This window comes from Martes martes (assembly GCF_963455335.1).
Source record: "Martes martes genome assembly, chromosome: 7".
NCBI lineage: Eukaryota > Metazoa > Chordata > Mammalia > Carnivora > Mustelidae > Martes > Martes martes.
In genome coordinates, this window is record NC_137894.1 from 49360740 (window position 1) to 49503152 (window position 142413).

The 142413-nt window shown below is 41.9% G+C and overlaps 4 protein-coding genes and 1 pseudogene across 5 annotated transcripts; 4 read left to right on the top strand and 1 right to left on the bottom strand.

Annotated features, from left to right (window-relative positions):
• Positions 1-74660: 74660 nt before the first annotated feature.
• On the top strand, positions 74661-75608 carry OR4E1 (olfactory receptor family 4 subfamily E member 1; the record flags this gene model as incomplete). The annotated part of the gene is made up of 1 exon (XM_080807582.1): positions 74661-75608. The coding sequence occupies one exon, from the start codon at positions 74661-74663 to the stop codon at positions 75606-75608; it is 948 nt and encodes a 315-aa protein (XP_080663708.1).
• A 3193-nt stretch (positions 75609-78801) lies between these two features.
• On the bottom strand, positions 78802-79728 carry OR4E2 (olfactory receptor family 4 subfamily E member 2; the record flags this gene model as incomplete). Its single annotated transcript, XM_080807583.1, has 1 exon — positions 78802-79728. One exon carries the CDS (start codon positions 79726-79728, stop codon positions 78802-78804), a length of 927 nt encoding a protein of 308 aa, XP_080663709.1.
• A 13005-nt stretch (positions 79729-92733) lies between these two features.
• On the top strand, positions 92734-98024 carry LOC308346615 (forkhead box protein K2-like; annotated as a pseudogene). The gene is made up of 2 exons: positions 92734-92820; positions 96072-98024. The product of its transcript is annotated as a forkhead box protein K2-like (transcript).
• A 22710-nt stretch (positions 98025-120734) lies between these two features.
• On the top strand, positions 120735-121691 carry LOC308345437 (olfactory receptor 10G2; the record flags this gene model as incomplete). The annotated part of the gene is made up of 1 exon (XM_080807580.1): positions 120735-121691. The coding sequence occupies one exon, from the start codon at positions 120735-120737 to the stop codon at positions 121689-121691; it is 957 nt and encodes a 318-aa protein (XP_080663706.1).
• A 19186-nt stretch (positions 121692-140877) lies between these two features.
• On the top strand, positions 140878-141834 carry LOC308345438 (olfactory receptor 10G2-like; the record flags this gene model as incomplete). Its single annotated transcript, XM_080807581.1, has 1 exon — positions 140878-141834. One exon carries the CDS (start codon positions 140878-140880, stop codon positions 141832-141834), a length of 957 nt encoding a protein of 318 aa, XP_080663707.1.
• Positions 141835-142413: the final 579 nt, after the last annotated feature.

The following is a 142413-nucleotide window of genomic DNA, read 5'->3' on the forward strand; positions in this document are numbered from 1 at the left end:
AAAGCCATCTATGAAAAACCCACAGCAAATATAATTCTCAATAGGGAAAAACTGAGAGCTTTTCCCTAAGGTCAGGAGCATGGCAGGGATGTCCACTATCACCACAGCTATTCAACATAGTACTAGAAGTCCTAACCTCAGCAGACAACAAAAAGAAATTAAAGGCATCCAAGTAGGCAAAGAAGAAGTCAAACTCTCATTCTTTGCAGATATGATACTTTATGTGGAAAACCCAAAAGATTCCACTCCAAAACTGCTAGAACTCACACAGGAATTCAAAATGTGTCACAATATAAAATCAATGCACAGAAATCAGTTGCATTTCTATACAACAACAGCAAGACAGAAGAAAGAGAAATTAAGGACTTGATCCCATTTATAATTGCATCCAAAACCATAAGTTACCTAGGAATAAACCTAACCAAAGAGGCAAAGAATCTGCACTCAGAAAACTATAAAGTACTCATGAAAGAAATTGAGGATGACACAAAGAAATGGGAAAACGTTCCATGCTCATGGATTGGAAGAACAAATATTTAAAGCAATACACATTTAATGCAATCCCTATCAAAATCCCATCCTTTTTTTTTTAAAGAAATAGAATAAATAATCCTAAAATTTATATGGAACCAGAAAAGACCCCAAATAGCCAGAGGAATGTTGAAAAAGAAAGTCAAAGTTGGTGGCTTCACAGTTCCAGACTTCAAGCTCTATTACAAAGCTGTCATCAAGACAGTATGGTACTGGCACAAAAGCAGACATAGATCAATGGAACAGAATAGAGAGCCCAGAAATGGACCCTCAACTCTATGGTCAACTAATCTTCGACAAAGTAGGAAAGAATGTCCAATGGAAAAAAGACAGTCTCTTCAAATGGTGTTGGAAAAGTTGGACAGCAACATGCAAAAGAATGAAACTGGACCATTCCCTAACACCACACTCAAATACAGACTTGAAATGGATGAAAGACCTCAATATGAGACAGGAACCCATCAAAATCCTTGAGGAGAACCCAGACAGCAACTTTTTGACCTCAGCTGCAGCAACTTCTTCCTAGAAACATCACCAAAGGCAAGGGAAGCAAGGGCAAAAATGAACTATTGGGACTTCATCAAAATCAAAAGCTTTTGCACAGCAAAGGAAACAGTCAACAAAACCAAAAGACAACTGACAGAATGGAAGAAGATATCTGCAAATGACATATCAGATAAAGGGCTAGTATCCAAAATCTATAAAGAACTTATCAAACTCACCCAAAAACACAAATAATCCAATTGAGAAATGGGAAGAAGACATGAACAGACATTTCTGCAAAGAAGACATCCAGATGGCCAACAGACACATGAAAAAGTGCTCCACATCAGTTGGCACGAGGGAAATGCAAATCAAAACCACAATGAGATACCACCTCACACCAGTCAGAATGGCTAAAATTAACAAGTAAAATTAACAAGAATCACAGACGTTGGCAAGGATGCAGAGAAAGGGGAACCCTCCTACACTGCTGGTGGGAATGCAAGCAGGTGCAGCCACTCTGGAAAACAGCATGGAGGTTCCTCTAAAAGTTGAAAATAGACTTACCCTATGACCCAGCAATCGCACTACTGGGTATTTACCCTAAAGATACAAATGTAAGGATCTGAAGGGGCATGTGCACCTAAATGTTTATAGCAGCAATGTCCACAATAGCCAAACTATGGAAAGAACTGACATATCCATCAATAGACGAATGGATAAAGAATATGTGGTGTATATATATACACAATGGAATACTATGCAGCCATCAAAAGAAATGAAATCTTGTCATTTGCAATGACGTGGATGGAACTAGAGAGTATTATGCTGAGCGAAATAAGTCAATCAGAGAAAGACAATTATCATATGATCTCTCTGATATGAGGAATTTGAGAGGCAGAGTGGGGTGTTGTGGGGGGTAGGGAAGGAAAAAAATGAAACAAGATGGGATAGGGAAGGAGACAAACCACAAGAGACTCTTAATCTCACAAAACAAACTGAGGGTTGCTGGGGGGAATGGGGGTAGAGAGAGGGTGGTTGGGTTGTGGACATTGGGGAGGGTATGTGCTATGGTGAGTGCTGTGAAATGCTTAACCCTGATGATTCGCAGACCTAAACCCCTGGGACAAATAATACATTATAATAAAAATATGTTTTAAAAAAATAGAATAAAGGGGATAAGAGACACCAAAATAGAATGTAAAATTATAGTATAAATTCAACAAAATGAAATAAGAAATTTTTGAGAGGCAGTATTAAAAGAAATAATAAAAGTTTTCTAGAACTTTTGAAAATATTAATCTTCACATTAAGGAAGCTTAAGTTATTCTCTCCATAAATATATAGATAGAGAGATACATGTATCTCTCGCTCGCTCGCTCTCTCTATATACACATGCGCGCACACACACACACACACACACACAGGTAAATTCCTTATATGTGTACATTATAGTAAAAAGAGGAGAAAATTGAAGCAAAGAATAATAAAGCAGAGAGAAAGGGTAGTAATTCTAAACATGACATGATAAAAATTTAGATCAATGTCAGGATTCATGTTTACAATACAGACCAGACCCTAGAGAACATTTCCCATGTGCTCAGTGACAACAATTTAGGTGTTCATATGCCACTAAGGTATCATCCAAGACTAAGGAAAAAAAGAACATTTCCAGACAAAAGAATGCACAAGAAACTACTACTGGTAGACTATGGTAGAAAGTATTACACATGGTTTATGATAAGACAAAACTAAGCCTAGAATGAAAACAAGAGATTTAAGAAGAAATGGCGACAGAACAAGTAATACATTTTTTAAAATTAAAATTAAGCTTAATTGAAAATTACTGTGCTATTTCTAAATAGGCAGTAGCTTCAAAATAATTAAGTTCATTAAAAACTAGAAAATGAAAATTCCAAAGAGGAACGGATAAAATAGGAACAAAGATACTTGTTGAAGAGGGGTCTGAGCACATCCATTGACCCATGTCCATCTTCAGACCCCTTTAAAAATAAGGGTCATTAAATGTACTTGTCACAGACAAGAAATCTGGGGATGTATGAGTAAGCTGGGGATAGAGAGCACAGTGGGTAACAGAATTAAATCTATTTATGGGAGAATAAGAGATGGTGGACACTTCTCTACTGATGAAGCAGAGGAGGAAGTGGTAGGCAGGTCATCTGGAAAGGATCTTGGATCCAGCTCTGGAAAAAAGCAAGACAGACAGAAAGCTTGGGGGTGGGGCGGAGCAGGGATGGAGAGTGGTTTCTAGGAAGTCCATATATGGAACAAGTGGAATAGGTCCACTTGTTCTTGGTCCTGTATCTGGCCATTTTAGATTACACAGAGGACAGAGATTAAGTGGCACAGACTACCCAGGTCAGTGGAGAACTACACACCTCAATAAAAATTTATCACAATTCCTGAAAGAATTAGAGATCCTATGGTGGATGCTGGTTCCAGAATCTAAATTATCTTCTTATTGCCACATGCATGATGCAAATCAGCAGCAGACTAAGAAATGACCAAGAAGAACTAATAACATGAAAGGAATGAAAACAATTAGATTTGCAGGCTTCAAGAGAAAATTTAAACATTTCAAATTCATATTTTCAGAATGACTAAAAAATGTACTGGTTACATAAAGCCAGAATATTATACAAAATTAACTACAAAAAAGGTAGGATGGGGTGGGGAAGAAAGTTTTGAAATTGTATACTCATGTAAATTAAAAATTTTAAAACAACTGGAAAGGGTGGTTGGGTTATGGACATTGGGGATGGTATGTGATATAGTGAGTGTCATAAAGTGTGTAAGTCTAACAGTTCACAAACCTGTACCCCTGGGGTAAATAGTACATTATATGTTAATAAAAATAATTAATAATAAATTTTTTTTAATTTTAACATTAAAAATGCAAAAAAAGGAGGAAATTCTATTCAGAGTTTAAAAAAAGACTGAAAGAGATTTATTTTGAGAGAAAAGTAGCCTAATGCAGCATTCCAATAGTGTCCATATATGAATGATATGAATTTGAGCTGCAGAGAAGAGGGGGAAAAAATGGAGAAGGAGAAATACCTACAGCAGGAAGAGAAGTCATTTGTAAAAGCTGAGGGGAAAGAAAACCTCACGAATTTCACAATAAAAGGAACTGCTCAGTGCCCTTGAGAATAGGTGGAAAATATAACTAAATAAATCTTCTCCTTGATACATAACTTTGAAATGCAGAGCATTAAATTTCTAGAGAGAGAGTACCAGAGAACTGCATCAGATTTTCATCAGAGTGGAATCTACAAATAAAATTGTGGTGTATCTTCAATATTTTGATTGTAAAATACGATTTGGAACCTAAAATTCTCTGTCTACCAAGACCACCAGACAGAAATTTTATCTCCTGTTTTCTCTCCTCCTGTGTCTTCCATGCTCTGTGTATCTTCCTGCCTGCCTGCCTCTTTTTCTAACTTCATTTCTTTTTAAGGATGTTGTCTGAACATATTAATAAGAGAAATATAAGTTAAAAGGAAAATAAAGGAAGGCTATACCCACAATAGTGAAGTTCACCTAGAGTTCCAGCAAAACGGAAACGGTAACTTGGTATGTGCACTAAGGAGACCTTGAAATACAACATTAAAATAAGAACATAAGTTCAGTGAAATCTAAAGGAAAAATAGGGGGCACCTGGGTGGCTCAGTGGGTTAAAGCCTCTGCCTTCGGCTCAGGTCATGATCCCAGGGTCCTGGGATCGAGTCCCACATCCGGCTCTCTGCTCAGCAGGGAGCCTGCTTCCCTTCCTCTCTCTCTGCCTGCCTCTCTGCCTACCTGTTATCTCTGTCTGTCAAATAAATAAACACAATCTTTAAAAAAAATAATAAAATAAAATAGAGGAAAAATAGTCTTGAAAAGGAAGTGATTAGATACCAAAAAATATGTATGGAATAAATAGTCCACGCTAAAGAAAGCTCACATTAAAAAAAGAAGAAGAAGAAAAGAAAGCTCACATTACTTCAGTCAATAAGGACAGCATAAAAGTGAAATAGAAATTCTGGAAAAAGACAAATAAGACAAACCTGATTTGAATATAAAATAACTGTAACAAATCACCTTTTGAGGCCTTGATGATGAGTAAGAAGACAGAATCCATCTCAACAAGACGTGAGTTCTATTCTTGAGCAGCTCAGAGCTAGGACACTGACCCACAGAGAAACAAGTTTGGCATCAGTATACTAATCCCTATACAAGTAGCATGGTTCTAAGTCATAGAATTTTAATATTTATTGCTTTTCATATTGGCTGAAAACCTTAATATTCAGCAGTGTAAATTTTAATCAACCTAGACAACATGAAAGCAAAGATTATAACTGCCAGAAAAGCATTGATGGGAAGGAGAAAGAATTGGAGACAGAGGAAATTTTTTCATCTGAGAGGCAAATCAAGAGGCAGCATGTAAACCAGTTAGGTCAAAAAATAGAAGTTACAATGTATCTTTTAAATATCCCAGAAATAAAAAAATTAAAATGGTACTAGTAGGGACAGGATGGTGAATTTGATCTGCACTCTTAGCCATCCTAGCAGTAATTCATGAGAAAATTTCTAAAGATAAACAAAGAACACAGACCATGTTATTCAGTGATATGGAGGTAACAGTCAGATTTGTGAGAAGTAATCATGGACTGGGCTATGATTCCGGCTTTCATTTATGATCCCTCATTTTTTGTGTGTGTCATTCATATACCCATTGTATATTAAATATGAAAAGACAAATCAATGCACTGTATACATGTCTGTTTTTGAAATTTTAATTATGAAATTAATAACTTATTACAGATATACATCAAATATAGGTGAAATTTATTTTTATGGGCCATAAAGTGATAGTTTTCCTATGTTAATTTAAAATACATCTAACATCATTTTCAGTAGTAACCTTTACTCACTTTCAATTTACTCACATGTTCTGCCTGTAATCAAATTTAACAATTTTCATATAAATATTATAGTGTTAACTTCTTTTTACATTTAGTTGGTCTCAACTTGTCAGTGGGTACTTAACAAAACTTAGTCCACATTGCAGTGATATTAGATAAAATACTTTCTTAAGTGTAATAGACAAGGGCTAAATGATTTTATCTAAATAAATCAATTATAGAGCAACTGATATCAAATTAACTAGGAAGCTCTTCATTGGCTTTACTTCAGCCAGTATTTATAAAGAATTAACCAAGGATAATTTTCTTGAATATATCTGCCAACCAATAAACTCACCAGATGCATTATAACATTATTCTTCTTTCACATCAAAAATTATGAACACGCTTAGTGTTTTTAATCAATATTCATTACTTTCTAATAAGAGCTAGTGTGGTTTTAAAATAGAAGAAGGCAAAGAATTGACAAGCCATTTTATAATCAGAAGCAATTACATGGAAAATACCTAAGTAGCAGGTTTCATGGGTGTGCAACTCAGGCATCACACAGAGCCCCAAGCTGAGGAGAACCTCACATTTGGTTTCATGCTCTGCTGTGCTTGTCTTGTAAATGTTAGTTATTTAACACAAGGCCCTACATTTTCATTTTCTATTGGGTCCTGTAAATTATACAGTTGGGCTGTCAACAAATGGTGTGCTTAGAGAAAGAACACAAGTACTCCTTTCTGGAAGAAAAATCTGAATTACTCTATTTTTATCCTCCTAAGTCAAGACTTCTTGACTTTTTCTCTTAATTTTTTTTCCTACAGTTTTTACTTCTTGGGTCCCTAGAAACCAAAAGCAAAATTAATATGAATAATGACTGAGTTTAATACTTAAAATACATAGTTTAGAAAAGGGAAGGTTATATAGGGGTGCATTTTTTTCTAGAGTTTTAAATATTTTTCTCTTTTATTTTAATAAGTCATTATTCAACATTTTCTTTAGCCCAGATATGGGTGTGAGGTCTAGAAGACATGCACATACAAATAGTTTCCTCTGATGTTAAAAATGGAGTTTTTTTGTGTGTCTGTGTCATGTTTTAGCTCTGTTAAAAAGACTTTTGAAAACCAATTTAAAATTTAAACTTAGATTTATTATATCATACCTCTGGCCATGTAGGCTTTAGAAATAATGTATTAAAATTAATTTGCTATATTATTCCTTTGCTCTTAGGAAAGAAGAATCTTAGCTTTATCTAGACTACAATTATTTTTCTAAACTAATATAGTCCTAGTGTTCAAAGGCCAGGGATTTGCACAAGAGGTAATTTGCTATCTCCCCCAATGGGTAGGAGAGAGAAAATTATCCACCTGTGGCCTCAGGCTTTCAAGGATCTTGGTTTTAAAAAAAAAAAGGGAGCAGATTAGTTAATCAAAAGTAATTGATTATTTGATCATGGTATCCACTGAAAAATTACCAACACCGAAGCTCACATTTTAATTACATTCAGTAATTGGGATTTGAGGACTTTAAAGTTACCTCACCTAAGTTTCTCTGAAGATCAGAACTCTGATTACTGCTGAAACACATACAGGGAACAAAAGTTCCAAACACGGTGGTCTGTGCTATGTATGGGCTATCTTATTTTACCTAAGAGTAAGAGTTTTTTCCTAAAATTGGACAGCTACTAATAGAAGAAGGAAACTTGACCAATCTCTTCCACCATACACAAAGATAAACTCAAAATGGATAAAAAAAATCACAACATGAGGTGAGAATCTATCAAAATTCCAGAGGCAAATATAAGCAGTAACCTCTTCAACAACAGCCACAGCAACTTCTTTCAAGATATGTCTCCAAAGACAAAGGAAACAAAAGCGAAAAATGAACTTTTGGGACTTCACCAAGATCAAAAGCTTCTGCACAGCAAAGGAAACAGTCAACAAAACAAAGAGGCAACCCACGGAATAGGAGAAAATATTCGCAAATGACACTATAGACAAAGGGCTGATATCTAAGATCTATAAAGAACTCCTCAAACTCAACACTCAAAAAACAGATAATCACGTCAAAAAATGGGCAGACGACATGAACAGACACTTCTCCAAAGAAGACATACAAATGGCTCACAGACACGTGAAAAAATGATCATCATCACTAGCCATCGGGGAGATTCAAATCAAAACCACATTCAGGTATCACCTTACACCAGTTAGAATGGCCAAAATTAACAAGACAGCAAGTAAACAAGTGTTGGAGAAGATGTGGAGAAAGGGGAACCCTCCTCCACTGTTGGTGGCAATGCAAGTTGGTGCAGCCACTTTGGAAAAGAGTGTGGAGATTCCTTAAGAAATTAAAAATAGAGGGGGGGAGGAGTCAAGATGGCGGAGAAGTAGCAGGCTGAGACGACATCGGGTAGCAGGAGATAAGCTAGATAGCTTATCTAACCATTGCGAACACCTACAAATCCAACGGGAAATCGAAGAGAAGAGCAACAATTCTAGAAACAGAAAATCGATCACTTTCTGAAAGGTAGGACCTGCGGAGAAGTGAATCCAAAGCGATGGGAAGACAGACCGCAGGGGGAGGGGCCGGCTCCCGGCAAGCGGCAGAGCAACGGAGCACAAAATCAGGACTTTTAAGTCTGCTCCATGGAGGGACATCGCTCCAGAGGCTAAACTGGGGGGAAGCCCACGCGGGGTCAGCGTAACCCCAGGTCCCGCGGGGTCACAGAAGGACCAGGGGTGTCTGAGTGCCACAGAGCTCGCAGGTATTAGAGCAGGGAAGCCGGCTACAGTGACAAAGCCGAGGAGTGAGCTCTCAGCCTGGGGTTACCTTGAGCTGGTCGCAGGCTGGGTGGGCTCAGAGCGCAGGCGGAGGCCACGGAGACGGAAGCGACCGGGCGCTTTTCTCCAAGTGCCAGCAATTGACTGCTTTCCTCCAGGTGCGACCGGAGGCCAGGAAGGCAGGGGCGGTTGGGCGCTTTCCTCTGAGGGCGCACTGAGGAGCAGGACCCCAAGCTCTCGGCAACTCCAGGCCAAGAGATTGGGAGGCCGCCATCTTCATTCCCGTCCTCCGGAACTCTATGGAAAGCGCTCAGGGAACAAAAGCTCCCAAAAGCGAAACCAAGCGGATTACTTAGCCTGGCCCCTGGCAAGGGCTGTGCGATTCCGCCTGTGGCAAAGGCACTTGAGAATCACTACAACAGGGCCCTCCCCCAGAAGATCAACAAGAAACCCAGCCAAGACCAACTTCACTCACCAAGAACAGCGGAATTCTAGAGGAGGAGAAAGCAAATCTTATCTGGACAAAATGACGAGGCGGAAAAACTCACCACAAAAAAAAAAAAAAAACAAGAGGCAGTACCGAAGGCTGGGGACCTAATCAATACAGACATTGGTAATATGACAGATCTAGAGTTCAGAATGATGATTCTCAAGGTTCTAGCCGGGCTCGAAAAAGGCATAGAAGATATTAGAGAAACCCTCTCCGGAGAGATAAAAGCCCTTTCGGGAGAAATAAAAGAACTAAGTCTAACCAAGTTGAAATTAAAAAAGCTATTAATGAGGTGCAATCAAAAATGGAAGCTCTTACTGCTAGGATAAATGAGGCAGAAGAAAGAATTAGTGACAGAAGACCAAATGACAGAGAATAAAGAAGCTGAGCAAAAGAGAGACAAGCAAATACTGGACCACGAGGAGAGAATTCGAGAGATAAGCAACACCATAAGACGACACAACATTAGAATAATTGGGATTCCAGAAGAAGAAAGAGAGAGGGGAGCAGAAGGTATATTGGAGACAATTATTGGAGAGAATTTCCCTAATATGGCAAAGGGAACAAACATCAAAATCCAGGAGATGCTAAGAACGCCCCTCAAAATCAATAAAAATAGGTCCACACCTCGTCACCTGATAGTAAAATTTACAAGTCTTAGCGACAAAGAGAAAATCCTGAAAGCAGCCCGGGAAAAGAAGTCTGTAACATACAAGGGTAAAAACATTAGACTGGCAGCGGACCTATCCACAGAGACCTGGCAGGACAGAAAGAACTGGCATGATATACTCAGAGCACTAAACGAGAAAAACATGCAGCCAAGAATACTATATCCAGCTAGGCTATCATTGAAAATAGAAGGAGAGATAAAGAGCTTCCAGGACAAACAAAAGCTGAAAGAATTTGCAAACACCAAACCAGCTCTACAGGAAATATTGAAAGGGGTCCTTTAAGCAAAGAGAGACCCTAAAAGTAGTAGATCAGGAAGAAACAGAGACAATTTACAGTAACAGTCACCTTACAGGCAATACAATGGCACTAAATTCATATCTCTCAATAGTTACCCTGAATGTTAATGGGCTAAATGCCCCAATCAAAAGACACAGGGTATCAGAATGGATAAAAAAACAAAACCCATCAATATGCTGCCTACAAGAAACTCATTTTAGACCGGAAGACACCTCCAGATTTAAAGTGAGGGGGTGGAACACAATGTACCATGCTAATGGACATCAGAAGAAAGCTGGGGTGGCAATCCTTATAACAGATCAATTCGATTTTAAGCCAAAGACTATAATAAGAGATGATGAAGGACACTATATCATACTCAAAGGGTCTGTCCAACAAGAAGACCTAACAATCTTAAATATCTATGCCCCTAATGTGGGAGCAGCCAACTATATAAACCAATTAATAACAAAATCAAAGAAATACATCAACAGTAATACAATAATAGCAGGGGATTTTAACACTCCCCTCACTGAAATGGACAGATCATCCAAGCAAAAGATCAACAAGGAAATAAAGGCCTTAAATGACACACTGTACCAGATGAACATCACATATATATTCAGAACATTATATCCCAAACCAACAGAATATACATTCTTCCCTAGTGCACATGGAACATTCTCCAGAATAGACCACATCCTGGGTCATAAATCAGGTCTCAATCGGTACCAAAAGATTGAGATCATTCCCTGCATATTTTCAGACCACAATGCTCTGAAGCTAGAACTCAATCACAAGAGGAAATTTGGAAAGAACACAAATACATGGAGACTAAACAGCATCCTTCTAAAAAGTGAATGGGTCAACCAGGAAATTAAAGAAGAATTGAAAAAAATCATGGAAACAAATGATAATGAAAACACAACCGTTCAAAATCTGTGGGACACAACCAAGGCAGTCCTGAGAGGAAAATATATAGCGGTGCAAGCCTTTCTCAAGAAACAAGAAAGGTCTCAAATACACAACCTAACCCTACACCTAAAGGAGCTGGAGAGAGAACAACAAAGAAAGCCTAAACCCAGCAGGAGAAGAGAAATCATAAAGATCAGAGCAGAAATCAATGAAATAGAAACTAAAAAAACAATAGAACAAATCAACAAAACTGGGAGCTGGTTCTTTGAAAGAATTAATAAGATTGACAAACCCCTGGCCAGACTTATCAAAAAGAAAAGAGAAAGGACACAAATAAAAAAAAATCATGAATGAAAGAGGAGAGATCACAACCAACACCAAAGAAATACAAACAATTATAAGAACATACTATGAGCAACTCTATGCCAACAAATTTGACAATCTGGAAGAAATGGATACATTTCTAGAGATGTATAAACTACCACAACTGAACCAGGAAGAAATAGAAAACCTGAACAGACCCATAACCAGTAAGGAGATCGAAACAGTCATCAAAAATCTTCAAACAAACAAAAGTCCAGGACCGGATGGTTTCCCAGAGGAATTCTACCAAACATTTAAAGAAGAATTAATTCCTATACTCCTGAAACTGTTCCAAAAAATAGAAATGGAAGGAAAGCTTCCAAACTCATTTTATGAGACCAGCATCACCTTGACCCCAAAACCAGACAAGGATCCCACCAAAAAAGAGAATTACAGACCAATATCCTTGATGAACACAGATGCGAAAATTCTCACCAAAATACTGGCCAATAGGATCCAACAGTACATTAAGAGGATTATTCACCAAGACCAAGTGGGATTTATTCCAGGGCTGCAAGGTTGGTTCAACATCCACAAATCCATCAATGTGATACAATACATTAATAAAAGAAAGAATAAGAACCATATGATACTCTCAATAGAGGCTGAAAAAGCATTTGACAAAGTGCAGCATCGCTTCCTGATTAAAACTCTTCAAAGTGTAGGGATAGAGGGCACATACCTCAATATTATCAAAGCCATCTATGAAAAACCCACCGCAAATATCATTCTCAATGGAGAAAAACTGAAAGCTTTTCCGCTAAGGTCAGGAACACGGCAAGGATGTCCGTTATCACAACTGCTGTTCAACATAGTACTAGAAGTCCTAGCCTCAGCAATCAGACCACAAAAAGAAATTAAAGGCATCCAAATTGGCAAAGAAGAAGTCAAACTATCACTCTTTGCAGATGATATGATACTATATGTGGAAAACCCAAAAGGCTCCACTCCAAAACTGCTAGAACTTGTACAGGAATTCAGTAAAGTGTCAGGATATAAAGTCAATGCACAGAAATCAGTCGCATTTCCTTACACTAACAACAAGACAGAAGAAAGAGAAATTGAGGAGTCAGTCCCATTTACAATTGCACCCAAAACCATAAGATACCTAGGAATAAATCTAACCAAAGAGGCAAAGAATCTATACTCAGAAAACTATAAAGTACTCATGAACAAAATTGAGGAAGACACAAAGAAATGGAAAAATGTTCCATGCTCATGGATTGGAAGAACAAATATTGTGAAAATGTCTATTCTACCTAAAGCAATCTACACATTTAATGCAATCCCTATCAAAATCCCATCCATTTTTTTCAAAGAAATAGAACAAATAATCCTAAAATTTATATGGAACCAGAAAAGACCTTGAATAGCCAAAGGAATATTGAAAAAGAAAGCCAAAGTCGGTGGCATCACAATTCCAGACTTCAAGCTCTATGACAAAGCTGTCATCATCAAGACAGTATGGTACTGGCACAAAAACAGACATATAGATCAATGGAACAGAATAGAGAGCCCAGAAATAGACCCTCAACTCTATGGTCAACTAATCTTTGACAAAGGAGGAAGGAATGTCCAATGGAAAAAAGACAGCCTCTTCAACAAATGGTGCTGGGAAAATTGGACAGCCACATGCAGAAAAATGACCATTTCCTTACACCACACACGAAAATAGACTCAAAATGGATGAAGGACCTCAATGTGAGAAAGGAATCCATCAAAATCCTTGAGGAGAATGCAGGCAGCAACCTCTTTGACCTCAACCGCAGCAACTTCTTCCTAGGAACATCCCCAAAGGCAACAGAAGCAAGGGCAAAAATGAACTATTGGGATTTCATCAAGATCAAAAGCTTTTGCACAGCAAATGAAACAGTTAACAAAACCAAAAGACAACTGACAGAATGGGAGAAGATATTTGCAAACGACATATCAGATAAAGGGCTAGTATCCAAAATCTATAAAGAGCTTATCAAACTCAACACCCAAAGAACAAATAATCCAATGAAGAAATGGGCGGAGGACATGAACAGACATTTCTGCAAAGAAGACATCCAGATGGCCAACAGACACATGAAAAAATGCTCCACATCACTTGGCATCAGGGAAATACAAATCAAAACCACAATGAGATACCACCTCACACCAGTCAGAATGGCTAAAATTAACAAGTCAGGAAATGACAGATGCTGGCGAGGATGCGGAGAGAGGGGAACCCTCCTACACTGTTGGTGGGAATGCAAGCTGGTGCAACCACTCCGGAAAACAGTGTGGAAGTTCCTCAAAAAACTGACAATAGAGCTACCCTATGACCCAGCGATTGCACTACTGGGTATATATCCTAAAGATACAAACGTGGTGCTCCGAAGGGGCATGTGCACCTGAATGTTTATAGCAGCAATGTCCACAATAGCCAAACTATGGAAAGAACCTTGATGTTCATCAACAGATGAATGGATAAAGAAGATGTATATATACACAATGGAATACTATGCAGCCATCAAAAGAAATGAAATCTTGCCATTTGCAATGACATGGATGGAACTAGAGGGTATTATGCTTAGCGAAATAAGTCAATGGGAGAAAGACAACTATCATATGATCTCTTTGATATGAGGAAGTGGAGATGCAATGCGGGGGGGTTGGGGGGAGGTAGGAAAAGAAAAAATGAAAGAAGATGGGATTGGGAGGGAGACAAACCATAAAAGACTCAATCTCAAAAAACAGACTGAGGGTTGCTGGGGGAGGGGGGATTGGAGAGGTGGTGGGGTTATGGACATTGGGGAGGGTATGTGCTATGATGAGTGCTGTGAAGTAAACACATGCCTGTAAACCTGGCGATTCACAGACCTGTACTCCTGGGGATAAAAATACATTATATGTTTATTAAAATAAATAAACAAATGTATAAAAAAAATAGAGGGACACCTGCGTGGCTTAGTGGCTTAAAGCCTCTGCCTTCAGCTCAGGTCGTGATCCCAGGGTTCTGGGATCGAGCCCCACATCGGGCTCTTTCCTCTGCAGGGAGCCTGCTTCCTCCTCTCTCTCTCTGCCTGCCTCTCTGCCTACTTGTGATCTCTGTCTGTCAAGTAAATAAATAAAAAATCTTAAAAAAAGAAAAGAAAAGAACATAATCGCATCTTGTTTTGTGAGGAAATTCAGTATCTTTTTTTAATTAAAAGGTTAACTACATTTGCTCCCATTTATTTTTCTGCCAAACATTTTTGGCTCTATTTCTGCAATAATATTTTATAATTAGAGGTTTTATGTTTTAATTTCATGCTTCTTTATATGCCACAATCTCATTTTAACTAAAAAGTGTATTTTGGAAGGTTTGCATTTTTATTCTAGTTACTACCTTTGTACTTCTAACTCATGAATGCCCTTAGTTCCCAGTTTCCATATTCAAACTTTGAATACCTGGTTTGTCAGTTTTTAATGGGATCCTTTATTTCCTACCTTTGGCCTATACATGTGTCCAGGACTAATATAATATTATACATCAATTTAAAAAGAATCAATGAGCTCATCCAAATTCCTTCTATCTCCTTTTTCCTCCCATTAAAAAAAGTTGTACTGTGTCACCATCTATGGATTTTGTACATTAGTAGTCCATCCTCATCTCCATTTTTCAGCATTAAATTTAAATTGCATACATTAAAATGTTCAGTATCTGTTAAAGCTTCCCAAGGCATCTCTTACTGTAATGGAGCTCATTCTAATTTCCCCAAGAAGGTCTCACTAGTAAAGAATTCCCTAAATGCATCTATGTTTAAAACTTTTTCTGTAACCTTTTCATTTAGGTAATGTTTAACTAGATATAAAATCCTTGGTTCACACTTTCTTTTAATGATATTTTGTGGATCCTGCTCCATTATGGTCTTGTTCTGAATGTCGCTTTTCAAAAATTAAATGTCAGTCTAATTCTTTTTTGCCCTGTATGTTATTTGTTCTTTTTTGCTAAGGAACTCGATTATTTTTTTCATCTCTCTCTTCAAAGTTTAATAGTTTTACTAGGATACTTCTAAGTCCTAATCATTCTGAGATAATTTTTTCCTGTTTGCCCTCTAATTTGTAGATTCAGGTCTTCATTTATTTTCAAAAGGATACTTGAGATTCTAGTTTAATATCTTAGTTATATTCCATTATTTTCCCCCCAAGAGGTACCTCTCTTTTTCCTTTTTTTCTCTCAGATACTCTGTGTCTCAAAGACAGCCACTTCATATTTAAGAACCTAAGCTGCTTCTGTGAAAATCATGCTGTGATAATTCTGAAAGCTTTATTTTAAAAAGTATTTTCAAAAAAAAAAGTATTTTCACTATAATTGTCATAGTTTTACTGGCAGTTGTTTTAGGTTAACTTTAGATTTTTTTTTTTTTTTAGATCTATCACTAGCTCCTCTGTTCTCTCCACACAGCACTTCCTCCTCCACCCCTTTCTCCCTCTCATCCTTCCCTTTTCTCCTCCTCTTCTCTCTCTTCCTCTCTGCTCTTTTCAACACAAAACCTTGCAGCAAGATTAATATATAGTGTACACCAGAATCTAGTGACTTCTCTATTTTTCCTACTCTTAATTTTACAGTTTAGGCATTCTCTGTTTTCAACTTGTGAAAGCTGAAGGCATGATTTTTAGTACATTCTCTTTTCTTTTTCTTTTTCGTTTTAGGAAAAAATATTGGGAGATACAGACCTAGGTAGCTACCATTGTGTTATCCACCTGGAAAGCTTTTAAATATATTCTGTGATACAAGAGCAAATCTATGTATAATTTCATTTTTTCCTCCTTCATACCAAAATGCAATCACCCTATGCATACTATGATGTATTCTCTTTAAAAGTCTACATGTATCTTGAAAATCTTTCCATAGCAGTTTAGACCTATTTATCAGGTATAATGTATATGTTGCTGAAATTTTTTACATGGTGCTAAATGGAAGAGTTGGGAGAAAAAAACAGAATTAGGAACAGTTTACTCAGTATCAGTGGAACTTACAGCTGGAATACCAACAACGATTCCTAAGGAAAAATACTAGTATAGATAAGCATGGGAGATTATCAAATAGTGGAGCACTGTAATAAATATATGATCTTACCTAAAAAAATTGTGAAGATAGCTCAACAGAGGGGATGTAAGGAAGAGCTGAAGGTACTGAACTATGGGCAGATTAGAGAAGACCACCCAATAGCACTTGTAAGTCAATGCCTGTGGCAAAAATGAATGTGGAAGAGATTTGTGTCATGTATGTATAGCACCCTGTTGCTTTCAGGGGACACTTTCTGTTGCATGCAACTGCTAGTACTTGTTAGCACAAAATATTAAAATGCTGGGAAGATTCTTATATCAACATACATTCCATCTGAAAGTGATACTCATTCCTCTATTTACTAATCACATATGAACTTATTTGTATTTCATCAATAGATTGTATTTAGTTGCATTTCACTCCCCTTTACATACAATTGAAATCTTAAATAGAATTTCAAAAAAATATCCCGTGTCAGATATTTTCAACCTCATTTATAGAGGTGATGGATGTCATGAATTTCTAAGGTTCTTGTGTATACTCCAAATTATTCATTTGTTTGGATTTTTTTTATTTCTGACCCTGGATTCAGTTTTCTTGTTCCATTAATGACATGCTTTCCATCTTCTTCAACTGCATGGTCATCATCTCCCCCATTTTCTTTGGTTTTATAGGTTTTTACTTTTTGGTTGAAGTCGGTGACGTTTTTATTGATATAAACCACCTATTGATCATGAAAGTCTCCTTAAATAGTCCATGTGCAATTATTCTTTTAATTCACATAACTATCAATAAAAAGGAAAACGCTCTCTTCCTTTTTTTTTTTAAAGATTTTATTTATTTATTCGACACAGAGAGAGATCACAAGTAGGCAGAGAGGCAGGCAGAGAGAGGGGGAAGCAGGCTCCCTGCTAAGCAGAGAGCCCAGTGTGGGGATCGATCCCAAGACCCTGAGATCATGACCTGAGCCGAAGGCAGAGGCTTAACCCACTGAGCCACCCACTCTCTTCCTTTTAAGGCCACTAGCTTATATACATTCTGCTGAAAAGAAACAGTTTTAAACCACCAAGACAGAACTCTCAATGTAACATTTTAGCTAACAATGTGAGAGTGGAACAACCGAGATTTGAATTTTGGTTTTGGCCTTTACTAGGTGTGCAACTTTCAAAACGTAGCTTAACCTCTTTGATCTTCAAATTTTATATGTATAGATTAGGCACATTAAATGTGAGTAGAGAGCTTGACAAGACTTCATAAATGCTACATTTATAAATGCACTGCAGAGGATACATCCAATAACTTAGTTTTTTTCCTCTTTTCAAACTTTATAGGATGTGTATTAGCATGACTCAATAGTTAGGTAGAAAATAACCCTAAGGAGATAAATGGAATAAGTTTGACCCTAGCATGGGTCATTGCTCAAAAATGTACTCATTTTAATTATTGCTGTGTAGAGTTTAAACTTTGGAGAAAAGGGAAACTATGTTCAAGCATGTCTACCATCTTGCAAAGAGTTAATTACAGCTGTCTTGTATGGTGATGAATGCCTTCTGTTATATAGTAAAAAAGCAGAGTGTGAATATAACTTACGAATGTGACACCACAATTTCATGGAAAAATTTTATAAACCTTTATAAACCTTTCTCATGTGCTTCTGATTATATATATATATATATACACACACACATACATATATACACACACACATATATATATAATGTGTGTGTGTGTATATATATATAAAATCTAGAATTGTACTGTTAATAATTTTAGCCAATCACGAACCTAAAATCATATTTAGGAAATTGGAGACAACTGTGACAGTCAAGGATTTCTTGAGTCAGCAACACTCAGTCACTTCAATGGATTGTTTTTCTCTTGAGACTAATATAGAGCTTACTGATTTTGTTTAGTCATCCTTGTGGTTAAAGGTTTCTTCTTTATCAGCACACTTTCTTATGATCCTTGAACAAAGGAATAAGGATTACAGAGTACTACCTACTTACTTTTTTAAAAAGATACTTCAACGAGATGCTGACTTTAGTCTTTTGGGTAAAGATTGAAATTTCCTACAACTTTATCATCAGCAGTAATGGACAAACTTCAAAAACCTTAAATAGGCCTTAAACTGCTTTCACATCATTATCCATCTGTCCAAAGAATCTTTTTTAAAAAATTTATTTAAACCGTATTTTTTTCATTGTTCCAAGATTCATTGTTTATGCATCACACCCAGTGCTCCATGCAATAAGTGCCCTCCTTAATACCCACCATCAGGCTCACCCATCTCCCCACCACCCTCCCCTCCAAAACCCTCAGATTGTTTCTCAGAGTCCACAGTCTCTCGTGGTTCATCTCCCCCTCCGATTTCGACCAACTCCCTTCTCCTCTCCTTCTCGCAATGTCCTCCATGTTATTCCTTATGCTCCACAAGTAAGTGAGACCATATGATAATTGACTCTCTGCTAGACAAATTTCACTCAGCATAATCTCCTCCAGTCCCATCCATGTTGATACAAAAGCTGGGTATTCATCCTTTCTGATAGAGGCATAATATTCCATTGTATATATGAACCATATCTTCTTTATCCATTCATCCACTGAAGGGCATCTTGGCTCTTTCCACAGTTTGGCGACTGTGGCCATTGCTGCTATGAACATTGGGATACAGATGGCCCTTCTTTTCACTTCATCTGTATCTTTGGGGTAAATACCCAGTAGTGCAATTGCTGGGTCATAGGGAAGCTCTATTTTTAATTTCTTAAGGAATCTCCACACTCTTTTCCAAAGTGGCTGCACCAACTTGCATTGCTACCAACAGTGGAGGAGGGTTCCCCTTTCTCCACATCTTCTCCAACACTTGTTTACTTGCTGTCTTGTTAATTTTGGCCATTCTAACTGGTGTAAGGTGGTATCTCAATGTGGTTTTGATTTGAATCTCCCTGATGGCTAGTGATGATGAACATTTTTTCACGTGTCTGTGAGCCATTTGTATGTCTTCTTTGGAGAAGTGTCTGTTCATGTCGTCTGCCCATTTTTTGATGTGATTATCTGTTTTTTGAGTGTTGAGTTTGAGGAGTTCTTTATAGATCTTAGATATCAGCCCTTTGTCTATAGTGTCATTTGCGAATATCTTCTCCTATTCCGTGGGTTGCCTCTTTGTTTTGTTGACTGTTTCCTTTGCTGTGCAGAAGCTTTTGATCTTGGTGAAGTCCCAAAAGTTCATTTTTGCTTTTATTTCCTTTGCCTTTGGAGACATATCTTGAAAGAAGATGCTGTGGCTGTTGTTGAAGAGGTTACTGCTTATATTCACCTCTAGAATTTTGATAGATTTTTGCCTCACATTGAGGTCTTTTATCCATTTTGAATTTGTTTTTGTGTATGGTGTAAGAGAATGGTCGAGTTTCATGCTTCTATACATAGCTGTCTAATTTTCCCAGCACCATTTATTGAAGAGACTCTGTTTTTTCCACTGGATATTTTTTCCAAAGGATCTTTATTTTTGAATATGGATTTTGCAAGTGAACTATTTCTCAGTGCCTTCTACAAAAAGTTTCTTTACACCCTAAGTGATAAAAGACCCTTACTTCAAAATGTTAAGCCTAAAGTTGTGAGCCTGATTTTATTTATAATAAACTTCTTCTCAGAATGACTGGATTACCTAGTTGGGTATGTTTGTCTTCATAAAATCCCAATATACATATTCGATAATGTAACTATTCTAATGTTAATAAAACCCTTATAAATTTAGTAATTTTTCTTAATGGCTAGCATTTTAGATTGATATAAAATATGTACCTTTTAATATAGTTTAGTCAAATTTTATCCTTTTCCAGTATAATATGCAAATATTATACTGTCTTTCTTGCAAATATAGGTCTTTGGATTAGACACATATTTAATTCTATGTAAGACATACATTTCATATCTCATAAGTAGGTCAGGATACATTTGAGATATGGATTGCTAATATAAGTAAGTCATTTGAATTCATCTTTCATTCGTTCAACATATGTTTTCTATGTGCTTCCTATATACCAGGCATGTTTTTAGGGTCTGCAGATACAGCAAAAGAAAATAAATGAAGAAATTTCCAACAGATGTGGAGCTTGCATTTTAGGAGTGGTGGGAGAAAAACAGTAAGTTATCACATATGCACATATAAACATGTGTGCACTTAAACAATCACACACACACACACACGCACACACACATGCTGTAATGAAGAAAACTGGAATAGATTAACAATGTAAAAGACAGGAAACTACCAAATACTTGCTGGGCCTGGGAAATTAAGTGCGGGGTTTTGGGGCAGCTCGCTCCTAGCACACCAAGGTGCTGACTCCCAACTCCACTTCCTCCACAGGCATTTCTTCCACAAAGAGCACCTCAGCTCCACCTGTCCTTCATCTGCCCATCATATGAAAACAAGGACTGCAGCAGAGGTGAAGTGTTTCCCCTGGGGCTGGCCCTTAGCAAGGCCCTGTGGTGTGGGCAGGAGGCCTCATAAGCCGCTTGGGGGACTCAGGAGCTGGGAGCAGCAATTACGTAAAGAAAGGAGGGGAGCGGGCCCAGGTGAGCAGGGGTCCAAACAAGGCAGCAGGGCTGGCCACAGAGTACTTCAGGAGAGCTGAAGACCACTGGCTAGCACAGTGTGGTTGGAGCCTGCAACCATCATCTGCTTCCCAGATTTAAACCCAGTTTGCAGAAGCCAGGATGGCATCCCTGGGACAACCAATGGAAGGGGTCTTTGAATTCCCTGTCTTAGAGCTAGGGAAATAGCACTGGTTCTGATGAACTAGTGCTTCTCCCTCACTGCTGGGGAGAAATCTAGGTGCTATTTTCTCGGAAACTGTGGAATGTGCCCCTGGGGGCCAAATCAAACAAAAGGAAGATGCTCCAGATAGCCTGGTGTTCTCCCTGCAGTTCCTGCTGCTGTCCTATGATCTGTTATTTCCTTTGCAGAACTACTCTGAATGGCTCCCATCATCCTGGTAATTGCTGTTATCCAGGATACTGCCATTCTCTTCAACATCAGCATCATTTTCCTCCTGTTCTCAACACCTTCGTCTTCCAGGCTGGCCTGGGCAACTCTGTATTCCATAAGTTCAAATGGACCGCCATCCTCACAGCTGTGTTCTTCACCCCCAGCATTTTGCTCTATGTCTGGGTCATGACTTAAAGCTGGAAAAATTCCCAACAGCTTTGTCAGGAGAGAGGGACTTCAAACTCTATATTCCAGAGACTGGCACAACAGTGTTACACTGTTATTCTGCAAACGGACAGCTGTGAGATTGGGTGATCCTCACTTCCACCAGGACTCTTTATGACTGCACAAGTTCACCAAGGCCAAAGATAACCAATCCTTGCCACATTGGTGGATGCCTTTCTTTCCTCATAGAGGCTACATTTGTGCCTATGTGGGATGGGGGTTGGCCCTATGCACAGGAAACAGTTTAACTTACCTAGGACAGGCTCAGGCCATTTGTGTTGAGCAGTTAAGAAGACAGATCCTCCCTCTTACACATTGAAGTGTTTCCCAGGAGAGATTTCAGTACATAAATGTCCCTAGCCTCAGTTCTTCCCCCTTTCCTTCCTGCTCTCCACCCCATTCCTCACACAAGGCTGAGGCTTTATCCTTGGGAATCTGTATTTCGCCTGGTACAAAAGGGGCTCCTGGTACCTGCTTTCTTTGCACTAAATGCTAGTTAATGACTGAAGGTTGCCAAGAGTGACATTTTAAGCTCCTGAATGATCACAGTGAAGACATTTAGATTTTATACCCAACCCACTTTTTTTCATTTTTACACTTTTTTTTAACTTTACTTTTTTTTTCTTTTCAGTCTTCCAGAATTCACTGTTTATGCACCACACCCAGTGCTCCATGCAATACGTGCCCTCCTTAATACCCACCACCAGGCTCACCCAACCCTCTCCCCAAGACTCTCAGTTTGTGTCTCAGAGTCCATAGTCTCTCATGGTTCGTCTTTCTCTCTGATTTTTACACTTTAAAAACAGGAAATGAATTGAATTCTTTTTCCGTAAAAAATTTTTGCTTATTTAAAAATCAGTATTAGAACTCTGAAGCCTAAGGGTTTATGCATAAACTAATGTTAGAGTTATCTGTATATAAGTCCCTACTTTTTAAAGTTATTTTTTATTATGTTAACGTTTAGTGACTGTAAAGTTATTAGAGTTCAGATGATAATAGACTAGATGTATATATTGATAGATACATACAAAAGTACATCCCCTGTTGAATTTAACAGGCCTATGTTTTATACATTTGTATAGAATTTTAGATTATTTTAAGAAGTATCAAAAGTATGTGTACACACATATGCACATGTGTCAACATATGCATGCACATGTGTGTGTTGTATGGACAGAAGTATATTCTGCCCATACCCTAGTATTTTCATCCTGTTTCTCAAAACAAAGCTTGGGTATAAATCTCAGCTACTGATAGACACTTCTTCGCAATCTTTTTTTTCTTATCAGTATAACATTTGTCCTGTGATTATGACCTTGGCACATTTATCAGATACTGTTTCTAACACAGTATACCATTCACCCATCAAGCACCTGTTAAATAAAACTAGATTAAAATAAATTAATCCATGGTTATTTTCATTATTTATTAATATATTACTATGTTGGGGGAACCTGGATAACAGAGTAATCATTTATTTAGAAAAACCATGCTTTTCTTCCTCACTGTTTTCAATAGTTCGTGTCTTTTTGATTTTTTTTTTTTTTAAAGATTTTATTTATTTATTTGACAGACAGATCACAAGTAGGCAGACAGGCAGGCAGAGAGAGAGAGGAGGAAGCAGGCTCCCTGCTGAGCAGAGAGCCCGATGCGGGGCTCAATCCCAGGACGCTGGGATCATGACCTGAGCCGAAGGCAGCGGCTTTAACCCACTGAGCCACCCAGGTGCCCCTCTTTTTGATTTTTTAAAGCTGAATTTCTGTCTCAATTATAATAACTATGTTAATACATCATTTTATTAATAAATAATTTAAATTTTGCTTTATTCACTCACTTCCTTTTCATCTTACATTCTTTTCTCCTCATCTCTGTTCTTTCCTTATGAATTTTTGCTTGAATTTCATGAATTTCTGTTCTACCATGAACTTTAAAAGGTAACTTAAAAAATGAATTTAAGTTTTGATTTAAATTCCAGCTAGTTAACGTACAGTGTAATATTAGTTGCAGATATACAATATAGTGATTCATCACTTCTGTAAGATACCCTGTGCTCATCATGACAAGTGCCCTCTTTAATCCCCATCACCTATTTCACCCATCCCCACTCTTAACTATAGAGAAAAATGGGTGGTTACGAGTCTGTCTCTTGGTCTCTCTATTTTTCTTTTGCTCACTTGATTTTTAAATTCTACACATGACTGAAATCATATGGTATTTGTCTTATTCTAACTGGCTTCTTTCATTTAGCATTATGTATTCTAGCTCCACCCATATCACTGCAAATGGCAAGATTTCTTTTTATTTAAAGGGTGAGTAATATCCCACTATTTTAGTATTTTACTTAGCCATAAAAATAATGAAATTACACACACACACACACACACACACCACCCCTTCATCCATTCATCAGTTGACAGACAGTTGGACTGTTTCCATAATTTGACTATTGTAGATAATGCTCCATGTAGCCCTTCAAATTGGTATTTTTGGATTCTTTGGGTAAATACTTAGCAGTAAAATTTTTAACTCTCTGACCAAACTCCATACAGTGTTGCAGAGTGGCTTCACCATTTTACACTCCCACCAACAATGCAAGAGGGTTTCCCTTTCCCCACATCCTTGCCAACACCCGTTGTTTCATCTGTTTTTTATTTTAGTCATTCTGACAGGTTTTTGATAGCTGATCGTAGTTCTGTATATCCCTAATGATCAGTGACATTGAGTATCTTTCCATGTGCCTGTTGGCCATTTGTATGTCTTCTTTGGAAGAAGGGCTATTTGTGTCTCTTGCCCATTTTTTAATTAGATTGTTCTTGGGGGTGGGGCTTGAGTTTCTTAAGTTTTTTAATATATTTTGGATACTTACCCTTTATCAAATATGTCACTTGCAAATATCCTATTCTGTAATTTGCCTTTAGTTTGATGTTTCCTTCACTGTGCAGAAGCTTTTATTTTGATGAAGTACTTGATAACAACATGCAAAAGAATGAAAGTGGACCATTTTCTTATACGATTCACAAAAATTAATTCAAAATGGGTTGAAGACCTAAATGTGAGACACTGAAACACTTGGTCCTTGCCCTCTGCAACTGCAGGAAACAAAGAAGGCTGTGACTTTTATGCTGCTCTTGGACTTGCTGATTACCCCTTTAGGGGAGGGGAGTACTAATAAATTTAGCTTTTCTGTTTTTTTTTTTAAGTGACCCCAAATTTTAAAACAGTGCCATATGTTTTCCCAAGACCAGATGGCAAAGGAACCTCCTCAGCCTTCGAGGGAGAGCTAAGGAGGAGCCCCAGCCACACTGTTTCCAGAGTGCTCTGTAAAGCCATGGCCAGAGTGCAGCTGTTCTCAGGCCTCAGCTGTAAGTATGATTTTCCCCAGGAAGCTGGTTTAAGGCTGCCTGTTTTGCATTTTCTTCTTTGTGTCAGGGACACCATCAGCCAGAATCTGCCAAGTGTAGAAGAGTAACTCGGGCTGTGAGGCTGCTTACTAGTGGCTTCAACTGTGCTCTGTTCTGAAAAGCTGGTCTTTTTTTTTTTTTTTTAAGATATGATTTATTTATTTATTTGATAGAGAGACCACAAGCTGGGGGAAAAGCAAGCAGAGGAAGAGGAAGAAGCAGGATCCCCCCTGAGCAGGAAGCCAGAGGCAGGACTCCACCCTAGGACTATAGGATCATGACCCGAGCAGAAGGCAGCCACTTAACCACTGAGCCACACAGGTGCCTCTTCTGAGAAGATGGCCTCAAAGGGAATGTAACCTTTCAGAGGTCACTACAGTTGGGCAAGTTCATTCTAGAAGCTTGCTTTCCTTCTCTCAAAGTGTCAGAAGGAGTCCCATCATTGATGAAAGACAGCTTCATCATTCAAATTAAAGTCATGTATTCACAAAACAAGTATGCTGAATTTACCACATGAGATACAATGACATGCTAATGTCTTAAAAATAATGATCATTTAATCTTTGTAATTGTGATGGATGAGAGATGAGTTTTTTAAAAAGGCCCAAAAATTCCTATACAAACATAGTCATCAAAACTTGTTATGTACTCCTGCATCCAAGATTGTCTCTGGAACAAATATGGAAAGAAACTCTCAGTTATACATTTTTGTAACCAAAAGAAATTGGGTCCAAGAAGACCCAAAGGTGCATTTGGAGATGATCTCTTTTGGATGGTACCTATTCTTTTTGTAGCCTGACACTGTCCCCTCTGTTATTAATGCAAGACTTAACAGTTCTCCTCCTGGTTTTTATTGTTATATACATATTTTCTTGGGATTTTATTTTTAAAAGAAAAGTAAACAGTGTTTGCGGCAATGCAAAGTTTATTCAGTAAAGAGTTTTATGTGCACCACCACCTAGTGGATAACGTGGGAACTGATGGAACATCATTTCCCTTACATGGCCTCTCACACAGTCAGTCATTTCATGACTTTTGCTTTTGTTCAAATTCTTCATCTTTATTCAGTTTCCATAGAGATATGAAGGTTAACAAAGGAAGTAGCTGTCTTCTTGGAAAGCTTTCTGGTTATTAAAAGATGTTCTTTGGGGTGCTGGATGGCTCAGTCTTTAAGCGTCTGTCTTCAGCTCAGGTCCTGGGATCGAGCCCTGCATGGGGCTCCCCGCTCAGCGGGAAACCTGTTTCTCCCTCTCCCACTTCCTCTTCTTGTATTCCCTCTCTCACTCTGTGTCAAATTAATAAACAAAATCTTAAAAAAAAAAAAAAAAGAGATGTTCTTTGTTCAGGTGAGTGGTTGTTTAACACATAAAGTTCCATGCAGTGAATTATTTCTCTAAAGATGGTTGCTTTATTCATTTCCTTTTTTTTTTTTTTTAATAGTCTCCTTTTCAGGTCAGGGGAAATTCGTTTCTTTCTTTTTTTTTTTTTAACATATAATGTATTATTGGTTTCAGAGGTATAGGCCTGTGATTCATCAGTCTTGTATAATTCCCAGTGCCCATTACATCACATGCCCTTCTTAATGTCCATCACCTAGTTACCCCATTCTCCACCCCTCTGCCCTCCAGCAAACCTCAGTTTGTTTCCTAGGATTAAGAGCCTCTTATGGTTTGTCTCCCTCTCTGGTTTCATCTTAATTATTTTTTCTTCTATTCCCCTATGAGCCTCTGTTTTGGAGGAAAACTCATTTCTTCCCCAATATTTTCTCTTTTTTTTACTGGGAGATTCCTTAATAATGATAAGACAATTATTTATGTCCAACGGAGAACTTTAATTTATATTTTCAACACCCCAAAATTTCCAAATAAAACAAAGAATACCAATATGGCTGTAAAATTAGGATAGAAAAATCAAACTTAAGAGAAAACAGATTCAGGGTGCCTGGGTGGCTCAATGGATCAAGCCTCTGCCTTCAGCTTAGGTCATAATCTCAGGGTCCTGGGATCGAGCCCCATGTCAGTCTCTCTGCTCAACAGGGAGCCTGCTTCCCCCTCTCTCTCTGCCTGTCTCTCTGCCCACTTGTGATCTCTGTCTCTGTTAAATACATAATACATAAATAAATAAAATCTTTTAAAAAATATTTTTTTAAATGGCACAGATTCATTAAATGGAAGGACTAATATAGCTACTGTGATCATTTTTTTTAAAAAACAGGCTCCATGTTCAGCATGGAGCCCAACATGGGTCTTGAACTCACAACCCTGAGATCAAGACCTAAGCTGAGGGGCACTTGGATGGCTCAATCAGTTAAGTGTCCAACTCTTGATTTCAGCTCAGGTCATGGTATCAGGGTCATGAGACTGAGACCTTCCTTGGGCTCCTGCACTGGGTGTGGAGTCTGCCTTCCCCCTCCACTCTTCTCTTTATTTTAGCCCCTCTGCTCAACAAAATTTTCTCTTCTGTCTCCAAGTGACCAAAAAAATAAAAAAAAAAGGTCTCATATTTATGAATGGAGAAAAAGGAATTCAGATGTGGAAGGGAGGGAAAAAGAAAGGAGGAAGAAGGAGATGTTGTTGATTTCATGGGTAGTAGCCAGCCAGAATGCCTTGAAATAGACTGAACAGACACTATGAAATGCTCTATATACATCTCATTCAAAAAAGAACTTAAATATAATATGTTTAACAAGACAAAATGATAGCCTGTTTGAATTCTTCCTAATAGAACTTCAATTCTTTAGGGTAGTGATAAAAGGGGAAAAAATAATACCAAGGAAAGAATATGCTTATTATTACAGGGAGGGGCACACGATGATGAAGTGAGAGATAACTGAAGGAAAAAAAGAAAGGGAAATAATGATGAAGTCCTCAGCTTGCAAAAGGCAGCATACATGCAAAGTGACCTTATCTGTGAATTCTTCAGATCCTTCCAACAGCCTTTTATAAAGCCTGCTGAAAATTAATGACTCATTGTAATTGGATTTTTTCATGGAAAGTGCTGAAGAGACTCTACTCTATGACCCAGGTTGACTGAGACACAACAAAACAGCATGAGGGAGGTTGGTAGAAATGGCAGAGTAAAGACCTCCAAAAAGTCATGCCTTAAAAGCAATGAGAACACTGACCAAAAAAAAAATTATCAAGTTGAATTTTTTTGAACTCTGGAAATTAACCGAAGGCTTGCAACAATTGAAGAAGGATTTATTCAAGAAAACTGGCTGAGTTTGGGTAAGAACAGGGAACACCTCTATGGCATTTTTAACTTGTCTTGTGCTCATCCCCTTCTCCCCAGCTATGCAATAGCCTTGAAAGCCAACAACCTCTGAACATGGTAAAAACAAAACAAAACAAACAAAAACTGCCTAGAAGCCCTGGAGAAATGGAAACTGGTTTGGAACTCTCCAAAAACATATTCTCAGAGAACTGTCATTATCTGATGTGTCTGGCACATCAAACCTCAAACCTCCACTGCTAGCATTTGCATTTATTTGACCTGACTCAGAGACCACTTGCTGCAAACAACCTTTTCCTCAGGGGCATTTGTTGAAAATATTCAGCACCAATTATTTAATATTGCCACTGTCTGAGAAAACTAAAATAATGGAACACGCAAGAAGCTGACCAAAATACTTAAAGGGAAAAACGAAGAAATAAGATGTCCCTAGGGGGCCCTGAGAACTCCAACCTATTCCTGGGAATCTACAAGGCCACACATAAGCATAGAGAGGCTGCATGCGTGCCAAGGGCCATTTGAAGACCCATGAAGATCTAAAAGAGCCCTACTCTTTCACCTAGGGCTGACCTGAAAGCTCTGTGAAAGCAAGAAGGAAAGGCCAAGAAAGAGCTTTACAGCTCTTTCTTGGCCTTTCCGAGTGCCCGAACATGCACACAGAGCCCATTGGCAATGGGCAGGAGGCCTCCCGGTTCCAGGCATTTAAGAAATTTCTATCCAGTCACGAGCTGACTATTAAGCTAATCAAACAGAAATGCCAGTTGCCACAAATGACAAAAAATACAGACATTACAGATTAGTTCAGGAAAGTGGACAAACGAACTCACAAGCACAAAGAACAGCAACAAAATCTGATTTCCAGTCTTGCCATATTACATTATTTCAAATGTCCAGTTTTTTTATTTAAAAAAAATTGATAATACATGCAAAAAAAAAAAAAAAACAAGGAGATATGGTTCATACAGAGAAAAAGAAGAGTCAAAAAAAAAAAAAAAAAGAACTGGAGGAGGTTACATATTAGACCTAATAGACAAAGATTTTAAATCAGCTGTTTTATATATGTTCAAAGAATTAGGAAAACCATATATAAAGAACTAAAGAAAAATGTAAGAATTATGCCACACCAAATACAATGAAGATACAGAAATTTTAACAAAAGGAAGAAAAAACTAATAAATTTAAAAGGACTGAAGTCATACAATTTTTTTTTACCATATGGAATGACATTAGAAATCAGTAAAAGAAGGAAATCTGGGACATTCACAAATATGTGCAAATTAAATAAGACACTCCAAAATTAAGCAGTGAGTCGGAAAAGAAATCACAAGGGAAATTAGAAACTAATTTTAGATGAGTGAAAACAAAAACATAATAAAATCCCACAACAAAACTTGGGAAATATAACTAAAGCAGTGTTTAGAGAAAAACTTAGATCTATAAACACCTGTACTAAAAACACCCCCCAAAAAACAGAAAACAAAACAAAACAAAAACCTCTAAACAATAACCTAACTTTGCACCATAAGAAACTAAAAAAAGAAGAGCAAACTAACCTTAAAACAAACATAAGGAGGGAAAATAAGCATAAGGAAGGAAATAATAGAGTAGACATAAATGAAAAGAGATAAAGACATAAGACATAAGAGAAAAGACATAAAATAAAAGAGATTAACAAACAAAACCAAAGTTGGTTCTTTGTCAAAATTAACAAAAGTGACAAACTTTTAGCTAGTTTAATCAAGAAGAAAGCGAGAAAACATTAAAATGATGAAATCTTGGAATGGACCATTATTGCCAACCTTACAAGAATAAAAAGGATTATAAGGGAATGCTATGAGCAATTATATGCCAGCAAAATAGGTAACCTGTGTGAAATAGACAAATTTCCAGGAAGACACAAACTACCAAAACCAGCTCAAGTAGAATTAGAAAATCTGGGTAGACCTATAACAAGTGAAAAGATCAAGTTAACAATTAAAAAAAAAAAAAAAAAGCATACACCAAAAAGAAAAACCCAGACCCAGTTGGCTTCATGGAAAATTATACTAAATACTTAAATAACCAATTCCAGTCCTGCAAAAACTCTTCTAAAGAACAAAACAGAAGGGAATGCTTTCCATCCTTTGATTATGAAGGAACAATGCTGAGAACTCTCATGATACTGCCCAAAACTGATTCTCCTAAAACCTCACAGGCTATTCCTTTTTATTCTCCTTCCCCAACTTTCTCTCTTTGCATGGCCATCTCATAAGTTCCCATTTCCAGACCTTTCCCTCCTGCCATTATCTCTTAGCAGTATCTATATCTCTGGTAGTCACTTCAAGGATAAAACTTGGGGGAAGTAGGTAAACCATTTCTTTTTAAATAACTAACCTGACAGGGCTCTGTACATGATCATGCAACTGTGCACTGCCCAACCCCAGAAGAACTAGTCACATCACACACATATAGATGTGGATCTCCATTCCAATTTTTCACCTAACTGTAGTTAAGCAACTTTATTTCCCAAAAATCAGTAATCATAACCACATTATAAATAATTGTAATTCACATAAAAGTGCCACAATGACCCTGATTTTGATATTCCTGGTGAGTTAGGACCAAAAGAAACTAATGATCACTTAACAGGAAAATCTGATGCTCTATACTCAAGATACATGATTATTAAACAAGCCAAACTCTAACTTATCCTTTTCACACAAAATCTAATTCTCTTTCTGACTTTCCATTTCTGTAATTGTTTCCAACATTCACATAGATTTGAAATCTCAGGCTAGCTCACTCACCCCTCCAATTTGGTATTCTACATAGCAGAGTAAAATTAATCTGTCCCTGAGACAAAGCAAGTGGCACAAGAAAGGGGGTTGGTGACATTTGCTGACTGCAAATAGGATGGGTACCAGGTACACAGTGGTAGCTTGAGGACAGACTCTTGACCTCACCAGCCTCCCCTAACCCCCAGGATTTTTACTTTTGCTCAAGCAATCTATGCCAAAGCAACATGTAAAAATTCTAGAACCATCTTTTAATTGTCTGTCACTTCATATTGAGTGTTTTTGTATCAAAGACATCATTCTCAGGGTTCATTTTTCATTTTTCTTCTGTAATTCACCTTTAAATACTACACAGTGTTCTCCTCAGTGTGACTAGGCTTTGGGATTCTCTCCCTCCTGGATATGTTCTGTGTGCATAGCTTGGTTCATTGGCCACATTGATTCATTTACATAAGTTAATCACCTCATAACCACAACAGTTTTAATAAGGTCCACGGGGAAATTCAATATACCTTTGTTAACTGCTTATTCTTACCCCAGAGAAACATTTAGAAACAGAGTAATCAGTGAAACAAGAGTTATAATGAATCACTAGAGGCATCCTCTGGACTTATCTGTGATATTGTCAAGGGCCAGAGACCACAGAAGATTAATTAAAAAGTTGAATTTCCCTGTGGGTCATCTTAAGAAGTGGTCCCTATTGACCTGTAATTTGTCAAAAGTAACCAAACTCTAGGCTTCTTCCTTTCCTGAACTTTGTGCACGTTTGGATTACAAACACCTAACCTCTTGAGTGCCATTTGACCCAGCAGAGCAGAAGCAAATTAGTACCCTACAACCCTATTCTTTTGTGCACAGCTCCTTCATTATGAAAACACAGTGTGCACAGATAATTTTTTATCTAGATTATAGTTAAATACATCATCAGGACCCTTACTCTTTTCATTTCCAGCTGAAATGGTCTGTCAACTTACGTCTAATTAGGGAGGAATTCAAGATAATAAATTCCTATCACATAAGAAATTTGGAGCTGGAAGAAGCCATAGTACCCGCTTTGTCCATTCATTTTACAGGAGAGAAAGCAGTTGCTACAGAAGGCTATACAACTTGCTTATGGTCACACAGAAAGTGTGTGCTTGAACCATGTCTAGAACTCTAGTCTCCCAGAACAGTGTTCTTCCAACAAAAATTGGAAGAGCGTCTGCTACCTGAAGACAAGTTTGGAAAATAATTAAGAGATTGCTTTCATTAAGCTGTGGTTAGAAAAATAAGATGCCATATTATTTCTTCCTTGGAAATTTTGAAATCAATTTCATAGTTTCCCCTTCTTCTCCACTCTCATTGCCATTGTTCTTATTAACTCATGTTCCTAAATGCTGCTACAGCCCTCTTGCTTTGGCTTCTATGTGCCAATCATTTCTATTTCTAATCTATTCTGCATACCACTGCCAAATAAAAGAAGATCATGTCCCAATTTATTTAAGAAAATAAACTGTATAATCTTAAAGTCATTGCTCTGCTTCATTACCATGCTGTATCAAGTGACAGGAGAATCTAGTTTTTTGGTCCAAATTTCTTTTTTCTTTTTTTTAATTTCAATGATCCAAATTTCTGATCAATGACTCCAAAATAATGTGTTTAAATTCGTCTAATCAGGGGTGCCTGGGTGGTTTAGTCAGTTAAGTGGCTGCCTTTGGCTCAAGTCATGATCCTAGGGTCCCAGGTTTGAGCCCCACATCCAGCTCCCTACTCAGTGGGGAGCCTGCTTCTCCTTCACCCAATCCCATGTGTGCTCTCTTTCTCTGTCAAATAATTAAATAAAATCTTTTTAAATTTAAAAAAAATAAATTCAGCTAATTCACTAACTTAGGCTTTCCATTTTAATTACATGTGAAAATCTTAGGTATGGCATCATCTACTACAGCTCTTTGCTGCTGATGTTCCAGGCATCTTTCAGTTAGTTGTTCTGTTACACTTGTTCTGACAATCACATCTCTATAAACTGGAATACAAACTGTGGTATATCCACAAAACTGAATACTACTCAGTAATAAAAAGGAGTGAACCACTGATACAACAAATGACATCAATGCATCTCAAAATAATTAGGCTGAGTAAGAGAAGCCAGACAAAAAGACCATACATACTGTCCATCTCTATAAAATTACAGCAATTCTGGAAAGGACAAAAAATCAAGAGTGACAGAAAGCATATCAGTGGTTGCCTGGGAAAGGGAGATAGGGGCAGGAAGGGGCAGAGAGGGATTACCAAGGGGCACAAGAAAATTTTGACCAGTGATGGTTATGATCATTAATTTAATTGTGGTGATAGTTTCAGGGGTGTATCTACATACACATATACACAAAACATGTTCAGCTTCTTATATGGCAGTTATTCCTCAGTAAGGCTATTATGAAAAAGAGAAAAAGCATTCTGAACTAACCATTATGAGGTCACCTTTGAAAGAATAGGATCCACATATAGTAGGTGTTATGGACTGAATATGTCCCCTACAAAATGCATATGATGAAATCTTAAACCCAAATTTGATGGCATTTAGATGTGGGGCCTTAGGAGGTAATTAGAGTTGTATTAGGGTCATGAGAGTGGGCACCTCATGATGAGATTAATGCCCTTATAAAGGAGGAGGAGACACAGGATCTCCCTATCTCCTCCCCACCATGTGCCATCTGCAAACCAGAAATCAGGCTCTCACTAGACACCAAATCTGTCAGTGCTTTGGTCTTGGACTTCTCAGCTTTTAGAACTGTGAAAAATAAATGCTTCTTGTTTAAGTCACCTGTCTATAGAATGTTTGTTATGTCAGCCCAAACAAGGCTAAAGCAGATACAGAAACCCAAATGCAAGAAGAAAAGTATGAGTGGGGGCGCCTGGGTGGCTCAGTGGGTTAAGCCTCTGCCTTCGGCTCAAGTCATGATCTCAGGGTCCTGGAATCGAGCCCCGCATCAGGCTCTCTGCCCAGCAGGGAGCCTGTTTCCCCCTCTCTCTCTGCCTCTCTGCCTACTTGTGGTCTCTGTCTGTCAAATAAATAAATAAAAATCTTAAAAAAAAAAAAGAAGAAGAAGAAGAAAAGTATGAGTGGATGTTCAGGTATTGGAAGCACCTAATTTGTCAAAAAAAAATAAAGAAATAAGATAGTAGCCCAATCAGGCAACAGGACCAACATTAGAAATTTTTTATAGGGAAGTTCTAAACATGTTTACAGACTTAGGGGATGGATTCAGTGGGAATAAAATAAAAGATGTCAATGAGTGAGGCAGTAATTGATAGAGTTTTATCCCAAAGGAGAATGGAAGATATTCATCACAAAAATTCAGACCTCCTTCAAACAAAGAATCTCGGAGATGTCCCCAGATATACAAGATATAGATATACCTCTGAAAGTCTCCTTACCAACATCAAAATCTACATGCATTTACCCAGTTCTTTTTAATACCAATTCTACCCCTGGGATGTTTTCCAAAAGCATCTCCACTTACTTCTCAAAAAGTTCACTTTAAACCACCATCTTACTACAGTCTTTGAACACAGACTGCTTATGAATCACAAAATCATTTAAAAACTTGTCAAATTTCTCTCGGCTCTAAGTCCTGCTTTGCTAACCTCACCTTGCTGTTACTCTGAAGCAAAAGGTTTTGGTCTCTGAGCTCTTCTCATAGTATTTGTGACAGCGCAGAAAACTGTGCCGCTCTGACTCTATCCTACCCCCTCCCAAGGAGAGATTAGAAGATGCAGGTGACATTCTCGTTTTGAAAAGAAAAATTCCCATTACTACATGTCCATAAGTAGAAGCCCCAAGAAAATGGATTCCTGTCCTCCCATATCCCTTGGATTTCTGGTATCAAGACATGGTATCAGAGATGATGGAACCATGGCTACAGGAGACTTAGATTTTTCCCTTCTCCTGAAGGATCATCAAGAGGACTATAGAACTTGAAAGATAGCAGGTCTCCATTCCACTGAAGAAAGACAAGAGCAAAATTGTATGGAATAATGGGAAGATAGGCACATGAATTTCATGCAAAAGAATGCTCATGAGTTCAAAGATAGCCAAACTGAATGTGAAAACTTTAGGATATTTAATTCTGCACTTAGCATCTCACCCTCATAAAATCATAATAGAGGGGCATCTGGGTGGCTCAGTGGATTAAGCCGCTGCCTTCGGCTCAGGTCATGATCTCAGAGTCCTGGGATTGAGCCCCGCATCTGCCTCAGCATCCCTGCTGAGCAGAGAGCCTGCTTCCCCCCACTCTCTCTGCCTGACTCTCTGCCTACTTGTGATCTCTCTCTCTGTCAAGTAAATAAATAAAATCTTAAAAAAAAAAAAAACCATAATAGAGCTGGCAGTTACCAAAGCGGACTCTAACATAACTCCCTGATTTTATAAATGAAGGAACTGAGAGCAAAAAAGGTAAGGGCAACTGTTCAAAATCACACAGTTATAGGCTAGAATTCCGATCCCCCAACCATAACCAGACTCCACAGCCCAGCCACAGTAAGGAGACTTGTTCACACCACAACCTTCTTTGTTATTGCTAGACTAGTTTCCAAGAGTCTTGGCTAAATCCAGAAGCTACTGAGGTGAAGACATTAGTAGAACTTCCTCACTATAATCTTCCATGTGTTCATCAACATTTCACACAGTAAACTCTTCTAAACATGGTCATTTTGAATATCTACCTATTAAAGAGGAAGATTCATATTTAACTATATTGATTTAATTATTTAAATAACTAAATTATTTCTATTTTAATACATCCATTTAAATTATATACACAACTTACACATAGGGTTTCATTAATGTATTTATTTTATATCAATCATATAAAAGAGAAATATTACCATTTTCAATTTTCAGTAAGAAAAATAAAGTTTGGAAGAGTGAAGCAAATTTTCCAATATCACTCAGTTAGTAAGTGGCAGAGTCAGGATTTGAAGCTAGAACTTTGTGGCATCAATTTCTAGATTCTTCCCTCTTCTACACTGCCATTCTCTCCCATGGAAGCATCATTATAATTTTTGCCTGTAAACATATTATTTATATTGGAATGACTATTTGTGTCCACAATTCTGTATAGGTTGATCAGAATCCAGGTGGTGAAGCCAATGAAAGCAATTTTTTTAAAAAAATTGCTAATGATTTTGTTTTCAAATCAGTTGGACAACCTATCTTGGGATGGGAGTGGGGGTAGACTGGATTAATATCTTAATTTGCTTTTGTTTCCATGGTTGCCACAAGTAAGCCCTTCACAGATATTTTCAAGAATGTAGATGTTGATAAAAATATATGATATAGGGGCACCTGGGGGGCACAGTTGGCTAAGTTGCCGACTCTTGGTTTTGGCTCAGGTTGTGAACTCAGGGTCACAAGATTGAGCCCCACATCAAGTTCCAAACAAAGCATGGAGTCTGCCTGGGATTCTCTATCCTACTCCCTGCCCCACTGTCTCTCTCTCTCTCTCAAATAAATAAATAAATCTTTAATATATATATATATGTGTGTGTATATATATATATATAGCATATATTATGTGTATATATTCAGTAATGAATATAATTTTCAGAGTAATGTCTACTCTGGATGCATCTGTTGTCTCTAATAAGGGAATATTAGCCAGCTTAGCTACCTCCTGAACTAGGATCAAAAACATTGAGCACAACGGTCATTGCTTATCTGTTATCACTCCTCACTTTATTTGCATTTCTGGGTGCAATTTTATCTTCTCAATAGAGTAACTGCCACATTGACAAGAAAGAGAACATCTAATAAGCAACTCTTTTGCCACCAGCCCCCTCCACCCCCCCGAGAAAGCCATATTACACTGTCTTCTCCCAAATCTGGCTCTCATATAACTCATTCTGGAGTGAGGCAGACTCTTTCATCACGGGAAACCAACTATAGTGATTCCACAGAGACACAGGCTTTTTTATTTATGCTACCAAAGGAGATAAAATTATCTCTTCCCCCACGGCTCATCAGTTCATGCTATCCGTCAGTGGGCGAGCAAAATTCCAAATGGACCAGTTCCTTCAGAGCTAGGACAAACATGTCTCTAAGTAGTAAGTCTGCAGTTTTGAAATTAGTGCTGATTTTGTATTATAGAGGCTATTCCCACTGTTATGAAAGGAAAAAGGAGAAAACAGAGATAGATTTAAGCAAGTCTGCATTGTTACTGAGTCCATTTTTTTAAAGCAGATCAGAATGCAATCTCTAGAACTAAATCAAATTAAAATCATAAGATATTGTTAAAAGTTGAAAAACTCTAATCCATTCCTTTTTTATTCTCTTTAGAGAGAGAGAGAGAGAGAGGAGAGAATGAGCATGGGAGAGGGGGCTGCATAGGAAGAGGGAAAGAGAGAATCTTGGGCAGGCTCAACACCCAGTAAAGAGCCAGAGGTAAAGCTCAATCTCATAACCCTGAGATCATGACTTGGGCCAAAATCCAGAGTTGGACACTTAAGTGACTGAGCCACCCAGGCACCCCTAATCCATTCCTTTTTCTTCCTCATGTTACTCCTGCAAAAGCGAGATTTAATCTGGTGGATTTTTATAGTAATATTGGCTGTGTGGTGTGCCACGGAATAGGGGGTGTGTGTGTGTGTGTGTGTGTGTGTGTAAAAGAGAAAGAGAATAAAGGAAAGGAAGCTATCAAAACTATACTTATGAATGGGAGGTATAGTCTATACATAATTACCCTGAAACTTTGTGAAGCCTCTAAAGAATACATTCTCATTTCTATCACAGTGAATGGGATGAATGATTTGGCCTTTGAACTATAGATAAGGCAATAACATTCTATGTCCCATAAAACAATGTGAAGTTCTCCTTTTTCAAAACATCTGACATTATGTTTTTATCTTGTCATTGTTCTACAAAATGTCAAGCAAATTCCAATTACATATTAAGCTTTCAATAATAATATTCATTAAGATTTGACCATGTGTGAACTAAATCAGGAAGAAAAGTAATATAAAAATATAACTTCTTGGGGTGCCTGGGTGGCTCAGTGGGTTAAAGCCTCTGCCTTCGGCTCAGGTCATGATCCCAGGGTCCTGGGATCGAGCCCCACATCGGGCTCTCTGCTCCGTGGAGAGCCTGCTTCCTCCTCTCTCTCCCTGCCTGCCTCTCTTGCCTACTTGTAATCTGTCAAATAAATAAATAAAATCTTTAAAAAAAAAATATATATATATATATAACTTCTTGGGCTCCTGGGTGGCTCAGTGGGTTGGGCCTCTGCCTTTGGCTCAGGTCATGATCCCAGGGTCCTGGGATCGAGCCCCATGTCAGGCTCTCTGCTCAGCAGGGAGCCTGCTTCCCCCCTCTCTGCCTGCCTCTCTGCCTACTTGTGATCTCTATCAAGTAAATAAATAAAATCTTTAAATAAATATATATATATATGCAAGAAGTTTTATATACATATAGAACTTCTTGCATTGTCCATATTATACCATTAAGGATCAAGTTTTTAAAATCAGCTTCAGTGAGGATGTGATGGCTGGAGCTCTAGCAGGCATTCTGGGCAACATGGGCAAGGTCCACAGCCTATAAAGGGAGAACCAGAGACCTAGAAGTTGTTTGGGTAGGTCCCTGATTTCATAATCATCATACCATTCCTGGAATGTCTACCCCCTAGACTTATTTCAGATGGGAAAAATATATCTCATTTTTTTAATCAAATCCCCATTATGCAGGCCTTCATTTGTTAATGTGTTGTCTAAGATTTCTGATTTTCTGCTTTTTTAAAATTACCTATCCATATAACACCAACTTCACCTACAAGCAAGAAGGAAAGATGAGGTGAAAATCCATAGTTAATAAATCAAGGTAATCTTCATGTGGTTCAAACTCCAAAAGGATAAAAGGATATAGATTCTCCCTTCTACCCTTGTGTCCCAGACAACCAATTTCTACCCTTCATATCAGTACATAAAGGTCTGAAATAGATGCTCTGATCATCATTCCCAGAGAGTGTTTGGAGTAGGGGGAGTGGAGATCCCCAATAAGCAATGTTCAGGACACCGACTGGGTGTCCTACCATTCAGCTCAATTCTGACACTATGTACCAGAAGATTTCAGTCCTACAAGACTGCTTCCCCCACCCCACACCACATCAGACACCAACCACAGGTGATCTCCTGATCTCCTGTGCTTCTGACCAAAAACTACAGATTGGGGGTTCCAAAAGACCCCTTCCTTGGACTCATATGCCACTTAAATATTTTTTAAAAGATTTTATTCATTTACTTATTTGACACAGAGAGAGAGGGAGAGAGAGAGAGAGAGAGAGAAACAGCAAGAGAGGGAACACAAGAAGGGGGAATGGGAGAGGAAGAAGCAGGCTTCCTGCTGAGCAGAGAGCCCAATGCAAGGCTAGATCCCAGGACCCCAGGATCAAGACCTAAGCTGAAGGCAGCCACTTAACAACTGAGCCACCCAGGCACCCCTCAGATGCCACTTTTTACCTATACTTCTGGCTTAACTGGCTATAAATCAGGCATTCCCAAACACCCTCCTTCTTTGAGTAAGATTAATTTGCTACAGTGACTCACAGAACTCACAAAACATTTTACTTACTACATCCTTGGTTTATTAAAGGAAGATATAACTCAGGAACAGCCAAATGGAAGAAATGCTCATGGAAAAATATATGGGAAGGGGCACAGAGTTTCCATGCCCTCTTGTAGGCACACCATTCTCCCTACATCTCCACGTGTTCACCAGCCGAAAAGCTCTCCAAAGCCCCAGACTTTGGAATTTTTATGAAGGCTTCATTACAGTCACAACTGATCATATCATTGACCACTGGCAGTTGATACAACCTCCATCCCCTCCTTCTCTCTTTCCTGGAGGTCAGGAAAGTGGGACTAAAAGTCCCTCTTTTTTTTTTTTTTTTCATAGAAAACCTAGATCTCTTTGTTAAACTGTTACAAAGACAAAACAGTTATCATTGAAGTACTCTGAGGACTTCATCCCAATTTTACTTGTTGTTATGGAAACTGGCCAAAGAGGTTAGAAATTAGAGGATATAACCTAAGAGGTTTGAACAAAACAGACTAGTGACACATGGTGAAAGGAGTAAGAGCTAGTCAGAAGCATCCGTGTTAGTGGTATTTCATGTGGCTAGGATATTTCCCAAGAGGCTCCCTAAAGATGCCTGAATGAATTCATCTTGGTTCTAAATTAGTAAAAGACCCTTATTACCCTTGTGAAGAAGGAGCAGAGGCCAGGATTTCCCTGAGATCTCTTTTTTTTTTCTTTTTAAGGGGCCAGGGGTTCTTTAGGCTCTAAAAGGGTATAACTTAGATTCAGCCTCCCTCCCTCCCATCCAGTCTACCTAGGCCTTCAAGTGCCTGCACATTCTCAGCACGTAGGCATGCCAGATTACAGAAGATGCATAGAATGAAGGTGGGAACTAAAGGCCTACTCAGAGAGGACCTATAAACAGAAAGTTTTAGGGTAGATGATAAACTACAAATACCCTCTTGGTTAAATTAATTCACCTTTGTTATTAATAAAGGTCATAGTTTCTACTGCTGGTGACAACATTTTATCTCAGTATATTCTGTCTCAAATAAGAACTGGTTCAGGTAAATTTTGGAGAAGGAAAAAAAACTTTCATCAACACCCACCCCACAGTATAAGAGACACCAAATTCTTTCCTAGTTATGAGCAGAATCCGACAGCAGCATAAATCATTCTCAGTGACCACCATCTGCATCCTCAAACTGCCCAGCAACTGTTGGTGTGGTGTCTGCCTCCATCCCATCTTCATAATCTCTTACTGAATCCCCTGTCCAGACTCCAGCCATGTTATATTGGCTGTGCACAGACTAAGAAAACATTTCTTCTAACCTTTCCAATGTGGCTTGGCCTTCTGCTGTTGAATGGGATGGACAACCCTTCTTCCAAGGTATAAAATGTAGGGATGTCTCCCTGCCCCTGTTCATGAGCTCCCACAACATATTCTTCTCCAATGTAATCATCTGAATCTTTGTCCCCAGGATCAGGATGCAAAGGTTGGCATTCACACATTTCAGGGGACATTGCCTCCAAAGCTGATTTATCACTAGGCACAAATCTAAATTCAGCAATAGATTCAACATCATCATTGTCTTCTTCAGCAACAGATTCTTTGGATTCTTCTCCAAATTTGGCATTCACCATCACATACAAACACTCTTGGGGGTAGGTATTTAGGTCCTTGGACAGCACATGCAAGCCAATGGTGGGGTATTCTAGTGAGAATCCCAATCCAGAGCCATCTAACCAGGACAGGTGGCTCTCAGCAATGTAAAGGGTGCTTGTGCTGAGGCCCTTGCCTTTCAGCACAGCGTAGGTCTCTGGCTGCTGCTGCTGACCCCCTCAACCTACCCAAGTGGCTATAAACTTAGGAGGAAACTTGTTGCAGCAGGGAGCATGGAGGCACAGGCAGGGCAGTTCCAATCCCTCTACTCAAGGGGTTGGCTGCCCTGGCAACCAGCCTACACCCTCTGGGGGTGGCGGTGGGGGGGGTCTAAAAGTTGTCTCATTAGCATAACAAAAGTCACACACACACACACAGAGTCACCACTCAAAACTTCAGAAATTCCAATAAATTCCAAATACCCTACACCAAAAATGAGAATGAAAACCAATATATATTTTTATTATAAATCACATTATCATAGGTCTTCATTTTTATGGCTATAGTGTGTTCTTTTGTATGGGTGTTCACTAATTTTTTTAATCTGTCTTACTGAGGAATATTTAGGTTATTGCCAATTCTTTGCCACCACAAAAATTCCACAATAAATGACCTTGTACTTTTTAAATGTGTGCATGTAGCTAAAGAATAAATTCTTAGAAATAGGGAAGCTGGTTCAAAGGACATAGACATTTGTACTTCTCATAGATATTGTGAAACTGCCCTTCAAAGGCAAATGAAAAATTTGTATTTTCACCAGTACCGGAGAGGCATGCCTGTTTTTTTTACATTCTCGAAAGTATTAATCAATTTTTAGATCTTTAGAAATCTGACAGGTGAGGGGCACTGGTTGGCTTGGTCAGTGGAGCGTGTACCTCTTGAACTTAGGGCTGTGAGTTCTAGCTCCATGTTGGGTGAAGAGATTACTTAAATACATAAATTGGACCTCTCCAGCAGCATGAACCCTGACAACAAGTATCCATCCTCTCCACTACTCCTTGCCTGTAGTCATTGCTTACCTTACTAAATACCACAAGTCCTCATCTACTGTGTCCATTATAGAAATGCAGAAGGGGGGTGCCTGGGTGGCTCAGTGAGTTAAAGCTTCTGCCTTCGCTCAGGTCATGGTCTCAGGGTCCTGGGATCGAGCCCCGTATCAGGCTCTCTGCTCGGCAGGGAGCCTCCTTCCTCCCTCTCCCTCTGCCTGCCTCTCTGCCTACTTGTGATCTCTCTCTGACAAATAAATAAAATCTTAAAAGGAAAAAAAAAAAAAGAAATGCAGAAGGGTTTGATGTCAAACATTCTGGTTAAAACTCCTAACTTTTTTGAACTTTAAGATATTTTCCCTATTCTAATCTTCTCACATCTCTCTTATTCTCCAGAATTTGTCAAAAATTTCAAATTAAAAAAAAAAATCAGTGTCTCAGCCTCCAGCAGCATGATCACCTAGCTCAGAAAGCTACAAGGAAGTTGACCTGCCACCAGCCAGGCCAGCAGCCAAGCAAACTCGATGCCAGATCCTATCCTGAGTGGGCACCAGCAAGCACCACATTTCCAAAGGCGCTCAGGTCAGCATTTTCTATGTTTTGTGGGAAATGGTTTCTCATAATCACTACTTAAAAATCCTTGCCTTTAAAACAAAGAATGAAAAAATAAAATAAACAATGAGCGTAAAGCTGGGCATTTTAGGCCTTCTAGATCTGGCTGGAAACACCCACCCACCTGCATTTCTTTATCCTCTCTCCCCTCCTACCAATGGCTACAGAGGTGCATGACCTCCTAGGGAGGGAGAAGGCCCATGGTGGAGGAACTGTGGGGTCCTGAATGACCACAGAGAGGAGTTCAACCTCCCAACAGCCACTCAGCACTATCCTTTGGGGAGATCTACGATGATATGCTACTAAAATTACGGGAGTAATTTGGTAATTCAACATAATGTAATATAGCTGCCAAATGCTGAAATCACTGAGTTAACTTAAATAGTTATCACTCAGTATATTTAAAACTCCAAAGAGGTGCCCAGCTGGCTTAGTCAGTAGGGCATGTGGCTGTTCATCTCAGGGTCTGAATTTGAGTCCCACAATAGGCATGGACTTTACTTAAAAAACAAAAGTATTTACGAACAATCAATTCAGTTAGGCTCTAACAATTGAGCTGATCAGTGGTGGGATAGATCCTCTCACCTGTTCATTCAGCCACTTTGCCCTGAGCACTCAGTGCCAATGCTGCTAAGCCGAACAGGTCCTCCCCTAGGGGCTCAGGGTCTAGAGGGGAAGATGGACAAAACATGAAAACAAAAACATGAATGAAAAGAGCTATTGCTCCACAGAAAAAGAGGGAGGTGCTACAACTGGGTCCTGAACTCCCACCAGGTGAGGGGTCTGAAAAGACTGTATTGAGGCCACAGTGAGATTTCCTGAAGCACGAGAGAGAGGAGCCAGCCCTGCACCAATCCCAGTCTATGTAGCTCTGCAGAGAGCACTAGGGTGCAAAAGATTGTTGGAGACTGAACTTGATGTTGCCAGAGTTGCCAGAGGGGCAGACTCAGAGGTTATACAGGGGCCAGGGTGGTTGGGGGAAGCTAAGGAGGAGAACGGGGGGGGGGGGGGGAGGGACAGGTTTGGGGCAGCTCGATAGTCTCAGTGCCCGGCTCCTCCTGCTGTGGGACCCCATCTTCCCACACTCAGTGGCTTAACCCACAAACACTGTCTCACCATCTCAGGGGACCAGGAATCCAGCCGGGCTCAGCTGGGGGCTCCTAGAAGAGCCTCTCAAGACCTTGGGGCTGTTGTCAATCTCAAACCAGGACCTGCTTCACAGAGAACCTCAGCTCACTCAGGAGTGTTGGCAGGCTGCTATCAAAAGCCTGAGTTCTTCTCTGTCTGTTGTTGTACCTCAAGGGCCAGGCCACGTGCACATGTCTGTGTCATGGTTCCACACAAGGGCTTGTTCTCCAGTGTGGGGATCTGAGAGAGGACACGCGTCAGAGTGATCACGTGGCTGGGCAATGAGCTATATAAACCAAATCTCAGAAGGGGCCTGGGGAAATACTACCATCTTTTGTGGCATGAAGTGAATCACTAAGTCCAGGCCACACTCCAGGGGAGGGAGTTACATAAGGATGTGTCCATATGAGTTGGGAATCACAGGGAGAAACTGAGCGGGGAAGGGGAAGACGCCAGCAGGGTCAGTGCCTTGTCCAGAATCACAGACTGGTAAGAAGGCAGAACCAGGAATGAACCTCAGAGCTGGGGCCATGGCTGCACCTAGCTATTCACTGGGAGCTCTGGAAAAGGTGGTGGTTTATAACTGGCTGTAGACATGGAGGTGGTATGGGGACGAGGATAAGCATCGACATCCTAGACAGTGTGGAGGCCAAGAAAAACAAGGCTGAACCCACCTCAGGACTAGCCAGGTCTAGCCTTGACATAAGTGCAGCCATCTTGGCCCCGGCAGCCATGTTAGGTCTCCATGACCAGTAAATGACCCCTGGTTCCAGAAAGACTGACCTAAGGTTTTGAAAACAAGACGCCATACCAAAAACCAATTAGGAATAGGATAGCTTGATGGGGTAATAAATCATGTCAGAAATAGGATAGCTTAACACTGTAATAAATCACAAGAACACAGGGATGGTGATTGTGGCCCAGTCACCTACTGCCAAGTCCACCCCTACTCTGTCTTTAAAAACTCTGACTGTAATCTGGTTCGGGGTCCAAGTCCCTACTCCGCTGTGTTGAGTACACTTGGGCCCAAGCTTAAGCTTGACAAATAAACCCTCGTGTGATTACATCAGTATTGGCTCCTTGGTGGTCTCTCGGACGCGAAAACTCGGGCATAACAGACAGGAGACATTCCAGCATATTCCTGTCTGAGGAGGAACCAGGGTAAGGCAAACCACTGAGTGTACCCCTATCCAACACGTCACCCAGAGGTAAGGTGGGAACGGCTCGTAACACATGACTGGCAGAGTCTAGGGGTAATGGTGGGCTCAGCCCTTGTAGACCAAGGCTCCAATACCTTCTGTAGGGTTTGCCTTGGAAATTAGTAGTCCAGGACCTTGGGAAGTTATTTCCTATCCATCCCTTGGTGGAACTCTCATCTTCTGGGCCTGCAGAATGTGAACGCTAGTACATACACATGTGCACTCAGGTCCATGTGTGCACCCTTGGGCACACACACACACACACACCATTAGGGACCCTGGGGTGGGATTTGAGGAGGTGCAGACTCAGACAAGGTGAGAAAGGAAGAAAATGTGGTGGTAGGTGTAAAGTTTTGCAGGCGAAGTAAACACAACAACAGACGAGGTAGGTGCAAGGCAAGATTTATTAAAGGCACTCTCTGGCGAAGTTTCAGGACTCAGGAGAAGGGGAGCCAGGAAAGTCGCACCAGGAGGAGGTGGGCACTCAGGCAAGGTTCCGCAACTCCAGAGAGGGGAGTTGGGAAAGTCGCGCTGGGAGGGAGTCGGTGGGGTCTTTTACCTGGCCAAGGCAGAGCATGGGTTCACATCCATACATGGTAAGGTATTGGTGATTGGAGGGTATTGGGGGGGGAGGTTCCTGATAATTCTGTTTCCTGCATAGGTATCAGGTTACCTATGGAGACGTGACCTGGGCATACATCCTTTTGGCGGGAGAGTCAAGGGTTAAGGAAGGGGGAGGGCTGGAAGATGGCGGCCCCTGCAGTCATTTCTATTGTTCCTCCTGCATTCCCGGAGCCGCCAACCCAACATTCCGACCTTTTTGGTGTAATAGGGGCGGCGATTCAGATCTGGCTACTTCCTGCTGGCGAAGGGGCGTCGTTATAGGGTCCTTCGGATGTGGGTAGGCAGGTATAGGGATGCAGGAGGAGTTGTTGACAGTGACCCTGGAAACCTCATTATTGAGATCCTGAATGAAGCAAAGAACACAGGGGGCAATTAGTGCTAATAGGGAGAGGAGAATAAGGGCACTTAGGATAAGAAGGAGCCAGGTCGTTAAGGGGGAGAGCCACCACTGAGAGGGGTTTGTTTCAGGGTGATGCTGGCCATGAAGGGAGTTGCAGATTTTTGCCAGGGCATCAATATTGGTTTCGACTATACCAGATTCGTTGATATAATAGCAGCATTCTTCATTGAGGAATAGACACGTCCCTCCCTTGTCTGCTCATCAGTTCTGTAGGGCTACCTGGGCCACTGAGGTGATCTGTCGTTGTAGGGATGCCAAGGACTCGGCTGAGGCCTCCATGGCTGTTTGGAGCCGAGGATTGGGGGTGATAGGGGATATGGAGTTTCCAGGTGATGTTGAGGCTCTTAGAGATCTGTTGTGTGATGCTGGAGATGAAGGCCGGTCCGTTGTCTGATTGTAGGGTTCGAGGGAGTCCAAATCTTGGGATGATGTGTTCAACGAGAACCGCAGCGACCACATCTGCTGTTTCCCTAGTGGTGGGGAATGCCTCGATCCAGCCTGTGAAGGTGTCCATGAGAGTTAACAGGTATCTGAAGGTTTTGTGTCAAGGCATGTGAGTGAAGTCAAATTGCCAGTCCTCACCTGGCTGATGCCTGCAGAGCTGGTGGGTGGGTCCGGGTCTGTGGAGGTCGCCCTGGGCGTTGACCGCAGAACAGGTTCTGCAGGCCTGGTGTACCTCCTTAATGGTCTTTTGGAGGAGGGGGTGGTGAAAGAGAGGCCGGAGAAATTGGTATAGGGCCTTTGGACCGATGTGGAGAGACTGGTGGATGTCAGTAATGAGGGTGTGGATTAGGCTGTTCAGGAGGGCAATTTTGTCCTAGACATAATACCATCCCTTGACACCCAACCTGCCACCTAATGTTTTGAAGGCCCGAGTCTCCTCATCAGTGTTTGAGGGACTGTGGGGAGTATTGAGAAACAGGAGAGAGGCTGGGGAGGAGTTTAAGGCCATCTGTCAGGCAACAGAGTCAGCCTTGTTGTTCCCTAAAGAGATGGGGTCCTTGGAGGCCTGATGGCCATGGCAGTGGACAATAGCTACCTCGGTAGGGTAATTGAGAGCCTCAAGGAGTTTGCAATAAGAGGCCCATTGACTATGGAGGTTCCCTTGGTTGTGAGAAATCCCCTTTCTCGCCAGAGGACAGAGTGAGTGTGGGTAATAAGGAAAGCATATTTGGAGTCAGTACAAAGAGTGACCCACTGGCCCTCAGATAAGTGAAGGGCCCTGGTGAGAGCCATGAGTTCTGCCTTTTGAGTAGTAGTCCCAATGGGAAGGGGGGATGCTTCTATGACAGCGTCTAGGGTGACCACTGCATAGGCCACATGTCGCCGTCCATCTGGCGCTATGAAGGAGCTCCCATCCACGAACAGAGTGAGATTGGGGTCAGGCAGTGGCCAGTCCGAAATTCTGGATGGGAGGGAGAGAGTTCTTCCAGGAGTTGAGAGCAGGAGTGGGAAGGAGTCGGGGTAGATGAAGGTGTCGGCAAGAGAGTGGTGGGATTTAGGTGAGGGGAGACAGTGTGTGACCTGGGGGCTTTCTATGAATAGCAGGTGGTAGAGTTGGAGATGGGAAGGAGTGAGTTGTGCCAAGGATTTGTGGCTGACTAAGTCTGTCAGTCGATGGAGGGAGAAGCCTGTGAGGAGCTGTCCTAAGGTAAGTTTGAGGGCCTCCTTTGTAAGAGAAGCAGCTGCCGCTAGGGCCCTGAGGCAGGGCTGCCATCCCCGGGCAGTGACATCTAGTTGCTTGGAGAGATAGGCCACCGCCCGGTAGGTGGGACCAGTTGGTTGGGCCAGGAGGCCCGTGGCCAGCCCAGACCATTCGTCGGTGAAAAGGCTTTGAAGGGTCAAGCAAGGCCAGACTTGGCCCTGAAATGAGGTGGCTCCTGAGCTGGTAGAACAGATGTCTGATGGAGCCTGGGTCAGTTAGAGGTCCCTGTGGTGTGTCTTTGGCGGCCCTGTATAAGGGCCGGGCCAGAATGGCAAAATTGGGGATCCAGTGTCTAAAAATCCCACCAGTCCTAGAAATGACAGTATATCATCCGTGTTCTGAGGGGGTTGTAGGTCTTGTAGAAGGTAGATACGGTCTCCTGTGAGGGATTTAGAAGTGAGAGTTAGTAACATTCCCAAGTAGGTGACTGAGGGAGTACAGAGTTGGGCCTTGGCAGGTGTCACTCGGTATCCCTTGGAGCCAAGGAAATTGAGCAGAGTGGCAGTATCCTCCTGAAAGGAAGGGAGGGAGGGGCTGCAGAGGAGGAGATCATCTACATATTGAAGGAGAGTGCTGGCCGCAAGGGTGCACTGTTGGAGATCTTTGGTCAGGGCCTGACCAAAGATGTGAGGGCTATCTCAGAAGCCCTGGGGCAGGACCGTCCAGGTTAGCTGTCCAGAAACATGCGTTTCCGGGTCCTTCCAGGTGAAAGCAAAGAGGAAATAGGAGTCGGGATGAAGGGGGATAGTGAAGAATGCATCCTTGAGATCCAGGACAGAGAAATGGGTAGTGTGTGGGAGAACATTGGAAAGGAGAGTGTAGGGATTGGGAACCATCGGATGGAGTGGGACTACTGCCTCGTTAATAAGTCTCAGGTCCTGTACCAGGCAATAGGCTCCTGAGGGCTTTTTAATGGGGAGGATGGGGGTGTTGCATGGAGAGTTAATGGGGATAAGGAGACCCTGCTGCCGGAGGTGGTCGATGATGGGCTTAAGTCCTCACCAGTGGGTCATTGAGATAGGGAACTGTGGGCAGGATGGAAATGTAGACTTGTCCTTGAGTTGTATCCTGACTAGGGTGTGGTGGGTTGCTACTATAGGTCTGGAAATGTCCCATACCTGCGGGTCTATGGAGGGGAGACAGTCTGAGATAGCGGATGAGTCAGAGGGGAGTAGAGGGAGGATGAGGTGAGCAGAAGTCAAGGGAGAGGGAGAGAGACAAATGGTGGCCTGAAGTTTGTGGAGGATGTCCCTGCCTAGTAGGGGAACAGGGCAGAAAGGGATAATGAGGAAGGAGTGTGAGAAGGGGAACCCATCCAGGCTGCACATAAGGGGCGGGGTGGCCATTGGAGGGGAGGAAGTACCATCAATTCCCATAACTGCAACTGGGGAGGGACGAGTAGGACCTGCGTAGGAAGGCAGGACAGAATAGGTAGCCCCTGTGTCCAACAGAAAGGAAATGGACTTACCCACTACCTGGAGTATGACCCTGGGCTCGGCATGGGTGAGAGGGGTGTCCGAGTCTGGGCTCCATCAGTAATCCTCTAATCCGAGAAGTTGGAAGGCAGGACTTACCCGTCTCAGGGTTTCCTCCGCGTGGAGGCGCCGGGAATCCCCCGAGGCTGGGGCAGTCCGATTTCCAGTGGCCCATCATGCAGCATTGAGGGCTCAGCCTAGTAGGCACTTTTGGATTGGGGCACTGACGGGCCCAGTGTCTCTCGGCTCCGCACTTGAAACAGGCACCCAGAGGGATGCGGTTAGGTGCTCCCTTCTGTTGACCCCCAGAACCTGCCGGCCTCAGGGCTACTACCAGGACTTGGGTCTGCAGTTGGATCTTCTGTTGGAGTCCGGCTTGGCGCTTAAGTTCTGCTGCCTCCCCTCGGGAGTTAAAGACTTTAAATGCCATTTTCACCAGATCAGAAATGGGAGTTTGAGGGCCCTCCTCCGCTTTCTTTAATTTTTTCCGAATGTCAGCGGCTGACTGAGAAATAAAGTGGGTAGCTAAAACAGTCACCTCTGCCGGAGAGGTCGGGTCTAGGCAAGTGTATTGAGTCAGCACCTCAGTAAGTCAGTTAAGAAACATGTCCGGGTTCTCGTTTGGTTCCTGAATGACCTCCCTAAATTTATCATAGTTGACTGCCTTATTAGAGGCAGCCTGCATGCCGGCGAAAGGCACTGGACCATGTGGTCACGGTGCCGGCGGCCATCTTGGCCACCTTGGTAGTCCCATTCAGGCTCCGTGGCTGGGACTGCCTGATTGCCAACAGGCATGGTGGCATCAGTAAGATGGACCTGATCAGCATGTTCTCGGGCTGCAGCCTGAATGCGCTCCCTCTCCTCTGTGGTGAGGGTGGTAGTTTGAACCACATGTAGGTCATACCAGGTGAGGTCATAGGCCTGGACCAGATACTGGAATTCCTTTATGTAGTTATCAGGGTTGGCTGAAAAAGAGCCCAAACGTTTCTCAATTTGGGAAAGGTCTTGTAGAGAGAAGGACACATGAACCCGAACAACTCCCTCAACTCCGGCAACCTCCCTTAGGGGGCAAAACTAAATCGAGGGAGGGTTTTCGAGCCCTCCTGCAGGTGGAGATGGGAGGGGAGACCGGAGGAGATGTGAGGGGGGGGTTCGGTGGGGGGCGCACAAGGAGTGGACTCAGATTTTGGGGGTTTAGGGGATGAGACAGTGGTAGGAGTGGAAGGGACCGAAATGGGGGTTGTTGGAGCAGGGGGGTTAGGGGGCATAGGGAGAGAGGGACCTTGGGGTATGGGATCACAGTAAGGAGAAGAGGAGGAGGAACCAGGGGCCCTCTTGTCGGTGGGTGGGTGAAACTCTCCAGGGGTTCAGAGAGGGAAAACGGGGAGGAGACATCCGGGTCTTTGGGAGCAGTGGGTGGCAGGGTAGAGGGAGGAGAGCGGGCCAAGAGGACCTGTGAAGTGGAGCAGTGAGAGCAGAGGGAGGGGCAAGAGCGTAGAGTCCAGAAAGTCTGGACATAAGGGACCTGGGCCCATTTGCCTTGGTGTCTGCCAAGGTTATTTAGGTCCATGAGAATCTGATAATTAAACGTGCCTTCCGGAGGCCATTGGGACTGATTGTCTAATAGGTATTATGGCCAAGCGACGGTACAGCAACATCGCTTTCGCAGGTCCTGGTCCAGTTCCAGGGTTTTAAGATTGGCCAACAGGCCTAAGGGTGTTTTAGGGTCAGATTTGGATTGGGAAGTCCCCCATGATTCGTTGCCAGGCAACCCGAGGGCTGGAGGAAGGTGTCCCCTCCACCACCACTGGGTTGCGAAAAACTGTGTGGGCTGCCTTAGAGGTTAGGACGTCTCCCAGCCTCTCGGAGTCACGGAGGTCACATGGTGACTGGCGGGGTCCGCCCTGACGCGGCCACAGTTAGGGCAGGGCTTTCCGGAGGGAGGCGCGGAATCGGGGAAAACCCACCACGGCTTCGGAAGTGGCGTTCGGAAAGGCAGGTCCAGGTCTGGCTGGGGAGAGGAGAGAGCCTCCCCACCAGGGTGGGGGCTCAATCTCCTCCCGTGTTTCGGCACCAAATGTAAAGTTTAGCGGGCGAGGTAAACACAACACCAGGTGAGGTAGGTGCAAGGCAAGACTTATTAAGGGGCTCTCTGGCAAAGTTTCAGGGCTCAGGAGAAGGGGAGCCAGGAAAGTCGCACCGGGAGGAGGTGCGCACTCGGGTGAGGTTCCGCAACTCTGGAGAAGGGAGTCGGGGAAGTTGTGCTGGGAGGGAGTCAGTGGGGTCTTTTACCTGGCCAAGGCAGAGTATGGGTTCACATCCATACATGGTAAGGTATTTGGTGATTGAAGGGTATTGGGGGGGGAGGTTCCTGATAATTCTGTTTCCTGCATAGGTATCAGGTTACCTATGGAGACGTGACCTGGGCATACATCCTTTTGGCGGGAGAGTCAAGGGTTAAGGAAGGGGGGGGGCTGGAAGATGGCGGCCCCTGCAGTCATTTTTATTGTTCCTCCTGCATTCCTGGAGCCGCCAACCCAACAGTACGTATTTCCTACATGGGACACCACTCTTCCAATTTCTTAGATATTATCCCACCTCTGCCTGCGCACTTCTGGAGGAAGTACATGTTAGAATAATCCCTATTGCATGGGCAAGACACAGGGCATTCCTGACAGGCACAATGGTTTATGCAAGGGTCAAAAACAGGTAAGAATGGAGGAGAGTTGTGTCAGAGCCCAGGTGCATTTCCAGGCTGGGCCCTGGCTACACCCAGACATTCCCCGGGGCCTGTAGAGAGGGCTGTGTTGGTGTCACTGGGTACAGATATAGTGTGGCAAGCAGAAAGGGGATGAGCAGTTGGCAGTCCAGAGCACTGTTTGTGTAGGGCCTAACTCAGGAGTGGATTCAGGTAGGAGATCCCAGGCAGTGAAGTCACTTGCTTGATAACAGCCTCCAACAGAACTTGGAACCCTCATCACCAGGCACCCACATTCTAGTGCAGTCCCGTATCGGGCTCACTTGGCTGGAGACATCTGATTATGAAAGATGTTCTCTTGCTGCTTGCCCATTTCCCAGGGATCTGGGTCCCAGAAACCACAGGGTGAGGGACTTTTCACATGCTACAGACAATGGCTCAAACCTCAGCTCCAATGCATCAGGGCATTTGCCAGGAAGTGCCGAAACGTAATACCCAGCAACCTAGGCCAGGCCAGGCCACCTCTCCGAGCCATCCCTGGGCAGTCCCATCCCCTCCTCTTCAGTTTCTGGGGAAGAGGCATATGTGGGGAGGTCCCACCCTGGGCTGGACAGTGGATGCCCTGGCGATCACTTCATGTTCACACCGATGGCATGCTGGGCAGGGTGGAAAGAGAATTCCTGAGGTGCCTCTCACCTGTGCCAGAGTGAATCCAAGGCCCTCAAGCTGGTCACTTTCCTCTCCATGGTGGAGCGGGGTACATCCTGGCGTGTGGTATGTCTGGAAGGGAGTCCCCTGGGTCTGAGGACCAGCCAAGGCTGCCAGACAGGGCTCTGAGGCCTCCTGTCTGGATGCCCGACACTGTCCTTATAGAGCTCCACACAGGAGATGGGCAGGAGCTGAACGATGGGATCCTCAGTCCCACCTCCTTGAAGGACAAGAAGGTGCCACCTACTGCCAACAGAGGCCAAAGCTGGCTCAGGGTGAGGGCAGGTGCTGGGCAGACCCAACACCCAGGGCCCCGATGCGGCAAAAAGGGCCCCAGGTCCCAGAAGCCAGCCTGCTACTCCCCCGGGCTCCCTCGTAGACTCCTGCTTCCCCATGAATCTGGATCCCCATCTCCTCCCCAAACTTGCCCTCAGGGCCCTGCCCTGGCCTTGGCCAGATGCACAGTCACTGTCCACGTATTTGTACGAATATCAGAAAAGAGACTTTAAACCATGTCTCATCCCATTCAGTCTAGAGTCCTTTTGCACTATGCTATGCATTTTCCAAACTAGTGCTCCCTGCTGTCCCTGTAGGCCTGACTGCCCCTCCCCACCTTCTCCAAGTCTTACACACGATCATGGTGAGCTGGGAGACACTTTTCCAAAGGGACGTGGGGCTCCTGGTACTACGTCTGTTGCTCTGCCATTCAGTTGTGAAGAACACATCCCTGGAGTCCCTCCAGGGTCAGGAGCAGGGGCCTCAGGGCACAACATTTCAGAAGGAAGATCAGGCACAGCCATTGAGCCCCTCTCTGACGCAGGACTCTGATGTGATTCCCTTCTGTTGCCAACTCACAGTGCTGCACTAAACATCCTACATGCCCTAAAACCTGAGCACTCCCACCCAGAGACAGTCTCTGTGTTCTCCTCTCAAGACTGAGGACATGTTGTCAGAAATCCCAGGGATGATGCCGTTAATGTGCTAGAAATACTCAGCCGGCAATCTAACCTGAGATGCCAACATGTTCAGACATCCCCCACCTCACATCCTTGTATTGTTGCCAAGAATCTTTTTCCTTGCAGATTTCTTTCTTTATTTATCTGAGAGACAGAGACAGACACAGAGGGACGGTGGAGAGACAGAGGGGGAGACAGAGTCCCCAAGCCGACTCTGCCCTAAGTGCAGAGCCTGACGAAGGGCTCCATCTCATTACGCTCATAGCATGACCTGAGCCAAAACCAATAGCAGGACCCTTAATCCACTGAACCACCCAGGCACCTTGCTCCTTTTGTCTACTGTGGGCCCTCCAGTCCCACCTCTTTCTGTACGTCACTGAGACCTTTGGGGTCTGCTCTGGGCTCCAACCCCCAACCCTCCTGGTGGCTGCAGTGCTGACTGCATGTCTCCCCCATCCCACCTCAGGGTAAAAGGCCTCAGCCGTGAGGAGCAATGAGACCTGCGTGGTGTAGACCCATCGGGCGCACCTGCTGGAGCAGCACGTAGGACACCTGGTGCCCGCCTTCCTAGACAGAGACCTCGGCTCCGTCTCCATGTTCCTGGGCACATACAGAGTTTTTGCCACTACCCAAGAGGTGTTGGATCAGCTGTTTGCAAGCTGAGCACCCTGTCCCTCCACAGCCCGGTGGGATCTGGCCACCTCCTCGCTGGCAGTCTTGGGAATGTCACCACACTTCCCTGAGCCTCAGTTTGCTCTGTGACAGGGGCAGAGTTATTCTAGGGACTCAGTGGGGTCCTGTAGGGAAAGTACACCTGGGTGCCTGGCCCTGTGGAAAGGTCCACTAGAGGGGCTGCGGTCGTGCTCATTTATCATCGTCCTGCTCCCCATGATGAAGCCTCTGCCTCATCCCTCCCTGTCACCATGGTCTTGAGCTGGGCTCTTTTCCCATTGGAAAAGGAGTTTCGAGACTCCATCTAGGCCTGTGTCCTGCGTGAAACCAGAGCATGGATGCCCGGGGATGAGCAGGGGGCCCAGGCCCACTCAGATATCTGCCATGGGGCTGGTTGGGCCCCGTTCGTTCATCAAGCATAAAGGATGCCCTTCCAGGGGCAGTCATGCAGACGCTTCTCTGGGAGCTGACGGTGATCTCGTGCACAGAGCAGACAGCACTCTGGAGCACCCCAGGGCTCCATACTAGTCGGGAGTCAGATAGCGACACTAGACGTGATGAGGAGTAGGGCCCAAAGGGCATTTCCTGCGATGCCCTCCTGGCCTCCTCTAGCTATGGATGCATCCTCTCTTAACTGTGACGGGATCGGTGGATCCCAGGAACAGCAGAACATGTGAGTGAGCTTTGGCTGAGGCAGGAGGGCCTTTCCTCTTCAAGAGGGCAGCGAAGGGACTGTGATTTGGAGGGGCTGCTGGACCTTCATCCTACACACCTGCAATTCCTGTGAGAGGGTCAAGGTCTGAGGGCTTCTTATGCTGAAGAGGAAAGGGGTCCTGGAGAGCTGTGTGTGCAGTGTGGGCACTGTGGGAGAGAACAGGGGCCTGGAGGACAGCTTCAGCCCCTAAGAGAGTCATTCCCAACCCCGGCCACTTCCCAGCCCTATCTCTACCCCAATCCTGGGACCCAGAACAAAGCGCCACTCATCTGCTGGAACCTGGACACTGGGTCCTCAGCAGGTACCCAGGAGACCCAGTGAGGGCTCTGGGACTGGGCGTCCCCCATCCTGTGGGAGATTCACGCCCATGGAAGGAGACACACTCGTGGCACACTGTGATTGAGGCAGCACAGAGGCACAGGAGGAAAGGTTTGAGGTATTGGGAGGTTCCTGGGAAGGCCGGGGAAGTGACAGACTCCCTCTGTTCCCACCTTGTTTGGATATTCACAGAGCACTAATGTGTGCAGTGACAGCAATGAACACGCCAGACACCACCCCTCCCTGCCCACATGCAGTTGAAGTCAAGTGGCGAGTGGGCAGGGAGACAGACTGAGGAGTGTGTCCAGCTCCCCAAGGAGGACAGAAAAGGTCACACCATTGGTCAAGGGCTCCCACTCACAGAGGCTTTTCGCCAGCCCCTCCTCTGTGACCGGGACTGTCTCAGGCAGGACTGCCAGATCACAGGCAGACATGGAGTAGGAGTGGTCTCTGACAACTAAGAGCCGGAGACCCAGGGGCCCACATTCCCACAGGGGTTCCCTGATGCATTGATGTGGGAGGGTGCCCTGTCCTCTGACTCCTATGCCCACCTGTCTGTCCCCAAGGCTATCTACTCTATCCTAAGCACATGGCTGGACCACTACCCTGAAGATTTTTTCCATCCCCCAGCATTTCCCTTCCTAAAGATGCCGCTGGCATACTAAGGGCTCAACACGCCAGGCTCAGACCTAGAGCAACGTGCCCATTTCCTCCTCTCACAGCTGCAACACGTTGTGTCCACTGAGCCAGAGGCTTGGGATGAGGACGACTGTGGCTAACTGATGGAGGCCTGTCGGCAGGGGGAGGAGGCACACAGAGCATGCCTCCATAAACTGCAGTTTGTTCAGGAACAATGAGTAGTCTCAGACCACTGCCCCCATGGGCTACAGTCCAGGGACCGGTTCTTAGACTCAGACAATACTGAGTCGCGAGCAAAGTTTCCTTAATTTCGAAGGGACATGGAGACACAATCATGGTGGTGATACTTTCTCTTCTTGGAGCTACAGCACCAGAGCAAGATCCTGAACCACCCCTAGAGCTAGCCCCAGATCCCACTGTGGTGCCTGCTACAGTTTCAGAGCCTGACCTGGTGAAACTCATCACTGCAGCTGTATCTCAGCAATTAGGAAGAGCAGTGATGCCATCTGACGTGTTGGGGCCAGTGCAAGTGGTAGTCACAGCTCTGATCTGCTTTCAGCAGTTGGAATAGCCACCTGGGCCCTTAGTAGCCCCAGAGCATGAGCAGGCTCCCACAACAGCTATCAGGGTCGCTGAAGGGCTCCAGCAACCACCTCTCAATGGAGCAACCAGCCTCGGCCTCTGAGCCACAGCTCCTGTTGGCTACAGCCCCAAAGGATAGCTTCTCCTCCCCTGTCTTTCCAGTGTTTGTAGTTTTTGTGTTGTTCATGCACCTATTTAATGGCTCTGTTCTATAAATAAACTATGGCTTGAGTTCACATGAAATTTTACTCTGATCCTTTTAAACTGTACTACCAGGAGCCATGGGGTACTTTCAGAGTGGTGCACAATCTTGTACTTCTACAGCATTTCCCTCCCAGAGACACCTCCACTCATCAGTTACTACTCCCTCAGCACAGTCCCAGCAGCCACTGCTCTTTTCTTGGGCTTGTTGCTTTACGTCTTCTGGGTTTTCATGTGTGTGGAATCATACAATGTGGCCTTTTGTGTCTGGCTACATAACATATGAGTGGTTCATTGTTTTTACCGGTTTAAAAAAGTAACATTTTACTACAAAGGAATATGCCTAATAGAATAAAGATTATGTGAAGCTCCAAAAGGAAACGTTTTCATTATCTGGGACAGAGTTCCCTTTTGGATTTTTTTTCAAGATTTTATTTTATTTATCTGACAGACAGAAATGGCCAGAGAGGTAATACAAGCAGAGGGAGTGGGAGAGGGAGAATCAGGCTTCCCTCTGAGCAGGGAGCCTGATGCAGGGCTTGATCCCAGGACCCTGGGATCATGACCTGAGCCAAAGGCAGACACTTAACAACTGAGCCACCCAAGCACCCCAGGGTTCCCTTTGTAAGTATGACTTGGGAGCCAGAAATATCTAGGTCCATGAGACACCTTTAAAATCTTTCATTTTCCTGGATAGGCCAGGTTTCAATTATTCTAACATTCATATTATAAAAATAAGAGTGCATATTAAATTTTCCCATTTATTACAAACATATCAGGTAATAAAGTAAATAGTTCTCTAAGATTTTAGCCAGATTATGTCTTGTTAGTAAAATAATGATTTAAACATGAAGAAAAGAAGACACATTCCTTCTACCAAGAAATGATTGCCCATAACACATGGTGTCCCTTTTCTAGTCCTTTCCCTCCAAGTGCAGTGTGTGGGTAGGTGTGTGTGTGTGTGACAGGGTGGGGGAGGGAGGGTTCCACATCTGGGTTCTTGTTCTGCCTGAGGTACCCATAGTGGACATGCACTGCTGCTCCTGTCCCCTTGGGTATTTTCAGTGACCACACGTCATTTATTCAGCAGCACCACCTATTAAACAACTGAACCATTTTTAATTATTTGAGCCTCATAATTAAAGTGAAGAGGACATATGTGCCATAAATCTTTTTCTTTAGGACTGATTCCTACAAGCACAATTTCTGGAAAACACTTTACTCACATTGTTGGGAGTATTGGCTGCAGGGTCCTCTATCTATATTCTCCTTATTAAAGTAGAGCCTTGTTAGGGAAAGGAGGGACCTCAGAGACTAAAGATGAGCCCTGAAATCATGAGGAAGACGAGCAGTGAGGCCATCAGGGTCACTGGGAGTGACCCGTGGGGCAGGGAAGAGCCTGCCCATACCCTCCTCCTGGGTCCTCCCGCACAAGCATCCCCACTCTTAGTCCTGGAACACACTTCATTCAGGTCACATCATGGGACATGCTCTAGCCACTCCAGCCCCTCCTGCTCCATAATTCGGCTTCTAACTAAAGCAACCAGGCCCTGCTTCCAGGCCGCAGAGGGGTGTCGGCCGGGCCACCCTGTCTGCTTGCTCCCTGTCCATCCTGGTTGGGCCCCTTCCTCTCAGGAAGGAACCTCTAATGGCAGCACAGGTCAGTAAGTTACAGACGTGACCTGAATGTATTCATCCTGATATACATTTAGTGGCAACGGCAAGAGCCACTTGAACCTCTGTGAGTAGGAGAGACCTTCACAAAGCACACTTTGGGCTCATGGAAGCTGCAGGATGGACAGAGCCTCAACCAAGGGCTTTGGTGCTGGGCACAACCCCTCCACACCCCTCAGACTCCTCCAGCAGTGACCCCCTGTGCCTGCCAGCCCCAAACTTGTTATCCCTCAAGTTCAGTTTTTGTGAGAGAGGGGGCTATGCTTCCTGCTCAAGACACAAGCGAGGAGAAGGGAGAGATCCTTCTCCTCCCACAAAGTCAGCTGACAGGGAGTCCACTTTATCTGAAGCTCTCCATCTGGGGGCCCTGCAAAGATCACAAATGCTGTGACCTTTTGCCTTCCTGAGGGAGGTTCGGTGTGAGTGAGCACTGCAGGAGTCTGCAGAATTTAGCACACAACATGATCTCAGCTCTAACACTAGAGATCTGGGCGGCCATTTTAATTTTCACCCTCTAAACAGGAGAGCAAAGCCTTCTAGGAACAGAAGCCACACATAGCAACCAGTTTATCCTGAGCCCCGCCCAACCCCCTGGCAAGGGGCAGTGCATCTCTGCCCAGGCAGTACATCTCTGCCCAGAAAATCAGCACAGTAGGCCTCTGCCCCCCAGAAAACCAGGTGGAAGAACAGGTGAACAGCAATTTTATGGACCACACAGGACTGCAAAACTCCAGCACCAGGTGAAAACAGTATGTAGAACTCCAGTTTTTTCCTCATGATTCATTTACCTTTCCATTTAAAATTTTCCATTTCTTTTTTCTTTCTTTTTTCCCTTTTCAACTTGTTTTTTTAATTTATCAACTCTGTTTTTAATTTTTTTATCTTTCATTTTTTATGTTGACATTTTATAGATATATTCTTCATTTTCTTATTCCTTTCCCTGCGTTCAATTTTATTTTTCTATATATGTGTAAGATTTGCTTTCTTTACAATTTTGGGATTTAGTGTCTTCTAACACACAGACCAAAAGATGTTCAAGACCAAGAAGATCACCCTGTTTCATCCACTGTGTGAGATCATATTCTCTCTTTCCCCCATCCATTTTTCTCTGGGAAAAATTAATAGAAGGAGGAATTCACAACAAAAGAAAGAACCAAAGGTAATCTCTACCACAGATCTAATCCACATGGGTATAAGATGTCAGAGCTAGAATTCAGGATAAAAATTATAAAGTTACTAGCTGGGCTTGATAAAAGCATGAAAGACACTACAGAATCTCTTAGTGCAGAAATGAAATCGAATCAGGCCAACATTAAAAATGCTTTAACTGCAATGCAGTCTAAATTGGATGCTCTAACAGCTAGGGCAAATGAGGCAGAAGACAGAGTCAGTAACAGAGAAGACAAGTTGATGGAAAGGAAGTAAGCTGAGGGAAAGAGAGAAAGCCAACTACTGGACCATGAGGGGAGGCATCAAAAAATCAGCTATGCCATAAAACTACATAAAATTACACAAAAAAACAATATTTGAATTACTGTGGTCCTGAGAAGAAAGCGAGGGGGACAGAAGGTATATTTGTGCAACTCATAGCTGAGACCTTCCCTACTCTGGGGAAGGAAACAGGCATTCACGTCCAAGAGGTAGAGAGGACATCTCCCCAAATCAGTAAGAATAGATCAACACCCCAACATAGAATAGTGATAGCCTGCAAATTTCAGAGATAAAGAGAAAATCCTGAAAGCAATTCGAGACAAGAGGTTCTTAACCTACAGGGGAAAGAACATTAGACTACCAACATACCTATCCACAAAGATCTGGCAGGCCAGAAAAGGCTGGCATGATCTATTCAGGGTAATAAATGAGAAAAACATGCAGCCAATAATACTTTATCCAGCAAGGCTGTCATTCAGAAGGGAAGAAAAGATAATGAGCTTCCAGGACAGAAAGAAACTAAAAGAATATGTGATCACTAAACCACCCTGCAAGAAATATTAAGGGGGATCCTGCAAGAAAAGAGAAAGCCCAAAAGGAACATAGACCAGAAGAATCAGACACAATCTACAGAAACAAGGACTTTATAGGGAATACAATGGTACTAATCTCCATCTGCTTTTAAGATTTTCTCTTTTTCTTTGGTCTTAAAATAAAAACAATTTTATTAGGATGTATGTTGATATGGTTTTTTTCACAATCCCTGTTTGCGGTTTGGTTTGCTTTATTTCTATATTCTTGAATCTATGGCTATAGAGTTTTCAAAAAATTTGGATAATAATCAGGCATTACTTCTTAAATTATTTTTTTCTGTACCTCAGCCAAATTTGTATCTACTAGTCTGCTTGAAATTGTTCCAAAGCTTACACATAGTCTAACGTTTGTGTGCAGGGAGTAGTTTACACCCTTCTTTTTCTGTGCTTTATTTTGGAGAACTGTTACGGTCACATGCTCATTTTTTTTTCTTCTTTAGTGTCGAATCTGATAGTAAGCCCGTCTACTGTATTTTTCATCTTAGACATGGTATTCTTCAGCTCCAGAAGTTTGGTTTTTCTTGTTTTTATATCTTCCATGTCTCAACTTAATCCTTTGTGTGCATTCTTATTTATATGAACTCTCTTCTCATAGCTGTTCGAATGCACATATGCAGAACTTCCATCATCTTTTTCATTTCTGGGTCTGTTTCTATTGTTTCATCCTTCTCCTCATTACAGGTTGGATTTTCCTGCATCTTTGCATCCTGGTAATCTTTTCTTTGAAGGTAGGTATTATGAATTTTAGTTGTTAGATAATAACTATTGCTTATATTCCTACACATATTCTTGAATTTTGTTCTCATGGTTAGGTTACTTGATAACTATTTTATCCTCCCAGACTAACTTTCAAAACATTTGAAAGCTTTCAAAAAGTTCGAAAGCTTGTTAGGTGGTATCAGAGTATCTTCAATGTATTTTGTTATTGTTCCGATGGTATTCTGAGTTCTCTTTGCAATGTGTCATGAATTATGACGTTTTCCACTCTGGCTCCTGGTAGCACAGACATTGCCTGATTGTGTGAAGTCTAGTGACATTTTTCTTTCTGCTTCTCCTGGGCTATTATTTTCCCCACACCAGATACTTGCCTCACACACATGTCCTATTTAGAAATTCTATGAAAACTCAAAAGTGATCCTGTATGGGTTTCTGAAGTTCTCTTTCTCTGTGCAGCTCTCTTCAGTATTTTGTACTGTCAACAATAGCCATATTGACCTCTCCGAACTTCCACCTTGCTGTCTCAAACTCATGGAAATTGCTGGGCTTTGCCTGTATTCCTCATCCCTGACTGGAAGACTAGAAAATAAATCCTTAAGCAGTAAGTTAGGAAAATCCAGAGTCCCGTGTTTGTTTCCCCTCCTGCAGAAGTCATTTTCCTGCACTGCCTGGAAATATACAGAAAGTGTTGTTTCAGAGCACCTGGGTGGCTCAGTTGGTTAAGCCTACGACTCATGATTTGGACTCAGGTCATGAACTCAGGGTTGTGGTATCAAGCCCAGCATTGGGCATCGCACTCAATGCAGAGTCTGCCTGAGAATCTCCCTCCCCTCTCCCTCTGCATACCCCTGCCACTCTCTCTCTCTCTAATAAATACATAATATCTTCAAATTAATAAAATAAGTTACCTAAGAGACAGCCTATGCAAGAAGGACATTCAAACCCTCTTCTGTTCCCCTGAAAGCAGGAAATAAACCCCTCATGTGAAAGACACCCTCCCCTAGACAAACCATAAGTGACTCTTAATCTCACAAAACAAACTGAGGGTTGCTGGGGAGAGGGGGGTCGTGAGTGGGGAGGTGGGGTTATGGACATTGGGGAGGGTATGTGCTATGGTGAGTGCTGTGAAGTGTTGTAAACCTGGCGATTCACAGACCTGTACCCCTGGGGATAAAAATACACTATATGTTTATTATAAAAATAAAAATTAAAAAAAATTTTAAAAAAGTAATAAAAACTCAAAAAAAAAAGAAAGAAAGAAAGAAAGACACCCTCTCCATTCCAGGAAGTGAAGAAATACCCTTATCACAAGAGATAGGAAATTAAGAGCCAAGAAAACTCCATAAACACTCCGGTTCTTTTTTACTAATTTACTACCCCAGCTCAAATTCTATTTAGAATTCCTTACTAAGCGAAGATCCCAAAGTTAAGTTTTCTATGTCCTGTCAATTCCTCTCAGATTTATTGTCCCTTTGTCTAAAAAGTATAAAAACTGCCTGCTTTGGTTATTTCTTTTTTTTCTAAGGTTTTTATTTTTTTTGACAGAGAGAGAGACAGTGAGACAGGGAACACAAGCAGGGAGAGGGAGAAGCAGGCTTTCCATCCAGCAGAGAGCCCAATGCAGGGTTCGATCCCAGGACCTTGGGATCATGACCTGAGCTGAAGGCAAACACTCAACAACTGAGCCACCCAGGTGTCCCAGCTTTGGTTATTTCTTTAGGTCTCAATTTTCCATGCACTTGTAATAAAACTTTGGGTTTTTTCTCCTGTAAATCTGTCTCCTGTACGTTTCATTCTTCGTCCAGCCAGAAGACCCTGGGTATAGAGGGAAAATTTTTCCTTCCCTTCAACATATAATTTCTTCTAAGTTTCTGACAGTTTACATAATGTGTTAGTTTCTGATTGCTGCTGTAATGAATTACCTCAAATTCAATGACTTAAAGCAACACAAATTTAATATCTTACAATTCTGTAAATCAGAAGTCTGAAATGGATTTCATGAGGCTAAAACCAAGATGGCGATAGGGCTACATCCTTCCAGAAACTCCTTTTTTTTTTTTTTTCTAAGATTTTATTTATTCGACAGAGAGAGAGATCTCAAGTAGGCAGAGAAGCAGGCAGAGAGAGAGGGGGAATCAGGCTCCCCGCTAAGCAGAGAGCCCGACGTGGGATTTGATCCCAGGACCCTGAGATCATACCTAAGCTGAAGGCAGAGGCTTAACCCACTGAGCCACCCAGGCACCCCTCTTCTGGAAACGCTTGAAGAAAATCTGTTTGCTTGACTTTTCTAGCTTCTAGAATGAATGTAGCCTACATTTCTTGGCCTGTGACCCCTAACCAGCAATCTCATCATTCTTACCTCTGCCTCTATGGTCACCGATCCTTCTTGAACTCTGCTTTTCCTGCCTCCCTCTTTCACTCAGGAAGACCCCTGTGATTATTTTGGACCCACCCAGATATTCTAGGAAAATTTCCCTACCTCCAGGTCTATAACCTAATCACATCTGCAAAGTCCCTTTTGCCATGCAATCTAGCATATTCAGTTTCCCCAGATTCCAGCATAAGTATCTTTGCAGGGGATTATTCTGCCCACCATACATGACATTAACAAGTTCTTTCTTATCAATCAGAATAAAACCCAAAGTAACAGTTTTCTTCACTGTCTCCAAGACATTCTTTACAATAAAACCCAGTGAGTCAAAATTGGTCAAATGTTTTCTCAGTCAGGATGGTTTCAGTTATAGGGAACAGAAATCTCAACTCAAACGGAGGGGGATTTATTGACACACAAACCTTAAATATGGCTGGAAGAGAAGCAGGTTTCAGGGAAAGTTTAATACAATAAAGGTCAATGACTAGACTTACTGCCTTAGGTCAATCAGGCCTATAACTGGAGTTGGGGAATGGGAATAATCAATCTGTCCATCTATCCCAAGCTTCGTGATGCAGCACAATAGAGAGGTGTAATTGGAAGGGATCCTGATTCAAATGCAAGGGAATTGTCAGAGGTCTCTTATTTCAGTCTGTCTTTTGATTCAATAGCCAAGAAAAAGGTGACCTGTGTGTCTAAAAGCTTGTCTCAAAGCTATAGCATCAATATAAAACTCCAGTCAATTTAGTTCTGGGGTTTACACTGAACTTAATGGTTCACCACACCGTGTAAATTCTGAAAGACAAAAATCACTCAACAGTTCACAGCTAGTAGCCAAACTGCCTATGAATTATTGTTATTTCCCTTACACATCATTATCCATTCATGCAGCACCAACCCTAGTCACCTTCCATCCTTCACCCAAAGGAGAAACCTATGACTGCTTATCACTATTAGGGAACAAACTAGCCATACCTTCACAAAACTAGCGACTCCCTTGGTTATCCTGATTCAAAATTATTTGTTACTATTTCATATTGTTTTTAAAAAATTGTTAAGGTTATACTATCTTGGTCTGGACTTCCTCATAAAATAGCAACTTCTCCCAGAAATCAAATCATTTTTGATGACTAGACTTATCGCCCTTGCCTGAACCTGCCTGATAACAAATGATAAAAGAATAAATATTTATATTGTTAGTAGGGATGATTTGGGGTTAGTGTATGATTTAAAATAATTTTTTTTAATTTTTTTTTATTTGACAGACAGAGATCACAAGTAGAGAGGCAGAGAGAGGCAGAGAGGCAGGCAGAGAGAGAGGGGGAAGCAGGCTACCCGCCGAGCAGAGAGCCTGATGCGGGACTCGATCTCAGGACCCCGGGACCATGACCTGAGCCGAAGGCAGAGGCTTTAATCCACTGAGCCACCCAGGTGCCCCTCAAAATAATTTTAAAACAAAAGAGCTTTCTTGACCTCTTTAGGAAACACTCTCAAGATGGACAAAGAAGTAAAGAAATTTTAGGTATGTTGCTATTGTATAAGAAGACTGCCACAATAAAAGTGTATTTCACAAAAATGCTTCACAGTATTATCCAAAATAACAGATAAATTGGCAAAGATATTTAACATGATGGAATAACTTGAAAGGTATACCCAAGGATGTTTCCTATGCATGTTCTATATTCCAATGACATCATTCTCATAAGATTATCAAGGTAGTATGGGCACAGGGTATGAACTAAGGCCTCAAATTCCCTTTGGAACACCTCCAAATTGATTTAATATAAATGCCTACCAGTGGCCCATAAGTATATTCTACTTATCGTTGTTTGTCTTCATGATAAGTTGATGCTTTTCTTGCCAAAGACCTGTGGCCCCAATTGCGGCCAAAATTTGCTTGATTTTCTTCTCTCCTATCTGGAAAATTCCAACTCATTTTTCTAGTAACAGGGTCATACATTTCACTTGCAGCATTATCAAAAAATTACAAAGCTTTAACTTTTACTCAAAATTCCACTATCTTTATCACACACAAACTTCAGGAAAAGGAAAGAGAACCAAAGAAATTCTAAAACTAAAATTTATACAACTCTCAAAAAACAGTGGTACTTCCATTAGCTTTGACAGCAATGTGATCTACCTTCCCTGGGACCCACAGGTCACCTCCTTCTGACCTAATAACAGGCTACTCCATTCATTTGAAAAATCTTACTTCTACACCTAGATCTTACCCTATTTCAGATTTGTGTAACTAAATACCAGAAAATATTCATTCAACAGGTTCAAGCTACATTTCCAAAACACACACTCCATGATCTGAAATCTGGAGATACTGTCTTTGGCAAAAGATGTCAGAGAAAACTCTCCTGGAGCTTCAGTGAAAAAAACCTTGCCAGAGAATGTTAACCGACACAACAGTAAAACTTTAAGCTGTTGATCCTTGGAGTCACACTTCCTATCTAAAAAAGACACGTCCATTTTTTCATGGTCCTGGAAATCTATTCAACTGGGTGACCTCAGATTAAGGATTCTTATAGATTGACCAGAAGCTGATGACTGTAAAAGTGAATAGCTGCTTCCCAAAACTAGAGAACAAGCCAGAATTAAACAGTTCCAACGGCACACAGCAAAATCAGATTAATTTCTGATTCTTCACCCTTTTTCTTTCCCTTATCTGAATCAGAAATTATAGGCAAAAAAAGGGGGAGGGTATCAACTAAAACTTGAGGCCTGGCATAGAAGAAAAAATGTGTACCACTAAAGAAGTCCACAGGAGGGGTGGCTGGGTGGCTTAGTCAGTTAGGCATTTTGATCTCAGCTCAGGTCTGGATCTCAGGGGTGAGTCTGAGCCCTGTGTTAGGCTCCACACTGGCTATGGATCCTACTTAAAAAAAATTAAAAAAAAAAAAAAAGGTGTAGGAGACAGCCACTTAGAGCAGGAATGCAAAGGTAATATATAGAAAAGAGGCCCAGGATTCTACTTAAAAAATGCTAACTACAGGACATAATGAAGAGTTTGCAGGGTCAGAAAAGGATAAGAGCTTGACTCAAAAGTACCACATCTTATTAAGATAAAGGGTCTGTAGGGTTGAACAAAAGGTTCCAAAAGGTTGTGGACTGACATGAACAGGCAGTGTTCAGGGTGATGAGATTAGACTGGCTGGTCTCTGTTGAGGGTCGTGGGTAGGTAATGAGAGCTTCCTCTTGGAGTCTGATTTCTGCAGTTTTGTGAGGGCAGAATGATGGTCTCACTAGAAGCATGCAAGTTCTGTGGGTGTGAAGACTGGGACAGAAGGTCACTTTATATCATCAGATCTTTTTTTTTTCTTTGTTTTTTTTTTATGATGTTAAGTTAGCCACCATACAGTACATCATTAGTTCTTGATGTAGTGTTCAATGATGCTTAAGTTGCGTTTAACAGCCAGTGTTCATCACAACACATGCCCTCCTTAATACCCATCACCTGTCTACCCCATCCTGCCTTCCTCTTCCCCTCTGAAAGCCTCAGTTTGTTTCCCAGAGTCCATAGTCTCCCATGGTTTGTCTCCCTCACTGATTTCCACCCCTTCAGTTTTCCCTCCCTTCCCCTATGGTCCTCCGTGCTATTCTTTATGTTCCACATATGAGTGAAACCATATGATGTGTCCTTCTCGGCTTGACTTAACTTCACTCAGCCTAATTCCCTCCAGTTCTATCCATGTCTATGCAAATGATGGGTATTTATCCTTTCTGATGGCTGAGTAATATATATGGTTTTGATTTGAATTTTCCTGATGGCTAATGATGTTGAACATTTTTTCATGTGTCTGTTAGCCATTTGTATGTCTTCTTTGAATAAATGTCTGTTCATGTCTTCTGTCCATTTTTTGACTTGATTGTTTTTTGGGGTATGGAGTTAGAGAAGGTCTTTATAGATCTTGGATACCAGCCCTTTATCTATAGTGTCATTTGCAAATATCTTCTCCCATTCTGTGTGTTGCCTATTAATTAATCTTGTTGATTATTTCCTTTGTGGCACCACTTCAAAGATTTTCCAGTGGGTTTCTTCAAATTCTTAAAATAGAAGTCAACTTAATTCACTGTACTATAAATTCTTTATAGGAACAAATCGTGATTCTCGTGGATCTTTTTATCTCATACTACAGTAAGTACGATATTGAACACACCCTAGATTTTAGACCATTTATTGATTGCTTTTAACAGAGAGTCAGTGACCTTTCATAAGGGAGGAGCATGGCACTTTGATCTTTTGGAATAGAGAGAATGAAATTGGAAGAAGGAAACAGGAGAATCAAAAGATACCAAAATGTGGGGCCCCTCGGTAGTTCAGTTGATTAAGCATCTGACTTTGGTTCAGGTCATGATCCCAGGATTCTGGGATCCAGCCCCCTGATGAGTCCTGAGTCAGGGGCTCCCTCCTCAGTGAGGGGTCTGCTTGTCCCTCTCCATATCTCATTGCTCCTCTCCCCACTCATGCTCACTCGCACACTCGCTCGCTCTCTCTCCCCTCCAAAAACTAAATAATTTTTTTGAAAAAAACACCAGAAGTTTACCTATCCCAACACCGGTGAAAAATTTCTATGTGATTCAACAAGCAAGTCTTTTAAGTGTTGCTTCTCTCTGAAGCACAACATCCAAGTGAAGTAACAGACTAAATATCAGAATCAGTAGCAAAAGACCTGGTTCAATTGCTCACCTAATATATAAACTCTGTGAAAATCACTTAATGCCAAGTCCAATTTTTCTATAATGCTCCCACCTCACAGGGATATTGTGAAGATCAAATAAATTAATGAGTGAGAGACAGCTTTGCAAGCTCTCAAGTGCCAGTGTAAACAATTGTTCTCATTTATTCTGCAGAGGAAAGGGGAACACACAATTTCGGTGCATGAGGGATTTCTGGGGAGGAAGAGGCTGAATGGGACATTTAAGTGGCAGTCTGTATACCGTCAGAGAGGGAAGTGGTGGCCCAGTGAGAGAGGGTTACCAAGAAGAAGGGGGAAAATACAAAAACTGTAGGTTAGGTCAAAAATTAATTTAACCACCTTCATCTTATCAGTGACAGTGGCAATAGTAATTGCCCTATAATCAACTGAACATCATTTTCTATATTATCCTTGGTATATTACGCCCATGAAAAAGGATCTCAATTCCAAAAATACCTGAGAATGACTACAGTCAGTATATCCCTCTTCTTGATGCATACCCTCATTGCCAACGTGACAATATAACACAAGCTCCACAATGACCAAGTAGCAATATCTGTAAGTTCTGGAAGCTCTGAGTTTTTCAATGCTATCAAGTCTCCCCTCTTATCAATGGTAATAAATGCAACAAGAAAACTGGGGGAAAGGAGCCCAAGCCACAAGTCCTTAGGAGTAAGAATCTTTGGTAATTTCTGATACTTTCCCCTACTACCATCTTCTCTTCTGCACACTCTTTTATGAAGAGTCAGCTACAAGGCTTCCTTCTAACTCCACACCCTTGATTTCATATATCCCAATCATCCCACAAAACTATTCAATCTTGAAAGTTAAACTCAAAGTATAGGGGCACCTGACTGGCCCAGTCAGAGGAGTGTGTGGTTCTTGATCTCAGGGAGGTGAGTTCAAGCCCCATTTTGGGTGTAGAGTTTACTTGAAGAAATAAAACTTAAAAGAAAAACTCAAAGTATGATCTGTATTCTTCTACTTTGGGTTCTTCTTTCACCAATTCAAATTACCAAGCTCTTATATCTAAACAGAGAAAGCCAAAGGGTAACTAGAGAAAGAGGTTCTAGATTTTCACCGTATACAAAACAATGAATACTGATCCCAAAGAGTCGGCTGTTACTGGGTGGGGGGTTTTGTTTGATTGTTTGAATTGCATATTGCATAACTATATTAACTTAAGTAACATATTCACCAAGTGCCACATGCTTGGCAAAGATTCCAAGAGTTGTAAGAAAAAAAATACCATTGTTATTTATGGCTTATGGATGAGAGGCTAGGGCCCAGAGAGGCTAAATAACTTGTCAAATTTACACATCCAGGATGTTGGAATTTGCACTCAGACAATCTGACTCAAAAGTCCAAACACTTGACCCCTCTGGCAGAGAGCTGATTAAAATCTTAAGTCCATGGCCAATCCCTCATCTCTGTGTTTTTACATGGATTAAATAAGAAAACATGAAAGCCCCTCAACTAATAACCTAATATTTAGCACAGAACAAGCAATCACTAAGTGGTAGTTCATTTAATCATGTATAAATACATCCTAAAGATTTACATTTGGAAGACCTGCTTTCCCATTAAATTTCCTTAGTGACGATTTCAAAGTCTGTAACTTTAGTCCCTACAGAATTGACTTTTTCTAACTAATGACTAAGGCAAGCTGATGTCATTACTTAAAAGTCCCAAGGACATAAAACCTATATAATCCAGGTTAAAAAAACACCAACACTACAGCTGCCAGGCCCAGCTGCTTTCTTTCTGTACAGATTTCCTTTCAGCACTTGGTAGAATAATCCTTCTGAAGCTAGCAATATAAAACTTACACCTAGACAGTGTGCTGCCAAGGAAAGAGAATGCCTCCATCACACTGGTTCTGAACCATCAAGTCAAGTCTGTTTACAAGTCTCCTGGTAAAACTAGCACGGCCTGCAAAAGTGGTTGGTAGCAACTTTGAACCATTCTTTGCCAATACTATCCGAAAAAGTACAAAAAATATACCATTCTTACACCTCATATCCTGTTGACTGGAAACCAATTCTAGAAAACCTCAGGGCAGAGTTACATGCTCTACTTATTGAAAACTATGATAATAATATAGGTGCTAAGGTGTAATATTTTTGCAGAAATCCTGAAGTACTTCTGGTAAAACATCTTAAATATATTTGCTGTGACTTATCACCAAAAACCGAACAAGCCCAAGGGAACTTTGAGTGCTCTGGCCATCCTGATGGAAAAATCAAGGTAAATAGGGTTATCTGCTTTGTCCAACATTAAATTTGTCTGATTAGTTACTTCTACTGGAAAATAATTCACTATCAAACTTGACATTGAAACTACCAGACCGTGACAATTCAGTTCTCTTTGGAGGGGCTGGCTGGGAGCATCGGAAACAACCCAGGGTGAGTTTTATAGACGTTTTGTTTTATTCTGTGTTTACTCTTAATTATTTTCCTCCATCTTTCTGAAATGTATGCCACAGACATTAGATTTTCTTTTTGTGCACAGTATTCTCAACATAAACCGACATCAAATTTCTACTGCAGTTGGGCACATCTCCATTTCTCAAAAGATTTTTTCCTGCAGCTCCAAAGAAACAGAAAAAAAAAAAAAAGTGATGATGATGGAACACAAGTCTTCATTTCAGACATAGTTCTCCATCTGCACAGCCTTTCCCGTGTATGCAGGTGAAAATCTCCAGATTGATTTCCCCCCTTTTTATTATTTTTTAAAAATTTTATTTTGTTATTTTATTTTATTGTGTTACGTTAGTCACCATAAAATGGGTATTAAGGATATTAAGGGTATTGCATGGAGCACTGGGTGTGGTACATAAACAATGAAACTTGGAACACGGCATTGATTTAAAATAAACACCTGGCTCCATTCTTGCTCAGTTCCTCAGTTTTCAATTTTGCAATCACCATTTTTGGAACTTACTAAATTGAAAAGATAACAGATGTAAATCATTCAACATTCAAAATAGGTTTCTGGAGGGACGCCTGGGTGGTTTAGTTGGTTAAGCCTCTGCCTTCAGCTCAGGTCATGATCTCAGGGTCCTGGGATGAAGTCTCACATCAAGCTCCCTGCTCAGTAGGGAGCCTGCTTCTTCCTCTGCCTGCCACTCCTCCTCCTTGTGCTCTCTCACCTTCTCTCTCTCTCTTGCTCTCTCTCTGGCAAATAAATGAATAAAATCTTTTTAAAAAAATAGATTTCTGGGTAGCTCCATTGGTTGAGCATCCAACTCTCGGTTTCAGCTCAGGTCTTGATCTCAGGGTCGTGGGATCAAGTCCCATTTCAGGTTCTGTGCTAGGTGTGGAGACTGCTTAAGATTCTCTCTCCTTCTCCCTCTGTCTCTCTCCTCCCCCCACACACACTCTCTCTCTAAAATTAAATAAATAAATCTTGAAAAACATAAAATTAATTTTCTAGAGCAGAAGCTTTAAGTGAATAAGAAAATTTTCTAAATAATAAAGATAATCTATAACTATATTAAGATACTACAATAAATATTAATCTAAGTTCTAGACACCATGAGTTTAATTCAAATGTTCACTGAAAGACTTCTGCAACAGAAATACCTTCTTTTCACATGACTCTACTTTGCTAGTGTCCTAATTTAACACTACCTTAGTCTTCCCTCTACTGATTCAGACTGTCAAAAGGGCCACTGTCAGCAGAAAACCAGCATAATGAGTAGTAGGAAATACTGGAGAAGAATGAGGTAACTAGAAGCAGAAGGTAAAGAGTTCTCTAGTTCTTTTTCTTAAGCAATGTGGAGTCGATTCTTTTGTCTGCAAGACAGCCTGACCTTGAAGAATAAGGGAAAGCTCTAGTAGTGATCAGTGATGGGAAGAAGGTAGCACAGGATGATAGGACCCAAGGAACCAAGAGGGTGGCTTATATGGGTGGGCACCCCTGGAAGACTGTGCATCCAAGCAGTGGCATGAAGACAAGCGAGACAAGAGACACTCCCCACAGATACCCAATCAGGCTGGCAGGAAAACCTAGCAGGTCACCAAGACACATTCCACTTAGCCCTAATTATGCCTATGCAGGGAAACCTAGCAGGTCACCAAGACACATTCCACTTAGCCCTAATTATGCCTATCATCACATAAATGATTCAGGTCAAAGTGGTGGCAGAGAGAGCATGGGCCAGGAATCACAAGGCCTGAGCTTCCAGATACAGCTATTACTGCAATTCTCTGGGAACTTGGGCCCGTTGCTTTACTTCTCTGTTCCTCATTTTCTCTACCTATAAAATGAAAAAAAAAAAAAAAAAAAAGATGAGGAAAGCTCTCAGATCTTTCTAAGAGCTAAGAGCTTGTGCGGCACCTGGGTGGTTCAGTCAGGTAAGCATCTGCCTTCAGCTCAGGATCTTGGAATCAAGTCCCAGGTCGGTCTTGAGTCTGCTTCTCCCTCTGCCCCTCCTCGCACTCACTCTCTCAATCTCTCTCTCTCTAATAAATAAATAAAATCTAAAAAAATAATAATAATGATAATAATAAATACATTTCTTATAAAAAATAGTGAGAACCCTCTTGCATTGTTGCAACTGGTGCAGCCACTATGGAAAACAGTATGGAAGTTCCTCAGAAAGTTAAAAAGAGGACTACCCTACAATCCAGTAATTACATGACTGAGCATTTACCCAAAGAAAACAAAAACACAAATTCAAAGGGATATATGCACCCCTAGGTTTGTTGTAGCATTATTTACAACAGCCAAGATACAAAAGCAGCCCAAGTGTCCACTGACTGATGAACGGATAAAGAAGATATGGTGCATATATACACAATGGAATGTTACTCTGCCATGAAAAAGAATGAAATCTTGCCATATGCAACAACATGGATGGAGCTAGTAAGTCAGTCAGAGAAAGACAAACACCATATGATTTTACTCATACATGGAATTTAAGAAACAAAACAAATGAACACAGTGGGAAAAGAAGGGGGGCGGAGAGACAAACCAAAAAACAGATTTAACTATAGAGAATATACTGATGGTCACCAGAGGAGAGGTGGGGAGGATGGGAGAAACAGGTGATGGGGATTAAGGAGTGCACCTGTCATGATGAGCACCCAGTGAATAAAATTAAAAAAAAAAATTAAACAGTGGGGCCTGGGTCAAAGGGAAGCTAATTTAAAAGAAAAGGACCACTCTTGTTTGACTTGTGGGCCAGACAACAGAATTGGACTTCACAAAGAGCTGAGGATAACCCAGTCAGGACAGGGAGATTCTTTGGCGGGACCTTGATCTGCAGCAGCAGGGTGAGCTGGAGCAGAAGCCAGTCTCCCTTGCCAGAGTTTCCAAGGCTTCCAGAGTTTTCTCCAGCCTCCTCTAAAGAAATGTTCCAAACACACCCCAGCCACACTGCCTGTTCCCTGCAGCTTGGGGAAAGGACTCTGCTTTTCACTGCAGGGGTGGAAGTGGTTTGGCCAAGTGAAAAATGCAGTCAACGGGCAATAGAGAAAAGTGTGCTCAAGGCCAGGATTTGTACAACTTGGAAACTGTTACTGGCTTGGAGTACAAAAATCTTCATTTTTTTCTCCCCTAAAGATTTATGACTAAATATAAGCACTCCCCTCTCCAAGGCTGCCTTAGATCTCTTAGTGAATCGTCGTTCTCTGCACTATTATTCCAAAAATGTGTGTGTGTGGTGCCTACTGTGTGTTCAACATGATTTAAGATGCTCAATGGGTTTTTTTTTAAGATTTTATTTATTTATTTATTTATTTGTCAGAGAGAGAGAACACAAGCAGGCAAAGTGGCAGACAGAGGCAGAGAGAGGCAGAGAGAAAAGTAGGCTCCCTGCCGAGCAAGAAGCTCGATGCAGGACTCAATCCCCAGATCCTGGGACTATGAACCGAGCCAAAGACAGCGGCTCAACGAACTGACCCACCTGGGTGTCCCCTGAATGGGGTATTCATTTATTTATTTTAAAGATTTTATTTATTTATTTGACAGACAGAGATCACACGTAGGCAGAGAGGCAGGCAAAGAGAGAGGAAGGGAAACAGGCTCCCCGCTGAGCAGAGAGCCCGATGCGGGGCTCGATCCAGGACCCTAAGATCATGACCTGAGCCGAAGGCAGAGGCTTTAACTCACTGAGCCACCCAGGTATCCCTGAATGGGGTTTTTAAAATAAGATACTGGATCATAAGTTCTAGATGGAAGGAAAAGCAAACACAGAAGAAATTAAGTGACCAAATGATTGATGCAGGTGCTAAGTGTTATTTTTTTCCTAACTCTTGACAGAGTGTCCAACAAAGAGAATGGAAGAGGCAGATCTACTCAATCAAACCACTTCTGTGACATACATTCGGCTTAGAGGTTTATCTGTAAATCAGAAGGTGCAGATGGCTGTGTTTGCCATGTTCCTCACTTTCTACATCCTGACACTGATTGGGAACATCCTCATTGTCATAACTATTATCTATGACCGCCGGCTCCATACTCCTATGTATTTTTTCCTCAGTAACCTGTCTTTTATCGATGTCTGTCACTCCACGGTCACTGTCCCCAAGATGCTGATAGATACATGGTCAGAAGAGAAGCTCATCTCCTTTGAGGCCTGTGTCACCCAGATGTTTTTCCTGCACCTCTTTGCCTGCACCGAAATCTTTCTCCTCACTGTCATGGCCTATGATCGGTACGTGGCCATTTGCAAACCCCTGCAGTACATGACAGTGATGAACTGGAAAGTATGTGTGTTACTGGCTGTGGCCCTCTGGATGGGGGGCACCATCCACTCCATATCGCTAACCTCCCTCACCATCAAGCTGCCCTACTGTGGTCCTGATGAGATTGACAGCTTCTTCTGCGATGTGCCTCAGGTGATCAAACTGGCCTGCACAGATACCCACATTATTGAAATCCTCATCGTCTCTAACAGTGGGCTCATCTCTGTGGTCTGTTTCGTGGTCCTCGTGGTGTCCTATGCGGTCATCCTGGTGAGCCTGAGGCAGCAGATCTCCGAAGGCAGGCGGAAGGCCTTATCCACCTGTGCAGCCCACCTCACCGTCGTCACACTCTTCCTGGGACACTGCATCTTTATCTATTCCCGTCCATCCACCAGCCTCCCAGAGGACAAGGTGGTGTCTGTGTTTTTCACCGCAGTTACCCCCCTGCTAAATCCCATCATCTATACTCTTAGGAATGAAGACATGAAGAATGCCTTGAACAAGTTCATGGGAAGGGTGGAGAGGAGAGGTAAAAAATGACAATGTCTATGCTCTTAGAGTCCTGGTGCTCCACATTGAAGAAATGTCTTGCAAAGAACAAGTCACCTAACATTTATCAGGATATACAACTTATAAATTGTCTTCTGGTCCAATATCTGACAATCATATCAGTAGCTATGATTTTTAGGATCTTCCATATGCTAGAAACCATTCTAGGCACTCTACATTTACTCCACTCTCACAGCCACTTGTGAGCTAGGTATGGAATCAAAGCTCAAAGAGAGCCAACAGCATGCCCAAGGTCACCAAGCTAGGAAATACTGGAAGCAGGCTATTAAGCCAAGTGTATCAACACGAACTCATGCTATTTTCATTACGCCATGCCTGCCGCATCTCCCTGCTGTTGTCTTAGGGTGATAACTAATGTTTAAATGAATCTTCTGATTGCTGGGCAGCACTTGATTACATCATTCACTCAGATGCTTGCCTAAATGGCTCAGCAAACACTGGTGACTCAGACCAAGTTAGTTTGCTTATGACTTCAGTGATGTAGAAAGAAGACTTTGAGTCATTGAAAATACTGATATCCTCAAGTGTCCAGGAAAATCTGCCACCAGAGCAATGAAATGGGGGGTATCTTATTATCCATTTGACCAGTTTTTACCAAGCACCTATCATGTGCTAAGGACCAGGCTTACAATCACAAAAAAAAAAAAAAGTCCCCCCCTTCATGCAGTTGAGTCTAGTGAAAATAGGAAACAAAAATATAAGCAAATACATTTTAATTACAGATCATAACAAAATCTGTGAAAAAAACACATTGAATGCTAATAGAGAGTTTTGGAAAAGACTGTCTTCAGAGTGGGTAGGCAAGAAGGGTCTCTCTGACAAATGACACTGAAGCTAAGATCTGAAAGATGAAAAAGAGGCACACATGAGAAAGGAAGGGTGATGAACACTCAAGGCAGAGGAAATGGCAGGTATTGGGAAAGACCTTGGCTTGGTCCAAGGAGAGAAAGTGTAGTGTGGTTACAGCTTAGACCCTAAGGCAGAGAATGGTGAGAGGTGACAGTGAAGAGGTAAAAAGAATACTTTGGCATTCTCTCAAGGGTCAACCGACTTTAAAAAGGTGTCAAGATAACGCAATGGGAAGAAAGTCTTTTTAAATGGTACTGAATCATCTAGGTAGATGGGAAAAATTAATCTCAACCTTCATCTCACACCATACATCAAACTAAATTTAAAATGAACCTAAAATTTAAAGCTGAACTGTAAAATTTCTAAAAGAAAACAGGAAAAAATCTTTGAGACTTCAGGGTAGGTGAAGATTTCTTACAACACAAAGGCATCAATCTTAAAAGAATGATAACTAAGACTTAATCAAAATATAAACTTCTGTTCTTCAAAATATGTAATTCAGAAAATAAAACTCCAAGCCACCCCATGAGGAGAAATATTGCCAAGCCATCTGTCCCACAAAGGTCTTGTATCCAGAATATACAAATACTTTGTTTACTCTTATGACACAGTGACAAGAAGACAAAAACCGATCATAATAAACGAGCAAAACACTTGGACACATCACAACACAAGCTCTATGAAAGGATAATAAACTAATTAAAAGATTCTCAGCATCATCAGTAATTAGGAAAATTAAGAGTAAACCACACACTCACTAGAAGACCTAAAATTAAATACTGACAATACTAATTATTGGATGTTAAACTCATACTTCTGATGAGAGTATAAAATCATACAACCACTTTGGGGGGTGCCTGGCTGGTTCAATCAGGGAAGCATGAGACTCTGCATCTCAGGGTCATGAGTTTAAACCCCACAGCAGAGGCAGAGTTTACATAAACATAAATAAATAACTTCAAAAAAAATCATACAACCACTTTGAAAGCCAGTCTTTTAGTTTTACAAGCTAAACATACATTTGCTATGTGATCCAATAATTCTACTCCTAGATATTTACCCAGGAGAAATGAAGACATGTAGTCAAAATAACCCATTAGTAAAACATTTATATCTACTTTATTCATAACTGTCAAAAATAGAAAACACCCAAATGCCCATCAATAAATGACTGAATCAGCAAGTGTGCTATACCCATACCATGAGATAGTATTCAACAACACGAAGAAACAAACTGCTCATACCCACAAAAGACATTGGTTCATATCAGAAATAGCATGCAGAACTAAAGAAGTCAGGTACTGAAAAGTTCATATTGTATGGTTCAATTTATATGAAGCTCTAAGAAAGACAATCTAACTCATAGTGACAAAAATCAAATCCTTGAATGCTTGGGTGAAGATAGAGGAATTGGCTGGGAAAGGACCAAAGAAACTCTCTGGGGTGATGGAAATGTCCTATATCTTGCTGAAGAGATGGTTACGTGGGTGTATATATACCTTCGTCAAAATTTCTCAGATTGTCTAATTAAAACACATGCATTTTATGTAACTAAATTTTAAATCAATAAAGTTTATTTTAAAGTAAGTTCTTTATATATTTCTACCTTGATTTTATCAAAGTATTATGAAACATACAAAATAGATCCAGGAATAAGGAGAGAATCACTTTCAAAGTAACAATTTAATTCACTATAAATCCGTGATGGCTTAAGTAAACACCTTGAATCTATATTTGAAAGCAACATTAAAAGCACTTTAATTTATAGAATATAAGTGTGATACATTGCCTCCCAGAGGCAATAACCCACAGAATTCACAAATCAAGAAAATATGTTCTCTCACAACTAACTGTTCTTGAAACTCAGTCCATGCCCCAAATTATGTTCTCTTACTAGAGAAACCAGAATCCTTCTTTAAAGTTTCCTAGATTCTTTATTTTTTAAGATTTCATTTATTTATTTGAGAGAGTGAGAGAGAGCATGAGCAGGGTAAGGGGCAGAGGAAGAAGCAGACTCTCCTCTGAACAGGGAGCTGGACTCGGGGCTCCATTCCAAGACTTCAGGATCATGACCTGAACTGAAGGCAGACGCTTAACCAACTGAGCCACCCAAAAACCCCCAGATTCTTTTTCCTTTAGGTTCCATCATGATTGTTTCCCTTACAGAATTAATACTCAGTTAACTCCTCTTTATAAAGAAGTGTGCCTTGCTTAGTGCCATGCTACCTACTGACTTTGTTTTTTACTTCTACTGACTCATTAAAGATATGGCCATAATTTTACTTGTGATTCCAAATCAATCATGTACCCGACTTCATGAAAAAACCTGTTTCTGTCTGAGATGTTTGATGGCATTTTTTACCTCCTCATTCCTCAAGGTGTAAATGAGGGGATTTAGCAAAGGGGTGACCACCGTGTAGAAGACAGATACCACCTTGTCCACGGAGAAGCTGCTGTCTGGCCGAGTGTAGAGAAAGATACATGGTCCAAAGAAGAAGGCAACCACCATGAAGTGGGCCGAGCAGGTAGACAGGGCTTTCCGGCGCCCTTCAGCTGACTGTTTTCTAAGAGAAACCAGGATGACTATGTAAGAGGTAACCAAAGCCAGGAAACAGGTGAGGGAGATGGTTCCACTATTAGACACAATGAGCATTCCTGTGAGGTATGTATCTGTACATGCCAGCTTGATGACAGGCGGCACATCGCAGAAGTAGCTATCGATAATGTTGGGGCCGCAGTAAGGTAGACGAATGGTCAGGAAGGTCTGCACCAGAGAGTGAACAGTACCCCCCAACCAGAGAGCAAAGACAAGCTGTACACAGACCCTGATGTTCATCACACTGGAGTAGTGCAGCGGAGCACAGATGGCTACATAACGATCATAAGCCATTATGGTCAGTAGAAAGATCTCAGCACAAGCAAACAAATGTAGAAAAAAGAGCTGTGCAATGCAATTATCAAAGGAAATTGTCTTTCTCTCCAAAAGCAAGCCCTCTAGCATCTTGGGCACAGTGACAGACGAGTGGCAGAGGTCAATAAAGGACAGATTGCTCAGGAAGAAGTACATGGGGGTATGAAGATGTAGAGTAAAAACTATAGTAACTATGATGAGAGTGTTCCCCAAAAGGGTTAGTACATATGCAATGGAGAATGTCACAAAAAATAGTATCTCCAGCACCCAGTTCTCAGTGAGTCCCAAGAAGACAAATTCAGTCACTCTTGTTTGATTTAGAGCATCCATCCAATGAGTTTCTAAAGGACCTTGTAGGGAAGGAAAAAAACCGTGAAAGCTAATTTAGATTTAATATTACAAGACTAGAACTCATTGAAGTGACTCTACATTCCTATATGAATTGTTTATTTATTATTGGGGCATATAAAATAGAAGAACAACCTAATAGTGATGGTACAATATACCCGTTATGTATCAGGAGCCATTCCCAGTACTTTATATACACCATTCTATTAAACATAACTGCACCATGGCATAGGCATTATTGTTCCTGGCTTACAGATGAGCTACATGAATCTCACAAGAATTAATAAGTTGCCAAAACTCTTAGCCACTAGTTAACTGGCTTTTTTCATTTCAGTCTAACCCACAGATAACACCAAATTAATCTTCCCAAATTGACTCCCAACTAAAGTCATTCACCATTTCTTTTTTTTCCCCAAGATTGATTGATTGATTGATTGATTTGACAGACAAGATCACAAATAGGCCGAGACAGGCAGAGAGAGAGGAGGAAGCAGGCTCCCCGCTGAGCAGAGAGCCCGATGCGGGGCTCAATCCCAGGACCCCGAGATCATGACCCGATTCGAAGGCAGCGGCTCAACCCACTGAGCCACCCAGGCGCCCCATTCATTCACCATTTCACTCTTTCTATCAAATTAAATGTACATCCAGGGGCGCCTGGGTGGCTCAGTGGATTGAGCTGCTGCCTTCGACTCGGGTCATGATCTTGGGGTCCTGGGATCGAGCCCCGCATCGGGCTCCCTGCTCAGCGGGGAGCCTGCTTCCCTTCCTCTCTCTCTGCCTGCCTCTCTGCCTGCTTGTGATCTCTCTCTGTCAAATAAATAAATAAAATCTTTAAAAAAAAATGTACATCCAAAGCCTGCAACAGACTAATCCATGTTTATTTTTCCAGTCTGGAATCCTCCTTTTTCCATACATATTATTTTCTTCAGGCAAGCTGGTTACTGTATTTCTGCCATGTTACCCCACCTTTAAGAAAACTTTGCTTAGGAGCACCTGGGTGATTCAGTGGATTAAGCCTCTGCCTTCAGCTCAGGTCATGATCTCAGGGTCCTAGGATAGAGCCCTGCATCTGGCTCTCTGCTCAGCAGGGAGCCTGCTTCCTCCTCTCTCTCTCTCTGCCTGCCTCTCTGCCTACTTGTGATTTCTATCTATCAAATAAATAAATAAAATCTTTAAAAAAAAAAACTTTGCTGATACAATCAAATCCTATCTCTTCTCTTTCATCTATTTTATAGTACTGAACTATAAAAGAAAATAAGACTTTTCTTTCTGTTTTCCATTAAATTGAAATTTTCCTAAAAAGCAATAACTACAGGGGTCAAATCCTATTACTATTCTTTCATACCTATTTTATGGCACTGAACTATAAAAAAAATAAGACATTTCTTTCTGTTTTTCATTAAATCACAATCTTCTTAAAAAGCAGTAACTACAGGGGTGCCTGGGTGTCTCTGTCGGTTAAGTGTATGACTCTTGGTTTTGACTCACATTGTGATCTCAGGGTGGTGATATCAAGCCTGGAGTAGGGCTCCATGCTCAGCGGAGAGTCTGCCTGAAGATTCTTTCCCTCTGCCTCTCCCGCTCCCCCAACTAGAGCATGTGCACGCACTCTCTCTCTCAAAAAATAAATAAATATTTTTTTTAAAAAAAGAAATTTAACTTTTAAAATTCTATAATATGATTTGTCCTCTAAGAAATATTATTGTATAAATACTAATTATTTTGTCCCTAATATTTTTTAAGATTTATTTGTTTGAGAACGAGAGAGAGAGAAAAAAAACATGAGTGGGGGGAGATGCAGAGGGAGAATGAGATAGAATCTTCAAGCTGACTCCCCATGACGGCAGAGCCCAACGCAGGGCTTGATCCTAAAACCTGGAGGTCATGACCTGAGCAAAATCCAGAGTCAGCAACTTCACCCCCTGAGACGTCCAGGTACCCCTGTCCCTAAATTTCTATACTGATTCATTAGCTTACAGCTCTAACAAGAGTTTAGGAAATAATTACCACAACCACAAAAATTATTTATATTCTTGATCCAACTATTTCACTTCTAGGAGTCTCCTAAGCATCTAAACTATCAAAAAGCTAAATGCAAGAAAATACTAATTACAGCATTATTTAAAACAACAGTCATGGGATTTTTTTTGAAGCTTGAATGAATATAGTGGAAGCTGAAAAGAATTACATGCACCCATTAGGAATGGAAGTGAAAAAGGATTGCCAATATGAAAAAATATTCAAATCTCATGAAGAATAAAAGAGGAGATAAAACTTGTTTACGCATTCTCAACAATTTAAAATATATATGGTGCCATACAAATTATCAAAATGCAAATAGAAGACTAGAAAAAAAATATTGCAACATATATGACCAAAAAAGGATAATATTCCTATCACTTAAAGGGCTCTTAAGATAAAACAAGAAAGGATAGATGGCCATTAAATATGGACAAGAAAGTATAAAAGGGCAAGTCGCAGAAAAAGAAACAAAAATGACAAATAAGTATGAATAAAAAGATACTCAGTGGGGCGCCTGGGTGGCTCAGTGGGTTCGGCTCAGGTCATGATCCCAGGGTCCTGGGATTGAGCCCCGCATTGGGATCTCTGCTCAGCAGGGAGCCTGCTTCCCTTCCTCTCTCTCTGCCTGCCTCTCTGCCTACTTGTGATCTCTGTCTGTCAAATAAATAAAATCTTAAAAAAAAAAAAAAAGATACTCAGCTTCAGTAGTGGGTTAAAAAAATGTTTTTGTCTCTCTTCAGATTGGCAAAGGTATCAGAAACTGAGCATTTTATAGACTGCTACTGGAGGTAGATATTATTAAGACCTTTTTGGAAAATGATCTGGCAGCACCTATCAGAATTCTAATGCCCCTACCTCTAACCAAGAAGCCCACTTCTAGGGCGGTATTTCATAGAAATAAAGGAATCAGTAATTAAAGATAAATGTTTACTGAAGCATTTTTAGCAAAACAAGGAACTGGAAATAAATTGGATGTTTATTAATAGAGAAATAATACATTTTAATACAGTCATGACTTAGAACATTATGCAGCCATGAATAAGAATGAATTGCATCTGTGCATATAAATTTAAAGCAGTGGTTGTCAATATGGCCGCACATTAGAACCATCGGGGGAGGGGAGGTATGAATTCTGCTGCCCAGCTTCACCTAAGACAATTAACTCAGAATCTTTGGGGGTTGGACCCATCAGTACTTTTAAAGCTCTTTGGCATTTCCAACATAGAGCCAATGTAGCAAACTATTAACTTCAAGGAATGTCAACCATATATTGTTAAGTGAAAAAAGTACATTATGAATATATTATGAACCAGGAAGGAAGGGAGAGAGAGAGAGAGGAAGGAAGGAAAGGAATCAGAAAATAAATAGCAAACAAAACAACAGAGGAAGGAGGGAATCAAAAGAGATTTCTCTGTGTGTGTGTGCCTGTGTTCAAACATACATATACACATATTCATGAATTATGTGTGTGGTATTTATTCCTAAAGGATAGAAGGTAAGTGTGGAAGAATACACAGTATTTCAATATTAGTTACCTGTGGAAGTATAAAATTGAAAAAAATTGCAAGATTGTATTAATTTTTACATTATACTTCATAATTGTTTAAGTTTGTTTAATAAGCATGGGTTACTTTGTTTTAAAAAACAAGGCATTAAAAGCATGCATATGGGGGGAAAAAAGAAAATGAAAATGCTGACTTCATGGGACTATGAGTACATTTTTCCTTCTCCACATCTAACAGTGTATAATCTGGTTATATGCTTTATAAGGCAGTATTGTTAAAATGGGGAGGGTCTTTCCCATAAACTGTTGGTCAGCAATGCATTGGTAGCAGAGAATCAAGAGCTGTTTTGCTTTCAGCTAGGAAGAATAGGGCAGAGGCTCTTCATAAGAGCACATGCAGTGAATTCCAACAACTATGACCTTTAGCCTTCACCTTCTGAAGCCTCGGTTTTCTGAGCTATAAAAAAGGAACTAGATGCATCTCTTATACATGATTCGATGTAGCAAATATTCAGGTCTCCTGTTGAAAAGATTAAGAGAGACACAAGAGGATGGGAAGAATGTCTGGCTTTGTTAGGGGTTCTGGGGCACAGAAGATTGTTGTTAAATCTGAAGCTCATATACACATTTTACTTGAGAAGAATCTATTGAGTAGCACTGAATCTTGGGCCTAGCTGAAATTCACAAAGCCAGGATAATTCCCTTGAGGTCCTTAGGCTGTTTCCAGGGGCAACAGATAGTAGCTGGTACATTTTCAGCACCAGAGGAATCTACACTGTGTTAGGGAAAACAGTTTTTGCTCTGGGTTTTAAAAGAGGTGGGTTAATGGGGTGCCTAGCTGGCTCAGTTGGTAGAGCATGAGATTCTTGATCTCGGGATCATGAGTTTTGAGCCCTATGTTAGGTGTGGAGATTAATTTAAAACAAAATCTTTTTAAAAAAATAAAATAGGGGCACCTGGGTGGCTCAGTCAGTTAAGCTTCTGCCTTTGGCTCAGGTTGTGATCCCAGCAGTGGGGAGTCTGCTTCTCCCTCTACCTCTGCTCCTCCTCCCTGTTCATTCTCTCTCTCTCTGTGTATCTCTCTCTCTCACATAAATACATAAAAATCTTTTAAACAAATAAAGTAAAATAAATAAAAAGAAGTTGGTTGAGATTTTAACTCCGTGATTCAGTATTGGCTCAAATACCACCTCAGCATGGAGGTCCTCCTGATGATTATACCAAGAACACTCCCCAATGACACAGTATCCTAGGTACATCTTCTTTGTAGCACTTAGAAACAATTGCAGTCTTCTGAATGATTAACATCTATGTTTGTCGGCTGCCTTTCCAAATATTAATCCTTTGAGGACAAGGACTAGATCTGCATGTTTACTGCTACACACCCAAAACTTGGATTCAGCTGTGAATGAGATCCCCAAACCCAGCCCATGCTATGTTGAACACTGGGACTAAGACTTCCACACTCCAAAACTATGAAGCCCCTCAAGAAATGCAAGGCAGTTTCTGTTCTAAAGAAACCATAAAAACAAAAACATGTGTGTCTAAAGCTAGTAAGTATGTTTAAAATAATTATAAATAATAATGATTAACTTTCTCTAAGAAAAAAAAAAAGAAACTAACAAATATACAGTGCCTGTTGGAAGTAAGAGGCTTAGCACTCTCCTGATTTTCTTAAGATTTCATTCTATTCTCCTTCTGAAAAAATGTAGAGCACCTCCTTCAACCTTTCCATCACATCTTTCTCTATTCCTCTTGAGACTTTCCCACTACTTACTCACCACCATACTGAACTATTTTGTCAAATCTTTTTTCTTCTCTCTTTCCCATCCCCTGACAGTAAAGAGAAAAAAATCTGGAGGGCTTAGCAAGCTTCATAAACCATGTGGACAAGTGAGGCATACTGGAGTGGCCCAATAAACCTAGACGAAAGAAATGTACACACAAAGTTGTTGTTAGTGACACCTATGCAGTACTCGCTCACTATAAACCTATTAGATTTCACTCATTCCTTGAGTCATCCAGTAAATTCACAGATGGATTGATCCATGAATAATTGGGCAAATGGGGACTTTCAAGTGTAGAAAAAAATACTCAGGGCTTACAAACCAAGGATGTCAAATAGAAAATACTGAATTCAAATTATTGAGGTCAAACAAAAATCGGTTGTTAAATATCTCTTTCATTGACTAAATAGTGGGCTTTTTAAAAACGAAAATGTCTTAGAAAAGAGCATCCTTTTTAAACTCACAACTGAATGTATCAAGATTTAAGCCATGAATTAAACTTTTATTTCTCATTTGGGCTGATTGTGTCAAGGGAATGCCAGGAGCTTCAACCCGAAAGAGGAGACAAGGGAGAAGCTCCTGGGGGCACATGAACTTTGACAGCTTTATTTCTCAGAAAGAGAGACTATGGTTAAGTTTCAGAGATTCTTTATGGCTTTTCCTGCCTTTGCACCGCAGAACTGGAGTTCTGCTCCAGGTCTCCTGCCCTCAGATTTTTCCACTACTCAGCAGTGGCCTCTAGAGGGCTCAGGTAGAGTAACTTCTAAATCTCTTTATATTGTGCTTAGTTTCTTTTTTCAAGATTCTGCTCTTCACAGTAAGTCGTTTTGTTTAGTTTTTGTTTTTTGTTTTTTTTTAAGATTTTATTCTTCAGGGTTGCCTGGATGGCGCATTTCAACTCTTCATTTCGGCTCAGGTTGTGATCTCATGATTGTGAGATCAAGACTCATCCCTCTCTCTCTCTCTCTCTTTCTCTCTCAGTTGAATAAATATTTTTTTAAAAAAAGATTTAATTCTTCGTGGTATATTATGGTATTATCTACCTGGCTGCCAACCAAAACAGGTGGAGAAAGAAAGCTTCTCTGAGGCTCTTAAGTTTTGTTTTGGTTTGGTTTTTTTTTAAGGGTGGTGGGGCAGAGGGTCAGAGGGAGAGAGAGAGAATCCTTTTTTTTTTTTTTTTTTTAAGATTTTGTTTATTTAGTTGACAGAGAGAGACAGAGTGAGAGAGGGAACACAAGCAGAGGGAGTAGGGGGAGGGAGAAGCTGGGCTCTCACCGAGCAAGGAGCCCGATGCAGGGCTTGATCCCAGGACCCTGGATCAGGGCCTGAGCAGAAGGCAGACGCTTAACAACTGAGCCACCCAGGCACCCTGAGAGAGAGAATCTTAAGTAAACTCCACACCCAGGGTGGAGCCTGATGTGGGGCTAAACTTCACAACCCTGAGAACCAGACCTGAGCTGAGATCAAGAGTCAGATGCTGAACCAACTGAATCACCCAGATTCAGTTGATTTTGAATCAACTGAATCAACAGAAGATTTTGAAGGTGAGGATTATTTAAAGAAAGAACCAAGTGGTATCCTCTTCTCTTCATCCATAGAAAGCACTCAACAGCACCCCCCGCATATATTGCAGGGAGGCAGTCCTGGCGAGTTATGTCTCAGAGAGTTACACTGGATCGGGAAGCCCCGGGCAGCAGCTGTACTCTTCCATGTACTCTTTCATTTCTTCTCCAGAACAGCCCAAATCTAAGCTCCATGTTGACTTTCAAGGCACAAGAAAGACAGGTTTTCTCTGATGGTCATAAAGACTCCCTTGCTTCCACAAACAAGCAAAGACTGAATGATCATCTGCCACTAGAAAAGACTTCTTCTTTCTTTGAAAGAGTGTATCTTATTCAACATTCATTCCACAAACACTTGTGAATGCCTAGCAGGCACTGTGCTAGTGATGGTCTTGATCCCTTCTAACCCCAGAACTCCATAATTCTATGACTTTTTTGATGACTAGAAAGAAGGAACAGGTGCTGTGGCAAAACCTAAAAGGTGATAAGTAATAATCCTAGACATTTTGAGCAATCTTAGAGGGTGTGTCTATTTGTAGCATGTTGGGGGTATGGAGGTGCAGAAAGCAACACACTGAAGAAGTATACTGAGTTCTGAGACAGAAGACAGATTAAAATAATTCTCATAAATTAAAAGGCCTTCTATTGAATGTATAAATACTACACACTTAAGCAACCTATCAGACAAGTGGTTGAGAATGGGTCTTGTTCAGTAAGTACCATGAACACATATGCAGATGGGCGCATACCCTGCAGAAGGCATAGCAGGCAATGCAAGTAAAAAGGTGGTAAAACTCACCAATGTTCTCCAGTGACACGGGTGATGTAACTAACTGTTACAATGTTCTTTCTTCCACTTCTTCATTAATCCATTCTGAAATGAAACAGAGAGAAAGCAAAATATTTTAAAACACTGTGATTTGGACATTAGTAACTGGTTTTCCATTAAAATATTTTCACCCTTGTGGCACCTGGGTGGCTCAACTGGATAAGCATCTGCCTTCAGCTTGGGTCCTGGTCCCAAGGATGGGGCCCCACTTTGGGCTCCCTCCTCAGCAGGAAGCCTACTTCTCCCTCTCCCTCTGCCACTCCCCCTCCTTGTGCTCTCTTCTCTTGCTCTCTGTCAAATGAATAAATAAAATCTTTAGGAAAAACAAATAGCTTCACCCTTTTAATTTTGTCTCTGGATTTTTTTTAATCTCCTTCCCTCTCTGTTAATTTTGCATTTGTTCTTTTCAATACTTCTGCCTTCTTCTAGCCAAGGAAGGTAGAATTAAGCCTACTCGCCTTTTCCACTTTAATCAGTAATTACTATGGGTACTATTAGAACTATATTTGAATAGGTTCCAAAATCTGTTCCTCAAAGCCACTCATTAATTCCACAAACGTTTTGTATAGAAGGAAAATACTCATTTTTAGTTAATATAAGTAAATAGCACATTTTATGAAATATAAGCAAATACTAACTTGAAGCTTTAATTTTTGTATCAAGAAAATATAAAAGTGTCTTCATTGCGGTAATCACATCACAATGTACACATGCATCAAATCATCACACTGCCACCTTAAATACATTCAATCTTTATCTATCTGTCGATTACACCTCAATAAAGATAAAAAGAAAATGTAAAATTTTGTGACAAGTTGTACCCAATCAAAGCTGGTTAGTCTTAGGTTCTCCTGTTGTCCTGCTGAACTAATAATGAGGATCACTGAGTGAAGACTTATTTTGTCAGACAATATATCTAAAAATTTGGATTCTGGGGCACCTGGCTGACTCAGTTGGTTGAGCATGCCACTCTGGATCTCTGAGTCATGAGTTTAAGCCCCACCATGGGTGCAGAAGGAGGGAGAGAGAGAGAGAGAGAAACAAGTTGACTACTAATTTTAAAAACCTTTGGATCCTGCTCTTTTCACCCCTTTAGCCAACTGATCTATCCTAACTCTGGGTACACATGTGCAGATCACTTGACTTTATTTTCATTATCCGGAAAGCAGGTAGTAATTTGATTCCTGTAATTATTGTGATGGTTAGTTTTATGTGTCAGCTTGGATAGGCCATGGTACCCAGTTGTGTGGTCAAATACAGGTCTAGATGTTGTTGGGAAGATGTTTTTCAGATGTGATTACCATTTAAATCAGTAGACTTGAAGTAGATTACCTTCCATAATGTGAGTAGGCCTGAGGCAATCAGTGGAAAACCTTCGGAGAAAAGACTGAGGTCCCCAGCACAAGGAATTCTGTTTCCAGACTCAAGACTGCAAGACTGACTCCTGCCAACGTCCAGCCTGCTGGCCTGCTCTGCGGACCTCAGATTGGCCAGACCCCAGATCTCATGAGCCAACTCCTTAAAGTAAATCTCTCTCTCTCAGTCTCTCTCTTTCTTTCGTTCTCTCTTTCTATATATACAATTTATTCTGATGATAGATAGATAGATAGATAGAAAGACAGGCAGGCAGGCAGGCAGAAAGATAGCCTATCAGTTGTGTTTCTCTAGAGAACCCTAACTAATACAGTTACCTCCCTTGCAATCATCTTAAAGATGGGAATATGGTTTAAGTTTACGAAAGTTTAGTTAAATAAGACCATTATTCATTCATCACTCTCAGGTGATACACTTCTCCTGAGAATTTTATTATATTTTCTCTCCCTCCCTCAACATCTAGACCTGTATTTGACCACACAACAATAAGCAACAACAGACATTATTACTTTATAAAGGTGAGGCAGAAAAAGGATAGGAAAACTCAGTATCATCAAACCAAATCTATCAACCCACTAACTGTATTAAACTCTGGCTCTCTTCTAAAGACAAAGCAATATTCTTCCATGTATAATCAATAACATTCATTCATACACTTATCTTGCTTTTTTTAAGAGACTTTCCACTGACATCAAACACTTTCCACGTAATCCTGCACCTCCTCCTGATTCAACGTCCTCTTATATCCTGTTACCGAAGCCCAGGATGGAAAATCCTAGAGCAAAAAATTTTACACAGGGTGAATGTCAGGCTTGAAAGCTTTGGGACTTTTATCTGCCTGACACAGGATTTTGAAGTGATCACTGGATGACTAGAATTGAACTTCCCATCAATGAATAATACTCAGGGGTACTATTATGAGCTTTCCATTTCAATGAGTTTCCTGTTATTAGTCTCCTTCATTTAGCAATTTAATAAGTGGACAATAAAAACAGCAGCCTCCAAATATGGAAGAGTTCCAAACCTTTGGCAATTAGCATCACATCAATTTGTTCAGCCACTGTACTAATCACTGCAACATACACCAGAGAGTCAAAGTCCACTGACAAATGAAACCTCACCCATGAATCCTAAATAAATTGCTATCAGTCCATGGGCTCCCAAAATGCCCAACAGGCAGCCTGGAACTCACTAAGTTTCCAGAAACATCTGACTCAACACCTGCTCATTTGTCTTTTCTAATGCTTGAGGAAAAGTTCAAAGCAAAAATTACAATCCACTCTACAGATTGCCAAAAAAGATAAGTTCCTCTTATAAGGCAAAAACATCCAGATGTTTGTACCAGTGGATTTTCAATCTTCCAAAAAGAGTTTTGACTGCTTAAAGCAAAAACAGTAAGAATGCATTGTGGAAATGAAAATACACAGGAATAAAATGTATGAGAATAATAACAAAAAGACTGGGAAGAAGAAAATGGAAGTTGGAAATATTCTTTTTTTTTAAAGATTTTATTTATTTGACAGACAGAGATCACAAATAGGCAGAGAGGCAGGCAGAGAGAGAAGAGTGGGAGAAGCAGGCTCCCTGCTGAGCAGAGAGCCCGATGCAGGGCTCGATCCCAGGACCCCGAGATCATGACCTGAGCTGAAGGCAGAGGCTTCAACCCACTGAGCCACCCAGGCGCCCCCAAAATATTCTTGTATTATACAGGCAGTGGTATAATATTTTTTGATTATGTACTGCATTAAAGAAGTATTCTCTAAATGCTTGACAAACAGCTAAAATAAAGTGATATGGCAAATAAGGTAATAGTGGAGGTGAAATAAAATATATTTTAAAATCTCAGTGAGGGGCGCCTGGGTGGCTCCGTGCATTTAGCCTCTGCCTTTGGCTCAGGTCATGATCTCAGGGTCCTAGGATCAAGCCCAACATCAGGCTCTTTCTTCAGCAGAGAGCCTGCTTCCCCTCTCTCTCTGCTACTTGTGATCTCTCTTTCAAATAAATAAATAAAATCTTAAAAAAATAATAAAAAATAAAAGCTCAGCGAATCCAAATGTTTAAAAAAAAAAAAAAAAGCACAGAAGAAAATAGAAAACAAATACCAAAATGGTAGACTTAAACAAAACCCCATTGATAATCACATTAAATGTATATGGTCTACCTTGTTTCCAGAATATATAAAGAATACTTAGAACTCAATAATTAAAAGACAAATAACCCAACTTAAGATTAGGCAAAGGAGGGACGCCTGGGTGGCTCTGTCAGTTAAGCATCTGCCTTCAGCTCAGATCATGATCCCAGAGTCCTGGGATAGAGCCCGGAATCAGGTTCCCTGCTCAGCAGGGAGCCTGCTTCTCTGTCTCATTCTGCCTGCCGCTCCCCCTGCTTGTGCTCTCTCTCTCTCTGTCAAATAAATAAATAAAACCTCTAAGAATAGGCAAAGGATTCAAACTGACATTTTTCCAAAGAATGGCATGGAGCCTGCTTAAGATCCTTCCCATACAGCCACTCTGGAAAACAGTACAGCAGTTCCTCAAAAAGTTAAACATAGAGCTACCCTATGACCCAGCAACTGCACTACTAGGAATTTACCCAAAGGATACAAACATACTGATCCAAAGGGGCATCTGTACCCCAATGTTTATAGCAGCAATGTCCATAATGGCCAAACTATGGAAAGAGCCCAGATGTCCACCAACAAATGAATGGATAAAGAAGATGTGGTATATAGGGCCCTTCGGTGGCTCAGTTGGTTAAATACCTGCCTCGGGCTCAGGTATGATCCCAGGGTCCAGGTATGGAGCCCCCACATTGGACTCCCTGCTTAGCTGGGAGTCTGATTCTCCCTTTTCCTCTCCCCTCCCTCCACTCATTTTCTCTTTCTCTCTCTCTTTCAAATAAACAAATAAAATCTTCACAAAATAAAATTTTAAAAAAGATGTGGGGATGCCTCGGTGGCTGAGGCTGTTGAGCATCTGCCTTCGGCTTGGGTCATGATTCCAGAGTACGGGGATTGAGTCCCATATTGGGTTCCCTGCTCAGCGGGGAGCCTGCTTCTCCCTCTGCCTGCTGCTCCTCCTGCTTGTGCTCTCTTTCTCTGACAAATAACTAAATAAATGAAATTTTTTTTAAAAAAAAGGGGTTAAGGTTTTTTTTTTTTAAATGTGTATATATACAATGGAGTGTTATTCAATGTTATTCAAAGAAAATGAAATCTTACGATTTGCAATGATGTGGACAGAACCAGAGGGTATTAGGCTAAGTGAAGTAAGTCAATCAGAGAAAGACAATTCTATGATTTCACTCACATGTGGGAATTAAGAAACAAAACAGACGATCATAGAGGAAGGGAAGGAAAACTAAAATAACATGAAATCAGAAGGGAGACAAACTGTAAAAAACTTTTAACTATAGGAAGCAAACTGAGGGTTGCTGGAGGGGAGGTAGGTGGGGGGATGGGTAACAGAGTGATGGGCATTTAAGAAGGTACTTGATGGAATGAGTACTGGGTGTTATATGCAACTGATGAATCACTAAACTCTACCTCTGAAACTAATATACACTATATGTTAAATGATTGAATTTAAATATAATAAAATTAAAATTAACTTTTTTAAAAAGATTCTTTCTTTCCCTCTCCCTCTGCTTCTCCCCCAACTCATACTCTCTCTTTCTCTCACTCAAAGAAAAAAGAAAGCGTATGTCCACATAAAAATTTGTATTCACATATTCACTGTAGCATTATTCATACTATCCAAAAAGTGGAAACAACCAAAATGTCTATCCATTGACAAATGGTTAAACCAAATGTGGTACGTCCATAAAGTGGAATATTGTTCAGTAAGAAAAAGGAATGAGGTACTGATACATGATACAACATGTATCCACCTTTGCAGTGAAGACGAAGAGATGGCGCAGTTTGATGATATTGAGGAGAAAAGGACATGGAAGCAGCAAGTGTCCCAGGCCCTGGCAAAGTTCCACCTTTGCAGGACAGTAAACATACAGCAAACTATAAACTACACACTTGAAATCATGGGGAAAAGTCTCATATTTATGAATGGAGAAAAAGGAATTCAGATGTGGAAGGGAAGGAAAAAGAAAGGAGGAAGAGGGAGACGTTGTTGATTTCATGGATAGTAGGCCAGCCAGAATGCCTTGAAATAGACTGAACAGACACTATGAAATGGTCTATATACATCTCATCCAAAAATGAAATTAAATATAATATGTTTAACAAGATAAAATGATAGTCCATTTGAATTCTTCCTAATAGAACTTCAATTCTTTAGGGTAGTGATAAAAGGGGGAAAAAAATAACACCAAGTAAGTTTCAGAGGGAAAGAATATGCTTATTATTACAGGGAGGGACACACAATGATGAAGTGAGAGATAACTGAAGGAAAAAAAGAAAGGGAAATAAGGATGAAGTCCTCAGCTTGCAAAAGGCAGCATACATGCAACGTGACCTCATCTGTGAATTCTTCAGATCCTTCCAACAGCCTTTTATAAAGCCTGCTGAAAACTAATGACTCATTGTAATTGAATTTTTTCATGGAAAGTGCTGAAGACTCTGCCTAGGACACAGGTTGACTGAGACACAACAAAACATCATGAGGGAGGTTGGTAGAAATGGCAGAGTAAAGACCTCCAAAAAGTCATGCCTTAAAAGCAATGAGAACACTGACCAAAAAATAATTATCAAGTTGAATTTTTTTGAACTCTGGAAATTATTGAACAATTGAAGAAGGATTTATTCAAGAAAACTGGCTGAGTTTGGGTAAGAACAAGAAACACCTCTATGGCATTTTTAACCTGTCTTGTGCTCATCCCCTTCTCCCCAGCTATGCAATAGCCTTGAAAGCCAACAACCTCTGAACATGGTAAAAAAAAAAAAAAAAAAAAACCTGCCTAGAAGCCCTGGAGAAATGGAAACTGGTTTGGAACCTTCCAAAAACATATTCTCAGAGAACTGTCATTATCTGATGTGTCTGGCACATCCCTCAAACCTCCACTGCTAGCATTTGCATTTATTTGACCTGACTCAGAGACCACTTGTTGCAAACAACCTTTTCCTCAGGGGCATTTGTTGAAAATATTCAGCACCAATTATTTAATATTGCCACTGTCTGAGAAAACTAAAATAATGGAACACACGAGAAGCTGACCAAAATACAGGGAAAAACGAAGAAATAAGATGTCCCTAGGGGGCCCTGAGAACTCCAACCTATTCCTGGGAATCTACAAGGCCACACATAAGCATAGAGAGGCTGCATGCGTGCCAAGGGCCATTTGAAGACCCATGAAGATCTAAAAGAGCCCTACTCTTTCACCTAGGGCTGACCTGAAAGCTCTGTGAAAGCAAGAAGGAAAGGCCAAGAAAGAGCTGTAAAGCTGTAAAGCTCTTTCTTGGCCTTTCCGAGTGCCCAAACATGCACACAGAGCTCATTGGCAATGGGCAGGAGGCCTCCCGGTTCCAGGCATTTAAGAAATTTCTATCCAGTCACGAGCTGACTATTAAGCTAATCAAACAGAAATGCCAGTTGCCACAAATGACAAAAAATACAGACATTACAGATTAGTTCAGGAAAGTGGACAAACTCACAAGCACAAAGAACAGCAACAAAATCTGATTTCCAGTCTTGCCATATTACATTATTTCAAATGTCCTGTTTTTTATTTTTAAAAATTACAATACACACATAGAAACAAGGAGACATGGTTCATACAGAGAAAAAGAAGAGTCAAAAAAAAAAAAAGAAAGAAAGAAAAGAAAAGCTAGAGGAGGCTACATATTAGACTTATCAGACAAAGATTTTAAATGAGCTATTTTAAATATGTTCAAAGAATTAGGGAAACCATGTATAAAGAACTAAAGTGCCAGAATTATGCCACACCAAATAGAGGATATCAATAAAGAGAAATTTTAACAAAAGAGAAAAAAAAACCCTAATAAATTTAAAAGCATTGAAATCATACATTTTTTTTTTTTTACCATAATGGGATGACATTAGAAATCAATAAAAGAGGGGCACCTCCGTGGCTCAGTGGGTTGAGGCCTCTGCCTTCAGCTCAGGTCATGATCTCAGGGTCCTGGGACTGAGCCTCGAACCAGGCTCTTTGCTCAGCATGGGGCCTGCTTCCCCCTCTCTCTGCCTGCCTCTCTGCCTACTTGTGATCTCTTTCTCTGTCAAATAAATAAAATCTTTAAAAAAAAGAAAGAAATCAATAAAAAGGAAATCTGGGACATTCACAAGTATGTGGAAATTAAATTAGGCACTCCAAAATTAAGCAATGAGTCAGAAAAGAAGTCACAGTTTAAATTAGAGAGTAATTTGAGATGAATGAAAAAAAAAAACATACTAAAATCCCACTATAAACCTTATGGTATACAACTAAAGCAGTGTTTGGAGAAAAACTTCTATCTGTAAACACCTATAGTATATGAAAAAAAAAATCTCCAATCAAAAACCTAACATTCCACCATAAGGAACTAGAAAAAGAGCAAACTAAACTTAAAACAAGCATAAGGAAGGAAATAACAGAGCAGACATAAATGAAATAGTGTAAAACAAAAGCAATGAACCAACAAAATCAAAAGTTGGTTCTTTGTAAAAATCAGTAAAAATGACAAACCTTTAGCTAGATTAATCAAGAAGACAGACAGTGAACATTAAAAAGATTAAATTCTGGGATGGGAGCATTACTTACAAACTTACACACAAAAAAAGAATTGTAAGGTAATGCTATGAACAGCCAGCAAAGTATGTCACCTACATGAAACAGACACATTTCTAAGAAGACACAACCTACCAAAACTGACTCAAGTAGAAACAGAAAATCTGAATAGACCTGTAACAAGTGAAAAGATCAAGTTAGCAATAAGAGGAGTATATAAGGGGCGCCTGGGTGGCTCAGTGGGTTAAATCCTCTGCCTTCAGCTCAGGTCATGATCCCAGAGTCCTGGGATCGAGCCCCGCGTCAGGCTCTCTGCTCAGCAGTGGGCCTGCTTCCTCCTCTCTTTCTACCTGCTTCTCTGCCTACTTGTGATCTCCATCTGTCAAATAAATAAATAAATAATCAATAAAATATTTTTTTAAAAAAAGAGAGGAGTATATCCCATCCCAGGCTTGTAGCTCACCGGCCCTCAGCCTCGCCGGGGCCCTCAGCACCATGGCAGCGGTGGAGGCTGAGGTGGCAGGGCCTTCGGAGGCCCATGGCGGCGACTGGGCACTCCAGAGCGCTAGGCCAGCCTCCCAGAGACGGTTGGGGCCACGGCAGCCCGGGGCTTGGGCGGCGGATCCCTGCCAGGCGGCTGGGCCATGGCGCGGCTCGAGCGCCGGGAGTTGGAGTACCTGAGGAAGACGTGCTACGTCACCACCGGCTGCAACTCCTCACAAGCTTCAGTTGACCTGACCACAAGCCGTTTGAGCTTCATCTCGCGGGGCCACCTCGAGATCTTCACACCCCACCCCACCCCCCTGCACATGCGCGCGCGGCGGCAGCCGTGGCACAGCGCCCAGAGCGTTCCCGCCCAGGCCAGGCCCGACGCCAGGCGACTTCTACCTGCACTGCCTCTTCAAGAACGGGTGTTCTCCATGTTCCAGAGGCGCGGGGCGCTATCGCTGCAGGTGCCCCGCGTGTGCACATTCAGATTCCCAAGCACAAGCATCAGGATCCTTTACACTGCCCTGCCCAGTGGGAAGAGGAAGAAGTAGGAGGCTCCCGAGTCTCGGATGAAGGCCGTGCAGGCCCACATTCTTGTCCCTGATCATCAACTTGATTCCAGACATCATGGCCCACCTCATGAGTCCCCTTCCTTCCCCCACGGGAACCATCAGTGCTGCCATCTCTCGCCCATCCAGCCCCCCGAGGAGCAGGGTCTTCGGGTACAAAATGGGTTATGTGATACCAACTGACCTCAACTGAATGGCCAACAACTGGCAGCCGAAAATGAAAAGGAAGCTTCTGATGCAGACAGCCCAAGGATGAGTCAAAGCCACCTTATGCATGTGCACAATTCACAGTACAAGCAACTTCGATGGATCCTGAGAAGAAACTTACTGTAAATGGAATTTATACTCACATCACCAAAAATTACCCATACTGCAGGACAGCAGACAAGGGCTGGCAGAATCCAGTTCACCACAATCTCTCTCTGAATCCTTATTTGATCCAAGTACAACATTCCCAGGAAGAACCAGACAAAGGCTCATTCTGGAGGATAGATCCTGCCTCTGAAAGCAACTTAATAGAGCAGTCTTTTAGGAAAAGATGGCCTAGGTGTGTGCCTTGCTTTAGAACCCCTCTGGGACCACTCCCCTCTAGAAGTGCCCTAGCCTCTCCCAATCATGCTGGAGTGCTGTCTGCTCTCTCCTTGGTGCCCAGAACCCCGAGAGCTTATCAAGGGAAGGTTCACTGGTTCCCCTGAAGCCTGAGTCCAGGGCCTCACAGCCCAAACTGTCCATCATCATGAGGCATGGCTTGCCCAGAGTGTACCAGGCTCACCTCTCTCTCGTCGGCCCATTTTAATTGCTGGGCAGTGGCAGCTGCCACCCACGATCAAGCCCATTACCCACACGGACACCATTCCTGGTGGTCACCTCGACCTGCCAGCAGCCTGTTGTGCAAAGGGTGCATGTCCACCACCAGATCACCAGCATGGCCGGCCTGGCCCCAGAGAGCATATGCACTGCACTGGCCATGCTCTGGTCACTCAGGTGGTCATGCTGGCCCCTCATAAGGCAGAGCCGCAAGAGAATGGAGATCACAAAAGAAGTAAAAGTGAAAGTGGAACCTATTCCTGCCGCCATTAGCCATGCCACACTGGGCTCTGCTAGCCACATCATTCAGATGCCACAGACCACGCCTGTTCACATGGTCACTATAGTGCAGCAGGCACCTCTAGGTCAGCACCAGCTACCAATAAATATGTCACACAAAACGGGACTCACATGGTACCAATCTCTACCACGGCCAGGTGAACAAGGTGGCAAGTTCTCTGCACATGTGGACAACACATGTATCAGCATCAGCCTCCCTGCCTACAAAGCACCAGAATGGCAACCAGACAGAGCAGCCAGAACTCAAGCAGGTCCAGACAGAAGAGGGCAAGAGCATCATCATCGCCCTAAGTGTGGACACGCCACAGGGAGAAAGGTGTCCAAAACCAGCGACTGCCACAGCTTTTCTTGCTTTAATATCAACACTGTGGTGCCAAAAGGAGACACTGCCTCTCAACGACACTGGGAGCACATTGTCTTGCTGGGTAGAGGCCCGACGGTTGGAGTTCATCTCAGCACTGAAAACACAAAACCTAGGTGGCCTTAAAACCCCTAAAAGACAGAAGTCATACCTGAACAAAACCCCATGCAATCCCATGCTTGGATTTGGCAATATCTCCCTACCCTGAGGTCAGCTTGTCACTACTCAGCTGAGCTACACGGCAGGGACCATCCCTGCTGCCCTCCTAGGACCCTTGGGTCTGGCACTGGTACATGAGATAGTAGTTCATGATTCACATGTGGAATTAGAATATTTAGAGGTGTACTTTCTTTACAAAATAATGGGGTCTTTGACATTTCAGATCATTCCATTTCTACTCTGGAGATTTTGGAACCACACAGGACCTTTTTGTGTTGATTTCATTTGGGGACAAGAAACAATGTTATTTTGTTTCTGTTGTTTGTTTTCAACCTATGGAATGATTTCCTTTTGTCTGTCCTATTAACGTTTAGATGGAGCTACTTGATGAAATCTGGAGGTTTTCTGTGATACAGCGGGTGCTGATTGCGGGACGGACAGACAGACGGGTGAGATGGACACCCATGCTGGGTCCCATGTTAACCATGTCTGAAAGAACTACTGGGCTTATGGAGCTACTCTTACCTGGGTCTCTTTCCTGCAAGTTTTTGTTGTTTGTTCCTTTGTGTTGACTTTATCCCTGGCATAATTTCTTCTCTAAGTAAAACAAGCCTCCTTAAAAAAAGAAAAAAGAAAAGAAAGGCCCACTTCCCGGGGTTCTAGCTTTCAAAAACGGCACAGTGAGGGATTTTTCACGTGCTGCGGACAATGGATCAAGCCTCAGCTCCAATGCATCAGGGCATTTGCCAGGAAGTGCCGAAACGTAATACCCAGCAACCTAGGCCAGGCCAGGCCACCTCTCCGAGCCATCCCTGGGCAGTCCCATCCCCTCCTCTTCAGTTTCTGGGGAAGAGGCATATGTGGGGAGGTCCCACCCTGGGCTGGACAGTGGATGCCCTGGCGATCACTTCATGTTCACACCGATGGCATGCTGGGCAGGGTGGAAAGAGAATTCCTGAGGTGCCTCTCACCTGTGCCAGAGTGAATCCAAGGCCCTCAAGCTGGTCACTTTCCTCTCCATGGTGGAGCGGGGTACATCCTGGCGTGTGGTATGTCTGGAAGGGAGTCCCCTGGGTCTGAGGACCAGCCAAGGCTGCCAGACAGGGCTCTGAGGCCTCCTGTCTGGATGCCCGACACTGTCCTTATAGAGCTCCACACAGGAGATGGGCAGGAGCTGAACGATGGGATCCTCAGTCCCACCTCCTTGAAGGACAAGAAGGTGCCACCTACTGCCAACAGAGGCCAAAGCTGGCTCAGGGTGAGGGCAGGTGCTGGGCAGACCCAACACCCAGGGCCCCGATGCGGCAAAAAGGGCCCCAGGTCCCAGAAGCCAGCCTGCTACTCCCCCGGGCTCCCTCGTAGACTCCTGCTTCCCCATGAATCTGGATCCCCATCTCCTCCCCAAACTTGCCCTCAGGGCCCTGCCCTGGCCTTGGCCAGATGCACAGTCACTGTCCACGTATTTGTACGAATATCAGAAAAGAGACTTTAAACCATGTCTCATCCCATTCAGTCTAGAGTCCTTTTGCACTATGCTATGCATTTTCCAAACTAGTGCTCCCTGCTGTCCCTGTAGGCCTGACTGCCCCTCCCCACCTTCTCCAAGTCTTACACACGATCATGGTGAGCTGGGAGACACTTTTCCAAAGGGACGTGGGGCTCCTGGTACTACGTCTGTTGCTCTGCCATTCAGTTGTGAAGAACACATCCCTGGAGTCCCTCCAGGGTCAGGAGCAGGGGCCTCAGGGCACAACATTTCAGAAGGAAGATCAGGCACAGCCATTGAGCCCCTCTCTGACGCAGGACTCTGATGTGATTCCCTTCTGTTGCCAACTCACAGTGCTGCACTAAACATCCTACATGCCCTAAAACCTGAGCACTCCCACCCAGAGACAGTCTCTGTGTTCTCCTCTCAAGACTGAGGACATGTTGTCAGAAATCCCAGGGATGATGCCGTTAATGTGCTAGAAATACTCAGCCGGCAATCTAACCTGAGATGCCAACATGTTCAGACATCCCCCACCTCACATCCTTGTATTGTTGCCAAGAATCTTTTTCCTTGCAGATTTCTTTCTTTATTTATCTGAGAGACAGAGACAGACACAGAGGGACGGTGGAGAGACAGAGGGGGAGACAGAGTCCCCAAGCCGACTCTGCCCTAAGTGCAGAGCCTGACGAAGGGCTCCATCTCATTACGCTCATAGCATGACCTGAGCCAAAACCAATAGCAGGACCCTTAATCCACTGAACCACCCAGGCACCTTGCTCCTTTTGTCTACTGTGGGCCCTCCAGTCCCACCTCTTTCTGTACGTCACTGAGACCTTTGGGGTCTGCTCTGGGCTCCAACCCCCAACCCTCCTGGTGGCTGCAGTGCTGACTGCATGTCTCCCCCATCCCACCTCAGGGTAAAAGGCCTCAGCCGTGAGGAGCAATGAGACCTGCGTGGTGTAGACCCATCGGGCGCACCTGCTGGAGCAGCACGTAGGACACCTGGTGCCCGCCTTCCTAGACAGAGACCTCGGCTCCGTCTCCATGTTCCTGGGCACATACAGAGTTTTTGCCACTACCCAAGAGGTGTTGGATCAGCTGTTTGCAAGCTGAGCACCCTGTCCCTCCACAGCCCGGTGGGATCTGGCCACCTCCTCGCTGGCAGTCTTGGGAATGTCACCACACTTCCCTGAGCCTCAGTTTGCTCTGTGACAGGGGCAGAGTTATTCTAGGGACTCAGTGGGGTCCTGTAGGGAAAGTACACCTGGGTGCCTGGCCCTGTGGAAAGGTCCACTAGAGGGGCTGCGGTCGTGCTCATTTATCATCGTCCTGCTCCCCATGATGAAGCCTCTGCCTCATCCCTCCCTGTCACCATGGTCTTGAGCTGGGCTCTTTTCCCATTGGAAAAGGAGTTTCGAGACTCCATCTAGGCCTGTGTCCTGCGTGAAACCAGAGCATGGATGCCCGGGGATGAGCAGGGGGCCCAGGCCCACTCAGATATCTGCCATGGGGCTGGTTGGTCTCTGTTCATTCATCAAGCATAAAGGATGCCCTTCCAGGGGCAGTCATGCAGACGCTTCTCTGGGAGCTGACAGTGATCTCGTGCACAGAGCAGACAGTACTCTGGAGCACCCCAGGGCTCAATAGTAGTCGGGAGTCAGATAGTGACACTAGATGTAATGAGGAGTAGGGTCCAAAGGGCATTTCCTGCGATGCCCTCCTGGCCTCCTCTAGCTATGGATGCATCCTCTCTAACTGCGACGGGATTGGTGGATCCCAGGAACAGCGGAACATGTGAGTGAGCTTTGGCTGAGGCAGGAGGGCCTTTCCTCTCCAAGAGGGAGCGAGGGGACTTCAGACTGGGCAGGTCCCAGATCTCATGAGCCAGCTCCTTAAAGTAAATCTCTTTCAGTCTCTCTTTCTTTCTCTCTTTCTATATTTACAATTTATTCTGATGATAGATATGTAGGCAGGCAGGCAGGCAGAAAGATAGCCTATCAGTTGTGTTTCTCTGGAGAACCCTAACTAATACAGTTACCTCCCTCGCAATCATCTTAAAGATGGGATTATGATTTAGATTTATGGAAGTTTAGTTATATAAGACCATTGTTCATTCATCATTCCCAGTTGATACACTTCTCCTGAAAATCTTATTATATTCTCTCTCCCTCCCTCAACATCTACCTGTATTTGACCACACAACAATAAGCAACAATAGACATTATTACTTTATAAAGGTGAGGCAGAAAGAGGATAGGAAAACTCAATGTCATCAAACCAAATCCATCAACCCACTAACTCTATTAAACTCTGGCTCTCTTTTAAAGGCCAAAGCAGTATGCTTCAATAACATTCGCTCATACACTTATCTTGCTTTTTTTTATATATAATTTTTTTTATTAACATATAATGTATTATTAGCCCCAGGGGTACAGGTCTGTGAATCACCAGGTTTACACACGTCACAGCACTCACCATAGCACATACCTTCCCCAATGCCATATCATCTTGCTTTTTTGAAGAGAATTTCCACTGACATCAAACACTTTCCACGTAATCTTGCACCTCCTCTTATATCCTGTTACCAAAGCCCAGGATGGAAAATCCTAGAGCAAAAAATTTTACACAGGGTGAATGTCAGGCTTGAAAGCTTTGGGACTTTTATCTGCCTGACACAGGATTTTGAAGTGATCACTGGATGACTAGAATTGAACTTCCCATCAATGAATACTCAGGGGTACTATTATGAGTTTTCCATTTCAATGAATTTCCTCTTATTAGTCTCCTTCATTTAGCAATTCTTTTTAATTTTTTATTTTCTTATTAACATATAATGTATTATTAGCCCCAGGGGTACAGGTCTGTGAATCGCCAGGTTTACACACTTCACAGCACTCACCATAGCACATACCTTCCCCAGTGTCCATAACCCAACCACCCTCTCCCTACCCACCTCCCCCTCAGTTTGTTTTGTGAGATTAAGAGTCTCTTATGGTTTGTCTCCCTCCCGATCCCATCTTGTTTCATTTATTCCTTTCCTACCCCCAAACCCCCCACATTGCCTTTCAACTTCCACGTATCAGGGAGATAATATGATAATTGTCTTTCTCTGATTGACTTATTTCACTCAGCATAATACCCTCTAGTTCCATCCACGTCATTGCAAATGGCAAGATTTCATTTCTTTTGATGGCTGCATAGTATTCCATGGTGTGTGTGCGTGTGTGTGTATATATATATATATACACACACACATATATATACACACACACACACACGCACACACCACATCTTCTTTATCCATTCATCTATTGATGGATATCTCAGTTCTTTCCATAGTTTGGCTATTGCGGACATTGCTGCTATAAACATTCAGGTGCACATGCCCCTTCGGATCACTACATTTGTATCTTTAGGATAAATACCCAGCAGTGCAATTGCTGGGTTGTAGGGTAGCTCTATTTTTAACTTTTTGAGGAACCTCCATGCTGTTTTCCAGAGTGGCTGCACCAACTTGCATTCCCACCAACAGTGTAGGAGGGTTCCCCTTTCTCTGCATCCTCGCCAGCATCTGTCATTTCCTGACTTGTTAATTTTAGCCATTCTGACTGGTGTGAGGTGGTATCTCATTGTGGTTTTGATTTGTATTTCCCTGGTGCCAAGTGATGTGGAGCATTTTTTCATGTGTCTGTTGGCCATCTGGATGTCTTCTTTGCAGAAATGTCTGTTCATGTCCTCTGCCCATTTCTTGATTGGATTATTTGTTTTTTGGGTGTTGAGTTTGATAAGTTCTTTATAGATTTTGGATACTAACCTTTTATCTGATATGTTGTTTGCAAATATCTTCTCCCATTCTGTCAGTTGTCTTTTAGTTTTGTTAACTGTTTCCTTTGCTTTGCAAAAGCTTTTGATCTTGATGAAGTCCCAATAGTTCATTCTTGCCCTTGCTTCCCTTGCCTTTGGCAATGTTCCTAGGAAGAAGTTGCTGCGGTTGAGGTCAAAGAGGTTGCTGCCTGTGTTCTCCTCAAGGATTTTGATGGATTCCTTTCTCACATGGTCCTTCATCCATGTTGAGTCTGTTTTCATGTGTGGTGTAAGGAAATGGTCCAGTTTCAATTTTCTGCATGTGGCTGTCCAATTTTCCCAGCACCATTTGTTGAAGAGGCTGTCTTTTTTCCATTGGACATTCTTTCCTGTTTTGTCGAAGATTAGTTGACCATAGAGTTGAGGGTCTATTTCTGGGCTTTCTATTCTGTTCCATTGATCTATGTGTCTGTTTTTGTGCCAGTATCATACTGTCTTGATGATGACAGCTTTGTCATAGAGCTTGAAGTCTGGAATTGTGAAGCCACCAACTTTGGTTTTCTTTTTCAACATTCCTCTGGCTATTTGAGGTCTTTTCTGGTTCCATATAACTTTTAGAATTTTTTGTTCCATTTCTTTGAAAAAAAATGGATGGGATTTTGATAGGGATTGCATTAAGTGTGTAGATTGCTTTAGGTAGCATAGACATTTTCACAATATTTGTTCTTCCAATCCATGAGCATGGAACATTTTTCCATTTCTTTGTGCCATCCTCAATTTCTTTCATGAGTACTTTATAGTTTTCTGAGTACACAGTTTGCAATTTAATAAGTGGACAATAAAAACAGCAGCCTCCAAATATGGAAGAGTTCCAAACCTTTGGCAATTAGCATCACATCAATTTGTTCAGCCACTGTACTAATCACTGCAACATACACCAGAGAGTCAAAGTCCACTGACAAATGAAACCTCACCCATGAATCCTAAATAAATTGCTATCAGTCCATGGGCTCCCAAAATGCCCAACAGGCAGCCTGGAACTCACTAAGTTTCCAGAAACATCTGACTCAACACCTGCTCATTTGTCTTTTCTAATGCTTGAGGAAAAGTTCAAAGCAAAAATTACAATCCACTCTACAGATTGCCAAAAAAGATAAGTTCCTCTTATAAGGCAAAAACATCCAGATGTTTGTACCAGTGGATTTTCAATCTTCCAAAAAGAGTTTTGACTACCTAAAGCAAAAACAATAAGAGTGCATTATGGAACTGAAAATATGCAGGAATAAGGGCGCCTGGGTGGCTCAGTGGGTTAAAGCCTCTGCCTTCGGCTCAGGTCATGATCCCAGGGTCCTGGGATCCAGCCCCGCATCGGGCTCTCTGCTTGGTGGGGAGTCTGCTTCCCCCTCTCTCTCTGCCTGCCTCTCTGCCTACTTGTGATCTCTGTCTGTCAAATAAATAAATAAAAAGATATCCCAAGCCAAGAACTTTGATTATAAAAAAAAAAGTATGAAAATAATAACAAAAAGACTGGGAGGAAGTAAATCAAAGCTGGAAATATTCTTATATTATACAGGCAGTGGTATAATATTATTTGATGATGTACTGCATTAAAGATGTATTCTCTAAATGCTTGGCAAACAGCTAAAATAAAGTGATATGGTTAATAAGGTAATAGTGGAGATGAAATATAATATTTTTTTAAATCTCAGTGATTCCAAATGATAAAAAAAAATACCATAGAAGAAAATGAGAATAGAAAACAAATAGCAAAATGGTAGACTTAAACCAAATCCCATTCATAATCACATGAAATATATATGGTCTACCTCGTTTCCAGAATATATAAAGTATTCTTACCACTCAACAATTAAAAGACAAATAACCCAACTTAAGAATAGGCAAAGGATTCTAACTGATATTTTTTCCAAAGAAGACAGACAAATGGCCAGTAAGCCCATGAAAAAATTTTCAACATTATTAGCCTTCAGGAAAATGGAAAGCAAAGCCACAATAAAATACCCCTTCACATGCTCTAGGATGACTATAATTAAAAAGACAGAAAATGACAAGTGTCAGAAAGGATGTGAAGAAATTAGAATTCTCAATAATTATTGGTAGGAATATAAAACGATGCACACATTTTGGCAAATAATTTGGCAGTTCGTCAAAATGTTAAAGACACAGTTATCGTAATCAAGCAGATCCACTCCTATACTCAAGAGCATTGAAAATATATGTTAAGAGCACCCAGGGGTTTCATTGGTTAAGCACTGGACTCTTGATTTTGGCTCAGTTCATGATCTCAGGGTTGTGAGATCCAGCCCCACATCAAGCTCTGCACTGAGCATGGAGCCTGCTTAAGATTCTTTCCCATACAGCTGCTCTGGAAAACAGTACAGCAGTTCCTCAAAAAGTTAAACATAAAGCTACCCTATGACCCAGCAACTGCACTACTAGGTATTTACCCAAAGGATACAAACATACTGATCTAAAGGGGCACCTGTTCCCCAATGTTTATAGCAGCAATGTCCATAATGGCCAAACTATGGAAAGAGCCCAGATGTCCATCGATAGATGAATGAATAAAGAAGATGTTGTATAGGGTGCCTTGGTGGCTCAGTCAGTTAAGCATCTACCTTGGGCTCTGGTCATTATCCCACAGTCCTGGGATCAAGCTCCACATTGGACTCCCTGCTCAATAAGGAGTCTGCTTCTCCCTCTCCCTTTGCCTCTGCTCATTCTGTCACTCTAAAGTAAATAAATAAATAAAATATTTTTAAATAAATAAAATATTTTAAAAATAAAAGTTAGGGATTCCTGGGTGGCTCAGTCAGTTAAGCATCTGTCTTTGACTCAGATCATGATCCCAGGGTCCAGGGATTGAGCCCTGCATCAGGCTTCTTGCTCAGTGGGGAGCCTGCTTCTCTCTCTGCCACTCCCCCTGCTTGTGCTCTCTCTCTCTGACAAATAAATAAATAAAATATTTTTAAAATAAAATAAAATTTTAAAAAGATGTATTATGCATATAATACATCTTTTTAAAATTTGTGTTTATATATTTATATTTATATAAATCTATATCTACACACACACACACACACACACACACACATACAATAGAATGTGATTCAGCCATGAAAAAAATGAAATCTTACCATTTGCATCATGGAACTAGAGGGTATTATGCTAAGTGAGATAAGTCAATCAGAGAAAAACAATTATCATATGATTTCATTCATATGTGGAATTAAAGAAACAAAACAGAAGATCATAGAGGAAGGGAAGGAAAAAATAAAATAAGATGAAATCAGAGAGGGAGACAAACCATAAGAGACTTTTAGCTATAGGAAACAAACTGAAGGTTGCTGGAGGGGTGCCAGGTGGGGGGATGGCATGACTGGGTGATGGGCATTAAGGAGGATACTTGATGGAATGAGCACTGGGTGTTATATACAACTGGTTAATCACTAAACTCTACCTCTGAAACTAATACTACAACATAGCTTAATTAATTGAATTTAAATAAAGTAAAATTTTTAAAAAGTTTCTCTCTTTCCCTCTCCCTCTGTCCTCCCCACTCATACACTCTCAAAGAAAAAAGAAAGCATATGTCCACACAAAAATTTATACATATTCATGGCAGCATTATTTATACAATCCAAAATATCTATCCATTGACAAATGGTTAAACAAAAGTGGTATCTCCATAAAGTGGAATTTTGTTGAGTAATAAAAAGGAATGAGGTACTGATACATGATACAACATGTATCCAACCCTGCAGTGAAGATGAAGAGACCGTGCAGTTTGATGATATTGAAGAGAAAAGGATATGGAGGCAGCAAATGTCCCAGGCCCTGGTGGAGTTCCATCTTTGCAGGACAGTAAACATACAGCAGACTATAGCCATGATAGATGCTACACATGTGGTAGGTGTCTTCCACACGATTACCAGAATCATGAGAACAGTAGAGAGTCAGAAAAAGAATAAGGGGTGGGAGACTGATCCCAATGGCCAGGCCCACCTCAGACCCTGGGTCTCACTACATGCATAGACCCCATGGGCCTTGACCAGTCTATTCCAACCCTCTGGTGCAGGAAGTGTTGGAGGCTCCTGACAACCTGGGTTGTCCTGTCCTGTCCTGGGTACAGGACAGCAAGGTAGACCAGTGGGGCAGAATATGAATTGGAGTTATAGACCATAACTCTTCAGGGTTTCTCTTCACCAAAGACAGCACTGTGAGGACAGCAATGAAGAGGAGATGAGACCCGAGGTCAGCAGCCACCTCAATTTTCTCCACAGATGTAAAAACCTGAACCACAACATGACAAAGAGACAAAAGCAGTTGATTCACCAGCTGAACATTCATCTGCTCTTGAAGCTGAGCAAGGTGGGGCTGAGCAAAAGGTCAGTTCACTGCCTTTGCCATCATCCAGGTTAGTCATCCAACCTGGAGATATAACTATGAAATTCTAGTAAGGAGAAATTCATAAAATATTGGAGCTGATGACCTTAAATGCTTGCTTTTTGCCCATTGACAAGATAACTAAAACTATCTGCATTATCTATGTAGCTTGGGGTTTTTAATATTTTTAACTAAAAACCTATCTTTTGGGTAATGACGAACATGGGTTTGTTTATTTTTTTTATGCCTGGTTTTTCTCATTACACCTTAGAGATTTTTAAATTGTTTCTTACCTGGCCAAGTTGACATTTTTAACAATATCATTTTTAATCTGTAACGAAATTCATAACTTGATTTTTTATTAAGTCAACTATAATATTGTGATTTATAATAAGAAATACATACTTAGTCTTCATCCCCTTTTCTGGCACAGGGCTTCAAAAACCCCAGGATTTCCAAAATAATGAGAGAGATAGAGGTGCCTTTTTTTAGGTTAATGAGGTGGCTTTGAAAACACCTCAAGATCAACCTTGTAATTAAAGGGTTGGTGGAGTGGAACAGAGTAGAGAGCCCAGAAATGGACCCTGAACTTTATGGTCAAATAATCTTCGACAAAGCAGGGAAAAATATCCAGTGGAAAAAAGACAGTCTCTTCAATAAATGGTGCTGGGAAAACTGGACAACTATGTGTAGAAGAATGAAACTTGACCATTCTTTTATACACAAAGATAAACTCAAAATGGATAAAAGACCTCACTTTGAGGCAGGAATCCATCAGAATCCTAGAGGAGAACATAGGCAGTAACCTCTTCAACACTGGCTACAGCAACTTCTTTCAAGATATGTCTCCAAAGGCAAAGGAAACAAAGGCAAAAATGAACTTTTGGGACTTCATCAAGATCAAAACCTTCTGCACAGCAAAGGAAATAGTCAACAAAACAAAGAGGCAACCCACGGAATGGGAGAAGATATTCGCAAATGACAGACAAAGGCTGATATCCAAGATCTATAAAGAACTCCTCAGGGATGCCTGGGTGGCTCAGTAGATTGAGCCTCTGCCTTCGGCTCAGGTCATGATCTCAGGGTCCTGGGATCGAATCCCACGTCGGGCTCTCTGCTCTGCAGGGAGCCTGCTTCCTCCTCTCTCTCTGCCTGCCTCTCTGCCTACTTGTGATCTCTCTCTCTGTCACAAAATAAATAAATAAAATCTTAAAAAAAAAAAAAAAAAAAGAACTCCTCAAACTCAACACACACAAAACAGATAATCATGTCCAAAAATGGGCAGAAGACATGAACAGACACTTCTCCAAAGAAGACATACAAATGGCTAACAGACACATGAAAAAATGTTCATCATCACTAGCCATCAGGGAGATTCAAATCAAAACCACATTGAGATAACACTTTATACCAGTTAGAATGGCCAAAATTGACAAGACAGTAAACAACATGTGTTGGAGAGGATGTGGAGAAAGGGGAACCCTCTTACACTCTTGGTGGGAATGCAAGTTGGTGCAGCCACTTTGGAAAACAATGTGGAGATTCCTTAAGAAATTAAATATAGAGGGTGCCTGGGTGGCTCAGTGGGTTAAGCCGCTGCCTTCAGCTCAGGTCATGATCTCAGGGTCCTGGGATCGAGTCCCACATTGGGCTCTCTGCTCAGCAGGGAGCCTGCTTCCCTCTCTCTCTCTTTGCCTGCCTCTCTGCCTACTTGCAATCTCTCTGTCAAATAAATAAATAAATAAATCTTAAAAAAATAAATTAAATATAGAGCTAATCTATGACCCTCCAAATTGCTCTACTGGGTATTTTACAAATGTAGTGAAAAGAAGGGCCATCTGAATCCCAATGTTCATAGCAGCAATGGCCACAGTCACCAAACTATGGAAAGAACCAAGATGCCCTTCAACGGACAAATGGATAAAGAAGATATGGTCCATATATACTATGGAGTATTATACCTCCATCAGGAAGAATGAATACCCAACTTTTGTATCAACAAAAAGAGATTTTGCTGAGTGAAATTTCAAGGAGAGAGAGCATCAATTATCATATGGTTTCACTTATTTGTGGAGCATAGGGAATAGCACAGAGGACATAGGGAGATGGAGAGGAGAAGTGAGTTGGGGGAAATTGGAGGGGGAGACAAAGCATGAGAGAATGTGGACTCTGAGAAACAAACTGAGGGTTTTGGAGGGAAGTGGGGTGGGAGGTTGGGTGAGCCTCGTGGTGGGTATGGTGGGTATGATGGAGGGCAGGTATTAGCACTGGCTATGGTGCATAAACAATGAATTCTAGAACACTGAAAAGAAATTTTAAAAAATTTTAAAAATAAATAAAATGAAGGGTTGGTGGGCTGGAATGCCTGAGTGGCTCAGTTGGTTAAGCATCTACCTTTAGCTCAGGTCATCATCCAAAAATCCTGGCTTCAAGTCTCACATCAGTTTCCCTGCTCAGCAGGGGAGTTTGCTTCTCCCTCTGCCTGCTGTTCCCCCTGCTTTTGTGTTCTCTTTTTCTCTCTAACAAATAAATTAAAATCTTAAATATATATATTATATATGTGTGTGTGTGTGTGTGTGTGTGTGTGTGTATATATATATATATATTTTTTTTTTTTTTTTAAAGAAAGGGTTGCTGGATACCTGGGTGGCTCCATCAGTTAAGCATCTACATTTAGCTTGGGCCATGATCCCAGGGTCCTGGGATAGAGCCACACATCAGGCTCTGTTCAGCGGGGAGTCTGCTTCTCCCCTGCCTGCTGCTACCCCTGCTTATCCTTGCTTTCTCCCTCTCCCTGTGTCAAATAAATAAATAAAATCTTTTTAAAAAGTAAAAATAAAGATTTGGAACTTTCAGTCCCACTCCCTAACTTCCCAGGGAGTGGAGAAAGCCTAGAAGTTGAATCCATTGCCAATGGCCAAAGATTTAATCAATCATGTCTATGTAGTGAAGCCTCCATAAAAATATGAAAGGACAAGTTTCAGAGAGCTTCTCAGTTGTTGAACCCGTAAAGATTTGGGGAGAATGGTGCATTCCAAGAGAGCATGGATGCCCATACTTTGCCCTATGAATCTCATATTTGGCTGTTTCTGAGTTATATCCTTTTGTATTACAGTCACAGTCTAGTGAGTAAACTGATTTGCTGAATCCTGTGAGCCACTTTTGGAAATTAATCAGACCTCAGGAGGGGACATGGGAACCTCTGGTTGATAGCCAGTCAGAAGTACAGATACCAACAAGAACTTAGAATTGGCGTCTGAAACAGAGTGCAGTATTGTGGGACTGAGCCCTCAATCTGTGGAATCTAATACTGTCTCTGGGCAGATAGTGTAGTAGTGTCAGAATAGCGTTGAATTGCAGGACATCCAGCTGGTGTCTGAGAATGGCTTGGTGATGTGTGCAAAACCCACACACACATCAGAATTGATAGCAGAATCATTATCAACAAACTACAAGCACTTGTTTAAAAAAGGTCTTAGGTAAACAATTTTTTAAAGATTTTTATTTTTTTACTTTAGAGAGAAAGAGAGTGCAATTCAGGGGTGGGGGGAGGACAGAAGGAGAGAATCTTCAAGCAGACTTCCTCCAAGCATGGAGCCTGATGGGAGGATCGATCTCTCGACCCATGAGATCATTGGAGTGACATTTCATCGTATTCAAGTTTCTGGGCATTAGAGTGTGGAATCTTGGAGCCATTCTTTGAAATTCTACCTGTCACACAGCAAATAAATGACATTCATAAAACTACAAAAACTCTGGGGTGCCTTGGTGGCTTGGTCAGTTGGGCATCTGCCTTCAGGTCAGGTTAGGATCCCAGGGTCCTGAGATAGAGCCTTGCGTTGGGCTCCCTGCTCAGTGGGGAGTCTGCTTCTCCTTCTCCCTCTGCCACTCTCTTGCTCTCTCTCAAATAAATAAATAAATAAATAAATAAATAAATAAATAAAACCTTCAAAAGAAAAGATTATATAAAAACTCTGAGTTGCTAATGATATAGTATGACCATTTTAATGCCCTTGATTTGTAATGTTAGATTGCTTTCCAGTAGGATTGTCTACTTCCAAATTCCATCTCAAATTTCATTTTATAAATCAGAATGAAAACTCACCCTTACTTCACCCAAAGAGAATTTTGTTCAGTCTTTGATTCCAAACAAATTGTGCAATATATGGCTGATTATCATATTAACGTGGGACAGCCCTCACTTTTCATATTCAAATAACCTACAATTTGAGTTTCAAAGCTCTGGTCAGTTTTAGCTTGTGTGAAGAATAAGCCGCAACAATAATCATCTATTTTCTAAACCTAACTGACAGTAGGCTATAATGTTTAACCAGTTTCACTGAAGATTTAAAGACAATATACAAGGAATTACAAAGCAGGAAAGAAAAATCTTAAAATTGACTTCAGATTTTTACAGTTCATGTGTGTGTTTGTGGGTGTGCCCAAATTTTTACAGTTCTTTTTCTTTTTTAAGGTTCTTATTTCTTTGACAGAGAGAGACACAGTGAGAGAGGGAACACAAGCAGGGGGACTGGGAGAGGGAGAAGCTGGCTTCCTGCACAGAGCAGGGAGCCCAGTGCGGGGCTCGATCCCATGACCCTGGGATCATGACCCAAGCCAAAGGCAGATGCTTAACGACTGAGCCACATGTAAAAATCAGGTGTCCTGATTTTTACAGTTCTTAATGCCTAATGACAATGCCTTGTCATAGGAATCCCCACCTAGCTCTCCTTCCTCACCTTGAATTGTAGCATGTCATTTATACTTACCTTTTTCTCCCATCTTCTATGGGTGATTATGTCCCTGCTCCCAAGTTCAAAGCCCTACACCTCATTTCTACCTTTCCTTATAAGCTCCTAAAATAAAATATGTCAAATAAAATTAAATAAATAAATGAAATATGTTAGAATCATGTTAATTTCTCAGGAATGCACATAATAAAGATATCCTTACAAAATTAATCCGAATACTTTACACCTCATTTTGAAGCATTTTGATTTGGATTTCCAAAGTTCAGGGTCATCCTAAAAAGAATGAGTATCACCACAGTGGTCTCTCCTGCGCAAAGAACTTATCCCATATACAAACTCCATCTTGCAGCCTTAGATCTCCAAGATACAAATAGTCTGTTGCCAGGATTTCACCTTCCACAAACCAGAGAACAGAGAAATACTGGGATCCAGTCCCAGAACCCCTGCCATTTAATATTTAGTAAAAGTTCAAGATTAGAAGTGAAATAGCTAACAGTTAAATACAGCTTATTACTGTCAGCACTGTTCTGAGTTACATGTTATAGAGGTAGGTAGGCAGATAGATAGAGGCAGAGATATACATACATAGTTATAACTCACAACAACCCATGAGGCAGGGTACTATTATTCTTCTCATCTTACAGATGAGGAAACTAAATCAAAGAGAGAGAAGGTGACTTGCTCAAAACCACACAGCTAGAAAGAAGCATATTCAAGTTCAGGCAGTCTGCTCCCCAAGTCGCCAGTCTTAAATCACAGTAGGCACAACCTCAGGAAATACAACTTCTCATGCCACGGTGGCCTCTGAATTTAGCTACAGCTAAGATGACCCCGAGCCACCTGTCTGTCACAGCACGCAAGGTCAGAGGCAGAGCCTGACACCCACAGGTCCATCAGGAGGAGGTAACTGGATGCATCACAGAGACTAAGGAATGAAGAAAAACCACCTCTCCTCCCCCAGCCATCTCCAACATGGTAAGACAGCAGCACGGGGGGCAGTGCCAGCACAGCCAGCAGGACCCCGATGTCTGGCACGTGTGCAGTCCACCTGCTTCCCTCGCCGTCACCTGGTGGGCTGCTCTACGCCTTGCCCCGCGGAGCCCGCCAGAAGACACAGACCCTGACCAGGGCAGCATTCCCCGAAGCCCCGTCATTATTTTCAAGGAGGACACGGCCACTGCTGGAGGAGCTCCTTAGAGACATAGAAGTGGTGGTGAAGTAGCAACAGGAGTACAAGGAGCAGAGCGGCAGCCGCAGTGTCGTGGTGGTAAGTGTCGTGGTGGTAACGTGGGAACAATTAGCACCTCGTCAGGAAAATATGTACCAGAAAAGACTCTTTCGTTACAAAGACCGGAAAATGCCATCATTTAACTGGAAAAAAACTATTTTGAAAACTGCCTGCAGTGTCTTCGCAGGAACGTTTTCTACTGATGACTCCACAAGTTTTAGTCCAAGACATTCTGTGAACACTGAACAATAATAGAATTGTGTGTAAAGAACAGAGGTGACAAGTGGGAAGAATAACAAAAAAAGGAAAGGCAGAAGTGGTCGATTTCTCCGTAATAAAAGTTTCTCTTTCCCAGGGCATGAGAAAATGGAACAGGACTGTGATTAGAGGTGGGTTATGCACATGCTGGGGGAGGAGGTCATTAAGTAGATCTGGGGATGGTGATATTTGTGACAACACAGAAGAGATGGGGAAGTTCTTCCACCGGCAATCAGATATTTTTGTTAAGTCTAAAGAAATAGAATATGTCCATCAGTACCTATGTATGAATCTAGCTAGAGAGAGAAATGGAAAGACAAAGAAAACTATCAACTTTAGTTGCTTTGCTTTCAAAGGTTAAAGTTAAAAGCAAGTGGTGAGTCTGCTGAAAATTTTAGGAAAAGGGCAAGGGGACTCAGTAGCATGTGAAAATCATTCAGTGGTTCCATCCATCTCAATGGCTCATTGGGAAAAGATGGTGCCATACAAAGGAGCAGAGCCCTGATCCAAGCAAACACTTGGGTGAGCCCTGAAAACAGGATGCCAAGTGAAAGGAGCCAGACGTCCAGGGTTGACCTAATACCTTGTGATTCCATGGATAGGAAAAGGACAGATAGAATAGTCCAATCCTAGAGGGACCAAGCAGATTGGGTGGCTGGGGGACAGCTGTGGAGAGAGCCAGGGGGAGGAGGAGCTGGGTAGATGGGGAGAAGGGGAGAAGGGGAGGGGTGCTTCATTTTGAGGTGATGGAAATGTTCTGAAAATAGCAGTGACAGTTGCACAGCTTTGTGATTACACTAAAAAAAAAGCCCACTAAATTCTAGACTTTCAAAAGGATGTGAATTATAGCTTGTGGAAAAAATAAAAATAAAAAATAAAAGCAAGTGGTGAGAATATTAACCTTTTCTTATACATCCCTATATTGTTTGACTTGTAATTTTTTATGTAATCAAGTGGGAACTTGAAAGACAGGAAAGGAAAAGAAAGAAGGGAAAACTAGGACGGAAGGAAGGAGAGAAGGAAGGAAAAGAGAGATGGAGGGAGGAAGTTCTATTTCAAACTATTTCCCAGTTGTCACAAAAGAAAATTATCTCTTTTGACACATAGTTTTCCCAAGCTAATGGATGCCCCCCATACAATATATTTACTAAAGAAATTGCCTCATGAACCTTCTGTTTTTTATTCTATTTAAGTAGCTGACACAATACTTGGTTTTTACTAGAGATCGTACCGCCATCTTGTGGCCAGATTGTAGCATTGCAACTTCACGCACATGCGCTTAACATTTTCTTGCTTACTAATTTAGTATGAAAAAGAATCTTACTGTCATCCAGTTTCTGTTCAGACCCATCATTTTACAGTGGAGGCTCCTGGAGCTTATATCCCACTCCAGGCTTCATTTCTTCACATTTATCCAGTTCCCCAGTATTACTCAGATTAACATTAACTTTTGTAAATAAATATATAAACACTCAAAGTTATTTGCACTGGCATATGCTGCCCATGCCTGCACATGTGTGTGAGAATCAATTTGGTATCAAATCAGCTCCGGGTGGGGCGCCTGGGTGGCTCAGTTTGTTAAGCATTGACTTCAGCTCAAGTCATGATCCCAGAATCCTGGGATCCAGCCCAGCATCCGGCTCCCTGCTCAGTGGGGAGTCTGCTTACCCCTCTCCCTCTGCCCCTCCCCACCACTTGTTCTCTCTCTCTTTCTCTCTCTCTCTTTCAAATAAATAAATACAATCTCCTTTTTTTAAAAATTTTTATTTATTTATTTGACAGAGAGAGAGATCACAAGTAGGCAGAGAGAGAGGAGGAAGCAGGCTCCCTGCTGAGCAGAGAGCCCGATGCGGGGCTTGATCCCAGGACCCTGAGACCATGACCTGAGCCGAAGGCAGAGGCTTTAACCCACTGAGCCACCCAGGCGCCCTAAATACAATCTCCTTTAAAAAAATCAACTCCTGGTAACTTTAAATCTGAGGTTCATAATGGAAAGCACGGCTTTTTTCTTTGTCCACAGTATTTAATGTGTGGCTGTTTCTCTTATTCATTTATTTAAAAGTGTTTAAAGCCTCTGCCTTGGGCTCAGGTCATGATCCCAGGGTCCTGGGATCGAGCCCCGCATCGGGCTCAGCATGGATCCTGCTTCTCTTCCTCTCTCTCTCTCTCTGCCTGCCTCTCTGCCTACTTATGATCTCTGTCTGTCAAATAAATAAATAAATAAAATCTTTTAAAAAATAAAATAAAAAATAAAAATAAAAGCATTTACTGAGAACTTACAACGTACCAGACACTGTGCTAGTGTTGAGGACTGCACAGCGAGCAAAACTCTCTCTTATCATGAAGCCTACATTCTAGTGAATGAAGACAAATGATAAACAAATAAGCAAATAACGTAGTATTTCAGATTTGCTATTGAGAAAAATACAACAGGAACAGGGTGGGGGGATCAAGAGAGACTTCACTGATTAGATGATATCTGGACAGAAACCAAAAGGGATAATGTGGGTTCCCTGATGAATATTTGGGAAAGAGGTGATCAACTGAGACTTCATAACACCACTAAGAAATTGGAGGTCATCCAAAACTATACTGACAAGGTTACTCCCCACAGCTCCCTTTCCAGAGATCTATTAGAAACATTTCCTGCTCTCTCTCAAAATAACATAATGAGGATTTAGAGAGGGAAGATGTCAATAGGGAAAATACCTTAGAGCAGGAATTCCCCTGAGGTTAGAATGTTTCTTTGTATCTCTTAACAGCATGGCTTGTTTTGTTTTATTTTGTTTTTCCTTTTAATCAAAACTCCAGAGGCAACAGCTAATGAAAACCAATGTAAAAGATGGCTCAAGAGATACAGAATTCACACTCATCAAAGAGCCCTGAAAGGCAGATGCTCTCAGATTCTGAATACTTCCTTGATGGTCGAAACTCCTGAAAGAGTTCTAAAGCCTTTCCAGAACAGATGAGGAGCCCTTTATCATAAGCTAGACTGACTCTCTGAAGGACATCTGTCTGTCTGCTGGAGTATTCCAGAAGCTCAAGGACAGCAGCCATCTTCCTCCAGGACTTTGCAGCGCTGCCCATGTGAGTCCAAGCAGATGGGAAAACAGTCCAAAAACTACCTCCATTCAAAATAAGGCCAACAACTAACTTTGGAACTTTAAGGTTTTCTGTCATTTCATCTAACTGTTAATTTCATTAGTCTGTTTCTTCATCTTCCTTAACTCTTTCCCAAACTGCTGGAATTAAGTTCCTTTTTTCCAAAGTTAAGGAGTTTATTTTGCCTGAGAAAAAGACTCGAAAGAATCTTCACACAATTTTCCTTCCATTTTCTCTTTTTTAGGGTAGTGATAGAGGGCACAGTTGGGAAGTGCTAAAGTCACAGAGGTCATGAAGAAGATTCTTCGGTAGTTGTGCAAACATAGCCCGATTCATGTCCTTTCTTTTCTTCAGTGCAGAAGACACTAAGTGACTTTCTTTAAAAGCAAGCTTGTCTTTTAAAAATCTTTGGGGGAAAAAAAAAACTTCGGCAGAATAAGAATCTATGTTCTCCTGTGAGAGTAGATAAAACATGTCAAGACCACCCAAACTCTCTGCATTTCCCCTACTCTGCTCGAGCTCTCCCGGAACATCTAACTGTGAATGAATATAAAGGAAGAAATCTCTTCTTTCCAGAAACAGATTTGGGTTGGGTCTTGTCCCAAGGGTAAAGAGAGGTTCTTTGATCCTAATGACGTCTAATACATCGCTACTTTAGTTCTGTCTAATTACTTTATGTGAATGGGGGGAGGCACAGAAGGAAAGGGAAGGAGAGAATCTCAAACAGACTCCCCACTGAGTGTACAGTCCAAAACAAGGGCTCAATCTCAGGACCCCGAGGTCATGACCTGAGCTAAAATCAAGTCAGACCCTTGGGGCGCCTGGGTGGCTCAGTAGGTTAAAGCCTTTGCCTTCAGCTCTGGTCATGATCCCAGGGTCCTGGGATTGAGCCCCGTTGGGCTCTCTGCTCAGCAGGGAGCCTGCTTACCCCGCCCCCACGCTCTGCCTGCCTCTCTGCCTACTTGTGATCTCTGTCTGTCAAATAAATAAATAAAATCTTTAAAAAAAAAAAAAAGAAAGAAAAGAGTCAGACCCTTAACGGCTTAACTGACTGAGCCACCCAGGCGCCCCTGAATTTAAGTTACTTTAAAAAATAACTGAGGGATGCCTGGATGGCTCTGTTGGTTAAGCCTCTGTCTTCAGCTCAGTTCATGATCCTGGGGTCCGGATTGAGTCCTGCATGGGGCTCCCTGCTCAGTGGGGAGTCTGCTTCTCCCTCTGCCTCCTGCTTCCCCTGCTTGTGCTCTCTCTCTCTCTGATGGATAAAAAAAATCTTTTAAAAAAATAAAATAAAGTAAGACTGATGAATCACAAACCTCTACCCCTAAAGTAAATAATACATTATATGTTAATAAAAAATAAATAAATAAATAAAAATTTCAAATAAAAATAGAAAATAACATAAAAATCTCTCGGGGTGCCTGGGTGGCTCAGAGGCTTTAACCTCTGCTTTCGGCTTGGGTCATGATCCCAGAGTCCTGGGATCGAGCCCTGCATCGGGCTCTCTGCTCAGTGGGGAGCCTGCTTCCTCTTCTCTCTCTGCCGGCCCCTCTGCCTACTCTCTCTGTCAAATAAATAAAATCTTTAATTAAAAAAAAATCTCTCGGGAAAATTTTCTGATGGAGATTAAAGTGTTAAGCCTATTAATATTTATATATCATTTATAATTAATCTGTTACTATTTTAATTGCTTTCTGAAAATAGTCATTTAAATTACAAAGATACTATGGTTAAATGGCAGATGACTCTATCTCAAACCTGAGTGTGGGGAGAAAAATATCAAATACTCTATTCAACAAACACACATTATCCCTCTATCTTTTCATCTGGACAAGAAACTCCAAATTCTCTCAAGGTGTTTAGAGAGAGTTACTCCATGGTCAACTGCTAGATACAGAGAGATAAATATTTGGATAGATATCAAGTCCTGAATTAATCAATGTCATTAAAAATAAACAATAGGGGCACCTGGGTGGCTCAGTGGGTTAAGCCTCTGCCTTCAGCTCAGGTCACGATCTCAGGGTCCTGGGATTGAGCCCCGCATCGGGCTCTCTGCTCAGCGGGGAGCCTGCTTCTCCCTGTCTCTCTGCCTGTCTCTCTGCCTGTTTGTGATCTCTCTGTCAAATAAATAAATGAAAATCTTTAAAAAAAAAAAAATAATAAATAAATAAAAATAAAAATAAAAATAAACAATAAAAATTACTCTATAATCTCATACCAAAAAATCCAATCCCAAACCAATAGACCACATAAATCAGCCAAAAAACCTGAATAATATCCTGGAGCAATAAAAAACATGAGTGGCCCTCCAAGTTTGTTATAATAAAACTCAACCCATGGGGCGCCTGGGTGGCTCAGTGGGTTAAAGCCTCTGCCTTTCGCTCGGGTCATGATCCCAGGATCCTGGGATCGAGCCCCGCATCGGGCTCTCTGTTCGGCAGGGAGCCTGCCTCCCCTTCTCTCTCTGCCTGCCTCTCTGCCTACTTGTGATCTCTGTCTGTCAAATGAATAAATAAAATCTTTAAAAAAAAAAAAAAAACAAACTCAACCCATACTGCACGAGAATGAGATGGTTGTTTGCCAGTCAGGAGGGCCCAAGGGTCAAACAAGATGAAGCAGCAGCAAAAGAAACATTGTCCAATCAGTCGGTTTTGGCAACAGCCATTCTATTGGCCATTCAGAAAATAATGACCACATTTGCTGTGTTAAATGAGAGGACTAATGGGGGAGACAAATAAGAAATTAGAAAATAGTAACGGAATGTGCCACATGCTCTAAAAAGTGTAAGCATGGTCTTCAGGAATCAAGAAAGTCTTCTTGAAAAAGAGGACCTCCAAACTCAGTCCTGAAGGGAAAGTGCACATTACCCAGGTGAAGTGAGCAGAGAAGGTGTTGTGCATGCATAGGCTCAAGCTGGAGCAGGCCACTGTGAGAGCCCTGAAGAGTCCCGTGAACTGAACACTAAGGAGGAACTGAAAGGAGATTGACAGAGTGACAAATAAGGCCATATAATGAATATTTTTACATGCTATGGTAAGGAGATGGGACCTTAGCTGAGACATTGCAATATTGGTAAGTGGAGGGAAAAGTCAATGTGGTAGTTGTGGGGTATGTATTCCATACTGCTCTCCCTCGACCTTGGCCCCCTTTAGGGAACTCCCTTTTTGGTTGGAATTATTGGTTCTTCTCTACTATCCATGTGTACCCTTGTGCCTTGATCTGTCAAATTCTGCTTCTTGGTATCTCCTAATAGATAAGAGTTTCCATCCATCTAGGAAAATAATCAGCCTCTAGACAGTTCCTCTTACCAAGTAAACCAAGATAGTTTTTAACAACACTGCCTGTTCTTAAAAAAAAAAAAAAAGAAAGAAATTTAAAAAAATTAAGTTGTGACAGTATTCTGTTTATCTCATCACTCTAAGGCATCACACAAAAGCATTCTCTTGCCTCTTCCTTGTGTGTATTTCCCTTGTCTGACTTCACCATTCATCTTAGCAGACTACAGAAAGACATGGGAGAGACCAAAAATACATCCCTGGACACAGTGGTGACAGACTTCATTCTCCTGGGCTTACCTCATCCCCCAAGTCTGAGGACCCTCCTCTTCCTGGTCTTCTTCAACATTTATGTCCTGACTCAGCTGGGGAACCTGCTCATCCTGCTCACCGTGTGGGCTGACCCAAAGCTTCATGCTCGTCCCATGTACATTCTTCTAGCCGTGCTCTCATTCCTGGACATGTGGCTCTCCTCAGTCATCGTCCCTCGGCTAATATTGGATTTTACTCCCGCCAGCAAGGCAATCCCCTTTGGGGGCTGTGTGGCTCAACTGTATTTCTTTCACTTCCTGGGCAGCACCCAGTGCTTCCTCTACACCTTGATGGCCTACGACAGGTACCTGGCAATATGCCAGCCCCTGCGCTACCCCGTGCTCATGAATGGGAGGTTATGCACCATCCTCGTGGCTGGAGCTTGGGTGGCTGGCTCCATCCATGGGTCTATCCAGGCCACCTTGACCTTCCGCCTGCCCTACTGTGGGCCCAACCAGGTGGATTACTTTATCTGTGACATTCCTGCAGTATTGAGACTGGCCTGTGCTGACACAACCATCAATGAGCTCGTGACCTTTGTGGACATTGGGGTGGTGGCAGCCAGTTGCTTCATGTTAATTCTGCTCTCCTATGCCAACATAGTCCACGCCATCCTGAAGATTCGCACTGCCGATGGGCGGCGCCGAGCCTTCTCCACCTGTGGCTCCCACCTAACCGTGGTCACTGTCTACTATGTGCCCTGTATCTTCATCTATCTCAGGGCTGGCTCCAAGAGTCCCCTGGATGGAGCAGTGGCCGTGTTTTACACTGTTGTCACTCCGTTTCTGAACCCCCTCATCTATACCCTGAGGAACCAGGAAGTGAAGTCTGCTCTGAAGAGAATAACAGCAGGTCGAGGGGCCGCCAGTGAAAATAAGTAACTACAGGCTCAGGGACTACCTGCTTCATGGTTGCTACCACACGTCTCATTTTTAAGTACTCTACACCCAACATGGGGCTTGAACTCACAACCCAGATATCAAGAGTCACATGCTCCACTGACAGAGCCTGCCAGGTGCCCCTGATATTATTTGTTTAGAAATAAATGTATGGGGTGTCTGGCTGGCTCAGTCAGTTAAGCATCTGCCTTAGTCTCAGGTCAAGATCCCAGGGTCCTGGGATGGAGCCCAAGACCGTATATGTTCCCTGCTCAGTGGAACCTGCTTCTCCCTCTCCCGAAGTCCCTCCCCCTCCCCTGCTCATTCTCTCTCTCTCAAATAAATAAATAAAATCTTTAAAAAAAAAAAAAAAAAGAGGGGGCACCTGGGTAGCTCAGTGGGTTAAAGCCTCTGCCTTCGGCTCAGGTCATGATCTCAGGGTCCTGGGATCGAGCCCCGCATCAGGCTCTCTGCTCAGCGGGGAGCCTGCTTCCCCCTCTCTCTCTGCCTGCCTCTCTGCCTACTTGTGATCTCACTCTCTCTGTCAAATAAATAAATAAAATATTTTTTTAAAAAAGAGAAACAAGTGTATACATCACTTCTACCACTCTGACTACTTTGTGAGATATGAAAATGCCTTATTAAACGTTCAAAAGGATGAGAATGTGTCAGCAACTTTGGAATTACGTTATGCCAGAAAATCTGAAAGGAAATAAAAATGACATTCTCTTTACCCCTCGACCCTAGATTTCTAAGACTTCTTTGTTTCTTTGCTTATATGTGGCATTAACATTACCAAGCACTTGAACTTGAAAATACTGAATCATTTATGTGTCCTTCCTTTCCTCACTCTCTCCATGTGCTAAGACACCAAATTCTGTCCCCTCCACTTTTAGAATATCTCTCTTGATTTCCTGACTAGCTTTTTATCCTCTTCCTCCCAACCACACCACAGTCAAAATTATGTAGAATCTATAGGACTCTCTAATGAATGTAAAATAAAGGCCAGTTCCTTAATCTGGCATTCAAAGTCCAAAAAATCGGAACCCAACATACCGTATCTGTCCTCTCTTCCCTCTCCCATCCTCACTGATTTATTGCATGCCTTGAGCATGCCCAAGGTTTGCCTCCCACTCTTGTATAAGCTTTTCCATCTCCCTAGAACACATTCCCAACCAATTCATATTGTCAAATCCTTTTAAGAACTTTTAAGAACTTCTTTCAGAAGAGTGTGAAACTATACCCTCCAAATTTTAAAACTGCACTTTTTCTAATTAGCCTATTTGTATATGTTTTTAAAAAAAATTCTTGAGTGTAGATGATACACAGCATTACATTAGTTTCAATAAGTCTGTAGATTATGCTGTATTCACCACGAGTATAGCTGCCATCTGTCAGCGTACAACACTATTTCAATATCATTGGCTATATTCCTTATTCTGTGCTTTTTATTCTCATGACTTACTCATTCCATAACTGGAAGCCTGTATCTCCCACTCCCTTTCCTCCATGTTGCCCATCCCCCCACTCCTCTTCCCTCGGGCAAGCGCCAGTTTGTTCTCTGTATTTATAGTCTGATTCCGCTTCTTTCTGTTTATTCATTTGTAAAACTCTGCTTAATGAAGATCTTGGCCTTTATGGTTCTTCAACTGACCTTTGCTGCCTGTACCCTGAGAACACATGCAAAAAACTCTTAAGACATTTGAATGGATGGTACTGATTCCCCAAAAGGAAATGGATGGCCCACTGAAAACAGGATTTTGAGGAGGGTTTGAGGAGGGTTTCTTTGCATAGGGACTATTTACAAAGATATGGGAGTAGAGGAACCACAAGGAAAAACTGACTAACCTGGGGCTTAGAAATACTCAACCCAGCTCAACACTATTTACCATCCCTAAGCCAGAAAGGACTAGAGAGGGAACAATTAGGAGAGCCAGAAAAGAAAGGGTCATATCAGTCTTGCATGTCCTCTCCTTCGGAGTAATAACACACTTGTAGATAGCTCCATGTACACTGGGTTTCCTGTAACGGTAAACAGTTCACCCCAGAGATGAGGTATACTCTTGTTGTTGAGAGCACTTTCTACCATGACGCATTAGGTTTATTTTCATTAGGAATCAAAGCTAAAGAGAGGTTAACTGCCACCATGAGAACATGCTCTAGACATCTGAGTAACAATGTGGTTCTGGAAACTCCAAAGACAAGAAGACTAAAAAATAACTGGACGAGAGGATGTTGTGTCTTGCTCAACAAGGAGTATAGAGAGCCCCAAAGGTTCCAAGTCAAAGGATACTGAAGCTCGTTTCATCCTTAAGTACTCAAGAAAACAAGGCCAAGAGACACTTGAAAATCAGAGCTTCAGAAGCTCCACTCCAAAAACATCATGGAAGATGCTCACAATGGATACATTTCAAATTCCTTCCCACCCTGAGAACATACTTCTTTTATTCTTTTTTTAAGATTTTATTTGTGGGGCCCCTGGGTGGCTCAGTTGTTAAGCATCTGCCTTCGGCTCAGGTCATGATCCCAGAGTCCTGGGATGGAGCCCCACATTGGGTTCTCTGCTCAGTGGCAATCCTGCTTCTCCCTCTCCCACCCCCCCTGCTTGTGTTCCCTCTCTCACTGTGTCTATCTGTGTCAAATAAATAAATAAAATCTTCAAGGGGAAAAAAAAAGATTTTATTTATTTGAGAGAGACAGAGAGAGAGAGAGCACCTGAGCAGTGGGGGTGGAGGGGAAGAAGGAGAGGGAGAAGCAAACTCTCTATTGAACACGGAGCCCAAAGTGGGGCTCCATGCCAGGACCCCGAGATCATGACCTGAGTTGATGTTTAATTGACTGAGCCACCCAGGCACCCCAAGAACGTGTTTCTTTTAGACTGTGAGATTTTATCAGAATACCCTGTGGAGCCAGGATTTGAACTTGGAATTATCTGACTCCGAAGTTCGTATACAAGTACTGCTCTTTGAATGTGACAGCTGAGCTGAGTTCCCAGTTTGACCCACAGTACAATGGCTTCCTCTTATCTGCTGGGGAGATCATTCCAAGACTCCCAGTTGATGCCTGAAACCACAGATAGCACCAAACTCTAGACATTCTGTTTTTCTTACGCAGACATTTAATTTATAAATTAGACACAGTAAGAGATTAACAACAATAACTAAACATAAGATAGAGCAATTATAATAATATATTCTTTTAAAAGTTATGTGAAGGGGCGCCTGGGTGGCTCAGTGGGTTAAGCCTCTGCCTTCGGCTCGGGTCATGATCTCAGGGTCCTGGGATCGAGCCCCATATCAGGCTCCTTGCTCAGCGGGGAGCCTGCTTCACCCCCCCCCCCCGCCTGCCTCTCTGCCTCCTTGTGATCTCTGTCTGCCAAATAAATTTTAAAAATCTTAAAAAAAAATAAAAAAAATAAAAGTTATGTGAAAGTGGTCTCTTTCTCAAAACATCTTACTGCCCTGTACTCACATTCCTTTTTGTGATGACATGAGGTGATAAAAGGCCTACATGATGACATGAAGTGAAAGGAATAATATGGGCTTTGTGACATAGCATTAGGCTACTATTGATCTTCTGACGAGGAGTCAGAAGGAGGATCAGCTGCTCCTGGACCACAGTTGACTGCAGGTAACTGAAACTGCAAAAAGTGAAGTTATGGTTAAGGGGGGACTACTGTAATTTTAAGTAGCTTGGTTCCTACCATCTGGAAATGGCTTGCTCCAGCCTCTAACACCCAACTTTCTTCCAGGTGGAAATGGAAGACATTGTTAGGTCAAATAGAGGACAGAAATCCTACCAAAAAAAAAGATATAAAGTTGAAAAGAGAAGTGATCTTCCTTCTTGAAAATCTCCGTGGTAGGAAAATGTGGTTCAAAAACTTCAGACTTTTAGAGGAAACTAGGTATGGAAACAAGGTCAGAAGGACTGAACATATGTCCTTATAGATATTCCTCATAGTCACTAAACACAAAAATAGCATACTGAGTAAAGGGAATATCAGTAACTTTCATGTCTTTGGATTTTAAATATATATTTGCATTTACCGTTCACTATTTGCTAGAAGTTTTTTGACCCTATCTCCCTCAGAGTTTCAGTGAGGCATCTAAATTTTTATTTTTCATTTTTATGAATAACATACTTGTTTTTTATTTGAATTCAACTATCCAACATATAGTACACCATTAGTTTCCGATGTAGAGTTCAATAATTCATCAGTTGCATATAACACCCAGTGCTCATCACTTCACATGTCCTCCTTAAGCCTGTCACCCAGTTACCCCATCCACCTATCCAACTCCCGCCAGCAACCTTCAGTTTGTTTCCTGTAGTTAGAGTCTCATAGTTTTTCTCCCTTTCTGATTTCTTCCCATTCAGTTTTCCCTTTGGGCTATTTCTTATATTCCTCATATGAGTGAAACCATACGATAATTGTCTTTCTCTGATTGACTTATTTCACTCAGCATAATACCCTCTAGCCCCATCCACATCGATGTAAGTGGTAAGATTTCATCCTTTTTGATGGCTGAGTAATGAAAAATATACGTGTTAAAAGTCATGTACTTCAGTGCAAGATGCTGTATGTAAATGTTCAGTGTCCTTTGATTTTAGTGTTGGAATCTCACTGTGAATGCAGATACATTTGAGTAATTTGAAAGACTGAGATTTTTTGGATAACTTGTAGTTTTATAATCATCCAATGTTTTATAGCCTTACTCAATTCATGACTAATTTATATGTCAAACTTATAACAAGCGCATGATACCAGCATTGCTTTGCTTTCATACATCTCACATTTCTTCCTCTAAAAGGCAATGAAAGCCAGTCCTGAGGGTAAAGTTTATTTCCCCTATACTTTCAAAGACATGTTTTCTAAAAGGTATACTCTTTCCCTGTCTTCACTAGACCAGGAATCTTTTAGTCACGAGTGCACCACAGCAAGTGAAAGCAAGTCTAGTGTGTATTAGGTACTCAATAAAACTTATCTGTTGAGTTAAAATCATCCATTTTACCTTTATTTCATAGTCCTTACCACTAAGTCCTTCTTATTCTGTGTATCCCAAAAAGAGTAACTCAAAATTAGCTGATAAAATACCTTAGGCATGCAAAGCTAAGGAGAAAAATATACAGAAATAGATATATCTCCCAAAATGTAGAGAAGGAGGAACTCCCATATGAGAAAGAAATCCTGCATTTCCCTCTTTAAAATGTGTGTGTGTGTATGTGTGTATGTGTGTGTATATATATATACATATATATATATACTATAATGTCGAATAGTTGAATAAACATGAAATACTTTGGGATAGCATACAAGAATTACAATCTGAAACAAGAAAATCTTTAAACCGGGCATTAGATTTTACTGTTTGTGCCCATCATCCATCATTAAATACTTTCATGGGCCTTTCCTGCTGTTTGTCTCCTTCCCCACCCACCCTCCATGTCACGGCATGACCTCAGTCTTCCTTTCCACAGAGGGGAGTTCTCCTTGATCTTCCCTTCACTCCCGAAATCCACAGACCTTGCACTCTCCAACTTGCTGGGTAAATCCACTAAAAGATAAATAATATCAAAATAATCCCTCAGAGAAACACAAAAATGAGGACATATTTTATAGAATTAAGTATAATATTGGGCACCTGGGTGGTTCAGTCATTAAGCATCTGCCTTCAGTTCAGTTCATGATCTCGGGGTCCTGGGATCAAGCCTCACATGGGCTCTCTGCTAAGTGGGAAGCCTGCTTCTCCCTCTCTCACTCCCCCTGCTTGGGTTTCCTCTTTCACTGGTTCTCTCTCTGTCAAATAAAAAAATATATATATTTTTTTAAGTGTAATATTGGGGTGCCTGGGTGGCTCAGTGAGTTAAGCCTCTGCCTTCGGTTCAGATCATGATCTCGGGGTCCTGGGATCGAGCCCGGCATCGGGCTCTCAGCTCAGCAAGGAGCCTGCTTCCCCCTCTCTCTCTACCTGCCTCTCTGCCTACTTATGATCTTTCTCTCTCTGTCAAATAAATAAATAAAATCTTTTTTTAAAAAAATGTAATATTAATATCTCAAGCTAAGGCATTTGCATTTACTTCACAAAAATCAGAGCCTCTTGAGGATATATGAATGAGTATACAACTTACTATTTTGCATAAACGAAAGTACTCATCAAGGGATCCTTCCTCTGAATAAAGAGCTTCCTCAAAAGCAAATTCTGTCTTCAACTCTTAGGGCCATAGGATATTGGAAGTACAAATAAGCAGAAGGAGGAGGGAAAGCAGAAGAAAGAAAAAGAGCATCAGTGGTTTGGAAATACTAGGATTTACTGTCAGAGTCCTCTACTACATTATTCCAGCGTTTAAAATTAGAGGTGTAAGCAGGCACAACCTCAGGAAACACAACTTCTCATGCCACGGTGGCCTCTGAATTTAGCTACAGCTAAGATGACCCCGAGCCACCTGTCTGTCACAGCGCGCAGGTCAGAGGCAGAGCCTGACACCCACAGGTCCATCAGGAGGAGGTAACTGGATGCATCACAGAGACTAAGGAATGAAGAAAAACCACCTCTCCTCCCCCAGCCATCTCCAACATGGTAAGACAGCAGCACGGGGGGCAGTGCCAGCACAGCCCGCAGGACCCCGATGTCTGGCACGTGTGCAGTCCACCTGCTTCCCTCGCCGTCACCTGGTGGGCTGCTCTACGCCTTGCCCCGCGGAGCCCGCCAGAAGACACAGACCCTGACCAGGGCAGCATTCCCCGAAGCCCCGTCATTATTTTCAAGGAGGACACGGCCACTGCTGGAGGAGCTCCTTAGAGACATAGAAGTGGTGGTGAAGTAGCAGCAGGAGTACGAGGAGCAGAGCGGCAGCCGCGGTGTCGTGGTGGTAACTTGGGGACAATTAGCACCTCGTCAGGAAAATATGTACCAGAAAAGACTCGTTACAAAGACCAAAAGTTTCCATCATTTAGCTGTAAGAAAACTATTTTGAGAAGTGCCTGCAGTGTTTGCTAGCGACTTCACACTTACCTCCCACTGTAGGGAAACATAAAGAAGGAATGCTCCCCACATCTGCTGCAGGACACCCCCAGTCAGGCACCGCACCCAGGTGCCTGAGCCCCTGGAGCTGGCAGAAGGCCCATGCCCTCCCTGGGTGGGGAGGGAGGAGAGACCTATCTGTATGCAAAAGGCCAGAGAGGGCTCCCTCCTTGACCCCTGCCTTTCAGCTCCCACAGGAGCAGTTGAGGCATCACTTAAAAGCAGTGTCTTGGGGCCGCCTGGGTGGCTCAGTGGGTTAAAGCCTCTGCCCTGGCTCAGGTCATGATCTCAGGGTCCTGGGATAGAGCCCCGCATCGCATCGGGTTCTCTGCTCAGCAGGGAGCCTCTTCCCTCCCCCTCTCTCTGCCTGACTCTCTGCCTACTTGTGATCTCTGTCAAATAAATAAAATCTTTAAAAAAAAAAAAAAGACAGTGTCTTGGTGGGAACATTTTCTACTGAGGAATCCACAGGTCCAAGAGATTCTGTGAACTCTGAACAATAGAACTGTGTGTAAAGAACAGAGAGGACAAATGGGAAGAATAACATAAGGAAAAGGAGGAAATGGTCAGTTTGACAATGTTAACAATTTCCCTTTTGCTCAACACAACAAAATAGAAAAAGAATCATCTGGAGGTAGAGTGTGTGAATATGCATCTGTGTATTGTATATGTTTTGATAGTTGAAAAAAGAAGGGAATTTGGCTATGCTTTAAATATACTTGCAACAACTAATATAGAAATAATCTTCAAAAAAATTCAAAGCAAGGGCCCCTGGGTGACTCAGTTGTTAAGCATCTGTCTTTGGCTCAGGTCATGATCCCAGGGTCCCGGGATCCAGCCCCGCATTGGGGTCCCTGCTCAGTGGGGAGCCTGCCTCTTCCTCTCCCTCTATTGTTCTCCCTGCATGTGTTCTCTTGCTCTCTCTGTCAAATAAATGAATAAAATCTTTAAAAAAAAAAAAAAAAACATTTCAAAAGCAGGGTGCCCAGGCGGCTCAGTCAGTTAAGGATGCGACTGTTGATTTCCACTCAGGTTGTGATCTCAACGTGAGATCGAGCTCCACACCCAGCACAGAGTCTACTTGGGATTATCTCTCCCTCTCCTTTTGCCCCTCCCACTTGTGCTCTCTCTCTATCTCTAAAATAAATAAATAAATCTTAACCCAAAAAAAAGATTCTCTCCCTCTCCCTATGCTCTTCCCCCTTCTCACACTCTCTCTAAAATAAAATAAAATAAAAGCAATTTGCAGAGTGTTGGGCATTAAATGGTCTTATCTTTGTCAGTATATGTATTATATACATGTATTTGTGATATATATGTACATATATATATATCATTTTAAAAGTGTGGGAGTGCACACAGTGAACTACTAACATTGGTTATGTTAGGAGCTGCAGTGGTGAGTGAAGGGGATTGTTTTTCCTGCACACCTCTATTGCTCAATGTAAAAATTAACAGATTTCATTATTTAATTTAAAAGAGAGAACTGAGAGACACATGCCAGCTCAGTCAGAAGTATGTGCGACTCTTGATCTTGGGGTCATGAACTCAATCCCCACATTGTGAGTAGAGATTACTAAAAACAAACAAACAAATTTAAAAAAATAATAATAAAACCATAAAAAGTAAAAAGAGAGAACTGAAAGGAAAGAAAAGAGATATAGGAAACAGATGAGACGGTGGAAAGAAGAGAGGAAGAAAATGAGAATTAAAGAAAAAAGAGAGTAAAAAAGGAAAAACCTCACCCATAACTCACCCATTCATAAGATGTTCCAGAAAGAAATTTCCTGTGATCTCAGGGCACTGGGTGGATCAGTTATTAAACGTCTGCCTTCTAATCAGGTCATGATCCCAGCATCCTGGGATCAAGCCCTGCATAGGGCTCTCTGCTCTGCGGGAAGCCTCTTTCTCCATCTCCCACTCCCCCCACTTGTGTTCCCTCTCTAGCTGTCTCTCTCTCTCTCTGTGTCAAATAAATAAATAAAATCTTCAAAAAAATAAATTTCCTGTGATCCGTTATTTTTCCATACCTATTGATTTCTCATTAATACCATTTACTATCAAAGGCAGCTACAATAAAAAAAGATAGATGGGGTGCCTGAGTGGTAGAGTCAGTTAAGCAACTGGCTCTTAATTTCATTTCAAGTCATGATCTCAGGGTCATGAGAAGGAAGGAGCCCCACCTCAGGCTCCTTGCTCAGCAGGAAGTCTGTTTCTCCCTCTGCCCCTATCCCAGCTCATGTTCTCTGTCTCTCTCCCTATCTCTCTCTCAAATAAATAAAATCTTTAAAAAAATAAGAAAATTTTTAAAAATTTTTTAAAATATGGACAATAACAAGTGTTGTTGAAGATGTGGAGAAATTGGAACCCTCATACATTGTCGGTGGGAATATGAAATGGTGCAGCGCCACTGAGAAGTCTGGCAGTTCCTCCAAATGTTCAACATAGAGCATATGACCCAGGAATTTCACTCCTACATACATTCCAAAAATAAAAAAATAATAAAACCATATGTGCACACAAAAACATGTACACAAATGGTCACAGCAACATTATTTAAACAGCCAAATAGTATAAAAACCAAAATGTCCAACTGATACATGGATAAACAAAATACAGTATACCTGGGCACCTGGGTGGCTCAGTCGTTGAGTGTCTGCCTCTGGCTCAGGTCAGGATCCCAGGGTCCTGGGATCGAGCTCCACATCAGGCTCCCTGCCCAGCAGGAGCCTGCTTCTCCCTCTCCCATTCCCTCTGCTTGTGTTTCCTCTCTCGTTGTGTCTCTGTCTGTCAAATAAATAAAATCTTAAAAAAAAAAAAATACAGTATACCCATAAAAAATGGAATAGCAGTCAGCCACAAAAAGGAAGGAAATTCTGACCCGTACTACAACATGGATGAAGTTTGAAGACATTATATTAACTAAAAGAAGCCAGACACAAAAGGCCACATATTAAATGATCCATTTATATGAAGTGTTCATAATAGGCAAACCCATAGAGATAGAAAGTAGATTATGGTTACCAGGGGTTGGGATGTATTTTTTTTAAGATTTTTTTTAAAAGATTTTATTTACTTATTTGACAGAGAAAGAGATCACAAGTAGGCAGAGAGGCAGGCAGAGAGGGGGCTGGGGAAGCAGGCTCCCCGCTGAGCAGAGAGCCTGATGCAGGACTCCACCCCAGGACCCTGAGACCATGACCTGAGCCAAAGGCAGAGACCTAACCCACTGAGCCACCCAGGGGTCCCTTTTTTAAAGATTTTATTTTTAGGTAATCTCTACACTCAACATGGGGTTCAAACTTACATCCCCGAGATCAAGAGTTGCATGCTGTACTGACTGAGCCAGCCAGGTGCCCCAGGGTGAAATGTGTTTGAATTAACCTCAATAAAGCTATTATTTTTAAATTTTATTTAAATCAGTGTTGAGGGGCGCCTTTGGCTCAGGTCATGATTCCAGGGTCCTGGGATCCAGCCCCATGTCGAGCTCTCTGCTCAGCAGGGAGCCTGCTTCCCCCTCTCTCTGCCTGCCTCTCTGCCTACTTGTGATCTCTCTCTCTGTCAAATAAATAAATAAAATCTTTAAAATAAATAAATAAATAAATAAATGTTGATAGAGAATTTCACTACACTGGAGATCAACGTATTAGGGGGGAAGAATAAAGCTATACATTGATCCCTGGCATGAACACAGTTTTGTTTTTGAAATCTCCTCTCTGACCGGGATTTTGAATCTTCACTGCTCATTTTGTCATGCAGATTCAGAATCATCTTCCCTCATGGATGGCCTATGGAATCAAGACTGTTGAAGGTACTGCTGAGTCCAGGTTGACTCCAGGCTTTCCTTAACGTCATAAGTATGCATTAAAATTCCTTGTGTACACTGAATTCAGTCTCTTGAACAACAGCTGACTTTTGTGCAGCAGTAGACAGATAGCCGAAGTGTCGGGGTTGCTGCCTCCTCACCTGACTTGACTTCATCTGAACAGCGTGTTTGTGCATCTTTCCCATGTCCGGTAAAAACTGGTAGAAGAGGCGGAACAAATTGTTAGTGTCGGTGATGAGAAAATTGAAATAAACTTCATACAGCTGTGATAAAGATGAAAATAAACAAGCTGGAAGCAAAAGAAAAAGTTAAAGGCGATTTGTATTTCTTGTCAACACTCTGGAAGAATTATTTTCTACTTACTGCATGTGAGTGAAATATAACACCTAGCTAGTAGATATAATACGGTCATTTTATGGCACCATAAAGCAATGATATTTTACTTACATACTTATTCTCACATATACCCCCAAACGGTTAATAGTGTTTTTCCCTACCAAAACCATAGAAATTTAGAATCAAAAGAAAGTTTTATTTTTTTAAGATTCATTTATTTATTTGAGAGAGAGAGAGAGAGAGAGAGAAGGCATGAGCAGGGGAGGTGGAGGGGAAGAGGGAGAGGGGAAGCAGACTTCCCACTCAATGGGACACCCAATCGATCCCGGGACCCTGAGATCCTGACCTGAGCCAAAACCAAGAGTCAGGTACTGAACCAACTGAGGCACCCAGGCTCCCCTAAAAGAAGGCTTTAAAAGCATCTAATCCTTTTCAATTGTCTCTTCTTACAATTGGCATCATGTAAAACTTGGCTAGCAGCAAAATTCCTTATGAGGCTCTGTCCCTCTACTAGAAACTGGGTTTCTTTCCAAACATTGATCAAAATATGATTAACCATTACCAAATAAAGCCGTGCTACTGTCCATCTAGATCTCTGCTGAACTGAGTGGTGAGGAGAGGCAGAAGGAGGAGAAAGCAAGAGGAGAAGCATCTTGATTGCAAATACACCCCTGCAATTTGGAGCATCTGTCCTGGTGGCTCCCAAGTTGGAGCTTGTATTTGAATCTCTGTGTTTTCTCTGTCTACAGATATGCAAAGCATCTCTCTCCCTGCTGGCACTGACCAAGGCCTCACAATGAGACTCAAACTCTTTTGGCTTGCTGCCTCTACAGGCAAAGAGGTTCCTCCCACCACTACCTCAAGTAGAGTGAACAGCTGCTGAGCACTGAGATCTGAGCATACCTATGGGAGGGGGGCTCACAGAAACAATGGCAAGAGATAAGAAGGGTTCTGGGCAGAATATTAGTGTTGTCCACCATGGTCTATCCCTCTTCCAGCTGATTCTTTAAACAGATGCCAGAGTGGTCATCATCCTACAGTTTCAACTTGACCGTGATGCTCTCCCATTTAAAGCCATCAATGACTGCCCAACCCCTTCAAAGGAAGGCCAGACTATTCCATACTCCTCTTTCAAGGAGCAGTGTTAAGTGTTATCCGCCCAGTGAAATTCTCCTGGCCCCACTTGAATCATCCAGGAAACTTAAATACAACCTTTCGTGTGGTCTCACGTTAACCTACAGTTGCTATATCCTTCCCACCATAATATAAACTTCTTGAGGATGTAGTATGCCTAATCAGTTTTTTGCCCCAAATAAATATCTATGTATTTATTGTCACCGATCTTGAAAACCAAGATTTTATGGAAAAGGAAGAGGAGCAGAAATCCTAATGCACCTAATTTAAGAAGTGAAGTTAAGATAATGAATGCTGGGTAATCATTAAGGGATCTTGGCTTGAAATGAACTTGTCGGACACATTATACATAATATAAAATTCTATGCTTTATGTGGTAAAGCTGTGTTCTCCCAAAAGAGATATTAGTCATGCTAGAATGGAAAAGGAGAATAAACTTTGGATGAAAGAGATGCAAAGTCCTAACACCGCGATCTGGGCTGGATTCAGAATGGGGAGAAAGAAGTTTCTAGGAACAGTGTGGAGCTGAGAGTGGGGACACTTCAAACTCAGTCGTGTTGGACGAGGATTATACTTACGTGCGTTGACCAAAAGAACTAGGTCACTGGGGAGCTGTGGCGATGGCAACCCAGGTGGTGGTGGCCCGGCCATAAAGGTGAGAGGAGAAAGACTTCTTCTTCTACACCTGCTTGCTAATAGGTGGTGTCCAAGTGGAGGGAACCTCCCCATGGCACTGGAGCAGAGATGGCAAAAAACCTTCTCCACCCCAGCAGTACCATGTGGCCAAAGAACACAAGACCTTTTTTTTTTTTTTTTTAAGATTTTATTTACTTATTTGAAAGAGAGAAAGAGCAAGTGAATACAAGCTGGGGAGAGAGGCAGAGGGAGAAGCAGACTCCCTGCTGATCAGGGAGCCCAATGTGGGCTGGATCCCAGGATCCTAACACTTCAAAGAAAGGAATCACAGAAATTAGAGGTCACCCAAACAGATCATGTTGTTCTTCACAGTTCACTTCCTAAATGTAGAAGTGATTCCTGCTTGCTGTCAAAACAAAAAATTAAGGGGCACCTGAGTGGCTCATTTGTTAAGCATCTGCCTTCGGCTCTGGTCATGATCCCAGGGTCCTGGGATCAAGCCCTGCATCAAGCTCCCTGCTCAGTGGGACGCCTGCTTCTCCTTCTCCAGCTCTCCCTGCTTGTGTTCCCCCTCTTGCTGTGTCTTTCTCTGTTAAATGAATGAATAAAATCTTTAAAAAAAAGGGGGGGGGGGAGGAAGGAAGAAAGAAAATATAACACCTATCTTTAAAAATAGTAATAATAATAATGAGGATCTTGGGAACTGTAGTTCTCACAGGGGAAATGTCTCAGTGTAGAACTCCCAAGAGGTAAGTAGTTCTCTACAAATCTCTTGATAGTGTTTTTAAAAAAACTCAATCGAAGAAGATCTAGCTAATTGTGTAACTGATGCAAAATTCAAGGCACTTAAGAAGCCTCAATCTAAAAAGAGCCTCCAAGGGTAGAGGACTTCATAGGCTATTAGCATAGTCAATGTTTCTTTTCCCCTGGAAGATTTTAATTCCATTCCAAAGCAGAGACCTGGTTACCTATAACCACAAGCCCGGGGGATGCTCTGAAGAACACTTTCCTCATGTGCTCCAACATCCCACCTGAGAAAAGCCAGCTTCTCCACCATTTGGCTGCTGTGTTCACGTGAGTCCAGCAAGGGAAGCAGTCCTAATAGGAGGTCAATTCACAATAGGAGCAAAGACTAAATTTCCACAAATTAAAAGTTTCAGTAACTTTGTCAAAAACTGTATGTAGTCTGTCTTTCCCTGCCTTCTTCCTTATTCACAAAGTTAATATATTTAGCATATGAATTTTGAATTAAATCAGCCTTTCTCCAGATTCGGGAACTATCTTCTTTGAATTGAGAAAGAGTTTTAAACATTTATCTTGTCTTTTTGTTTTGTATTTTGAGGGAGGTAATAAGGCAATATAAATACTAGGTTCCTGGGTGGCTCAGTCCTTAAGCATCTGCCTTCAACTTGGGTCATGATCCCAGGGTCCTGGGTTCAATCCCTGAATCCCGCTCCCTGCTCAGCAGGAAGCCTGCTTCTCCCTCTCCCACTCCCCCTGCTTGTGTTCCCTCTCTCGCCATGTCTCTCTCTGTCAAATAAATAAATAAAATGTTTTTAAAAATACAATATAAATGCCGCAACAAGTTCAGTGTTAACTGAGCCAACAGTCAGGAACAGGGGGTTTTAACCCTTCTTTTCCCAGTGGTGAGAGGAGTCGATTTACTTCAAGGCTGGAAGGCCTTCCATTTCAGACCTTTTCTCTTCCTTTCTTTTCTTTTCTTTTTAAGATTTATTTATTTATTCTACAGAAAGAGCATGTGGGGGAGGAGGGAGGGACAAAGGAAGAGAGAAAATCCTGAAGCAGACTCCCCGCTTAGCAGGAAGACCAACCCAGGTCTCCGTCCCAGGACCCCGGGAACATGACCTGAGCAGAAATCAACTGACTGAGCCACCTGGGTGCCCACATTTCATACCTTTTCTTAAACAAGCTTTTTTTTTTTTTTTTCTCCCTCATTTATAGTGCATGGGCACTGATGGGATAATTAGAAAAAAATGTGGGTTCTGCCTCCTCACTACACACAAACTCTGTTCATTCTCCAGGCTCTGCCTCTGCCCTGGCTGCCTCATGGTCTGAGTCTGGTCCTAAAGGCAAACAAGGGGGAACAACTCAATGCTGGGTCATTCCTCTGCCTCAGCATTAGTGATGCACATCTGTTCGACATGGAGAAGCCCTCAACTCTAAGTTGCCCTATACAAAACCCCAGCTCAGTGTAGACATACCAGAGAGAGGCCAAACCTCGGGAATAATCTTTTTTTTTTTTTTTTTTTTTTTTACAAGTAAAAGAGGAACTGTCTGCAAAGGGCTCAAAGTGAGTTTGCCTCCTAGTGGAGGGGAGCCCAGCAACCTATGACTTCTATCTGACCCTCTAAAGAGGATCTCACCTTCCCCGACTTTGTTCTCTTCATGCCACCCTCTTCCAACCCTAGAAACCTCTCCCTTGAATTTCCAGGCCAAAGCACCTGTATCTAATATTTGCTATTTTTTTTAAGATTTTATTTATTTGACAGACAGAGATCACAAGTAGAAGAGAGGAAGGCAGAGAGAGAGAGGGGGGAGGAAGCAAGCTCCCTGCGGAGCAGAGAGCCCGACTCGGGGCTCGATCCCAGGACCCTGGGATCATGATCCGAGCCGAACGCAGAGGCTTTAACCCACTGAGCCACCCAGGCACCCCTATTTTAAATATTGATTATATCAGTGTTATTGCTAGCTTCTTATTTTAATTGTATACTTTTGATATTAAATTGCAACTGTTGCCCCAAGAGACTCCTATATAAGATGGTCATAACTGCTTTGTTCACTGGGACAAATGACTGGAAATGCCCCAAATTTGCATCCTTAGGAGAATAAGAAAATAAATTGTGCTGCACTGATGGAATAGAATAGTAGAGAGTAATGAAAGTGATTTCTTCAATGTGGGTAAATCATGTTGATGGGGAAAAAAGGCATAGAAAAAAAGTATGATTCCATTTATATAAAGATTAGAAATACATTATTTAATGATGCATAAACAAGCAAATGACAAACACAAAATTCAGAAGGGCTGTCAGCTGGTACATATGGAAATGCTCAAAGATTAAACTGTTTATGTATTGTATACATTTTGGTGTATATAAAATATTTCATTAAAAATAGCTATCTAGGGGCATCTGGGTGGCTCAGTGGGTTAAAGCCTCTGCCTTCGGCTCGGGTCATGATTCCAATGTCCTAGGATCCCAGGCTCTCTGCTCAGCAGGGAGCCTGCTTCCTCCTCTCTCTGCCTGCCTCTCTGCCTACTTGTGATCTCTGTTTGTCAAATAAATAAATAAAATCTTTTTTAAAAAAATAGCTACCTAGGGCACCTGGGCAGCTCAGTGGGTTAAAGCCTCTGCCTTCAGCTCAGGTCAGGATCCCAGAGTCCTGGGATCGATCCCCACATCGGGCTCTCTGCTCAGCGGGGAGCCTGCTTCCTCCTAGCTCTCTGCCTACTGTGATCTCTGTCTGTCAAATAAATAAATAAAATCTTAAAAAAAAAAAAAATAGCTACCTAGCTCTGTCCACTAAATAGGCCTAAATGCATTAACCAATCCAGCACTCTAGTCTCCAAATGCTATTTCCTATTGAAAAGAATAAGGACTCTTTGGAAAAAGGACTGATTTCAGGTATAGAACAAGGGAATACACAAGACAAACTTGAAAATCTTGTCTTAGACTACAAGGAAGATGCTGGGATTACCAGGGTTGTGTCTAAAGAACTCAGAAGTCAATATGAACAGGTTCCTATTGACAAAGATGGGAAAGTTTGAGCACCCATAAGGATAAAAAAATGCAATAAATTGAAAATTTTAAAAATTGCAACTATCTTGTAAGGTGGCCTTAACCATACCAAATACTATTTAAAACAAGAAATTTTGGAAACCATATCAAGTTAGCCACCATGTGGATACTTCAAATGGTCTTTTATTTTCTTATTTAGTTTTTTTATGAGCACTGAATGTTATATGAAACTAAGGAATTTGTTGAACACTACATCAAAAACTAATGGTGGGGCACCTTGGTGGCTCAATCATTAAGGGTCTGCCTTCCACTCAGGTCATGATCTCAGGGTCCTGGGATCAAGTCCAGGGTCCTGGGATCAAGCCCTGCATCAGGCTCCCTGCTCAGCAGGAAGCCTGCTACTCCTTCTCCCACTCCCCCTGCTTGTGTTCCTGCTCTTGCTATGTCTCTCTCTGTCAAATAAATAAATAAAATCTTTAAAAAAAATCTTATTTGTTGGAGGTCAAATAAGGTCTTCAAATAATAACACACTAAAAGTCAAATCTTACAATAATCAATCTATTTTAATCCAAATCACCAGAACCAATAAGCTAGTTAGGTCAATCAATAAAGTTAAATAACATTCTAGAGCAAAAAGAAAACATGGATGACGCCTTTGACTTTATTTACATTGGGGAAAGACTCACATTGCTTAAGTATATGGCCAATCCCTCATCCTACAGTCTTGACTGTGTGACATAAAGCACAAGAGGTGCGATCACACAGGGAAATGGGATGCAGGACTAAGCAGAGTTGGCAAAGGCTATTCAGTCAGCCAATCAGCCAACAAATATTTATTAATTATATTTTTAAAAGATTTTATTGATTTATTTGACAGACAGAGACACAGCGAGAGAGGGACACAAGCAGGGGGAGTGGGAAAGGGAGAAGCAGGCTTTCCACCCAGCAGGGAGCCCGATGGGGACTCGATCCCAAGATCTTGTGATCATGACCTGAGCCGAAGGCAGATGTTTAACGACTGAGCCACCGAGGCACCCCTATTTATTAATTATCTTACTGTTACCAAACACTGCGGCAAGTTCTGCAGATACAGTAAAAGAACAGAACAGATTTGGTCTTTGCTCTGAAAGAGCTCATAATCTAGTAGAAGAAACCAGTGAGCATTTAGGCAAATAGTTCTCATCATACTGCACTGCAATCACCATCTATAATATAAACTCTGATCTCCCAGAAGATTGTCTTCTAAGGGAGAAAAATTCTTCCCAAAGGAGATGACAGTCAATTGCGTTCTGAGCAGTGAGACCATGTTAAGATGAATCAGTATTTTCCAGGAGGTGAGTCCAGTAGGTCCTTGGTTCTCTGAGGGAACTAAAGGAAGGAAGACTATAGAAATATGTAAGGGCCAGGGGCTCCTGGGTGGTTCAGTCGGTTAAGCATCCACCTGATTTCGGCTCAGATCATGATTTCAGGATTGTGGGATCGAACCCCATGTCAGGCTCAGCATTCAGCCTGGAATCTACTTAAGATTCTCTCCTTCCCTCCTCCCTCTCTCTCTCTTAAATAAATCTTTACCAAAAAATACGTGAGGCCAGACCTCAAAGGTACTTGTAGATCATGGCAGGAGATATTTTGAGGAGAAGTCAGAGACCAAGAATAGGGATGGTAATTATGGAGAAATTGTTCTGCTCTGCTCCATGCCACCAGAATCCACTTCTCTATGGTACAGACCCATCATATGCACTAACACTATTATTCAGACACAACCTTGTGCCTTGGCCTTCCAATATTTATAATAGTGTCTCCCATTGAAGGATAATTTCAAGGGGTACCGTGGTGGTTCAGTTGGTTGAGTGTCTGACTCTTGATTTCAGCTTAGGTAATGATCCCATGGTCATAGATGGAGACCCTTGTTGGGCTCCATGCTCAGCTGGGAGTCAGCTTGACATTCTCTCTCTCTTCTCCTTCTCCCTCTGTCTCTCCCCCTAGCTCATACTCTCTCTCTCTCTCTCATTCTCTCATAAATAAATAAATCTTTTTTTTTTTTTTAAGAAAAAAAAGAAGAAGGAGGAGCATTTCAGGACACCTAGAGACTAACCAGCCTCTGAAGGCTTGTCTTGCAGAGCAAACCCAGACGACTGATGGCAAATGCTTTCCACTTTAAAATATAGAAGTTCTTGGGGTGCCTGGATGGCCAGTCAGTTAAGTGTCTGCCTTTGGCTCAGGTCACGATCTCAGAGTCCTGGAATGAAGCCCCGCATCTGCCTCCCTGCTCAACAGGAAGCATGCTTCTCCCTTGCCTGCTTGTGCTCTCTCTCTCTCAAATAATTAAAATCTTTCAAAAAATAAAAAAAAAATTAAAATTAAATAGAGAAGTTCTCTGTTCTCTGTCTCTCTCCTAGAGGGAAGCATTCTGTCACTACCTCTTATGTGTATTTCCCTTGTCTGACTTCACCATTCATCTTAGCAGACTACAGAAAGACATGGGAGAGACCAAAAATACATCCCTGGACACAGTGGTGACAGACTTCATTCTCCTGGGCTTACCTCATCCCCCAAGTCTGAGGACCCTCCTCTTCCTGGTCTTCTTCAACATTTATGTCCTGACTCAGCTGGGGAACCTGCTCATCCTGCTCACCGTGTGGGCTGACCCAAAGCTTCATGCTCGTCCCATGTACATTCTTCTAGCCGTGCTCTCATTCCTGGACATGTGGCTCTCCTCAGTCATCGTCCCTCGAGTTTTTCTAAACTTTACTCCCACCAGCAAGGCAATCCCCTTTGGGGGCTGTGTGGCTCAACTGTATTTCTTTCACTTCCTGGGCAGCACCCAGTGCTTCCTCTACACCTTGATGGCCTACGACAGGTACCTGGCAATATGCCAGCCCCTGCGCTACCCCGTGCTCATGAATGGGAGGTTATGCACCATCCTCGTGGCTGGAGCTTGGGTGGCTGGCTCCATCCATGGGTCTATCCAGGCCACCTTGACCTTCCGCTTGCCCTACTGTGGGCCCAACCAGGTGGATTATTTTTTCTGTGACATCCCTGCGGTATTGAGACTAGCCTGCGCTGACACAACCATCAATGAGTTCGTGACCTTTGTGGACATTGGGGTGGTGGCAGCCAGTTGCTTCATGTTAATTCTGCTCCCCTATGCCAACATAGTCCACGCCATCCTGAAGATTCGCACTGCCGATGGGCGGCGCCGAGCCTTCTCCACCTGTGGCTCCCACCTAACCGTGGTCACTGTCTACTATGTGCCCTGTATCTTCATCTACCTTAGGCCAGGCTCCAAGAGTCCCCTGGATGGAGCAGTGGCCGTGTTTTACACTGTTGTCACTCCGTTTCTGAACCCCCTCATCTATACACTGAGGAACCAGGAAGTGAAGTCTGCTCTGAAGAGAGTAACAGCAGGTCGAGGGGCCGCCAGTGAAAATAAGTAACTACAGGCTAAGGGACTACCTGCTTCACGGTTGCTACCACACCTTTCAGCTACTGCTGTGTGTTACAAATGTTCCAAAATAGATGTTGGCTTAAGCTGGACTGAATGTAATTCTACAAAGAAGCTTCTAGTGCTATATTTAACCTCAATAACTTGGCCAGAACTGTTTTTTACTTTTCTGACCCACCTCTCAGGAGAAAGCACATTCTACACAAACAATGAATATGAGGAATAAATACTCTACTGAGGAGGAGGGGGATTATTCCAGGAAAATTTGGGGGAAACCAGTATAATGCTGCCCCATCACTCTTCATCCATTGCCTCACTCATGTTTTCCCAAAGCCTCTAGGCATTTGGGATTGCTTTGCTCCTATCAAGGAGATGAGTAACCTTCCAATCTGGAACATTCACTTCAGAATTTTAAGTAAGAGGAAAACAAACCTCTAATTCTTTAAAGCACTGATTTGTAATTGGATTACTTTATTACAGCATCTTTACCCATCCTTATTAATAATTCACTCAATCAGCAATGTTTTAAGCTAAAACAGCACCAGAAAAGACTTCTGAACTACATCTAAAT